Here is a 144,179-nt window from a genome sequence, read left to right as displayed (position 1 = left end):
CTGAATGTGGATGATCTGGTGTGGTTGTTTACAAAGAATATCAAACTGAAGGTTCCCTCCTGGAAGTTGGGGCATAAGTTTATTGGGCCTTACAAGATCTTGTCCGTCATCAATCCCGTTGCCTTCCGTCTTGATTTTGCTCAGACTTGGAAGATCCATAATGTTTTTCACAGGTCCCTATTAAAACCTTATGTCCAACCCACTGTACCCTCCTCTTTGACTCCTCCTCCGATTGTTGTTGATGGTAATCCTTGAATTTCAGGTCTCTAGGATTGTGGATTCTCTTTATCTGCGGTTCTCTCCAGTACCTCGTTCATTGGGAGGGTTATGGTCCTGAGAGGATGTGGGTCCCAGTGGCGGACATTAAGGCCACTCGTCTCATCAGGGCTTTCCATAGGTCCTATCCTGAGAAGGTGGGCTCTGAGTGTCGAGTCCACTCGTACAGGGAGGGGTACTGTCACCGCCAGCTCTCTGAGAAGGTCTGGTAGACGTTCTTCTGTACCTCTTGCATGATGTTCTTTGTTTTGGTTTCACTTTGTCATCTCTTTTTTTTCCTTCTCTCAGCTGTCACCTATTCACACTAATTGCCTCCCTTTATATTCCCTCCCATACTGCCTTACTTTGCGGTTTATACTACTTCCTGGATTGAAGTGATCACTGCTGGAGACTTCTGTTACTGCTTGATCAGATAAGTCCTTTCTTGTATTGTTTCTTTGCTGGCTTGATTTCTAGGTGACCCTGACTCCCTCCGTATTAAGTGCAGGGAGCCGGTGGTCGTGTCCCCTCACTATTATAGGGTTTTCAGGTGTCATACAGTCTAGGTACGAGGGCATGCAATCGTCTACCTCTGAAACCTTTTGTATGTGCTTAGCAGTCAGGGTGAGCTCTTAGGGTTCTACAGGGGTCACCTTTATGCTCCTTAGTTTGGGGTCAAGCCAGTCGGATGTTTATCCATAACTTCCAGCTATCTGCTATATCATCCGTGACAGTCGACCAGTAAGCACGGCCAGGGACGCTATATCTCCCTAACTGCACACTGGGTAAATGTAGTGGCGGCTGGGCCCCAGGCGGAGAGCTGTTTGGCGCACGTCCTTCTGCCGCCAAAGATCGCAGGTCATCATTCTTTGCCTCCTGTTGCCTCCTCTTCCTACTCTGCTCCCTCCTTCTCTTCTACCACCTCCTCATCCAGTCAGCAACAGACCTTCACCACCAACTTCAGCACAGCCAGGGGTAAACGTAAGCAGGCCGTTCTGAAACTGATGTGTTTGGGGGACAGGCCCCACACCGCGCAGGAGTTGTGGTGGGGTATAGAACAGACTGACGAGTGGTTGCTGCCAGTGAGCCTCAAGCCCGGCCTGGTGGTGTGCGATAATGGGCGAAATCTTGTTGCAGCTCTGGGACTAGCCGATTTGACGCACATCCCTTGCCTGGCGCATGTGCTGAATTTGGTGGTGCAGAAATTCATTCACAACTACCCTGACATGTCAGAGCTGCTGCATAAAGTGCGGGCCGTCGATGTGCGCTTCCGGCGTTCTCATCCTGCCGCCGCTCAGCTGTCTGCTCTACAGCATAATTTCGGCCTTCCCGTTCACCGCCTCATATGCGGCGTGCCCAGCAGGTGGAACTCCACCTTGCACATGCTGTCCAGACTGTGCGAGCAGCAGCAGGCCATAGTGGAGTTTCAGCTGCAGCATGCAGCTTGTCCTTACCTCTGGGCAGCCTGGCACACATGAGCGACTACATGCTGCAGTGCCTGCGCAACGACAGCAGAGTTGCGAACATTTTAACGTGTGCTGACTACTGGGTGGCCACCCTGCTGGATCCCGGTTACAAAGACAATGTGCTGTCCTTAATTCCCTCACTGGAGCGTGATCGGAAGATGCGCGACTACAGGCGCACGCTGGTAGACTCGCTCCTGAGAGCATTCCCAACTGACGCCAGAGGACAAGTGGAAGCACAAGGCGAAGGCAGGGGAGGAGGAAGAGGTCGCCAATGCAGCTGTGTCAGTGCCAGGCTGCCAGCACCTCAGAAGGCAGGGTTAGCATGGCCGACATGTGGAAAAGCTTTGTCACCTCGCCACAACAAACAGCCCCAACTGCTGATATAGAGCGTGTTAGCAGAAGGCAGTATTTGAACAACATGGTGGAACAGTACCTGTGCACACGACCTGCACGTAATGACTGATGGTTCTGCCCTATTTAACTTCTGGGTCTCCAAATTGTCCACATGGCCAGAGCTTGCCCTGTATGACTTGGAGGTGCTGGCCTGCCCTGCAGCCAGTGTACTCTCTGAACTTGTCATTACAGACAGACGCAGCCGCCTGTCCACAGCCAACGTGGACAAGCTCACGTTCATTAAAATGAACCAGGCTTGGATCCCACAAGACTTGTCTGTACCTTGTGCAGAATAGACATTTATATCACCATCAAACATACATTCTTGTACTCAAAACAAGTGCAATGATTATTTGTTTTCTTTTTTATTTGTCCCAATATTTTGGGGGCTACCTACCCCAATAAAAAATAAAAAAACATTGTTGGCTACCTCCTCCATTGCTGCCTCTGCATTCACCGCCTCCTCAACCTCCGACTCCATATCCACCTAATTCTCTGAGTTGCAGGTTAATAATTTGTAATTTTTAGTTATTTTAAGTTATTTCCCTATCCACATTTGTTTGCAGAGCAGTTGCCCTGCTCTTAAGCACATTTTACTGCCTTTTACATCCCTCTAGCCTTTTCAAGGACTATTTTAGAGCCATTTTAGTGCCCTAAATTGAAAAAAATCTTTCAATTGTCGGGTGACATTTTACAATTTTTGGCATATACAAACCCCTGCTGTGCCTGGGTAACAGGGGCCTAAATCTCTCAAAATACTGTTCTATTGCTGGGTGACATGAACCCCCTTTTGCCGTGAATGAACCCCTGCTGTGCCTAGGTGACAGGGGCCTAAATCTTTCAAAATCCTCTGTTCTATTGCTGGGTGACATGAAGCCCCTTTTGCCGTGAATGAACCCCTGCTCTGCATTGCTGACGGGGAACTAAATTTAGTGAAAACATCTGTTACTGATGGGAAGATGCGCGACTACAAGCGCACGCTGCTGATGGCATTCCCACCTGACAGCGGAGGCACAGTGGAAGCACAAGGCGGAGGAAGAGGTCGCCAATGCAGCTGGGGCACCGCCAGCACCTGAGAAGGCAGGGTTAGCATGGCCAAAATGTGGAAAAGCTTTGGTAGCCTTGGAGGTGCTGACCTGCCCTGCAGCCAGTGTATAGTGTGAACGTGTGTTTAGCACGGCAGAGAGCATTATCACAGGCCACAGCCAATGTGGACAAGCATACGTTTATTAAAATGAACCAGGCATGGATCCCACAGGACTTGTCCGTACCTTGTGCAGAATATACATTTATACCAGCCTCGACCACCAATTCTTGTACTCAAGTGCACTTATTCTTTTATTTTGTTATATGTCCCAATATTTTGGGGGGACACCCCAATTTAAAAATAAAAAATAACACAAATCAGTGTTGGCCACATCCACCCATCCACCGCCTCCTCAAGCTCCTACTCCTAGATCCAGATTTGTTATTTTGAATTTTTCTGTATTTTATATTTTGTCATTTCCGTATCCACATTTGTTTGCAGAACAGTTGCCATGCTCTTAGGCACATTTTGATGCCTTTTGCAGCCCTCTAGCCCTTTCCAGGACTATTTTAGAGCCATTTTAGTGCCCAAAAGTTCAAATCCCCATTGACTTCAATGGGGTTCGGGGTCAAGTTCGGGTCCCGAACCAAAACTTTTTTTCCAAGTTCGGCCGAACTCGTCGAACCTGAACATCCAGGTGTCGCTCAACTCTACCTGTGACATTCCCTGTAATTTCTTATTAGCCGCTGGTGACATCAGCGACATTATCTGCAGTATTTCTCCTGTGTAACGTTTCAACATCCCAAATACCTGAGACATTCCCTGTAATTTGTTATAAGCCACTGGTGACAGCATTGACTTTATCTGCGGTATATCTCCTGTGTGACGTTTCCACATCCCAAATACCTGTGACATTCCTGTAATTTGTTATAAGTCAAATTGTACCCCAGGTAATGTCGCTGATATATCTCCTGTTTAATGTTTCCATATCCAAAATACCAGTGACATTCCCTGTAATTTTAGATTAGCCTCTGCTGAAATCACCGACATTATCTGCGGTTTTTCTCCTGTGTAACATTTTTACATCCCAAATACCTATGACATTCCCTGTAATTTGTTATTAGCTGATGGTGACATTAGCGAAATTATCAGTGGTTTTTCTTCTATGTAACATTTCCACATGCCAAATACCTGTGACATTCCTGTAATTTTATATTAGCCTCTGCTGACATCAGCTACCTTATCTGCAGTATTTCTCCTGTGTAATGTTTTCACATCCCAAATACCTGACATTCCCTGTAATTTTCTATTAGCCGCTGCTGACATCAGCAACATTACCTGGGGTACATGTCCTGTGTAACGTTTCCACATCTGAAATACCTGTGACATTCACTGTAATTTTATATTAGCTGCTGGTGACATTAGCAACATTATCTGTGGTATTTCTTCTGTGTAACGTTTCCACATCCCAAATAGCTATGACATTTCATTTCTCTTGTGTAACATTTCCAAATTCCTATGACATTCCCTATAATTTAATTTTATTTTAGCCGCTGCTAACATCAGCAACATTACCTGGGGTACATGTCCTGTGTAACGTTTCCACATCCAAAATCTTTTTGACATTACCTGTAATTTTATATTAGCCGCTGCTGACATCAGCGACCTTATCTGCGGTATTTCTCCGGTGTAACGTTTCCACAACTCAAATACCTGACATTCCCTGTCATATATTTTATTTTTTTTAGCCGCTAGTGACATCAGTGACATTATTTGTGCTATTTTTCCTGTGTAACGTTTCTACATCCCAATTACCTGTGACATTCCCTGTAATTTTTTATTAGCCGCTGGTGGCAGCATTGACATTATCTGCGGTATATCCCCTTTGTGACATTTCCACATCCCAAATACCTGTGACATTCCCTGTAGTTTTTTATTAGCCGCTGGTTAAATCAGCGACTATCTGTTATTTCTTCTGTCACACATCCCAAATACCTGACATTCCCTGTAATTTGCTATTAGCCTCTGCTGACATCAGCGACATTATCTGTTGCATTTTTTCTGTGTAATGTTTCCACATCCCAAATACCTGTGACATTCCCTGTAATTTTTTTAGCCTCTGGTGACATCAGCGATATCTGTGGTATTTCTCCTGTTTAACGTTTCCACTTTCAAATACCTGTGACATTCCCTGTAATTTTATATTAGCTGCTGCTATCAGCGACATTATCTGTGGTATCTCTTCTGTGTAACGTTTCCACATCCCAAATACCTGTAATTTTTGCAGTGACCAGGAATGGGGTATGCTGACGCCACTTATGCAGTGGGTCAGGATATGGGTAAATAATAGTTTATAGTTTGTTCGTGATGCCAATTGCAGCGTGCGCAGTGTACTATCACAGGGCCATCCCAAGGTATTTTAACGCACGTCCCAGGTTAGGAATGCCAGAGTGGTAATATGGCCTATAATGTCTCTATAGGTGGTCATAATTGTGTCAACGGTGTCTCCTACCTGGGACGACTGGGCTCCTGGCTCACTTGCAATAAATTCAGTGTACTGATAGTAGGAGTAATAGAGGGATTTTGCAGCAGAAATTTATGTCCAGACCTTTAGGTGAAATTCAAATTTTGCTTTACTGAAGATAACTTTCATTCAAGCAGAATACAGCTTTTGTCTTTGGTTCCAGCAGGTTTTGGCAATGGTTGGTAGGAATAAATCTTCTGCACTATAAATCAAAAGCTTGCAGGAAAAGACGTCTGCTTGTTAGCTCTATAACTGTGGCAGGAATTTAGCTTCTGCACTTCTCTATCTTTTGCTTTGTGGGGACTGAGTAGAAATATGGCTTCTCCTAGGTCTCTGGACTTTACTCACAGAGAGGCTAACAGGGAATGCTTTTGTCTTTGAACTCTGGAGATTGTCTGCTTTCTTCATCCAGCCGAGGCTGGGGGTTCTCAGGCTGGGGAATTGATCAATGTCTCAGCCGAGACAAGATCCTGTCTTTCTTCCCTATGCAGGGGGACTCCTGAACTCTATCACACAGCCTTCCCCAACAGGGGTGGCTGGCACACTGACCTAACTTCCTTCTCCACCCAAGGTGTAGGATGTGGGAATAGTCCACACCTCCAGAGAGGGGGAGCTAAGCTGGAATGAACCATTCCAGCCTAGATATACTAAACTGTAACTAGTTCCTTACCAATCCATTGCTGCCACCTGCTGGTGAACATGGAAAAGTACAAGGCAATTTACATTTAACATAGTTTTTAAATGTATATAATTGAAAAGACCGGCACTCTCAACACACGGGACCATATGGTTAAATGCAGATCACAATGTTTAATTGATACATATATAAAAGAATAAAAATATATAAAAATATAAAATATACACTAATATTGGGTGATAATTAATGGTTTCACACAATGTTGTGCCAATCCTACAAAGGTAACATTAATTTAAAACGTCCAATATTCAATACTGGTTTATATCCTGTAAAAAAGACCGCTGTAGGTAAAAAAGACCATGAATATTCACATATAGATTCCTAGAAGGAAAGAGAATAGAAGTCCTTTTTGGTTCTGTCCCGAATATAGACAGACAGTGCAAGGTGGTATTTGCTAAAATAAAGTCAATGTTATATTGTATATAACTGTCTTTTTCTTCATATGGATATCGCTTTAGCGATTAATGGTCATATGCGCTTGATGATCACCCACTGTGTGGGCTTACCTTCCCTTTCTGCCGGTCTGTCAGTCGGATTCCTCGGGGCTCGCTGAGAGCCGGCGTCCCGGCTGAAGCGCTGTCAGCGTCCCACGTGGGTTTGGAGGAAAAGTTTGTCACTCCGGAAGTGACGTATCGGCATGCAGGAAGGTATTCAATACTTCGCTCAGACTCGGCTGTTCGTTGTAGCGGCTGAGGTAAAACTTACAGTGCACTGTAATTGGAATTATTTGCTTCTCACAGATGGGTCATATTCTGATCTCCAATTTGGATCTCTTAATACCAAACGCGTTTCGGGAAACACTCTTCCCTTCTTCAGTGGTGATGACCCTCCTTCATGCCTGATTGGTTTTTATACCTTCTGTCGGTAATTGCCAAAAACAGACATGGAATCTGTCCATTTTTTTCTTTGTTTTCTTTGTATGTTTTTAGTCATCTACAATATAGTTATTTGGTATCTGTTGTTCTTAACATCTCTTTTATACATAGTTCTTTTCATGTGTTCAGTATTTTTCCATTTTTTCATCTTTTTTTCTCTCTGCGGTTGTGCCGCGTTTTTGGTGCGTTTTATTTTTGACATATGCGTTTTTTTGTCAAAAGGTTGCAATTTACCCTGTAGTACAAAGTCCATAAAGGGTTTCATTGCATGGGCCATGGTTAACCTTATATATCATTTATTATAGTTGTTAAGTGTATATTGGCAGATAAACATATGGGCAAGTAAACATATGAACATATATTTGCATCTGATGAATATATTAAAAAAAATTTTGCCAATGTTAAAATTAGGTACATAAAAATTATAAAATTGTGACTGATTCATATGATACATTTTGTATCTCCATATTTTATTGGTTGTAACAATATATAACATTATGTATATTTCTATCTATATGTTTATCCTGGAGTGTGAAGAGCATATCTTAGTGTTAGGTGGCTTGTGATATGTTAAAAATACAGCCGCAAATTAGTGCGGATGTACCTATAGATTATGCTTTGCATCTTCTTTTACAAAATTTCTTCTGGGACGTTTCTTTCCCAAGGGTCATTTTGTTTGGATGTAGGAGGGGTACGTGCGCCTTTACCCAAGGGAGGGTCGCAGTGCCGGTAAACGGCCAAACATGCGACTCTCCATTGGAAAAAAGGCGAACGACCCATAAATTCAAAGGAAGCCAAAAATTTCTAGGTCAGCATTTAATCCCTTAGGTATGAGACTTCCAAAGTCATAAATTCTTTTAGACTCTGCCCTTGACATTTTTTCGATATGGTTACCTCCTCTCCAGTCGTGGTCTATCTGTTCCAGCGCTGAGAAGGATAAGCCCTCACAGTTTTTGTTGTGGACCTCTTTAAAGTGTCTTGATAGGGCATTGTTCTCGCAGCCCTTAGCTATGTTATTAAAGTGTTCTGATATTCGTACTTTAAGTTGCCTTTTTGTCCTTCCAATATATTGTTTATTGCATGGGCACTGGATCAGATAGATCACGCTGGAGGAATTACATGTCAAGAGGCCCTTAATTGTCATTGAGAACGAATTCTGGGTTGAGGAGATTTTCATAGTTTTTTTGGGAAATTTAGTTTTTCTACAACCAATGCAGGACCCGCATCTAAAGAAACCGTCAGGTTTCAACCAACTTTGATTTATTGTTTTTTTACACTTTTTCTTAACAGTTGGTGCTATTTGGATCCCTAGATTTGGTGCCTTAGTATATGTTATGAGGGGGTTTATTGGTATTAGTGGACCTATTGTCTTATCTTGGAGAAAATAGTGCCAATGGCGTTTGATAATTCCACTTACTTGTTTTGAGCGAACGCTATAGGGTAAAATCATTCTAAATTCGGAATTTTGGTTTTGTTTTTGTGTCTTTACTTCGTCAAAAAAGGTTTTTCGGTCTAGTTTTCTTACTTTGTCAAGTGCCTCTCCCAGTATTTTTTCAGGATAGAGTTTTTCTCTAAATTGTGTCTTCATTATGGAAGCTTCCTTTTCAAACTGGCTATCTTCTGTACAGTTTCTCCTGATGCGGCGAAACTGTCCGAAAGGAATGTTGGTAAGCCAGTTTGGCAGGTGACAACTTGAAAAAAGTATAAATCCATTTTTGGTTGTGGGTTTGTGATAAGTATTGCAGACATATTTGTTTCCGTTTCTGGTGATCTGGATGTCTAAAAAGTCTACTGTTTCTGTCCTTGGTCCAGATGTGAAACGTAAATTATATAAATTGTTATTTAGATCATCCAAAAATTTAGAAAGGCTAATTTCATCTTTACGCCAAATAAAAATAATGTCGTCAATATAAAAATGGAAAAATACTGAACACATGAAAAGAACTATGTATAAAAGAGATGTTAAGAACAACAGATACCAAATAACTATATTGTAGATGACTAAAAACATACAAAGAAAACAAAGAAAAAAATGGACAGATTCCATGTCTGTTTTTGGCAATTACCGACAGAAGGTATAAAAACCAATCAGGCATGAAGGAGGGTCATCACCACTGAAGAAGGGAAGAGTGTTTCCCGAAACGCGTTTGGTATTAAGAGATCCAAATTGGAGATCAGAATATGACCCATCTGTGAGAAGCAAATATTTCCAATTACAGTGCACTGTAAGTTTTACCTCAGCCGCTACAACGAACAGCCGAGTCTGAGCGAAGTATTGAATACCTTCCTGCATGCCGATACGTCACTTCCGGAGTGACAAACTTTTCCTCCAAACCCACGTGGGACGCTGACAGCGCTTCAGCCGGGACGCCGGCTCTCAGCGAGCCCCGAGGAATCCGACCGACAGACCGGCAGAAAGGGAAGGTAAGCCCACACAGTGGGTGATCATCAAGCGCATATGACCATTAATCGCTAAAGCGATATCCATATGAAGAAAAAGACAGTTATATACAATATAACATTGACTTTATTTTAGCAAATACCACCTTGCACTGTCTGTCTATATTCGGGACAGAACCAAAAAGGACTTCTATTCTCTTTCCTTCTAGGAATCTATATGTGAATATTCATGGTCTTTTTTACCTACAGCGGTCTTTTTTACAGGATATAAACCAGTATTGAATATTGGACGTTTTAAATTAATGTTACCTTTGTAGGATTGGCACAACATTGTGTGAAACCATTAATTATCACCCAATATTAGTGTATATTTTATATTTTTATATATTTTTATTCTTTTATATATGTATCAATTAAACATTGTGATCTGCATTTAACCATATGGTCCCGTGTGTTGAGAGTGCCGGTCTTTTCAATTATATACGTTTTCTTGCATTTTGAAGGGTGAATCATTTTAGACCAGAGCACCTCTTTGTGACTGTGAGAGGGTGAGCTATTTCCCTTTTTTCTATCATAGTTTTTAAATGCACAGTTGTGAGGACATGAGCAAAATCATATCAGATGACAATATAAAAGCTTTTAGAAGACAGTAGCGGGGTAGAGACATGTAGTAACACAACTCTGGGGTGTTATAACATCAGCAAAATTATCTGCAGTATTTCTCCTGTGTAACGTTTCCACATCCCAAAAACCTTTTTTTTTTTGCGCATACACTTACAAATCCTACGCTACTGTACATGTGACATACTTTTAAGCATATATAAATATGTAATATGAAGAATGCGAGCAGTAAGGGACAGGGAAGTGGCAGTCCCCAGCCGCCACTATTTTTCATGGTGTGCTGTGCCCGCCTTAGGGTACTTTCACACTAGCTTTTTTTCTTTTCCGCCATAGAGTTCTGTCCTAGGGGCTCTATATCGGAAAATAACTGATCAGTTTTATCCCCATGCATTCTGAATGGAGAGCAATTCGTTCAGAATGCATCAAGATGTCTTCAGTTCAGTCTTTTTGATTGTTCACGACAGAGATAATACCTCAGCATGCTGCGGTTTTATCTCTGGCCAAAAAAACAGAACACTTGCCTGAATGCCGGATCCGCAGCACTAAATACCCTGCAGGCCCTCACCTACAATCTTTTAGAGGGTCAGCTCACCTGCAGGCCCTCACATATGTTTTTGAGGTTCAGCAGGCCCTCGCATATAATATTTTTGATGCTCAGATGAGCAGCAGGCACTCGCCCCTAATGTTTTAGATGGTCAGCTCAGCAGCAGGCCCTCACCTGTAATGTTTTTGAGGGTCACCATCGGGCCATCAATCATAATTTTTCAATGGTGTATGATGCCCTCCGTTATGTGTAATAAAGGGTGTATTGGAGTGCCGATTCCTTGTAATTTTTGGAAGTCCTTTCACTTAGTGTATAGGCTTTATGAACAATTGTACCACAATGTGAATGAGGCCCTCCATTATGTGATATACAGGTTGTATCGGAGTGCCTCTTCCTTGTAATTTTTGGCAGCACTTGCACTTTATATACAAGTAAATATATAGCAAAGAATGTTTCCTAACAATTTTTTCTCTAAAATTTATTATATCTTCGGTTTTGTGCGTATTATTGTCAGTCTGTAATTGTGGCGTACTACTCGGACAACATAGTTTCCAGCAGTGACCTGGGAGTCCAAGATGCATCCAAACATCCTCCTATGCTGCTCCCGAACCATTTCGGTGGTGTTTCCACCAATTTCTGACCTTTTCCTATGAACCAGACACCCTCCCCTCTTCGACCCGAACACCCGAGCACTTTGGTGCTTGATCAACACTAGTCCATATATTTGGACACAAATTTTGTTTTTATTACCTGTTTACAAAAACATATTCAAGTTATAGTTATATAATGGACATGACCATAAAGTCCAAACTTTTAGCTTTCATTTGAGGGTATCCACATTAAAATGGAATGAAGGGTTTAGGAGTTTCAGCATCTTTACATGTGGCACCCTGTTTTTAAAGGGACCAAGAGTAATTGGACAATTGACTCACAGGCTGTTTCATGGGCAGGTGAGGGCAATTCCTTCATTATTTCATTCTCAATTAAGCACATAAAAGGCCTGAAGTTGATTTGAGGTGTGGTGCTTGCATTTTGAAGATTTTGCTGAGAAATAAACATGTGGTCAAAGGAGCTCTCCATGCAGGTGAAATAAGCCATCCTTCATCTGCGAAAACAGAAAAAACCCATCCGGGAAATTGCTACACTATTAGCAGTGGCAAAATCTACAGTTTGTTACATCCTGAGAGAAAAAGCACTGGTGACCTCAACCATGTAAAAAGACCTGGACACCCACGGAAGACAACATTTGTGGATGATCGCAGAATAATTACCATGCTGACAACAGCTGACCAAGTAAACAATACTCTCCAGGATATAAGTGTATCAATAGCCAAATCTAACATAAAGAGAAGACTGCATAAAAGTAAATACAGAGGGTTCACTGCACGGTGCAAGCCATTCATAAGCCTCAAGAATAAGAAGGCTAGATTAGACTTTGCTAAAAAAAAAATCTTAAAAAACCAGCACACTTCTGGAAGAACATTCTTTTGACAGATGAAACCAAGATCAACCTCTACCAGAATGATGGAAATAAAGTATGGCCAAGGCATGGTACAGCTCATGATCCAAAGCATACCACATCATCTGTAAAACACGGCTGAGGCAGTGTGATGGCTTGGGCATACATGGCTGCCAGTGGCACTGGGTCCCTAGTGTTTATTGATGATGTGACACAGGACAGAAGCAGCCGGATGAATTCTGGAGTTTTCAGAGACATAATGTGTGCTCAAATCCAGCCAAATGCAGCCAAACTGATTTGTCGGTGTTTCATAATACAGATGGACAATGACCCAAAACATAAAGCAAAAGCAACTCAGGAGTTTATTAAAGCAAAGAAGTGGAATATTTTTGAATGGCCAAGTCAGTCACCTGATCTGAACCCAATAGACTAGAGCATGCATTTCACTTGTTAAAGAATAAACTTCAGACACAAATGTCCCACAAACAAACAAACTGAAAACCACTGCAGTAAAGGCCTGGCAGAGCATTAAAAAGGAGGAAACACCGCGTCTGGTGATGTCCACGACTTCAAGACTTCAGGCAGTCATTGCCAACAAAGGGTTTTCAACCAAATATTAAAAATTAACATTTTATTTACAATTATTTAATTTGTCTGATTACTTTTGAGCCCCTGAAATGAAGGGATTGAGTTTAAAAAAGGCTTTAGTTCCGCACATTTTTTGTAATCATTTTGTTTAACCCACTGAACTAAAGCTGAAAGTCTGAACTTCAACTGCATCTGAATTGTTTTGTTCAAAATCCATTGTGGTAATGTACAGAACAAAGATTAGAACTGTTAATTGTCAGAAGAAAGGATGGCTTGTTCTGAACGAGCAACAGTACAGGGTACATCTGGAAAGTGTAAGGTAATAGTGGCATGTGGCCATAATAGTAGTGGCAGTAGCCACATAGCATGGAATAGACAAGGCAGTAAATGTGTGCGTGGTTGTTTAGGGGGAGTAGTAGTAGTGGCGACCGTGTAGCGGTAATGGAAGTGGCATTAGGAGGATTAGCAGCAAGGAGTAGAAGCTGCAGCAGTGGTGGCAGCAACAGCCGTGTGGTACAGAATATGATGGTAGGCAGGCAAACAGTGGCAGTGGCATGAAAGCAGAAGCAGCTGCCATGTGATATAGAACATGATGGTAGGCAGGCAGATGGTGCCAGTGACATGATTGCAGCAGCAGCCATAGGGTAAGAAATATGATGGTAGGTAAGCAAACAGTGGCATGATGGGGTACCGTCAGCAATAGCAGATCTATTCATCACCCTCAGATGGTGACATGGTCAGCACCTTCTGCAAGCCTGTGTACTTTTAAAAAAGCATTGCATGATTAGATTTATCATATGAGCCATGCAGGGAGCTTGTGTTAGTTCCCCTAAATGCAGCTATTGTTACTGACCTTCTTGCCTAGTTGGAGTTAGCTGGGTGTCTCCCTCTTAAGTGTTTGCTGATTGATGCATTTTAGCAAGTGATCAGCTGTGTGGCTACTCTCACCCAGGCCGAACAGCTCCATCATGGCATGGCAATGCTTCACTTTACAGATATGATAGGAGGGAGGGAGAGTGGGAGTATGAGCAACGCTCCACCCTGTTTCTGATGGATGGTTGGATGTCCATGGAGGATGATGTGAAGGAGGCAGATGTTGTGGGAACAAGGCTGGCACAAACATGGAGGTGTCAATAGGACCTGACCTTGTTGCTGCAGCCCTGCCTCACCACTGCCATAAAAAAACATTGACACAGTGGACTCTGAAAGACATGTACTATCCCTATCCCAGTCCCAGATTTCAGTGGCAGTCCCGCTGTCCCAGAACGGCGAGGTATCTCCCGCACTCAGTTGATTGTAATGGTGAAGCAGGGAGCTGTCCACCCCCTGCTTCACCATTCCTCTCAGCTGCTGGCGCTCCCCTGCAGCAGCACAATGCGGTCACACATTGCGCTACTTGCTTTGTTGGAGGAACAGTGGAATCAGCCTTGGCTCCTACTACACAGCAAGCGTGATGTGTGGCAGCATTGTGCTACTGCTAGGGAGTGCCGGCATCTGAGCTGTGATCATTGGAGGAACCAGGGGAGTATTTACTTTTTTTTTTTTTTTAATTCCTGTGAAGAGGCTGTCTCACAACATGAACACCTTTTGGTACAGATGATCATGGTTAGTGATAATTAATCCCTCCTTTAGCCTTTATATGCCCAAACTTGTCTTAGTGTGTTTGTACCTCCTGACGAAGCCTACGTGGCGAAACACGTGTTGAGGTTGAAGCAGTGGGGGAACCGTGTCACCATTTTTCAGCAGCAACATGGGTAGGTAACATGGTATCTGTATTAGGGTGGGACTAGTGATTTACAATTATTGTTATATGCCATCTTTATGAGTAGTATTGCACTGTCCAATTATACCCTACAGCATCCATTGCTTGGACGCTGTGAATAAGAGCTAGGTAGTTGTTCAACATTAGGGGACAGCAATTGCACCCGCAACTACTCCAATATTCACAGCTTCTGTTAATTGTCTGTTACCTGCTGTATATGGTCACATTATCCCCCATTGTGATTCTCCACATTGCAGAGCCCTTTGTGGCCCAGTCTCCATGTTCTGTCCCTTTTGAGTCTCCCCTGTAATGTTCATGTGATTTATATTGAATAAAATTAGATTTTTTTATCTTGTCAAATCCTTGCTCTTTTTTTTGTACAAGGGGGCACATCTTGGCATATCTACTGTGAAGGGGGCACATATCTTGGCATAACTATTGTGAAGGGGCACATATCTGGGTATAACTACTGTGAGGGGCACATAACTGGCCATAACTCCTGTTAAGGGGGCACTTATGAGTATTACTACTGTGAAGGGGCACATTTGGGCATTACTATATGCTGGTAACAAAAGGGAAATACAGGTCCTTCTCCAAAAATTAGCATATTGTGATAAAGTTCATTATTTTCTGTAATGTACTGATAAACATTAGACTTTCATATATTTTAGATTCATTACACACAACTGAAGTAGTTCAAGCCTTTTCTTGTTTTAATATTGATGATTTTGGAATACAGCTCATGAAAACCCAAAATTCCTATCTCAAAAAATTAGCATATCATGAAAAGGTTCTCTAAACGAGCTATTAACCTAATCATCTGAATCAACTAATTAACTCTAAACACCTGCAAAAGATTCCTGAGGCTTTTAAAAACTCCCAGCCTGGTTCATTATACAAAACCGCAATCATGGGTAAGACTGCCGACCTGACTGCTGTCCAGAAGGCCATCATTGACACCCTCAAACAAGAGAGTAAGACACAAAGAAATTTCTGAACGAATAGGCTGTTCCCAGAGTGCTGTATCAAGGCACCTTAGTGGGAAGTCTGTGGGAAGGAAAAAGTGTGGCAGAAAACGCTGCACAATGAGAAGAGGTGACCGGACTCTGAGGAAGATTGTGGAGAAGGACCGATTCCAGACCTTGGGGGACCTGCGGAAGCAGTGGACTGAGTCTGGAGTAGAAACATCCAGAGCCACCGTGTACAGGCATGTGCAGGAAATGGGCTACAGGTGCCGCATTCCCCAGGTCAAGCCACTTTTGAACCAGAAACAGCGGCAGAAGCGCCTGACCTGGGCTACAGAGAAGCAGCACTGGACTGTTGCTCAGTGGTCCAAAGTACTTTTTTCGGATGAAAGCAAATTTTGCATGTCATTCGGAAATCAAGGTGCCAGAGTCTGGAGGAAGACTGGGGAGAGGGAAATGCCAAAATGCCTGAAGTCCAGTGTCAAGTACCCACAGTCAGTAATGGTCTGGGGTGCCATGTCAGCTGCTGGTGTTGGTCCACTGTGTTTTATCAAGGGCAGGGTCAATGCAGCTAGCTATCAGGAGATTTTGGAGCACTTCATGCTGAAAAGCTTTATGGAGATGAAGATTTCATTTTTCAGCACAACCTGGCACCTGCTCACAGTGCCAAAACCACTGGTAAATGGTTTACTGACCATGGTATTACTGTGCTCAATTGGCCTGCCAACTCTCCTGACCTGAACCCCATAGAGAATCTGTGGGATATTGGGAAGAGAAAGTTGAGAGACGCAAGACCCAACACTCTGGATGAGCTTAAGGCCGCTATCGAAGCATCCTGGGCCTCCATAACACCTCAGCAGTGCCACACGTTGATTGCCTCCATGCCACGCCGCATTGAAGCAGTCATTTCTGCAAAAGGATTCCCGACCAAGTATTGAGTGCATAACTGAACTTAATTATTTGAAGGTTGACTTTTTTTGTATTAAAAACACTTTTCTTTTATTGATCAGATGGAATTTGGGGTTTTCATGAGCTGTATGCCAAAATCATCAATATTAAAACAAGAAAAGGCTTGAACTACTTCAGTTGTGTGTAATGAATCTAAAATATATGAAAGTCTAATGTTTATCAGTACATTACAGAAAATAATGAACTTTATCACAATATGCAAATTTTTTGAGAAGGACCTGTAATTACTGTGTGGGAACATTAAGGGAACTTGGTGTGTATAGTTATGCTTTGGACCGAGTTAGAGGCATGGCCTGGTATGAAAGAAAAGCTGCAGTGCACTATACGCGCCGCACATGTTTTCCCACTTTACAATTTTCAACGTTGGGAGGTTTGTATAAAGCATTATCAAAACTGCTCACTCTCCCTCTTCCTCTCTCTCTGGGCATTGAAAAAGGCATCAATTCCGCCCTTTTTTTTTTCATTTTGAATTTTGTGCTATTCACCATGCAGCATAAATATTGTTACCTTTATTCTATTGGTTTGTACGATTATGGCAATCTAAAATATTTATATTTTAATGTTTACAGCTTTTCCACCAGAACAGTTAAAAAATTAAAGGGGCTGTCCAGGCTTTTAATATTGATCACCTATTGTCAGGATAGGTCATCAATATCAGATCGGCGAGGGTCAGACATCCGGGATCCCTGCTGCTCAGCTGTATAAAGAGAAGGCATGCACCATGTGCGCGTGCCGTCTGGTGTCTCTCTTCCTGTTTGCTACAGCTATGTCTGTGGCAAGTAGGAAGAGAGACAGTGGGCAGCATGCACACTTGGCGCGTGCCTTCTCATACAGCTGCTCGACAAGGATCCTATGTGTCGGACCCCTAAGGATAGGTAATCAATATTAAAAGGCTGGAAAACCCTTTAACCCCTTAAGGACTCAGCCCTATTTCACCTTAAGGACTGGCCATTTTTTGCAAATCTGACCAGTGTCACTTTAAGTGCTGATAACTTTAAAACGCTTTGCCTTATCCAGGCTATTCTGAAATTGTTTTTTCGTCACATGTTGTACTTCATGACACTGGTAAAATGAAGTCAAATATTTTTTTTTTTTTTTTTGTAAAAAAAATACTAAATTTACCAAAAATTTGTAAAATAATTGCAAATTTCCAAGTTTCAATTTCTCTACTTCTATAATACATAGTAATACCTCCAAAAATAGTTATTACTTTACATTCCCCATATGTCTACTTCATCTTTGAATCATTTTGGGAATGATATTTTATTTTTTGGTGATGTTACAAGGCTTAGAAGTTTAGAAGCAAATCTTGAAATTTTTCAGAAATTTTCAAAACAATTTTTAGGGACCAGTTCAGGTCTGAAGTCACTTTTCGAGGCTTACATAATAGAAACCACCCAAAAAAGACCCCATCTAAAACTACACCCCTCAAGGTATTCAAAACTGATTTTACAAACGTTGTTAACCCTTTAGGTTTTCCACAAGAATTAATGGAAAATAGAGATACAATTTCAAAATTTCACTTTTTTGGCAGATTTTCCATTTATTTTATTTTTTCCAGTAACAAAGCAAGGGTTAACAGCCAAACAAAGCTCAATATTTACGGCCCTGATTCTGTAGTTTACAGAAACACCCCATATGTGGTCGTAAACTGCTGTACGGGCACACGGCAAGGCGCAGAAGGAAAGGAATGCCATATGGTTTTTGGAAGGCAGATTTTGCTGGACTGTTTTTTTTTTTTTTTTTTTTTTTTTTTTGACACCATGCCCCCCTGATGCACCCCTAGAGTAGAAACTCCAAAAAAGTGACCCCATTTTAGAAACTACTGGATAGGGTGGCAGTTTTGTTGGTACTAGTTTAGGGTACATATGATTTTTTGGTTGCTCTATATTACACTTTTTGTGAGGCAAGGTAACAAGAAATAGCTGTTTTGGCACCGTTTTTATTTTTTGCTATTTACAACATTCATCTGACAGGTAAGATCATGTGATATTTTTATAGACCAGGTTGTCACGGATGCGGCGATACCTAATATGTATACTTTTTATTTTATTTATGTAAGTTTTACACAATGATTTCTTTTTTTTAAACAAAAAAAATCATGTTTTAGTGTTTCCATAATGTGGAAATTAGTGTAGCTATAATTTTTTCAGTTTTTGGGCGATTACCTTGGGTTTTACCTTGACTGTTTTGTTGGCACTATTTTGGGGTGCGTGTGACTTTTTGATCGCTTGCTATTACACTTTTTGTGATGTAATTTGACAAAAAATGGTTTATTTAGCAGTTTTTATTTTTACGGTGTTCATCTGAGGGGTTAGGTCATGTGATATTTTTATAGAGTCTGTCGATACGGACGCGGCGATACCTAATATGTATACTTTTTTTTATTAATGTAAGTTTCACACTAATTTTGAAACATGATTTTTTTTGTTTTAGTGTCTCCATATTCTGAGAGCCATAGTTTTTTCAGTTTTTGGGCGATTATCCTAGGTAGGGTCTCTTTTTTTGCGGGATGAGATGATGGTTTGATTGGCACTATTTTGGGGTGCATATGACTTTTTGATCACTTGCTGTTGTACTTTTTATGATGTAAGGTGACAAAAAAATGGTTTATTTAGCACAGTTTTTATTTTTTATGGTGTTCATCTGAGGGGTTAGGTCATGTGATTTGTTTATAGAGCCAGTCGATTTGGACGCGGTGATATCTAATATGTCAACTTTTTTCCCCCCCCCCTATATTTTACCAATTTTTTTAACTTTATTTGGGGAAAATGACGTTGTTTATTTTTGGGGGGTAAAAACTTTTTTTTTTTTTTTTTTTTTTTTTCCACTTTGGGACTTCAACTTTTGGGGGTTTAATCCCTTTTACAATGCATTCAATACTTCTGTGTTGGAATGCATTGGCTGTATGAGTAATACTGTGTGTATTATTTATACAGCTTCCGGCCTGTGAGATCCAGGGAGCTGCCTTCCATGCCATCGGGTCCCCCCTACAGCCGATGGCACCTCCGGCCGCCGCCGCATAAGTTAAAAGTTGCAAACCGCAGGTCTAAGGCATATTGTACACCATAGACTTTTTTTCCAGCGTGCGGGTGCCCACAGAGGGCTCTGAGTGCCGCCTCTGGCACCCGTGCCATAGGTTCGCCATCACTGACTTAGGCGGTCATTTATATAACCCTAATATCTGGCGGTGGATCCACCTACGTTATCAATCATTGATGATATTATTCTGATTCCATTCCTATTGCTTGATGATGTTGTTCTGCCTTTTGGGATATGTATGGTGGTACTATTTGATCATTGTATAGATGTATTTAAGCATTGTATGGTGGTATTAGAGCATGTAAATGTTTTTAGTGGGCCATCTATGTGGCATACGGTATTGTGGCATGGTATTATTTGGACACTGCATGGAGGCATCACTTTTGCTTTTTCCCATGCATTTTAGCTGCCTAAGGAAGAACTTGTAATTCCATTAACCCACCATTACATAGTAACATAGTACATAAGGCTGAAAAAAGACATTTGTCCATCCAGTTCGGCCTGTTATCCTGCAAGTTGATCCAGAGGAAGGCAAAAAAACCCTGTGAGGTAGAAGCCAATTTCCCCCACTTTAGGGGAATAAAAAAATTCCTTCCCGACTCCAATCAGAATATCTCCCTGGATCAACGACCCCTCTCTAGTAGCTATAGCCTGTAATATTATTACACTCCAGAAATACATCCAGGCCCCTCTTGAATTCCTTTATTGTACTCACCATCACCACCTCCTCAGGCAGAGTTCCATAGTCTCACTGCTCTTACCGTAAAGAATCCTCTTCTATGTTTGTGTACAAACCTTCTTTCCTCCAGACGCAGAGGATGTCCCCTCGTCACAGTCCTGGGGATAAATAGATGATGGGAGAGATCTCTGTACTGACCCCTGATATATTTATACATAGTAATTAGATCTCCCCTCAGTCGTCTTTTTTCTAAAGTGAATAACCCTAACTTTGATAATCTTTCTGGGTACTGTAGTTGCCCCATTCCAGTTATTACTTTTGCTGCCCTCCTCTGGACCCTCTCCAGCTCTATGTCTGCCTTGTTCACAGGAGCCCAGAACTGTACACAGTACTCCATGTGTGGTCTGACTAGTGATTTGTAAAGTGGTAGGACTATGTTCTTATCACGGGCTTCTATGCCCCCTTTGATGCAACCCATTATCTTATTGGCCTTGGCAGCAGCTGCCTGACACTGGTTTTTGCAGCTTAGTTTTCTGTTTATTAAAATTCCTAGATCCTTTTCCATGTCCCTTTTTAAAAAGGGAATTTTATTTTTGGGAATTATAATGCTAACAGTAATGCTAAAGACACATTGCCTCCAAATGAATTTAACCAAGGTACCACTGGCCTAATACAGGTGCATCTCAATAAATTTGAATATCATTGAAAAGTTAATTTATTTCAGTAATTCAATTCAAAAAGTTTAACTTATATATTAGGGCTCTTTCACACTTGCATTCTTTTCTTCCGGCATATAGTTCAGTCGTCGGGGCTCTATGCCGGAAGAATCCTGATCAGGATTATCCTAATGCATTCTGAATGGAGAGAAATCCGTTCAGGATGCATCAGGATGTCTTCAGTTCCGGACCGGAACGTTTTTTGGCCGGAGAAAATACCGCAGCATGCTGCGCTTTTTGCTCCGGCCAAAAATCCTGAACGCTTGCCGCAAGGCCGGATCCGGAATTAATGCCCATTGAAAGGCATTAATCCAGATCCGGCCTTAAGCTAAACGTCGTTTCGGCGCATTGCCGGATCCGACATTTAGCTTTTTCTGAATGGTTACCATGGCTACCAGGACGCTAAGTCCTGGCAGCCATGGTAAAGTGTAGTGGGGAGCGGGGGAGCAGTATACTTACAGTCCGTGCGGCTCCCGGGGCGCTCCAGAGTGACGTCAGGGCGCCCCACGCTCATGGATGACGTGTCGCATGGATCACGTCATCCATTCACATGGGGCGCTCTGACGTCATTCTGGAGCACCCCGGGAGCCGCACGGACTGTAAGTATACTGCTCCCCCGCTCCCCACTACTACTATGGCAACCAGGACTTTAATAGCGTCCTGGCTGCCATAGTAACACTGAACGCATTTTGAAGACTGATCCGTCTTCAAATGCTTTCAGTTCACTTGCATTTTTCCAGATCCGGCGTGTAATTCCGGCAAATGGAGTGCACAACGGATCCGGACAACGCAAGTGTGAAAGGGCCCTTATATAGATTCTATACACACAGTGATCTATTTCAAGCGTTTATTTGTTTTAATGTTGATGGTTATGGCTTACAGCTAGTGAAAACCCAAAAGCTATTATATTGGAAAATTAGAATATTGTGAAAAAGTTCAATATTGTAGACTCATTATGTCACACTCTAATCTACCTGTAAAAGTGTCCGTCCACGCCATTGCCATACTGCTCCTATAACAGGAAAAATCACAGTAAAACCTCCTCTGTATTTCATTACTGTAGTAGTAGGAAGGTACATATGAGGGATATTCACTACTCAGTGTTTCATGTCACTTATTCGTGCAGACCAATAAAGGTGAGCTGCTCATACCAATCACAGGCACTCCTGAGGTTCTCAAACTATGTGAGATAAAGTACTGATTATTATGGGGGTAGATATTTTATTCACTCCCCCTCAGTAATACCAGTGGAGATCACTACATCCAACTTTTCTGTGAAGTGAAATGGCTGATAACAGGGAGCATCAGACCACATTTAAGTGCATGGATGGTCCAAGCATGCAAGCTTCTTCAACAGGACGAGTGGCTATTCCTATTAATGACCGTGCTAATGCTGTTCCGTACGTTAGTTTTGCTGCTACCGCTGTTGATACAGTTTAAAGTCTGTTAATGATTTGAGTGTTTTCAGGTACTGATATTTTCCTTTCTGTTGTGAGAAACTCTAGTGTTGGTGAAGTTTGTCTTAAAGAGGACCTTTCACTAGAATAGAAAATCTAAACTAAGTATACAGACATGGAGAGCGGCGCCCAGGGATCTCCCTGTGTGTGTGTGTGTGTATATATATAAAGGATGAGGCAGCAATCCAAATGGAATGAAAGAAATGGTGAATCTTTATTCCCCTTGCAACGTTTCAACCGCTCAATGCGGTCTTTAGCATGCTTGAGAAAGACCGCATTGAGCGGTTGAAACGTTGCAAGGGGAATAAAGATCCACCATTTCTTTCATTTCATTTGGAGTGCTGCCTCATCCTTTGATGCTATACTTACGATAGCCGTGTGAGCCTGCGGCTGTGAGGATTACCTGCACCCACCTGCACTGGTATTGTGCTGCTGTGGCCCTTTTTTTATATATATATATATATATATATATATATATATAATATATATATTATAACGATGAAAAAGGGCAGCACTCCAATAGATAAAAATAACTTTATTTACCCATAAGGCTGTAGCGACGTTTCGGCTCTTACACAGGAGCCTTCCTCAAGCAGTGTGTATAGATCAAACTCTAGATATATATAGTGTTACAACCAATCATAACCAATTACATATCAAGTGGACATAATTAATAAAAAATCGAAATACATAATACATTGTAAATATACAGACAAATAAAACCAACCATGTAGCATTATCAAGTCGTGATACACATAATTGTAAAATAGTTCCGTGAATATAAAGTGTAATACATTTTTTATACAGATCAAGAATTAATATTAGTGCCAGCTGTGGACAATTAAATAAAGTGCTAAGTGCTTACTGATACAGGTGATACGCGTAACAGATGCAGGAGGGAGGACGGCTGTCATCCATGTTGACATGTGCGATCCGGCGTACCTGAATCGCCACTGCGCATGCCCCTATGACGCATAATGTGTGCTTCCGTCTTACACTAGCCTCGTCACATGATGCATGCGCTCTTGAGCTGCAACACTAAAACGGCCATTTTGAGTAGGGGCAAAGAGCCCACTGGATTACGCTACTGCTCACTAACTACTATTGCCGGTACACTGCAGGCTCAGGGTGACAATGACATATAAAGATGCCCAAGTGTCACAGTGGCCAAGTGGACTCGGGAGAAGGCTGCACCTACATATTGAAGTGGAGCCATCTGCCGTGATCATAGAGCGGCTGCGCATCTGCATGTAAATACAGAGTCGCACCGCTACAACGGTCAAAATCCACCTATCACCACCTCACTCTGAGGGTTCTCCTCATAACACCCCGCCATGCTTGTAGCGGACAATAAAGAAAAAAACAAAAGCAATTATTTAAGGAACTACAGAAGTATAAAAGCCGTATTATGCATGAACAATGGTGTCCAGATGTCGTGATCGCACAGCCCACATGGATGCCACACCGCTTCTCCTCATCCCAGACCCGGTAAAAAAACATCTAAACAGTAGAAAAAAGAGAAAAAGAAAAAGAAAAGAGTATATTAAATATAGAAATCAAAAATAAATATTTTTTGACAAAGAACTTTCGGAATAAACAGGAATTTGTTTTATACACACAAGTCACATAATTTACAGTAAGACAGTCGACATTTAAAATGCAAGGAGAGAGGGCAAACCACGCAGCTAGCCAACCCCAACCTTGTAATCCACATTAAGACCGTGTGGTTGTAGGGAATTAAGCGTGTAAATCCATTTTAGCTCCCTCTTTTTTTTAGGAGGCCAATCTGTTGCCACCTCTCCTGGGCATTGGTATATGGTCAATGATGTAACACTTCAGGTCTTTCTCAGTGTGTTTATGATTGGCAAAGTGTTTAGATACTGGTAGATCCAGTCGTTTCTTCCTGACACTAAGTCGATGGTTATTAAACCGTGTCTTAAAATCAGTTGTTGTTTCTCCAACGTATAACAAATTACATGGACAAACAATCACGTACACGACATGGTTGGAGTCACAAGTCAGATAGTGCCTTATCCGATATGAAACCCCAGTTTGTGGATGTATGAAGGACCTGCCTTTAATGATGTATTTACAATTTACGCAGGACAAACAGGGAAAACAGCCGACACTGGCACCTGTCAATGTCCGCTGCCTTACCGTTTTCAAGGTTCCTACGTCTGCCCTTACCAATTGGTCCTTGAGACTCTTAGATCTACGGTAGGACATAATGGGAGGAGTGGAATTCCTTCACAGTGTTGAGGCAACCACCCAGTATGCTCCAGTGACGTCGAATAATGTTATTAATATCGACGCTCTGTTCACAGTGAGTGGAGATGAAGGGGATCCTAGTGGTTTGCACTTGTTGTACTTTTCTTTTAAGGATGTCATCCCTATTGAGTTGACCAACCATTTGCTTTTTCTCATATAGCAATTTGGTTGGGTAACCCCGTTGCTCAAATTTGTGCAGTAATGTATCTAGCGTGTTATTAGATGTCACGGGATCTGAAACTATGCGCTTAACTCTCAGAAACTGAGTATGGAAGAGATTTTACCATGGATTGTCTCACCTCAAACATTGGTGGCATATCGCTAGGATATGACACCAATGTCCCATGCCACCTCTGGGACCCGCACTAATCTCTAGAATGGAGAACAAGAGTGCACCACACATGCAGTTTCCCCTTGGGCACTCCCTCAGAAGTCAATGGAGGACAGCCATGCATGCACGGTTTGCTCTCCTTTACTTTGGGCGCTTTGTTCTAGAGATAGGTGCGGGTCCCAGAGGCAGGGCCCATACCTATCTAACATTGGGATATGCCACCAATGTTTGAGGTGAGACCGCCTTTAAACAAGATACAACAAGGGACATTTATTAAGCTGTTTACGCCACTATTGTGGCATAAAAAAGTTGCAGATTATGGCGCTCGCTATGTGTGCACCATAATTTGCAACTTTTAGAGCTTCTCTGCACTTTTCTGAATCTGAAGTGCCGATTAAAAAAGGGGCATGGCTTAGCGGGACGGAGCGTGGTTTTGCACCGCCTACTGCACTTACTATAACTTTCGCCAGAAAGTGGCGGAACTTGTAGCTGGCGTAGACCAGTTTTTGCCTCACAGCTTCTACCTCTTAATAAATTAGGCGCATCTCACACCAGGGCAGGGAGATCAAGACTGGCGTATAGATGCACCAGTCTTAAAATATATCTCCTCCAGTATGTACAATGAATTGTCGCTGTTTGGTTTTCATCTTTCTCCTGATGGGGACAAAATAGATATTTTTTAGAGATTTTTTAAAAGTGATAAAAACTGATGAGAGGGATGATGATTGGTGAAGGCTGTTCCCAGGGCATTTATTAATTGGTTACAGGCTTATTGTATTTTTGCGCAAAGTCTTGTGAGAAATTGCGCTGAAAAATAAGTGAAGGTGCTTCTTTTTTGTTTTGCATTTTATGTGTCCCTTTTTTCAAATACTCCCTGGAAAACCACTTAACACATGTTATGTCCTCCTTATGTGTGAGTGGCGAATATGTTGACAGGCAGCTAAATGCCCTCCTAGCGACTCATTAACTAACATCTAATTCAACTTTTATCGCAAGGATAGGGTGAAACTGTGGAACAAAAAGAGAATGTGCTTACTATTGTAGATCAGCATGTGACAACAGGCCATAACACATTACACTTCAAATGTATGCAAACAAACATGTGCATAGAATAGAGGATGCATTCAGTGGAGCATATCAATATACATACATATACATCCTGCAATGCTAACTAATAACCTCAACATACCAGTAATGCCACATTAAAGGGGTTGTCTAACTTCAGCAAATGACATTTATCATGGTGAGAAAGTTAATACAAGCCACTTACTAATGTATTGTTATTATACATATTGCTTCCTTTGCTCTCTAGATTCATTTTTCCATCCCACTATACACTGCTCATTTCAATGGTTACAACCACCCTGCAATTCATCAGCTGTGGTCATGCTCGCACACTAAAGGAAAAAGAGCTGGCCTCTCTGATGGCCGGGAACCGTGGGAGCGCACATAGGCTGGTGCTTTTTCTTATAGTGTGCAAGCACGGCCACTGCACCTGAATTGCAAGGTGGTCTGTAACCATGGAAACAAGTAGTGTATAATGTGATGGAAAAATTAATAAAGCCATCAAAGGAAGCAATATGGACAATCACAATACTTTAGGTGTGTTCTATTAACTTTCTCTACATGATAAATGCCACTTACTGAATTAAGACAACCCCTTTAAGTCTGGGTGTCCTTGAGTTGACCTTGGAAGAAAGATGGCTGCTATGAGCTGACTTGATGATGTTACCATGGCCATAGGTGATAAATACCTATAGGAGATACCAAGGATTAAATACTGGCTAGCTAGAAACTGTTTGCACAAATGGCCACTAGATGTAGCTATAGCAGCATGACTACAAGTGAAATAAATTGACACAACAGATAGCTGTGGAAGGTATGACAACACAATTTAAGAAGTGAATATAATGCAGAGTGAGAATTGTGTCTGTATAAAGGCAACCTGTCCCGGAATAGAAATCATCTGAGCGAGTGCTGCATCCATAGAGACTGAACCAGCAAGGACTGCTGGGAGATTTGGGCTCTGTGTGAACGGAAATTGTGAAAGAAGCTCTTTACTATAACACAGGCGGTAACTGAGGATAAGTAGAAGAACAAGCAGACAATGTGTTTAAACAGTTACTCAACTCTTTATGTAGATTAATTCTACATGCAAACAGGGAAAGGTGCCAGAGGTAGACGTTCACTTATTGTGAATACTGCGAGCATGTAAGTCAAAGGCTGAGTGATTAACTTCCAGAACTTCTTACTCTGTAAGGCTACTTTCACACTAGTGTTTGTAGTTCAGCAAGGGGTTCAGCAAAAAACGCTTCTATCACTGATAATACAACCATCTGCATCCGTTATGGATCCGGTTGTATTATCTGTAACATTGCCAAGACGGATCCGTCATGAACTCCACTGAAAGTCAATGGAGGACGGATCCGTTTTCTATTGTGTCAGAGAAAACTGATCAGTCCCCATTGGCTTGCATTGTGTGTCATGCCGGATCTGTCTTTCTCAGCATCCCAGGATGGAAGGAAAACTACAACATGTTGCGGTTTCCTCTCCGGTCTGGGAACACAACTAAAGGAACGGAATGCATTTTGGAGCATTTTGTTCTGTTCAGTTCAGTTTTGTCGCCATTGACCATAAATGGGGACAAAACTGAAGCGTTTTTGTTTTTTAAATGCTAGTGTGAAATTACTGTTCTCAGAGATGGGTGTAAATCTGTGTCATGCGTGCATTGAGTCACCAGCACATGCACATTAGGAGTCGCTCTCTTTACACACATGTAGTTCAAACAGTGGCTGTCAGAATGTGCTGTGCTGTCCATTCCTGGGTGCACGGGGTGCGAGGGCTCGCCCAGCTCTCCCTCTACACATCCAAACCAGCGCTGGTTTCATCTGTGGATCCCTCCTATCCACCACCCTCTGCTTATCTGTCTATCTCCTCTACCTTTCTGTGTGAAGAGTCAGGACCTCCAGTGTCCTGCCCGCTACAAGTTCTATAGACAGCAGATCACAAGGAGAGAAGAGAGGATACAGACAAAGGGGAGGAAACAGGGGGAGAGACAAGGGAACAGAATGAGAGAAGCAGAAAAGGAAGGAGAAGCGCTCAATCCATACACATTCTTCTATGGCACACGCAAATCCTGGTAATTGGGACTATTTTCTCTTGGACAAGGAATGTTGTGTTTGCTTTGTGAGAGTTTACATGGGATGGGGGGCTGGACCCTTTGGAATAACTATGTCCCTGTCTAACCAGCCTTTCTCACTTTGTCCTTGTCCCTCTCTTACCTTCTCTATTGAGCAGACTGTGCACGTGAATGAATCTGCATAGAAAAGACGCCGACGCACGACTGCCTTGCAAGGTGTAGGATTGGCTTCTAAGAACAGGATCTGAGATACCCATCCAGTAAAATGGACTGTGTGATTGGAAGCTCTCTCGTGTGGTTTTCCGTCCTCTTACACTGTATCCTGACTCCGGTAAGCGTAAAAAATGATTTAATATACTGTATTCCGACTCCAAGCAGTGCTACAGATGTAGCAGTGCTGAGTTTGTCATTTGGGACAACTATATCAGAATGTGTTTTAAGTGGTATTCGACAGAATTTAAGATACATGCATTATCTTAAAGGGGTTGTCTCCCTTCAGCAAATGGCATTTATCACGTAGGGAAAGTTAACACAAGGCACTTACTAATGTATTGTGATTGTCCATATTGCCTCCTGTGCTGACTTGATTCATTTTTCCATTGTATTATACACTGGTTGTTTCCAGGGGTAGTGCGGATACAAGGTGGCCGGGATGGGCGCTTCTGCGCATGTGTGCCTATGCATGCTCCCATGGTCCCGGACACCAGAGAGGTTGGCACTTTTTCCTATACTGTATAAGCACGACCACAGCTGATGGATTGCAGGGTGGTCGTAACCACTGGATATGAGCAGTGTATAATGTGATGGAAAAATGAATCAAGCCAGCACAGGAGGCAATATGGACACTCACAGTACATTAGTAAGTGGCTTGTATTAACTAAGTGAGACAGCCCTTTTAACTCTGAGAGCTATCACTGTGCACAGTATTAAAGAAACCTATGACACAATCAGCTGTTCTAGGTACAACCTGATACACTGCACTGTATCCTGAATGCAGGGACTCGGGTGATTGTCTTGTCTGATGACAGAGCCCTACACAACCAGGAGAATGTACGTGCAACTGTCAACTAGCTTGAAGAACTGTTCAGAGAATGGGAACCTTTCCTCTGACCACCCGCTTTTTTAAGGGACAGTCCAACTTTTTGGTCCACCTGACCCCCTTTCAGTAGAATGGGTTTATCTGCTTAACTTGTTTTACCTTGCTTTGAAGAGAGAGATATGCAGTCTGATAACCTCTAATCCTACAAATGGATAATTGCAATAGCAATCCGCCTGAAGGTTATTACGCTGCGATGTGCGCCTTCCTTATTAGAGATGATGGAAAATTCTATTCTCCGAGATCCGAATCAGACTAGTTTGCTGCAAATCTCAAACTGGACAAATCAGCTCTGCCAGGTCTGTCTGAGATACTTAGCTGAGTACAGCTACTCCTAAATGCCTGTACAGTGATGCAGCGGGAGTCATTTCCATATAAAAGGGGGTCATTATAAAGGGGTAATTATAAACTATATAAAGGGGGTCATTTATCATTGAGATTGTTTTTGTTACTTTGAAGTTTGCTTTTGCATTGTGTGGTTGAACCAAATTTATGCACAGTTTTCAAGTATTTGGTGCAACTGCATTGTGTTGTATGACTCAGTCCTAAGAAATATACCAGGAGGCTGCCTGGCGTAGAATGTGACTTTTTTTTTACACTTCTGCACCATTTCTAGTGTCGCAGACAGTAAATGTGCTGTAATCCAGGTCTAATCTCACTTTGCTTTAAACATAGACCACATTGAAAAGTGGCTTGCAGATATGTCGCAAAAAAGTAGCAATTGGCATGTTGTTCAACATTTATAAACCAAAAAACTGACATATCTGGTTTGATAAATGACCCCATATATAGATAGATACAGTCCTGATCAAAAGTTTAAGACCACTTGAAAAATGGCAAAAAATCATATTTAGCATGGCTGGATCTTAACAAGGTTCCAAGTAGAGCTTCACCATGCAACAAGAAGAAATGGGAGTGAGACAAAACATTTTTTGAACATTCAATTTAATGAAAACAACAAATAAACTGAAGCAGACTGTTTTTCAGCTGATCAAAAGTTTAGGACCACATGCCTTTAAAAGGCCAAATCTGTGCAAAGATGTGGATTCATTGTCATTTTCTGTCAGGTAGTCACACGTTGTGATGGCAAAGGCAAAAAAACTCCCTTTTTGAACGTGGTCGGGTTGTTGAACTGCATAAGCAGGGTCTCTCACAGCGCGCCATCGCTGCTGAGGTGGGACGCAGTTAAGACAGTCATTTGGAATTTCTTAACCCCTTAAGGATGCAGGGCGTACCGGTACATCCTAACTTTAAATGAAGATTGCGTGGGTTAATGGGAACGGGATGCCGGCTGAAATCATTCAGCCGGCATCCTGTCACAACGCCAGGGGGGGTCATGTGACCCCCCCCCCCTATCGGCGATCGCTGCAAACCGCAGGTCAATTCAGACCTGCAGTTTGCTGCTCTTTCTGCAGTTTCTGATCCCCGCGGTCCCTGACCGCGGGGATCAGAAACTTTAGTGTCCCTCAAATATAGATTTTCCACCCCCCCTGCACCCCTGCGTGATTTTTTTGCCGGCGGGTGGTGCAGGGGGGGGGGGGGGGGAAGTTGTGGGCGGTGCGGGAGGCGGGATTGCGATCCCCGCCCGCCTCCTCTTGAAAATTCGTTGGTGGCCAGTGGGTATACCAGGGTGTCAGCACATTGCTGACACCCTGGTATAAACTGCTGACATCTGCAGATTTCAGCCGTTTAACCCTTTCCATACAGCGGTCCGTACGGACCACTGTATGGAAAAAGTTAACAGTAAGAGGGAGCTCTCTCCCATCGGGGGGCTGCAGTGCCTTTGCAGCCCCCCGATGGAGAGAGCTCCCTGACAGCCCCCCGACAGCCCCGTCCTTACCCTTCCCCGTCTGCGAAGTTCTGACCACTACTGAGCAGACGGAAGATTCCCATGGCAACAGGACGCAGTCTCAGGCATCCTGCTGTCCATGGTGCTGAACAGATCTGTGCTAAAGGCAGAGATCTGTTCAGACAAAGTGTAAGTAAAATACAGTACAAAACACTATATAGTGTACTGTATTATACAGACATCAGACCCACTGGATCTTCAAGAACCAAGTGGGTCTGGGTCAAAAAAAGTAAAAAAAAGTGAAAAAAAAGTAAAAATCAAAAAACTGAAAAAAATAAAATTCCCTACACATGTTTGGTATCGCTGCGTCTGTAACGACCTGATCTATAAAACGGTCATGTTACTTTCCCCGCACGGTGAACACCATAAAAATAAAAACTACTAGGAAATTGAAATTTGAACCACCTTACTTCCCAAAAAAGGTAATAAAAGTGATCAAAAAAGTCGCATGTACGCCAAAATAGTACCAATCAAACCGTCATCTCATCCCGCAAAATCATACCCTACCCAAGATAATCGCCCAAAAACTGAAAAAACTATGGCTCTTAGACTATGGAAACACTGAAACATGATTTTATTTTTTATTTTTTTTGTTTCAAAAATGAAATCCTTGTGTAAAACTTAAATAAATAAAAAAAAGTATACATATTAGGTATCGCCGCGTCTGTATCGACCGACTCTAAAAATATCACATGACCTAACACCTCAGATGACCGCCGTAAAAAAATAAAAACGGTGTAAAAAAAAAACATTTTTTGTCATCTTACGTCACAAAGTGTAATGGCAAGCGATCATATGCACCCCAGAATAGTGCCAATCAAACCGTCATCCCACAAAAAAATTAGACCCTACTTAAGATAATCGCCCAAAAACTTAAAAAACTATGGCTCTTAGACTATGGAGACACAAACATTTTTTTTTTGTTTTAAAAATGAAATCATTGTGTAAAACTTAAATAAAAAAATAAAAAATTGTATACATATTAGGTATCGCCGCGTCCGTGACAACCTGCTCTATAAAATTACCACATGATCTAACCTGTCAGATGAATGTTGTAAATAACAAAAAAAGTGGCAAAAAATCTATTTCTTGTTACCTTGCCGGACAAAAAAGTGTAATATAGAGCAACCAAAAATCATATGTACCTTAAACTAGTACCAACAAAACTGCCACCCTATCCCGTAGTTTCTAAAATGGGGTCACTTTTTTTTGGAGTTTCAACTCTGGGGGTGCATCAGGGGGGCTTCTAATGGAACATGGTGTAACAAAAAACAGTCCAGCAAAATCTGCCTTCCAAAAACCGTATGGCATTCCTTTCCTTCTGCACCCTGCCGCGTGCCCATACAGCGGTTTACGACCACATATGGGGTGTTTCTGTAAACTACAGAATCAGGGCCATAAATATTGAGTTTTGTTTGGCTGTTAACCCTTGCTTTGTAACAGGAAAAAAAATATTAAAATGGAAAATCTGCCAAAGTGAAATTTTGAAATTGTATCTCTTTTTTCCATTAAATCTTGTGCAACACCTAAAGGGTTAACAAAGTTTGTAAAAAAAACGTTTTGAATACCTTGAGGGGTGTAGTTTCTTAGATGGGGGTCACTTTTATGGAGTTTCTACTCTAGCGGTGCATCAGGGGGCCTTCAAATGGGACATGGTGTCAAAAAACCAGTCCAGCAAAATCTGGCTTCCAAAAAACCATACTGCGCACCTTTCCCTCTACGCCCTACTGTGTGCCCATACAGTAGTTTACAGCCACATATGGGGTGTTTCTGTAAACGGCAGAGTCAGGGCAATAAAGATAGTCTTGTTTGGCTGTTAACCCTTGCTTTGTTAGTGGAAAAAATGGGTTAAAATGGAAAATTAGGCAAAAAAATGATTCTCAAATTTCATCCCCATTTTCCAATAACGCTTGTGCAACACCTAAAGGGTTAACTAAGTTTGTAAAATCAGTTTTGAATACCTTGAGAGGTGTAGTTTTTTAGAATAGTTCATTTTTAGGCGGTTTCTATTATGTAAGCCTCGCAAAGTGACTTCAGACCTGTGGTGGTCCCTAAAAATTGGGTTTTTGTAAATTTCTGAAAAATTTCAAGATTTGCTTCTAAACTTCTAAGCCTTGTAACATCCCCAAAAAATAAAATATAATTCCCAAAATTCTACAGACATGAAGTAGACATATGGGGAATGTAAATTCATCACAATTTTTGGGGGTATTACTATGTATTACAGAAGTAGAGAAACTGAAACTTTGAAATTTGCAAATTTTTCGAAATTTTTGGTAAATCTGGTATTTTTTTATGCAAAAAATCAACTTTTTTGACCCAATTTTAGCAGTGTCATGAAGTACAATGTGACGAAAAAAAAAAAATCTCAGAACGGCCTGGGTAAGTCAAAGCGTTTTAAAGTTATCGGCACTTAAAGTGACACTGGTCAGATTTGCAAAAAATGGCCAAGTCCTTAAGGTGAAATAGGGCTGAGTCCTTAAGGGGTTAAAGGGCTTCTGTCACCCCACTAAACTTTTTTTTTTTTTTCATACATACTGTAATCATTTCGATTCAGTAGATTGTTAAAAACGTATTTTTAAAATATGCAAATTACCTTGCTACCAGCAAGTAGGGCGGCTACTTGCTGGTAGCAGCCGCATCCTCCTATCCTAAAGACGCCCCCTCCGCATGTTGATTGACAGGGCCAACGGACGGGATCGTCCTCTGGCTGGTCCTGTCTGCTATCAAGATCTCGTGCCTGTGCCGTAACTGTATTCAGTTGGCGCAGGCGCACTGAGAGGAGGACTCTCAATGCGCCTGCGCCGATGACGTCATAAAGTACACCCGGAAGAGAAGATGCCGGGATCGTTGGGAGGCCGCCCTACTTGCTGGTAGCAAGGTAATTTGCATATTTTAAAAATACGTTTTTAACATAATCTACTAAACCAAAATGATTAATTACAGTATGTATGAAAAAATCGCAGTATAGGGATTATAAATAACCAAAAAAAAATAAATGTTTAGTGGGGTGACAGAAGCCCTTTAAATTCTTAAATGATCCTGAGGGTTATGGAACAAAAAAGTCAAGTGGAAGACCCCAAAAAATTTCATCAGCACTGAGCCGGAGGATCCAATTGGCTGTCCGTCAAGACACTGGACGATCCTCGACCCAAATTAAGGCCCTTACTGGTGCTGACTGCAGCGCCATAACCATCAGACGACATCTGAGACTGAAGGGCTTCAAAAACAAAAAACGTCTTCAAAGACCTTGTCTCCTTGAACGCCACAGAACTGCTCCTTTGGACTTTGCAAGAGAGCACCAAATATGGGACATTCAAAGGTGGAAGAAAGTTATATTCTCTGAGAAAAAATGTAACCTTGATGGTCCTGATAGTTTTCAACGTTACTGGCATGACAAGCAGATCCCACCTGAGATGTTTTCTACGCGCCACAGTGGAGGGGGCGCCATAATGGTCTGGGGTGCTTTTTCCTTCAGTGGAACAATGGAGCTTCAGGAAGTGCAGGGGCGTCAAACGGCCGCTGGCTATGTCCAGATGTTGCAGAGAGCATTCCTCATGACTCAGGGCCCTCGTCTGTGTGGTAACGACTCTGTTTTTCAACAGGATAACGCTACAGTACACAATGCCCGCAGGACAAGGGACTTCTTCCAGGAGAATAACATCACTCTTTTGGCCCATCCTGCGTGTTCCCCTGATCTAAATCCAATTGAGAACCTTTGGGGATGGATGACAAGGGAAGTTTACAAAAATGGACAACAGTTCCAGACAGTAGATGGCCTTCGTGCGGCAGTCTTCACCACTTGGAGAAATATTCCCACTCACCTCATGGAAACGCTTGCATCAAGCATGCCGAAACAAATTTTTGAAATGATAAACAATAATGGCGGAGCTACTCATTACTGAGTTCATGTTTGGAAGTTGGATTTCTGTTTTGGGGGGGGTTTAGTTTTTTTTTTGGAGGTATGGTCCTAAACTTTTGATCAGCTAAAAAACAGCCTGTTTCCGTTTATTCGTTGTTTTCATTAAATTGAATGCTCAAAAAATGTTTTGTCTCACTCCCATTTCTTCTTGTTGCATGTTGAACCTCTACTTGGAACCTTGTTAAGATCCAGCCATGCTAAATATAATTTTTTGCCATTTTTCAAGTGGTCTTAAACTTTTGATCAGGACTGTATAATATATGCTATTACGAAGTATGTAAATACATACGTAGATTATTTTATAAGCACTTGTATCCATACACTACACTGAAGTGTAGATGAGTCTGGTGCCCCTGACTGGCCAGTCGAGGTGTGGTCAACATACAAGGAGTTTTATTGAGCATTTATAGTATGAAAACCGGGGACTCAAAAATATCCAGGCTACAAAGTCTTTAAGGCTTGGTTCACATCTGCAGCAGAGGTTCCAGCAGGAGCCTCCCTTGCAGATTCCAGCAAAAAAAGGACTGAATACCACTGTATGCAGTGGTTATATGTCTGTCAGAATACCGGTACCAATGCCAGAAGCCTGATTAGTCAATGGGATCCATTAGGCACAGAAAGTGTATGACATATGCTGGATCTGGCTGTTCTGGGTTTCTGTTCCTATGTCAAAATTTCAGTGCAACTCAACCTAGAGGTTTCTGTGATACAGACCTATTCTTGACTGTCGTGTACATTTCCTGTTTGACACCAGCCAGGAATTAAGCCATTGAGTGGTTACCCCTTTAACCACAAAAATTCTAAAATTTCCAGTCTGATACCCATCATCACCCTTGGCTAAGCTGATTTCAGACAAATTTCTTGAATTCCCTTCTTTTAAATGCAGTTGTCCTACGACTGAACCATTGAAAAACTCACTTTACTTTTTGCAAATAATATACTGAATAAGAAACAAGCCTCAATTCTAAATAAGAAGACATAGAAATAAGAAACCACCCTTAGCACAGTGGTGGCTGAGACATGGGGAGGGGGGGTGGGGTCTGTACCAAGAACTAGTACTGCGTCAACCCTATTAATTATACAAATATTACAGAGATAGCAGAGGTGAGTATGAACTGAGTTAATGGGAATCTGTCACCATGAAAATCCAGTGCAATCTGCAGGCAGCATGATGGACAGCTGGAGGAGTTGAGCGGGTTGATATACACTGCGTGCAGAATTATTAGGCAAATGAGTATTTTGACCACATCATCCTCTTTATGCATGTTGTCTTACTCCAAGCTGTATAGGCTCGAAAGCCTACTACCAATTAAGCATATTAGGTGATGTGCATCTCTGTAATGAGAAGGGGTGTGGTCTAATGACATCAACACCCTATATTAGGTATGCATAATTATTAGGCAACTTCCTTTCCTTTGGCAAAATGGGTCAAAAGAAGGACTTGACAGGCTCAGAAAAGTCAAAAATAGTGAGATATCTTGCAGAGGAATGCAGCACTCTTAAAATTGCAAAGCTTCTGAAGCGTGATCATCGAACAATCAAGCGTTTCATTCAAAATAGTCAACAGGGTCGCAAGAAGCGTGTGGAAAAACCAAGGCGCAAAATAACTGCCCATGAACTGAGAAGTCAAGCGTGCAGCTGCCAAGATGCCACTTGCCACCAATTTGGCCATATTTCAGAGCTGCAACATCACTGGAGTGCCCAAAAGCACAAGGTGTGCAATACTCAGAGACATGGCCAAGGTAAGAAAGGCTGAAAGACGACCACCACTGAACAAGACACACAAGCTGAAACGTCAAGACTGGGCCAAGAAATATCTCAAGACTGATTTTTCTAAGGTTTTATGGACTGATGAAATGAGAGTGAGTCTTGATGGGCCAGATGGATGCGCCCGTGGCTGGATTGGTAAAGGGCAGAGAGCTCCAGTCCGACTCAGACGCCAGCAAGGTGGAGGTGGAGTACTGGTTTGGGCTGGTATCATCAAAGATGAGCTTGTGGGGCCTTTTCGGGTTGAGGATGGAGTCAAGCTCAACTCCCAGTCCTACTGCCAGTTTCTGGAAGACACCTTCTTCAAGCAGTGGTACAGGAAGAAGTCTGCATCCTTCAAGAAAAACATGATTTTCATGCAGGACAATGCTCCATCACACGCGTCCAAGTACTCCACAGCGTGGCTGGCAAGAAAGGGTATAAAAGAAGAAAATCTAATGACATGGCCTCCTTGTTCACCTGATCTGAACCCCATTGAGAACCTGTGGTCCATCATCAAATGTGATATTTACAAGGAGGGAAAACAGTACACCTCTCTGAACAGTGTCTGGGAGGCTGTGGTTGCTGCTGCACGCAATGTTGATGGTGAACAGATCAAAACACTGACAGAATCCATGGATGGCAGGCTTTTGAGTGTCCTTGCAAAGAAAGGTGGCTATATTGGTAACTGATTTGTTGTTTTTGAATGTCAGAAATGTATATTTGTGAATGTTGAGATGTTATATTGGTTTCACTGGTAAAAATAAATAATTGAAATGGGTATATATTTGTTTTTTGTTAAGCTGCCTAATAATTATGCACAGTAATAGTCACCTGCACACACAGATATCCCCCTAAAATAGCTAAAACTAAAAACTACTTCCAAAAATATTCAGCTTTGATATTAATGAGTTTTTTGGGTTCATTGAGAACATGGTTGTTCAATAATAAAATTAATCCTCAAAAATACAACTTGCCTAATAATTCTGCACTCCCTGTATAGTTTTAAGGTAAATGATTCAGTAAAACGTGTAATTTATTAATTTAAAATGGTGCTCTTTCTAGGCTTAAGAGCCATGTGACAGGTAACCCTGCCTCACTATGTATACGGAGGTAGCCGTCAATCACTGATAGGACTGCCCATATGACCCTTAAGCCTAGAAAGAGCAGAGGTTTAAATGAATAAATTACAAGTTATACAGAATTTTTTCCTATAAAAATACATATTAATCTTCTCAGCTCCTTCTGCTCTATAACATGTTGCCTACAGACGGGTACACCACCAATGAGACCAGGTGAGGCGATCACCTCAGGCAGCACCAGGAAGGAGCAAGAGTGGGGCAGCAGAAGGGTCATGGGCATTGAGCGCTTTCATTATGGCAAAGGGGTTAGGTTAATAAATTGGCATGGGGGGGGGGGCGGCGCAGTTTCAGTTTTCGCCGCAGGAAGCAGAAAGGTTAGGTGCACCACTGCCTACAGATTGCACTGCATATTCATGGTGACAGGTTCCCTTTAAGGGTACTTTCCCACTAGTGTTTTTCTTTTCCGGCATAGAGTTCCATTCTAGGGGCTCTATACCGGAAAAGAACTGATCAGGTATATCCCCATGCATTCTGAATGGAGAGTAATCCGTTCAGGATGTCTTCAGTTTGATCGGGCAAAAGATAAAACCAGAGCATGCTACGGTTTTATCTCCGGCGAAAAAAAACTGAAGATTTGCCTGAATGCCTATAGGAATGTATTAGTGTTCAAAAGACCGGAATGCCTGTGAGAAAAAGAAATGCTGGATCCGTTTTGCCGGATGACAACGGAAAGACTGAGCTGGCATTTCAATGCATTTTTCTGACCAGGCATTTTTAAGACTGATCAGGATGCTGATCAGTCTTACTAATGCCATCGGATGGCATACGTTTTGCAGGACCCGGCAGGCAGTTCCGGTGACTGAACTGCTTGCCGGATAAGGCAACGTTTGCTTGCAGTCAATTATAGTAAAAGCACTAAATATTATTATTTATTTTTAAAGCGCCATTCATTCGATGGCGCTGTACATATAAGGGGTATAGATACATGATACACTAAGCATGAACAAGATAAGTTACATACTGGTACAGAAGAAGAGATGGCCCTGCCCACGAAGGCTTACAATTATGTGATATACTTCAGCTACATTTATGAAACCTAGCTAGTCTTAGTAATATATAGTAGCGATGGCCTTGCGGTTCGCCCGGCGGTCGGTTTGCGGCGAACTTTGCGCATTCACGATCCGCTGAACATGCAAACATATGGCGATGTACGCGTGTGCCATATTCTATTGCATTACGCTGAACTTTGACCCATGACACATTCATCAGGTGGGACAGAACAGCCAATTGAGACATTTCAGCACATGGACACACCACCGACCCTATAACAGAACCCGATCTGGCAGCCATTTTACATTATGTGTTTTGCCAGTGTAGAGAGGTTGCGTTTTGGAGCAGGGACAGGCTGTTAGGAACTTAGGGACACCAAACGCTAGCTAATAGGGCCACAAATATCCTTTTAAGGACTGATAACGTTGTGCTATCGATAGGTGTGATACACAAAAGGGTGTGATATACATATAATATACTTTCTAACATAGAAAGTATATTATAGTGCATTTGTATTCTTCCAGAAAATACTGATTGAGGGCTGCGATCTATCAGCTTCCACAAAGTAGTGATAGAGGTTTTCCATATACCTGCGTCCACAAAATTACTGCTCGAGGCTTATATACCAGCTTCAACTAACTGATTGAGACCGTCGATGGACGTCACTTGGGTGCCTACAAGAGGAAAAGGAGGGGAGTTCAGAGGGAGAGATGGAGCAGCAGATATGGAGGAAAAGGAGGAGAATAGGGCAGAACTCGCAGTACACAGGAGGCAAATGGCAGACTGCAAATGTATCTGGAGCGAGACATCCGTCCATGTCACATCTTGCGCTCCCAGGACGCCGGCACGTGGCTCCACAGTGTGGGCTTTTTTTTTTTATGTGTCAGCTTCTGACAATAGTGTTGCCATCTGCAACCTGTGCTGTCAATGTATAATTTGCGGTAAGCCCAACCATCACCTAGGGACAACCGCCTCAAGAAGGCACCTGGCCTCCCATCACCGAGCCAAGTGGGAGCAACGCCATCGGGACCCACAAAGCCACACTCCCGGCGCTCCATGTCCTGCCTCTTCTTCTTCTCCCCTCTCCTCCCATTTGTTCTCCACTCCACCTTCCACCGTGCCGCCGTAGCGTTCATCTGGCACAAGGCAGGCTTCCGTGGCCAAAATGTTTGAGCGTTAAAAAAAAATAGACACCGGATAATCCTCGTGCCGAATGGCTGACCGCTGGCTTGTCGTAACTGCTAGCCCGCCAACTAATGCCATACAAATTGGTGGACTCTGAGGGCTTTAGATAATTTGTGGTCATTGGCACACCGCAATGGAAGGTCCGCGGAAGGAAATATTTCACCCTGTAGCTGGCCAGCTAAGACCTGTCCTAGGTTGCTAGTATAGCTTATATGTGTATACAGCTAGATCTGCTAATAGCCTTAATGCAGTTCCTATATTTATGTGTTAAAGACAAAAGCAGAGTTATTTACTGTGACATCATGTTTTGGATGTCATATATCTGTTATTTTTTGTGTTCACAGAAGCAGAAAAAGCTAATATGCTTTTAAGATTCATTTTGTAAGGTAAGCTCAGTGACCCAGCAGAAACAACAAAGCATAGTGTTAATCTGTTGTTGCTGGTCAGAAGCCTAGACCAATCACAGCCAGCGTCTCACACAGCAAGAGTTTTCACCAATCACAGCCAGCCTCACACACAGCCTGTCTGGGAATTTCCCTAGCAGTAGCTGCTAGAATAATTATTCACCAGAGACAGGAGCTGAAGAGACATTCACTCCACTGAGAGCTGTGTTTTTATGGAAGCAGAGAGGCCAAAATAGGTATTTAAATCAGTTATATAATGTTCCTACTGTTAGTATAGTGATTTCAACTGTATACTGAACGAGTTATGTGTTTACTTACAGTTCCACCAAACACAAATTGCAAGGTACAAATTGCAAGCTACAATTGCAATCTACAAAGTTCACGATTCAAATTCCATATTGCAATCCAAATTGCATACAACCATAACAGATCATACTCAACCAATCTGCAAATAGTTACAGTACTGCAAACTGCAAACCCAGTTTAGCCAGAGAGATCATAAAGTGTTTAAATAACTTAAAGTGAGAGTACAGATACTCAAGAGAGAAATATATCCACCATTTTATGTTGAATGACAAGATTGAACAGTTGAACCACCATCTTAATCATACCGCCATTTTGTGATATCCTTTCAACACGTGTTATGTACATGGACTATCTGCTGCGGAGGCGGCAGTGTTATATGAAGAAAAGTTGAAGTTAATAAAGAAGTTATTTCAAGCATTTGGTGTGCTATTTAAACCTACTGTTTCCATAGAATGGCGCTAGAGCAACTACAGAGTAACAGACAGTCTGGTTAGACTAAAAACCAGAGATATCAAAATTTTTCTAATGCCACAGGGCAAAAGACACTTCATAGTTCTGCACCTGCCACAGTGGAACTATTGCCCTCATAGTGTGAAGTGATAGCGCTCCTCAACTTGCAAAGTAAGCAGCGCAGCATCAGCATATACTGCCGCTCAGCAACTGTTCCCTGAATGAGCAAGCAAAGACACCTCAGCGGAGCTACCATAAAGGCCATAGAACGTGCGCATTAGTCAAACTGCAGCCGACTCTTAAAGTGTCAGAACGGCAAAGTCAAGATAGTCAGAGAGAGCACCAACCCTCCTGCAATCCTTATAGAGAGAAAGACTCATGGTGGGAGGTGAAAGTCCAGAGCTAAAGTGCCTGCACCGCTATCCATGGAGAGACCACGTACTGCAGTCAGCTAGTTTCCCGCCACTAGGCCCATAGCCTGCAGCAGCGTATCGAAGCCAGCGCATCACAAGTCATCACAGATCATTGCACGTCATCACAGGGCATCGCAACTCAGCCCAAACAGATGAACTAAGACGTTCATCACGTGCCAGAAAACCGACCCAGAAGATACTGGAAAATTTGGAGCAAGAAGCAGCATTAAAAGGAAAAAAGTTTACCAGAATGTATGAGAAGTGGAAATGATACATTAAAGGCATTCATGGAAAGTTAAAACAAAAAAGTATAAAAGGGAACTGTAATGACCGACGTCACGCACAGGGAGTTAAACAGGGAAAGCCCTGCCCAAGGGAGAGGGAAAGGTGGTGACCCCTAACTCACCTTGCGGCTGGCACCTGACTGCCCTGACGTCCCTAGACGGGTTCCTCACCCGTGCGGCGATCGCGTGCCTAAACCCTGGCTTTCCCTAATATGAGCCCTGGATAGTGAACAGGCCGGTGGGATCGCTAGTCCACACCACTATCACTAAGAGGGAAACGCCAAGGAGAGGACAGACAAAACATACAAACGCATACACCCAGGTGGGCGACCACAATAAACCAAAAAGGTCCAACAGGGATCTGGAGGGTAGCGTACTGGACCAACTACCAGCGAACGCAGCAACACAGCTCCAGAAGGTCAGAATAGATGTCCAGGCAGGAAGCTCTATCTCTGGCAACCAGAGAAGTGTGAGAGAGAAATATAAGGAGGTCTGGGAGTGCTGGACAAGGAACAGCTGAGGAGAAGGAGCTACGGATCCCTGAGTGAGCCAAAAGGGTTTGCTAAGCAAACCCAGAAAGCTACCATAAGGAAAACAGCCCTATCTTAAATAGAGCGTGCAGCCAACCGCTGCGACTTCCTGACCCCGGGTATAACGGAGTCAGGCGTGGTCCTCGACACCCTCGTGACAGTAACTTGAGTGATATGATAGAGACGGTAGAATAATCTGAATCAGAGCTTATGGCAGCAAATGTCAACTTGTGGTCGCTTAAGACCCCTTCCCAGGACATTGTAAGGAACATGGACACATGTATTGCAGTCACTAAAGATTTAGTAAAGCTTATGAGAGATCTTTAATCTGCAGCTAATTATGATGAAGTTAAAGCAAGAAGTAGAATGAACAAGCTTTTTATGAGACTATGCTAGGTCCTTAGAAGGAACCACAATCTCAAGTGTGACTTCCTTTGCTAGCAGAAGTGTCACCCACATATCAGAGTCCGCAAATACTTCAGCCAAAAGAAAGGAATTAGCTGAACAACTTGCTGTCAAGAAAGCAGAAATTGAAATGGAAGCTGCCATCGAGGCGCATCGCCAACTGATCGCTGAAAAGGATGCACAATGCCATCAGATGGAAGCTGAAATGGATGCACAGCACCAACAGATGAAAAGTCTGGAAAGGCAAAAAGAAGTTAAGATCATAGAAGCTAGACTCAGAGTACACGAAGAGGATATGAATCAGAGTAGTCATAGGTTCAAATCTGTTCTAAGTGAAGCAGCAGACTCCTACTTTCCTACTTACGCCCATGAGAAAGGAAGGGAATCTCCAGTATTAATTGAAAGAATAAGTTATTATCCTTCCATCCCTGCTCAGAAAAACACCTTCAAGAATTTACCTTCTATCGCTACCAGAAAAGATAAAGAAAAGGATTCGCCTAATTCAGAACTAATTGAGAAAATAGAACCGGATGATTCTATTCCTAGATGTCACGGCAATGTTCAGGAGAGTGTTATAACTATTGTCCCAACAGGACAACCGAGAACAGTCCTCTCTAGACTTCTCATGCCGGAACCCACTGTATTTTCAGGAGACGTACTGAAATTAATCGAGTGGAAGGCAAGTTTTGAAATGATCATTGAGTTATTCTTCCTTCAGAGATATGTTGGTGGGGAAGCAAAGAAAGTTCTTCAAGGTAACTTCTATAGAAAAGACAAAGAAGCCTACAAGCAAGCTTGGGAAAAATTATATGAAAGATATGGTCATCCTTTCTTAGTACAAAGAGCTTTTAGAGAAATTGAATAATTGGCCTAAAATAAGTCCTAAAGAACACTTCAGACTCCAAGAGTACGGTGACTTCCTGCAAGCATGCAGCAATGCCATCCCACACGTTCAAGGACTGGAAGTACTGAACGACTATCTAGAAAATCACAGGATGCTAACTAAGCTACCTGAAGTGGCTTCTGGATGGAATCGCTATGTGACTGAACAGTTAGATCTAGGCAAGAACTTCCCAAGTTTTAAAGAGTTCTCTGACTTCGTCAATAGGAAATCACGGATAGCATGTAATCCAGTAACCTCATCTTAAGTCTTAAAATCCTTAGAAGAAAGGCCTGCAAGAGCGATTAAACGTGCAAGAGCAACTAGCTTTGCAACCAACACAGCAGATAAAGGTCCAGATACCTACGAGAGCAAGTTCAGTCACTACTGGGATCAGTAGAGAGACAGAACCGACAAATCTTCAGACTACAAGTGTATGTTATGTGGAGAGAACCACTCCATACAGAAGTGCAAACAATTGAAGGTGAAGTCCCCAGAAGAAAATAAAATATTTGTGCTGGATAACCAACTGTTTCGGATGTATAAGAAAAGGCCATGTTACTAAGGAGTGTAAGAAAAAGGCCACATGCAGCGTTTGCAAAGGATGCCATCTTACACCACTACATGAAGAACATCCAAAGAAGGATAAATCCTCAATACCTAAAGAAACTAAGGAAGAAAATAAAGTATCGGTATTCTTTTGCAGAGTGAGGGAAGGGGAAAGCAATGGCACATCAATGGTTGTACCAGTGTGCATTTCAAATACTAAAAGGAGTAACAAGAAGGTATACACCTATGCGCTACTGGATGCCCAGAGTGACGTCACCTTCATTGATCAAGAAATTACAAATGGCTACAGAACCAGTGAAGCTCAAACTCGCCACAATGACGGGGAGAGACACATTAAACAGTCAAAGGGTCAAAGGACTGAGAGTTAGAGAACTTCATTCAAACTGCACATTAGATCTACCTCCAGCTTATACAAAAGACTATATACTTCTAGATCGAGATCGCATACCTACCTGTGAAACAGCCAATGAATGGGAACACCTATTTGTCATATCTCATGAAATGTCCCCACTGAAGGAGTTTGGTGTTGGACTGTTGATAGGCTATGATTGTCCCGAAGCCTTGGTACCACGAAAGGTAATCACAGGAGGAAAGGGTGAACCCTACGCTGTTCAAACTGATCTAGGGTGGGGTGTTTTTGGAGGAAAACAGCAGATCGCAAACTCAAGACAGGTGACAGGGTTGTGTCATCGATTAACTGTCCAAGAGTTACCAACTGTAAGTCCAGCAAAAGTAATCCGACTTTGCAGACACAAGTTCTAAAGAAAAGAGTGTATCTCAAGAAGACATAAAGTTCATACACACTCTAGAAGAAAGTATTCAGCAGAATCAACAAGATTATCTTGAAATGCCCTTACCTTTTAGAGAACGACCTCGTCTGCCAAATAACAAATCTTGCCCTAGCAAGATTGACATTTTTTGAAGAAAAAGATGGGAAGAGATCCCAAATTCAAGCAGGATTATTTGAAATTCATGGAAGGCATCCTCGAAGAAGGACATGCAGAGAAAGTTAATAACCAGCCTAAAGAAGTGTGGTACATCCCACATCAAGGTGTTTACCACTCAAAGAAACCAGATAAGATTTAGAGTAGTACTTTATTGCTCAGCAAAGTACAATGGTGTTGCATTGAATGATCATCTACTAAAAGGACCAGATCTTACAAACACTGCCTGGAGTACTCTGTAGATTCAGAAAGTATCCCGTAGCAGTCATATGTGACGTTGAAAAAATGTTCCACCAGTTTCATGTGAAGAATGAAGATAGAGACTTCCTGAGGTTTCTATGGTGGGAGGATGGATATACAGTCGCGGCCAAAAATTTTGAGTGACAAAAATATTAGTTTTCACAAAGTTTGCTGCTAAACTGCTTTTAGATCTTTGTTTCAGTTGTTTCTGTGATGTAGTGAAATATAATTACACGCACTTTATACGTTTCAAAGGCTTTTATCGACAATTACATGACATTTATGCAAAGAGTCAGTATTTTCAGTGTTGGCCCTTTTTCAGGACAATTCGACTGGGCATGCTCTCAATCAACTTCTGGGCCAATTCCTGACTGATAGCAACCCATTCTTTCATAATCACTTCTTGGAGTTTGTCAGAATTAGTGGGTTTTTGTTTGTCCACCCGCCTCTTGAGGATTGACCACAGGTTCTCAATGGGATTAAGATCTGGGGAGTTTCCAGGCCATGGACCCAAAATGTCAATGTTTTGGTCCCCGAGCCACTTAGTTATCACTGTTTCCTTATGGCACGGTGCTGGAAAATGCATTGTTCTTCACCAAACTGTTGGATTGTTGGAAGAAGTTACTGTTGGAGGGTGTTTTGGTACCATTCTTTATTCATGGCTGTGTTTTTGGGCACAATTGTGAGTGAGCCCACTCCCTTGGATGAGAAGCAACCCCACACATGAATGGTCTTCAGGATGCTTTACTGTTGGCATGACACAGGACTGATGGTAGCGCTCACCTTTTCTTCTCCAGACAAGCCTTTTTCCAGATGGCCCAAACAATTGGAAAGAGGCTTCATCGGAGAATATGACTTTGCCCCAGTCCTCAGCAGTCCATTCACCATACTTTCTGCAGAAGATCAATCTGTCCCTGATGTTTTTTTGGAGAGAAGTGGCTTCTTTGCTGCCCTTCTTGACACCAGGCCATCTTCCAAAGTCTTTGCCTCACTGTGCGTGCAGAAGCGCTCACACCTGCCTGCTGCCATTCCTGAGCAAGCTCTGCACTGGTGGCACTCCGATCCCGCAGCTGAATCCTCTTTAGGAGACGATCCTGGCACTTGCTGGACTTTCTTGGACACCCTGAAGCCTTCTTAACAAGAATTTAACCTCTTTCCTTGAAGTTCTTGATCCTATAAATTCTTGATTGAGGTGCAATCTTAGTAGCCACAATATCCTTGCCTGTGAAGCCATTTTTATGCAACTCAATGATGGCTGCACGGGTTTCTTTGCAGGTCACCATGGTTAACAATGGAAGAACAATGATTTCAAGCATCACCCTCCTTTTAACATGTCAAGTCTGCCATTTTAACCCAATCAGCCTGACATAATGATCTCCAGCCTTGTGCTCGTCAACATTCTCACCTGAGTTAACAAGACGATTACTGAAATGATCTCAGCAGGTCCTTTACTGACAGCAATGAAATGCAGTGGAAAGTTTTTTTTGGGATTTAAGTTAATTTTCATGGCAAAGAAGGACTATGCAATTCATGTGATCACTCTTCATAACATTCTGGAGTATATGCAAATTGCTATTATAAAAACTTAAGCAGCAACTTTTCCAATTTCCAATAGTTATGTAATTCTCAAAACTTTTGGCCATGACTGTACAGATACAGAGCCAGCAGAATACAGAATGAAAGTACACTTGTTTGGAGCAGCATCATCTCCAGGTTGCGCCAATTATGGTATGAAGTACCTGGCTAATCAGAATGAAAAGGATTGCCCATCAGCAGCAAATTTTCTGAAGAAAAACTTTTATGTAGATGATGCTCTCAAGTCTAGAGTCTACAGAATCTGCAGTCAAAATAGTGAAGGAAAACCAAGAGTTATGCGCAAGAGGAAACCTGCGCCTTCACAAATTCATCTCAAACAGAGAGGTACTGGAATCCATCAGTGACTCTGAACGTGCAGCAACAATGAAGAATGTAGATCTCAATTATGATCATCTTCCAATTCAGAACGTACTTAGATTGGGATGGAATGTAGAGAACGACGACAAGTTCTTCTTTGAAGTATCTATTGAAGAGAAAGTTGCAACTAGATGAACCATTCTTTCCCCAGTGGCTCAGAGCAAAATAAATACTACAAGAATTATGCAGACAGAAGTTGGGATGGGACGAGCCCATACCTGAAAATTTGAGGCGAAGGTGGGAGAGTTGGATAGGAGACTTGCAAAACGTTCAGATACCCAGATGTTTTGTACCTCATGATTTCGGAAAGTACAAGAAAATAGAACTTCATCACTTTTCAGATGCCAGTAGTTATGGTTATGGTCAGTGCTCCTACATCAGAGTAATAGGAGAAGAAAAGATACACACTGTGCCCTGGTTATGGGGAAGGCCAGAGTTGCACCTACCGGTATTCAGACAATACCAAGACTTGAACTGACAGCAGCTGTTTCAGCATCGGTAAGCAAATTTCTGAGAAGAATTGGAATTGAAAATAGATGAATATTTTTGAACAGGATACATAAGCAACGAAGCTCGAAGATTCCATATCTTTGTTGCCAACAGAGTCGAGAAAATTTGGGAAATAACAAATCTGGAACATTGGCATCACATTGACACAAAGCATAACCCAGCAGATCATGCTTCAAGAGGCCTGAATGTAACAGAATTGAAAAATTCTAATTGGTTCACAGGCCCAGAGTTCCTATGGTAAAAGGAAATCACGCCCAGTAAAGGTTACCCAGAATTGTCTGAGTGATCCAGAAGTAAAAGTTTGTACAAACATTGAGCACTGGTGCCAAGTGTCAAGATGACATACTTGAAAGACTAGCCAGATGTTCAAAATGGAATACAGTCATAAACGTAGTAGCTCGAATTTAACGTTTGGCAAAGGGAATCAGAAAGAAGGAATTGTTGAATGTAGAAGAAAGAATGAAAGCTGAAGAAACAGTCATAAGACTCATTCAACAAAGATTCTACAGTGAAGAGTTAAAGAGACTTAGTCAAGAACCTAAAAGGCTTCCAAACAACCGCCCATTGTACAAGCTTAATCTTGTTCTGCCGGATGGTATACTGAAGGTGGGAGGGAGACTGGAAAATGCATTATCTAGCAGAGTGAAGCATGCAGCAATTCTACCCCAAAACTCTACCTTCACAAGATTGATTATTTATCACTACCACAACATATCCTTGCATCAAGGAAGAAGCTTCACGCAAAGCTGTTTGAGAGAAGGTGGTTACTGGATTGTGAAAGGAAGTAAAGTTATAGCAAAGTATATACGTAAATGTGTAGTCTGCAGAAAGGGACGTAGACCTACAAAAGAACAAAGAATGGTAGATTTACCGGCAGATCGTGTAAACCCATCACCACCATTTCTTTATAGCGGAATGGATTGCTTTGACCCATTCATCACCAAGCAAAACCGCAAGGAGTGTAAGAGATATGGACTAATATTTACATGTCTGAGCTCCAGACCAATTCACCTGGAAATGTTAGAGGATATGTCAACTGACGTATTCATCAACGCCTTAAGATGTTTCATAGCCATTAGAGGTACTGTCAGAGTTTAGATCTGACCAAGGATGAATTGAAGAAAGCGCTAAAAGAGATTGATAAAGAAAAAGTAACTGAGTATTTGTTAGAGTGTTATTTTTCAGTGTGATTTTCATATGTGATTTTCACAAGAAATGCTCCACATGCAAGCCATACAGGAGGAGTTTGGGAAAGACAAATCAGAACTGTGAGAAATGTGTTAAGTTCAGTGTTGAAAAAGAACGCCGGAAGAATAGATGATGCTTCACTTAGGACCCTATTCTATGAAGTAATGTCTATTGTTAACAGTCGTCCACTTACAGTTGATAACATCAACGATCCAACAAGTTTGGAGCCTTTAACTCCCAACCATCTACTTCACCCTAAGTCGGATTACATAGTCACCGCCTGGCAAGTTCACCAAAAAGGATTTATATGCCAGAAGGAGATGGTGAAGAGTTCAATATCTATCAGAACAGTTTTGGAATAGATGGAGAAAAGAGTACTTAGCCAATCTTATGCTAAGAAGTAAACGGCAAACACCCAGAAGAAATGTCCAAGTTAGTGACATAGTGTTAGTGAAAGAAGATGATTTCCCGAGAAGTCAATGGAAATTGGCCAAAGTTCTAGAAGTTCAAAATGATTAAGACAAACTAGTAAGAGTGTTGCTACAAATAGGAGACTCAAAACGTGACAAAGGAAAACGTCTCACTACTTCACTCAAGTTGGAACGTCCGATACAGAAGTTAGTTTTTCTACTTGAGTGATAAAAGACACTTGGAAGTTGAGACCCTATTGGAAAGTTTCTCAAATTCATGTTCAAGTCCTACCACTAAGAACATAGAATTATAGGTAATTTTGGTGGGAGTGTAGCTGTCCAGCTAAGATCTGTCCTAGGTTGCTAGTATAGCTTATATGTGTATACAGCTAGAACTTCTAATAGCCTTAATACAGTTCCTATGTATGTTTTAAAGACAAAAGCTGAGTTATTTACTGTGACATCATGTTTTGGTTGTCATATAACTGTTATATTTTGTGTTCACAGAAGCAGAAAAAGATAATATGCTTTTAAGATTCCTTTTGTAAGGTAAGCTCAGTGACACAGCAGAAACAGAAAGCATAGTGTTAATCTGTTGCTGGGCTGAAGTCTAGACCAATCACAGCCAGCTTCTCACACAGCAAGAATTTTCACCAATCACAGACAGCCTCACACACAGCCTGTCTGGGAATTCCCAGAATCATTATTCACCAGAGGCAGAAGCTGAAGAGACATTCACTCCAGTGAGAGCTGTGTTTTTATAGAAGCAGAGAGGCCAAAATAGGTATTTAAATCAGTTATATAATGTTCCTACTGTTAGTATAGTGATTAGAACTGTATACTGAACCAGTTTACTTAAAGTTCCACCAAACACAAATTGCAAGCTACAATTGCAAACTATAAAGTTCACAATCAAAATTCAAATTCCATATTGCAGTGAGGGGGAAACTCCACACTGAACACAGGAGGGAAGGGGAACAGTAACTTGGCCTGGAAACTAGGGAAGAAACAGGTCACCTCCTAGAAAACCCTAATCCGGGCCCTGACAACCTATCAATATGAATAGACCTTGAAGGTAAGAATATTCATAAGCAGGATACCTAGGCACTGATTTCCCTATAAGGCCCTGGAATAAGTATAGGACCAGAGACAACCCATTCCTCCCAAGATGGACGAATGGAAGTATCTGTCTCAGGTCCAGATACAACAACAGGAAATATAACCAATACAAACGCAACACTAAACTTTTTTGTAGAGATGAAAGAACAGGAACATCAGAGGATCTCACACCAGCTCAGCCAAACCCAAATTAAGCTATCAACCGCATAGTCAGAAGGGTGGGGTGAGACTATAAAGGGTAGAAGTGATGACCACTGAGCAACAGCTGAGAAAAGGGATGTGGTCATTAACCTTATCAACACTGAATCAAGAGAGATCAAGGAGGCTGTTAGATTCCTCCACGCTCAGCCAATCTCCTTGATTTCCTGACATCAGTCACCTGAGGGACCGTGACACACGCCTGCAAAAAGAGGGCGGTTTGAAGATGCATTGGTCACTTCGGATATGAGATCATTCTTGCAAACAACCCATCGACAGCTGCCTTCCGGATCCAGCCTCAGTGAACGCCTAGACCGACAGGTGTCCAACTACATCGGGTTAATGGCCAATGTGGATGCTCTGAGAAGCGAGGAACCCCTTGACAACTGGATGTGCAGGCTTGACCTGTGGCCAGAGCTGTCACAATTTGCCATGGAACTGTTGTCTTTCCCCTCGCCGAGTGTCCTGTTCGAAAGGACGTTCAGCACAGCAGGGGGGATCGTGACAAATAAGCGCATTCGCCTAGCTCACGACAGTGTGGACTACCTCACATTTTTAAAAATGAACGAGGCATGGATCTCGGAGGAATTCAACACCCACATATTTATCCTGTGACCGCCTAAGGTACCTCCAGCCACAGAATCCAAACTTCTTTGCTGTCAGGTGAATGCCTATTGCCTAATTTTTGGGGCCTGTACTGGCCGACCAATACATATTTATCCTGTGACTGCCTAATGCACCTCCAGCCACAGAATCCAAAGTTCTGTCCTGTCAGGTGAATGCCTATTGCCTAATTTTTGGGGCCTGTACTGGCCAACAGTTACATATTTATCCTGTGACCACCTAATGTACCTCCAGCCACAGAATCCAAAGTTCTTTGCTGTCAGGTGAATGCCTATTGCCTAATTTTTGGGACCTGTACTGGCCGACAGTTACATTTTTTTATCTCTAGCCAGATAACCACACCCTTGTCTCACTCCTCTGCCTCTCATTATGGTGGTGTATGAACCGCATTCACCATAAGGACCTTCTAATGTCACAGGGTCATGTGACTGTGCCCCCTTATACACTGCATTGTGCCCTCTCACCACACCCTGTGCAGTGCCTCTAGTCATTCCCTGTACTGTGCCCTCTTATACCCTTATATCCGGTCACGGTATGGCGGTGTTATCCGGTCTCTGTACAGAGGTGTTATCCCGTCAATGTATGGCGGTGGTATCCAATAACTGGATGGCCATAACTATATCCCTTTCTCTGCCCATGCCATCCTTTTTTAGATCTGGCATGAGGGAAAAATATGCAGAGTGCGGTGCTAAGGGCCTTTAGGCCACAATCTGTGTTAGAACTACGCCTAACAGACTTATTTCTATATCATAAATGACCACCTAATTGTATTATAATTCACGGGTGGAGTGCTGCACATTTGTATACATCAAACCGATAGGAAATAATAATTTACTAGGCTCCAGCAGTGCACGTTTTTGAGAGTTTCCCTTTAAGACTCATAAAAATGGACCCTGATTAAAATACATGTGTTTTGTAGGAATTTTTGGCAATGATCCCCCTATATAACTGGTATATCACTGTCTATGTTGTGGTTCTATTTGTGTACTTCTAGTAAGTGTTTGCTGGCTGCAAATATGACCTGAAGGTTTTTCAGGTTCGCCTGACATTAAAGTGAATGTGGCCCGCCGCGAACACGCGGTTCGCGAACATTTGATCGCAAACGCGAGTTCACGAATTGTCCCGGCCGATGTTTGTCCATCACTAATATATAGTATAAGGTAGAATGTTTTTTCTAGAAAATCTGAAAACTCTTCCCAGCGGACTGAATGGTAAAGCAGCCTAAGCTTGTGAGGAATGTATTTGTGCATATCTTGATAGATTTGCCAATTGGTTGGCTGGAGAAGCTAAGTGTCCGTTCCTGTATTAGCTTCCATAGGTTGGTTTTTAGTTAGATGAACATGTTCTATTACGGATCACCCACAGGATCCCAATGGATTGCAACGGAACCCGCTAAATGAAAGGGGTTGTCCGGGTTCAGAGCTGAACCCAGACATACCCATATTTTCACCCAGGCAGACCCCCCGATGTTGGCATTGGAGCATCTCATGCTCCGATGCGCTCCCTTGGCTTGCGCTAGATCACGCAGGGCAAGGGCTCTTTGTTTACAATAACACACTGCCGGGGGGAGGCTTCCACCTGGCAGTGTGTTCGGTGACTAAAGCCCGCCCATCAGTGCCAGTGACGTCACCGGGCTTCCTGGCAGCCCTATGGAGAGCCCGGTTTGTCACCAGAACTCCTGAAAATGCCTTTGTCCTGCGCGATTTAGCGCAGGGCAAAGGAGAGCATCGGAGCATGAACTGCTCCAATGCTCAAGTCAGGGGGGCTGCCTGGGTGAAAATGGAGGAATGTCCGGGTTTAGCTCTGAACCCAGACAACCCCTTTAAGGGCCGCTGGTATCTGTTGTCAGCTCCAGACATTTTCATGGGAAGAACTGTGATGCATGCTGTGCTGTTCTTACCACCAAATATTACAGAAGTGCCAGCAGTGTGAACATACATAGTTGAAAAAAGACCATCAAGTTCAAGTTGTTATGTACCGTTGACCAGAGGAAGACATTAAACACCATGGGGTATATTACATTTGCCTTTTATTAAGGGAGAAGATTTACAACTTTTCCTCTTGAAAACTTTCAACAACTTTATCCATTACAACTTCCTATGACAGAGTTCCCTAGTGTGACTGCTCTTACAGCGGAGATGGAAGTCTTCTTTTCTTTCCTAGAGATACTGTAAATAGACCCCTGTCCATATAAGGCTACTTTCACACCTGCGTTCAGGTGTCCGCTCGTGAGCTCCGTTTGAAGGGGCTCACGAGCGGCCCCGAACGCATCCGTCTGGCCCCAATGCATTCTCAGTGGAGGCGGATCCGCTGAGAATGCATCCGCCTGCCATCGTTCAGCCTCCGCTCCGCTCAGTGAGCGGACACCTGAACGCTGCTTGCACGTTCGGGTGTCCGCCTGGCCGTGCGGAGGCGAGCGGATCCGTCCAGACTTATAATGGAAGTCAATGGGGACGGATCCGCTTGAAGATGACACCATATGGCTCAATCTTCAAGCGGATCCGTCCCCCATTGACTTTCAATGTAAAGTCTGAACGGATCCGCTCAGGCTACTTTCTGACTTAGAAAATTTTCTAAGTAATAATGCAGACGGATCCGTTCTGAACGGATGCAAACGTCTGCATTATAGGAGCGGATCCGTCTGATGAAACATCAGACGGATCCGCTCCGAACGCTAGTGTGAAAGTAGCCTTAGGCTTAGGCTAACATAGTAACATACTAACACAGTTTATAAGGCTGAAAAAAGACATTTGTCCATCCAGTTCGGCCTGTTATCCTGCAAGTTGATCCAGAGGAAGGCAAAAAAAAACTGAGGTAGAAGCCAATTTACCTCACTTTGGGGAAAGGACTATCCTGAGGCTCAAAAGGTGCAGGAGTAATGTGGAAATGTATTTCTTTGTGTATGGAATAGGGCATGGACTGTTTATCCCGAATGTGAGAATGTTGGTGGGTATGATATGTCCCATAGAATAAAGCTGTAATTATGTAATGATTGCTCCAGGACTCTGATGATTATAGTCATTCCTCTGTCACCCAGCATAGGCAGCAGCATGCAAGATATCATCATCTGGACCCGCATGAAGTGACTTGTTGCGCTGTAGACCTTATTGGTATCTCTTTATGGCTTAGATTTTTTATGTCACAGTGATGTCACTGATGATCACAAAAATTCTAAAACTGCAGCTATGGCCTGTCGATGGCGTGTGTTGTATGCTGATATGTTTTGTACAAAAGTACGTTTCTGCAGACAGTCTGGCTACTGTGATCAGATTATATCTGTAATAGGGGAAAATACTTAGCTGTTTATAGAGGAAAGGGTAGCAGAAGCGGCAGAGAGCCTGTGGGGGAAGGTGAGAGTGGAGGGAGGCATGGAGGCTCAAAGAGACAGTGATAGAGTCAAGTGAAAAACTATAGAACGTATTGGAAAAGTGAGGACTGGGGCTCCCACCCTCCAGAGACATACTGATCGGGAACTCAGATTGTGAGCTCCACTGGGGACAGCGAGTGATGGTAATGACTGTAAATCACTTACCGGTATATGTCAGCTCTATATAAGTGAGAAAAATAATAAATTGTGTATAATGTTTGAGTGCATCTTATAAGTGTGGTGATTGCACTATATACTGTATATTGTGTGATGAGTGAACTATACAAGTGAAACTCGAAAAATTAGAATATCGTGCAAAAGTCCATTTATTTCAGTAATGCAACTTAAAAGAAATTGCATTAATGCAGCGTAAAATTAGAATTTTGTGAAAAGATTCAATATTCTAGGCTCAAAGTGTCACACTCTAGTCAGCTAATTAACCCATACCCCCTGAGCAAAGTGTACCTGAGATTGTGACTTTGGGGTTTCATAAACTGTAATCCATAATCATCCAAATTTTTCGAGTTTCACCTGTATATAATGTGTGATGAGTTCATATTATATGTGTGATTAGTGCATCATGTATAATGTGTGAGTGCATTGTGTATAGTATGTGTTGAGTGCATTCTATATAATGTGTGATAAGTACATTGTGTATAATGTGTGATGAGTGCATTCTGTATAATGTGTGATGAGTGCATTGTGGGTAATATGCTGCACCTAGGGTTTATAGACCTTTATTAAAATCATATTTTCTTCTGTTTTCAGCTTTCAGTATCTCCGACTCCACAGACCCAGAAATTAGAAGGTATTATGTGCATGGTTATGTATTCTGTACTTCTGCTACTACTCATCCTAAACCTAGTCGTATATGTAAGGCTCCTTTCAAATGTCCCTATCTGTGCATTCATATCACCGCACCCCATTCAATTAGAGATCATGCAGATGATAGATGTCCACAACAGGGAGTTAAAATGCTTTTAGTTGGAGGGTATGTCCACATGATTCACTTGAATGAGTTCACAATCCAGAAGGTCCGATGCGGAATGCAGCGACGGAACCCCACAAAAGCACTACGGAGTGCTTCCGTGGGGTTTCTGTCCGTGCCTCCGCACCGCAAAAATGAATGCATGCACTACTTTTTTACGAGGCAGACTGTCAGATGCGGATCGCAGACCCCATTCATGTGAATGGATCCGCATGCGGCAGCCCTACAGTCAGTGGACGTGCGTTGTATGGAGTATAAAATGTACTAACGGTAAAGTCACTAAATAAATGAATACAGCCCTTGCAGGGCTGCTTTAACGTACAGCAGTATATGGCTGGATCCTACTTTCTCTGGAGGCCTAGTGGCACAAGGAGAGAGAAGTCATTTTAGAGTAGGTTCCCTTGTAAAAGAAGTCACCTTGACATGGTGGATGGGGAAAAATGATAAAATATATTTGCTTATACCTAATGTGCATGGTGACATCTGTAAACTGTATTATCCATGTGACTGCTTTTACGTTGACATACTAGATTTTCTATACACAATCCAGTGATGATTATACAGTATATAGTTAACCACACGACGACCCCCACCTCAGCTCTGCCGAGCATGATTGCCCAACATCTGCTGTCAGGGAAGGATCAGGACACCATTTTACACATCAGATGTTCAGCTGGTGACCCAAATTCAGGCAGATGCGGCCAACGTTCATCTAATTTATATCACCATGTGGATGTCCGATTTGTCTAAAATGTGAATACCCCTGAAATGTTTAGAGGAAGAAATGCAGAATCTCTTGGGCTTCTTGCACATGGCAAAGCCATCATGTGAAAAAGGAAGGGCAGCTTGTGCTTCTTTACAGCAGGAGCCGGAGCAGAGGATGGGAGTGGTAGTGGCTCTGGCTGTTAGTCAATCACAGTGGTTTTCCTCACATTGCTCCGTAGGACCATGCAGTGAATGGAGGGCGCACCCTTTCTTGCATTGGGGCACACCCTGATTCTGGGGCTCCGGCCTGACGGTAGTTGTTGTCCGTAATGTTAAGTGTTTGGATGGATGCAAGGCAGGGCGTGTAGAGTGCAATGGCCGGCATATGGCGTAGGAGTCACAAATCCAGGCCAGTGGCAGAACAATAAAGTCTCTCTTTACTTTAGCGCTAAATAGGAGTTGCAGTCATCAAGTTAACTATTCACAGGAATCTAATAGTTTCCCCCTATTCTGTGGGTAGGGGATAACTTGATGCAGTCGGCATACCCCTTTAAGTCAATGGACAGCCCAGAATATGATATTTCAGGATATAAAACATTGTAACTTACCAGATGTATTCGGGGGCAGGGAAACCATTGTTCACCCTGCTTACACTTATCTGCCATTGTAGAATACACACATTTGTCACAGTAACACACACTGCTGTCACTTTAACACTTTCATTTATCTGGCTTGGGAAATTCATAGCCATCTGTCAGCTTAATGATGATGAAACGCCCCTGTCACACACTGTTATCATCTGCAGATGTTAGGTTGTAAAAAAAATAAAACTTTTGGGTACTTTTCAGAGGTTTTTCCCAGTTAAGTCAAAATGATGACCCAAGCATTTCCTGTCATTCCCTGAATTAATAGCGTTCATAGAAATGCGTAGATTCTTGGCAGTGTCCCATTGGAGAGCAGTTCCCACCTATGTCAGTACATAGATTTCAATGCATGTTCTTTTATATGAACTAAGCCAGATGTTGAGCAACAGTCACATTGCACAATGGACTGTAGTCCATATTCCAGGTAAATTAGGGTATGCTGAAATCGAAGTAATGATATTTAATTACACCATGGTACCTTTTTAATGCATAGCTCCTCCAGAAATTAAACTGTCATGCACATTAGATACAGGGGACCATCGAAAGTGCGGGGGCCACTTAACTCTTCCCCGACATCTTTACTGCCCAATCCTTTTGTTCTCGGGCAGATAAGCCCGTGCCTTCTTCCCTCTCACTATTCAAGATACATGCACTCCCAGATAAACCCAATATGCATGTATCTACAGGGGTAAGAAGGGATACCTCTCAGTTGTTCGTCCGACAGCTATCTAATGTGTATGGCCCACTTTAAGGCCCTTATACACATTAGATTATAAGCCAGCCAGATCTCTAGCTAGTGTGTATGGGGGCCTCCTGATCCTCCCCAACAGAATTTCAATGCCCCCTTCCTTTTGTTCTGACAACTAGAGCTGTCTGACAGAAGATTTTTCCTTTGTTGCCATTGAAAACACATGCATGCTTGGCCCAACCAAGCCTGTATGGGGGAGTCAGGAGAGACAGCTGTCAGTCTTAGCCCTTTTCTTGCTTACATTAATCAATTGCAATGCAACACATTTTCAGATACTTTTAGGTTAAAGTAAATGTCCTAAATCGGTTCAACATTATGCTCTTAGTACATTCCTAATTCTGTATGTCTTTATATTGGCTGGATATTTACATAGGCAATAAATACCATTTATTCTGCCTGCAGCCACCACTAGAGGGAGCTTCCATCCTACTGTTACACATTGAACTACGTAACAAAGCACTATGCAGCAGACCCCCTTTTGGCAGTCCAGATAATGCCCTGCTTTTAATCTATTCTATATTTTTTTAAAGCAAAATTATAAATATAAATAAATAAATTATTATGAAATTAATAATCCCAGAAATAACAGTGTTAAACGGTGGACATTCACTATAGGCATACTAAACACATTTCTATGTATTACTCTCTTTGTAGAGCCAAGTATGCAAGTTACTGGCTAATGGGGGATCAGTGGTGAACTTCATACAATACCTCATGTGTACGGCCAGCTTTAGTTTAGACCATTTTATCTGTGTGTAAACACTCTTTCTTCTATAGTCCTCTGCACATACCCTGAAAAGCCTCATAACTAGAGCTGGATTATCTCTGGTATATAATAAGACAATGTGATGTGTGTTTTGCAGGCCAGGCCTGGATGGATATATTTAACAGGAGTAAGTGCCAGCCTCGATGGGTCCTTCTTAATCTGCTCAATGAGTTTCCACAGTTTTCAGACTTTCTCTTCAAGCCGCCATGTGTGTCAGTCCAGCGCTGTGCGGGGTGCTGCCTGGACGAAGCTCAAAGCTGCTTCCCCATACAGGCACATATCATCAAAATGCAGGTGATTGATATACTAATTCCTCTTCTGTACGAGAATGAATAAGTAGAAAGACTTCATATTGGAATGAATCAAAATCCCAAGGAATTAATACAGATTTCATGCTGGTTTAATCAAAATAGTATCTGTGATCGAAAGATATTATCATGTAAGTGTTCTTAGGCTACTTTCACATTTGCGTTTTACTTTTCCGGTGTTGAGATCCAACAGAGGATCTCAATACCGGAGAAAAACACTTCCATTTTGTCCCCATTTATTGTCAATGGGGACAAAACTGAACTAAACATAAAGGACTGCACCAGAATGCGTTCCTTTCCGTTTGGTTGCGTTCCCATGCTGGACAGAAAACTGTTATATGTCCGGCATGGGATGCGGAGCAAAACAGATCTGGCATAACACACAATGTATGTCAATGGTCCCGGATCCGTTTTCTCGGACACAATAGAAAACTGATCCGTCCTCCATTGACTTTCAGTGGTGTTCATGTCTATGTTAAAGATAATACAACCGGATCCGGTCATAACGGATGCACCTGGGTGTATTATCACGATGGAAGCATTTCTGCTGATCAGGCAAAAACGCTGATGTGAAAGTAGCCTTAGGCAGCAACATAATAGACACATATTATGATGACTTGGCTGGTGTACTTTACGCAAATATTTTGAGCCTAAATAATAGCGTACGCCAACATAAAATAGATTTAGTGCCAGGCATGTACACTAGTTTATTTATCCTATTTGAGCTACAATTGTCACCCGCTTTGCTTAGAGTAGGTTCAAATATGTGGCACAAACTCCGGTAGTCTGTTTCAGCAGAGGAACCAACTGCGGGAGTTTATCAGCAGTATCCGGTTACGCCTGATACGGTAAACTCCAGTAGTCTGTTCCTTTGCTGGAACAGACTACCGGAGTTTGTGCCGCATATGTGAACCTACCCTTAGCCTGTCTCTTCCATTGAGTTGTACGCAATCTTGTGGAAGCAGCCATCACGCAATAGTTAAAATCATTAACTGGTGCTTCGAATAGTCCAACCACTGCCATGATTACTGCTGATTTTACCAAGGAATACTTGATTTGGGTTTGGAAATGTTCTAAATGCTTTCACCTTTCACAAGTGCCATGCAGCAAATCCGACCTCATTTTACTGTAAAGTTCCATTGTTTTGCAATGCAGTTTAGACCACGTGGTTTCTACCAGTAAAAAAGTGCTCAAATTGGTATTTTTAGAATTTTTTTCATTATAGGGGAAGAGATTAAACAATTTTCTGATCTACATGTATTTAACTGAATGCCATGGGTCATATGACAATTGTGAGGGGTCACATGACTGGTGCCATGTTTGCACAAGACCAAATGGTCCGTTTCACTGTGCCGATAGGGGTTAACTGCAGTGATAAGGATAGGTAGGTGAGCAGAATTTCCAATACACATATATTAGAAAATTGTAGGATTTCCTATTATATTAAGAAAAAAATAAGAACTGGAATACCTCTTTAAAAGCAGTAAAAAACATGTTGTTTTGTAGCATGAGAATTGGCCATATGGCACAAAGATGGTTTGAGTTGAAGCGCCCATACATAGGTAATTTTTGTGAGGTCTTATGCGCTCAGCAGAGCGGTATGCTGGAGGCTGTACAACAATACACAGTCACTGTCTCTAAAAATGCAGTTTGGTGGGCACTGCATATGCCGTAGTATAGTTAGCCCTGTTGCCATGCAGCGTTGGGGTCCTGGGTTCAAATCTGATCAAGGACAACATCTGCATGGAGTTTGTATGTTCCTTGTGCTTCAGTTTCCTCTCCAAAGACATACTGATAAGGGACCTTAGATTGTGAGCCCATTGGGGACAGCTTGATGCTAATTTGCTGTGGAATATAGTAGCGCTATATAAGTGCATAAAATAAATAAATAAATGGTGCTACATATGGTACAATATTACCTAGAGCAGTGGTGGCGAACCTATGGCACGGGTGCCAGAGGCGGCACTCAGAGCCCTATCTGTGGGCTCCCGCACCCTGGAAAAAGTCTATGGTGTACCAATATGCCTTAGACTTTTCCTGCCATTCATCAGCGTAGGGCGCACTATGAACAGCACAGGCAGCGCATTGAATGTAGGCAGGTTATTATAGCTAAATGATAAAGTATGTGGAAGATATACTATACTGGACTGTAGTATTCAGGTTAAACTGCCGTATTGGCACTCTGTGATAAATAAGTGGGTTTTGGGTTACAGTTTGGGCACTCTGTCTATAAAAGGTTTGACCTAGAGGATGTAATGCATCTAGATGACAGTAGCCATGTAATATGCAGACATTAGAGCATACCACAATTTTGTTTTTGTCTTTAAGAATCACTGTCTAATTAAAGAAAACAGTTGATTCACAATTATTGGCAATGCTTCTACTGTTTATATCATATATAACTATTTCAAAAGAAAATAGGCGGGAATTTACTAACCTATTTGCGCAAACATTTTTGACCATTTTGCCTTTCTGTGCTTCTTTTATCACAGAAAAGTAGGAACGGCTTAGTGGGAGTTGCATGGCCTCCAGCAGACCAACACCTTTACCATAACAGGCCAGGAATTGGTGTATACTATAGCGCTAACCTGTGCCTACTCATGGCAATCATAGATACCTTTTGGCACCTGGACAACCAAAATTGAATTTGGCATATTTTACTCTAACGCAGTTTGGATTAAGTCAAGAGTGTGAAAAGCTGGTCTCCTCCCAAAGTCTTACATTTTTTGAAATGTTTTTTTGTTAAATGAGAAGCTTCTCAGATATGCTTAGGACATTGCATTTGCAAATCAGTCATATTGCACTTAAAATGAAAAAAGGGGTATTTTAACTCAATATTGAAAGAATTAATTTTTTTGGCAGTACTTTACTATTAAAAATTAAATTCAAGATGTCCTTCTGTAGCAATCATCACAGAGATAAAACTCCTATATCGATAGGTAATCCAATGTCAATTTACTGCTACTGTGAGAGAATCTGTTATCTGTTAGTAAAGCAGTAGATTCTAAAATTAGGATAACAGCATGACAGCTCTATTGTTCTCCTGATAGTCCTAGATAAAGATGCCCACAGAAGAGCACTGCCCTGATCAGTGCAATGTGTGATTATATAATATGACTCACTCACCCCCTACCCTGGTCATAGTGATGGTCTGAAAGGGAAAGTCAAGCGAGGCTGTATGCTGTGCAAAAACCCAAACAGGTGAAATTAAAGCCAAGACTTTTAGCATGAACAGAGTCACTTCAAAAATGTATATCCAGAAAACCATCCACATAATTTTTACAAAAAACATAGTCCAAGAAATCCCTTTAAATTCTGCGTTGGACAGCATAGAAAAGTACCACTGTAATAGCTAAGACATAAACTTGAATATTTTACATTTTTTTTCAGGTTCAGGTTCATAAAACCAAATCTGATCCGGAGTACACAGAAATCTCTGTTATTCAACACACGGAGTGTGAGTGCAGGTAAATATATGATGTGCATAAATCTGGTCTGTCCTTTACAAGCTCTAAGTGCCAGACCTAAGAAAGTTACTAAGTAAATGGTGATACATCTGCCAGCCCGTACCTGTGTATGTACATGTATGAAGTGCATGTAGTGTGCAGGAAACTGAAGGGATCAGGTTCTGAGGATTAAAGGGAATGGTGGTAGACTGAGATGAGAGGAGATGTTGGGTGGTGCGGCACTGTGGAAAGCTTTGTGGGTGAGTAATATGTATTCTAAATGGTAGAGGGTGAAGGCATCATTGCAGCTGTTGGACAGAAGGTTGAACCTGGCTGCTGTATTTAATCAGGATAGATTGGAAAGGGGAGAGTTTAATAAGGGAAATATTGATTTGTAATGAGTTACAGTAATTAAAATGAGACTGAATCAGAGCAACAAAAATGCGAATTTTTGCCTTTTCCACAGTAAGAAAGGCGCAGGTTCTGGAGATGTTTTTGAGCAAGTGATTAAATATAGCGAATAAGATCTTGGTCAGATATAACCCCAAGGCAGTGGGCCTGCTGCCTGGGACCTATGGTAGTGCCACGGACTGAGATGGAAATATCAGATTTAGGTAGGTAAATAGATGGTGTAAAGACACTAGTTCAGTTTTGAGTCAGTTTCAGATGGAGAAAGACATGATGGGTACAAGAGACAATCAGTGGTGTTTTATAGTAGTGCACGTGTGATGTCACTGGAAGATAAAAATGATAGTCCATTTCATTTCTAATTTACAGCACTTAGGCTACTTTCACACTAGCGTTTTTCTTTTCCGGCATAGAGTTCCGTCACGGGGGCTCTATACCGGAAAAGAACTGATCAGGTATGTCCCCATGCATTCTGAATGGAGAGCAATCCGTTCAGGATGCATCAGGATGTCTTTAGTTCAGTCGTTTTGACTGATCAGGCAAGAGAAAACCGCGGCATGCTACGGTTTTATCTCCGGTGAAAAAAACTGAAGACTTGCCTGAATGCCAGATCCGGCATTTTTCCCCATAGGAATGTATTAGTAATACCGGAATGCCGGATCCGACCTTCCGGCATGCGCATGCGCAGGCGCAGACCGGTAAAAATGTGAAAAAAAAATACAAGACGGATCCGTCTGTCCGCATGACAAGACTGATCCGTTTTTGCAATGCATTTGTGAGACGGTTCCGCATCCGCCTCACAAATGCTTTCAGTCACATTCAAATCGGCGGATCCGGTGGGCAGTTCCGACGACGGAACTTCCCGCCGGATCACACTGCCGCAAGTGTGAAAGTACCCTTAGTAGGTTTATTATTGTTTCTCACCATATTTAACGTTGTCAGTATTATATTTTGTATTGTGCAGTAATACAGAAACCATAAAAAAAAACTATCATATTGCTAATGTATACAAGGGGGCTTGAGGGTCACTAATGGAATGTCTGCATTTTTAGCCCTCCTGTGGCCCTAGTGCAGATCTTGCAGGTGCATCCTGAATAATAACTTGGAGTATGGAGGACTTAACAATGAAAAATGCTGTGGCACATGTTTCCATGGCTGAAGCTTCTGAACGTCAGCTAGACGTTGTTGCTCTGAAAACACAGGCAGCCGACCACCCTGGCCATTTTTATTTATTTTTCACTTGACAGAGAAGTTTTACATGTGGAATCAATTCATAAAGAATATGTTAAACTGAATACTTGGCTAAATGTTATTCTGCTGAATTCATGATGCAGAAAGTCCAAGCACTGATGACACGGATGACGATGCAATCTACAGAGAGAACACCGGAAGAAGTACAGAGGCAGAAATGGTAGTTCCTCAGAACTTGAGTTGGGACATTTCTGTAACATGCCCACGCAGACCGCAGTAGAGCATTTCAATACTAATGTGATGAACGGCTTGTGCAATGCTTGGGTTTTGGACTTGTCCGTATCTGTAAATGAACAAACAAAGGCTGTTTGGGGCTCAGCTTGTTCTCTTGCAAAGTTCACGGTGTCATATTCAACAACTTAACATTAGTAAATATTATAAATAAAGACATACTACCAATTGTGGATAAAAATGGCCGCGGTCTTTATTAAATTTGGGGGGTAACCAATAAATATGACCAAAATTCATAAATCATTTAAAATTCCAAATATATTAATAAAAGTCCATTACTGAGCAATCCTCTGTCCACCCAGAAGGCTGGGTGACTAAACCCGATCCCCCCCATATTCAACATGACCACAACAAAAAACGGGAGGGTGGGTGGACGGAGGATGATCTTCTTGCTTGAAATGTTCACACGCTGACAGGCTCCGCACGGTGAATGACCTCTATAAATACCTCAAACTTCCCGCCACAGGTGGCCCATAACCAATCCACACTAAGGGATAAAAAGAGCACAATGCCCAGCAACTGGACAGCAACCAATTTGGCCAATTAAACTACTGTCCTTGCTTGCCCAGCAACCGGTTAGTGTCTCAATGAAACCATGAGGGGCAAATGCCACTTCTTGCCTTGCCCCTGTCATTATGTTTTCTTATAGGTTGGGACGTTCTAGGCTGTGAATAATAATTGCAATGACTACCTCTGACTTCTTCAGGGTTTACTGATGTCCCAAGTCAGGGCCAAGCTATGAACAGTGATCCCTGTTTAACTGTAGTGTCAAATAGAATTTAATGGGAATCTGTCACCAGGAAATTTACTGTTTAAACCAGATACAATTTCTTGTAGGGCTGACTCAGCTGAATATAATGATACTTTTCACTTAAAGGGGTTGTCTCACCAAGTGAGTTTGAGCCATCGTCGGTCCTTCCAGTGTGCCCTTTCCTACTGGATGTGGGTGTTTGAATAATATGTTTAATCATCTAATGAGGAGCAGGCACTGCTCGGCTATTTCTGTCAGCCCCATACAAGTGGCTGGTGGGTGGCTGTGCATGCGCCCTCCTTCACTGCTGTCTGGAGCTAGTTAGCATTGTAGCGATGCGTGCTGACTCCAGACAGATTCCTGCACGGCCACCGATGTTAGTGATACAGCGGTGGCCGGTTTCCCTTGGCAACGAGCAAAAATAAGGGGGCAGGAATCTTCATATATCAAGCAAGGGGTGCATTGCAGAATATTAAAGGTATTTGCAAAAATGGTCATAGCGCTGTTATTGTACGCTGCAGCATTTACAGTGGGAATTCTATAGCATTTGGTGCAGTTTCTTCTGCTACAGAATTGCGGCTGATACATAGTGTGGAATATCTGCTGCAGACCCGTCCCAGGTGGACATACCTTGATGCTGTATTTGCATAGGTGGTAATATTTATCTGTGTAACTTCTACCATGTAAGTAAGATTCATTAGTAAAATGGGATTTTCAGAAATTAGTAATTAGGTACTTTCCTGAATGTAGTAAATTACGTCCTGAATTTACCTACCAATAACATTCTAATTGTATTATTTGTATGCATTGCAGACCCCATGTCAATACCACCCTGAAGGCTAGCAGGTATGGTTTCTAGTTTTAATTATCAGTTTTGTTTTTCATGTTTGTTCCTTCTCGTCACATCTATTATATACTGAATAGCAGGGGCCGGACTGACCATTCGGCATGGACCGAGGGCCTGCGGCCACTAGGGGGCCCCGGAGAGGCTCCTGGTACCTTTTATTGGTTGCCAGCTTTGCCTCTCTGATCGGTGATGCTGCCACTCCCCGAGCTCTGTGATGCCACAGTAGCATCACCAAGATGGCCGCCGCCTGTTAGCAGCGGCGGCCATCTTTAACCCTGGAAGTGCCAATAACAGGCCAGGCTCTTTTTACAGGCTGCTGTCTCTCCGATAATCACCGCTCTGTGTTCATCTGCACGGGCTGCCTCACATGAATGTCACTAAGATGGCCGTCGCGCGAAGGCAGCAGCCGCCAACTTTAAACCTGGAAGTTCCCACAGTCCGGCCCGGGAATTTTTTTTTTTACAAGTTTGCTGACTGGCCTTTCTGCTGTGCTGCAATGACTGGCAGCCATCTTTAATGTAATCGCGCATGCGCATAGGATCATACTGTCCCTGCGATGCCAGACCTCTGGGTAGGGATGAGGAGCTAATAGAGCCTGCGCACTGAGGAGAGACAGAAAGGAGAGGAAAATCCGCGGAAGCGAGCAGAGGACGGCACAGCAGACGACTGAATAGCTTCTTTTGTAAGTAAATAGTTTTATTATAAATGTAGTTTAATGTCTGTTTTTGTCTTTTTTATTATATTCTGGCTTTTGCTTAAAGGGACAGTAAAAATGTTTGTTTTTTAGTTATGTATGATGCTTTTTGATGATAAAAAAAAAAGTAAATGTAGTGGTGCTATAATGTACATATATTATATTGTGTAAGTGGTGTTTGTATACTGCATATTATACTGTATGCATGGTGTCAGGATACTGTATATTATATTGTATACGTGGTGTTGGTATACCGCATATTATACTGTATACATGGTCGGTATACCATATATTATACTGTTTACGTGGTCTCAGGATACTGTATATTGTATACGTGGTGTCGGTATACCGCATATTCTGTATACATGGTGTCGGTATACCATATATTATACTGTATATGTGGTGTCAGGATACTGTATATTATATTGTGTAAGTGGTGTTTGTATACAGCATATTATACTGTATATATGGTGCTGGTATACCGTATATTATACTGTATACGTGATGCTATAAATGTATGATACTGTATACGTGGTGCTGGTATACCATGCATAAAGGTGCCCATACACTTTACAACCATCGTAAGACTTTTGTCTTGGGATGGTTGTAAAGTAATTAAAAAAAATGTATGATCTGCCCATCTTGGACAGGCAGATCTTACTCTTGATCATCACAAGCCCGCCCCGCTTCCGATGACTGAAATTATGAACCGGCGGTGTGCGGCAATGATCTCACGCTCATGTTAAAAAACAGCCAAAAATCGTACGATTCTCAGCTGGGTTTCCAACACGCTTGTTATACAAAAGCCGTGCGACCGTACAGTAGAAACGGTCGCACGGCTTCCATACACTGCACTATTATTATTATTATTCATTCCATAGCGCTGTACATATGATGAGCGGTGCACATACATAATACAGACAACTGCACTAAGTATAAACGAGACAAGTTACAAACTGGTACAGATACAGAAGGAGAGGGGGCCCTGCCTGTGAGGGCTTACAATCTACATGGTATGGGAGAAGGACACAGTAGGTGAGGGTGCCGTACGATAATCGAGCAGTGTATGCGCACCGTAAGGCTAGGTTCAGATCTCAGGGATACCCGAGACCGTGTGATCATGTGCTAGTGCACACAGTAGTTGCCGCGTGACCCCTTTGATATCAATGGGGTTACACCGTGTGGCAATCGCTGAAAAAAGGTACATGTACCTATTTTTGCAACACATGATGCTCTGCTTTTTTAGCAGTAAAACAAATGCTTTATTGTAGTTGCTTTTTGATAAATATAAATGTAGTGGTGCTATAATGTATATTATACTATATAGGAACAGAAGCAAGGGGTGGACCTAGCGTTGCTGCAGGGCCCATGGCTGGGGGAGGGTGTGGACTGGGGCGGGGGTGCAGGAGGCAGATTCTCCCCAGGGCTCTGATGGCCTGCAGGCTGGGATGGCGCTGTGGAAGCATACAGTTGGCCAGGCAGCAGAAAGTCTCTGGGGCTGTCATTGTGTGCTCTGGAACTTTTCCCTTCACAGCCACTGCTATCTCCCTGCCTCTCGTACAGTGCGGACTCTGCAGGAGGCAGACTGTTTCATAAGTGCACGGGATGAGCAGGCAGCCCCTACTGAGGAGACAATGGGCAAGCAGGTAGCAGGGCCAGGGGAAGGCTTGTATTCTATCTCTTGGCTCCCGCGTCCAGTGCGTTGCAGGCTCCCGCGTCCAGTGCGTTGCAGGCTCCCGCGTCCAGTGCGTTGCAGGCTCCCGCGTCCAGTGCGTTGCAGGCTCCCGCGTCCAGTGCGTTGCAGGCTCCCCGCGTCCAGTGCGTTGCAGGCTCCCGCGTCCAGTGCGTTGCAGGCTCCCGCGTCCAGTGCGTTGCAGGCTCCCGCGTCCAGTGCGTTGCAGGCTCCCGCGTCCAGTGCGTTGCAGGCTCCCGCGTCCAGTGCGTTGCAGGCTCCCGCGTCCAGTGCGTTGCAGGCTCCCGCGTCCAGTGCGTTGCAGGCTCCCGCGTCCAGTGCGTTGCAGGCTCCCGCGTCCAGTGCGTTGCAGGCTCCCGCGTCCAGTGCGTTGCAGGCTCCCGCGTCCAGTGCGTTGCAGGCTCCCGCGTCCAGTGCGTTGCAGGCTCCCGCGTCCAGTGCGTTGCAGGCTCCCGCGTCCAGTGCGTTGCAGGCTCCCGCGTCCAGTGCGTTGCAGGCTCCCGCGTCCAGTGCGTTGCAGGCTCCCGCGTCCAGTGCGTTGCAGGCTCCCGCGTCCAGTGCGTTGCAGGCTCCCGCGTCCAGTGCGTTGCAGGCTCCCGCGTCCAGTGCGTTGCAGGCTCCCGCGTCCAGTGCGTTGCAGGCTCCCGCGTCCAGTGCGTTGCAGGCTCCCGCGTCCAGTGCGTTGCAGGCTCCCGCGTCCAGTGCGTTGCAGGCTCCCGCGTCCAGTGCGTTGCAGGCTCCCGCGTCCAGTGCGTTGCAGGCTCCCGCGTCCAGTGCGTTGCAGGCTCCCGCGTCCAGTGCGTTGCAGGCTCCCGCGTCCAGTGCGTTGCAGGCTCCCGCGTCCAGTGCGTTGCAGGCTCCCGCGTCCAGTGCGTTGCAGGCTCCCGCGTCCAGTGCGTTGCAGGCTCCCGCGTCCAGTGCGTTGCAGGCTCCCGCGTCCAGTGCGTTGCAGGCTCCCGCGTCCAGTGCGTTGCAGGCTCCCGCGTCCAGTGCGTTGCAGGCTCCCGCGTCCAGTGCGTTGCAGGCTCCCGCGTCCAGTGCGTTGCAGGCTCCCGCGTCCAGTGCGTTGCAGGCTCCCGCGTCCAGTGCGTTGCAGGCTCCCGCGTCCAGTGCGTTGCAGGCTCCCGCGTCCAGTGCGTTGCAGGCTCCCGCGTCCAGTGCGTTGCAGGCTCCCGCGTCCAGTGCGTTGCAGGCTCCCGCGTCCAGTGCGTTGCAAAGACAGGCACATTTACTCACAGGTTACATAAGACACTAAAGCTGGCCATACACCTATAGATTATCTGCAGATTTTCTATGGTCAGACGTAAAAAGTGCAACAGATTCCAATTCCAATCAGATTGTTCAGATATTTTGAGAACCAGCAGGGCTGTCTAGCAAGATACTCAAGCTTGGCCCAGTGGGAGATTCCTTCATCCGCACAGTTTAGCGTAGATGGAGGAACCTGTTGCACTTTTTCCATCTGACCATAGAAAGTCTGCAGATAATCTATAGGTGTATGACAAGCTTTACTCTTTCACCTCGCCACTTACTCTTGTCTGCAAATCTAGCAGCTTTCTGTCCTTTTTGTGAATTGGCAATTGGTGGATTTTAAAAGGCTAGTCCAAAACAGCCGAATTAGGCCCCTTTCACACGGGCGAGTTTTCCGCGCGGGTGCAATGCGTGAGGTGAACGCATTGCACCTGCACTGAATCCGGACCCATTCATTTCTATGGGGCTGAGCAGTGATTTTCACGCATCACTTGTGCGTTGCGTGAAAATCGCAGCAAGCTCTATTTTGTGCGTTTTTCACGCAACGCAGGCCCCATAGAAGTGAATGGGGCTGCGTGGAAATCGCAAGCATCCGCAAGTGCAGATGAGGTGCGATTTTCACGCATGGTTGCAAGGAGACGATCGGGATGGGAACCCGATCATTATTATTTTCCCTTATAACATGGTTATAAGGGAAAATAATAGCATTCTGAATACAGAATGCATAGTACAATAGGCCTTGAGGGGTTAAAAAAATAAAAATAATTTAACTCGCCTTAATCCACTTGTTCGCGCAGCCAGCATCTCTTCTATCTTGTTCTGTGAGGAATAGGACCTTTGACATCACTACGTTTATCACATGGTCCGTCACATAATCTTTTAACATGGTGATGGATCATGTGAATGACCATGTGATGAGCGTAGCGACGTCATCAAAGGTCCTTTTCCTCACAGATGAAGACAGAAGAGATGCCGGCTGCACGAACAAGTGGATTAAGGTGAGTTAAATTATTATTTTTATTTTTTTTAACCCCACCAGCCCTATTGTACTAAGCATTCTGTATTCAGAATGCTATTATTTTCCCTTATAACCATGTTATAAGGGAAAATAATACAATCTACACAACACCTAACCCAAACCTGAACTTCTGTGAAGAAGTTCGGGTCTGGGTACCACATTCAGTTTTTTATCACGCGCGTGCAAAACGCATTGCACCCGCGCGATAAAAACGGAACGCAATCGCAGTCAAAACTGACTGCAATTGCGTACCTACTCGCGCGGGTTTGCCGCAACGCATCCGGACTTTATCCGGACACGCTCGTGTGAAAGAGGCCTTAGGCTACTTTCACACTAGCGTTTGGTGCGGATCCGTCTTGTATCTGCACAGACTGATCCGCACCGATAATGCAAATGCTTGTATCCGTTCAGAACGGATCAGTTTGCATTCATTCATTAAAAAAAAAGTCTAAGTCCAAACGGATCCGTCTTGACCTACATTGAAAGTCAATGGGGGACGGATCCATTTTCAATTGCACCATATTGTGTCAGTGAAAAACGGATTCGTCCCCATTGACTTGCATTGTAAGTCAGGACGGATCCGTTTGGCTCCGCATCGTCAGACGGTCACCAAAACGCTGCAAGCTGCGTTTTAGTGACCGTCTAAAAAACGCAACGGAGACCAAACGTAGCCAAATTGATGCATTCTGAGCGGATTCTTATCCATTCAGAATGCATTGGGGCTGAACTGATCCGTTTTGGGCCGCTTGTGAGAGCCCTGAAACGGATCTCACAAGCGGACCCAGAAACGGCAGTGTGAAAGTAGCCTTAGAAATATTTTCAAAATTGGCTACCATGGAATGGATTTTGCAATCCCCTTGCCAGTTCACTACAAGCCACTGTTCAGTGGAGAAACCCCTGATCTGCATCTGTCACCTAGCAGATAAAAGACATGCATGTTATCACAGAAAGAGCTCATATATTCAAGAGACGGTGAGGGAGGCTAGATGGAGGCGCAGAAGCCACTGAGCTTAATGATTAGTGAGGACCAGATAAGATAAAGGTGAAATAAAAGTTGAAGCTGTTAGTGGTAAACATAAAAATGTAGTATAGCTAAAAAATGGAGTCAGTGATTTTCTCTGCTCCTTATCAGCCCATATTAGGGTGTTTATTCACTCTGAGAACAATTCACCTAGACTACAGCCAAGCTAATGGTCTTCTATGTTAAACTATAGGGCTACATCAATTCAGCTGCAATTCAAGTGAATTTGAATAAACCCTATTAGTAGTTTTTAATCTCCTGACTGCAGTTCACACTAAGGCCTCCTGCACACGACCGTATGGCTTTTTCAGTGTTTTGCGGTCCGTTTTAAACGGATCCGTTGTTCCGTTTTTTGTTTCCGTTGTGTTTCCGTTTCCGTTCCGTTTTTCCGTATGGCAAATACAGTATACAGTAATTTCATAGAAAAAATTGGGCTGGGCATAACATTTTCAATAGATGGATCCGCAAAAAACGGAACGGATACGGAAGACATACGGATGCACTTCCGTATGCATTCCGTTTTTTTTGCGGACCCATAGACTTTAATGGAGCCACGGAACGTGATTTGCGGCCGAATATAGGACATGTTCTATGTTAAAACGGAACGGAAAAACGGAAATACGGAAACTGAATGCATACGGAACATTCCGTTTTTTTTGCGGAACCATTGAAATCAATGGTTCCGTATACGGACCACAAAAAACGGCCCGTAAACGGGGGGAAAAAAACGGTCGTGTGAAAGAGGCCTAAAGATGATATAAATCTATTCTGAGACTGGCAGCCAAATGTGGGTTTATAATTACTTATAAAGTTTATTCAGTAAAAGATTTATTCACCATGAGGTAAATTTTTCAGAAAATGAAAGTCTAGTCGAAGGCAGCCAATTTAGAAAAATTCTTCTGTGGGTTTTTCAGCCTCTGTTTCTTGTGCACTCCAGTATTTTTTATTTCCTGTTGCTGGCTTATTATGTTATCTACAGCAGTGCAAAACCACCTATTCAGAGTCCTAGGCAACCTGTTAGGCCTCTTTCACATGGGCGTCATGGATTTGGGCCGGATAAGATGCAGGTTCGTCGCGGGAAAATGCGCGATTTTTCCGCACGAGTGCAAAACATTTTAATGCATTTTACACGCGCGTGAGAAAAATCGGCATGTTTGGTACCCAAACCCGAACTTCTTCACAGAAGTTCGGGGTTGGGTTTGGTGTTGTGTAGATTGCTATTATTTTCCCTTATAACCATGTTATAAGGGAAAATAATAGCATTCTTAATACAGAATGCTTAGTAAAATAGTGCTGGAGGGGTTAAAAAAAATAAAAAAAAATTATTTAACTCACCTTAATCCCCTTGTTCGCGCATCCCGGCTTCTATTCTTTCTTCAGGACCTGGGTAAAGGACATTTGATGACATCACTGCGCTCATCACATGGTCCATCACATGATCCATCACCATGGTGAGGGACCATGTGACGGACCATGTGATGAGCACAGTGATCTCACCACAGGTCCTTTTCCTCCTGCACAGCAAAGAAGAAGAAAGTGGATTAAGGTGAGTAAAATTATTTTGTATTTTTTTTTAACCCCACCAGCCCTATTTCACTACGCATTCTGTATTAAGAATGCTATTATTTTCCCTTATAACCATGTTATAAGGGAAAATAATAATGATCGGGTCCCCATCCCGAACATCTTCTAGCAACCATGCGTGAAAATCGCACCACATCCGCACTTGCTTGCGGATGCTTGCGATTTTCATGCAGCCCCATTCACTTCTATGGGGCCTGCATTGCATGAAAAACGCACAAAATAGAGCATGCTGCGATTTTCACTCAACGCACAAGTGATGCGTGAAAATCACCGCTCATGTGCACAGCCCCATAGAAATGAATGGGTCCGGATTCAGTGTGGGTGCAATGCGTTCACCTCACGCATTGCACCCGCGCAGAAATCTCGCCCGTGTGAAAGAGGCCTTGGGCTCCTTTCACGTCACCGTTTCTCCTTTCCGTTCTCCGGCTCCGTTGAGGAGCAGGATAACAAAGGACGGATTCTGCAGATAATTGAGACCTAACTGAGCGTAATGGAGCCTAAAGAACCCATAGACTCTAATGGGGTCCTTTCCGTGTCCACTCAGAATATGATTTTTGAGCGAAGACAAAAAATGAGCCCCTACCTAAGACAATTGCCCAGAAAAAAAAAAAACTTTGACTCTCAGAATATGGAGACACTAAAACATGATTTTTTTTTTTGTTTCACAAATGCTGTTATTGTGTAAAACAATCTGCTCTTTAAAAATTTCACATAACCTAACCCCTCAGGTACACCGTAAAAAAAATAAAAATAAAACGGTGTCAAAAAAGACAACAACAGAAAAGTAGTCATATTTGGTATTGTCGCATCTGTAGCAACCTGCTCTATAAAAATAGCTCATGAATGATCTAACCTGTCAGATGAACGTTGTAAATAACAAAAAATAAAAACATTGCCAAAACAGTTTTTTGTTACCGTGCCTCACAAAAAGTGTAATATAGAGCAACCAAAAATCATTGGTACCCTAAAATAGTGCCAACAAAACTGCAACCTCATCCCGTAGTTTCCAAGATCGGGTAACTTTTTGGGAGTTTCTTCTCAAGGGTGCATCATGGGGTCTTTAAATGTGACATGGCAAGTTAAAATTATCCTAGTGAAATCTGACTTCCAAAAACTATATGGCGTTCAGTTTACGACCACATATGGGGTGTTTCTGTAAACTACAGAATCAGGGCAATAAATATTGAGTTTTGTTTGGCTGTTAAGCCTTGCTTTGTTAGTGGGAAAAAAAATTAAAATGGAAAATCTGCCAAAAAAGTGACTTTTTTTATTTCATATCCATTTTCAATGAATTCTTGTGGAACACCTAAAGGGTTAACAAAGTTTGTAAAATCAGTTTTAAATACCTTGAGGGGTGCAGTTTCTACTCTAGGGGTGCATCAGGGAGGCTTCAAATGGGACATGGTGTCAAAAAAACAGTCGATCAAAATCTGCCTTCCAAAAACCATATTGTGTTCCTTTCCTTCTGCGCCCTGCTGTGTGGCCATACAGCAATTTACGACCACATATGGGGTGTTTCTGTAAACTACAGAATCAGGGCAATAAATATTAAGCTTTGTTTAGCTGTTAATCCTTGCTTTGTTAGCGGAAAAAAATGAATTAAAGTGAAATTGTGAGACACTCTCCTATTCAGCGGTCCACTGGGGCCTCCAGGGGTCCTCGTGAGGTTCAGCATGTGGGGAGAGGTCGGGGGGTGCTTAGTGGGTCTGCTGGCACTCCATCCCAGCGGGCCTCTGGGTCCCCTGCCTCGACCTCGAGGGTCCCATTAGAGTAGCAGGACAGGTCACACATGCATCTGCGGAGCCTGCGGCTCAGATTCCTTTGCAGATGGATGCGGTGGTGCGTCCGCATGGGCGCCGGAGGGGAAGACCGCCGGGGTCCCGGAGGCAGATTGGCCGGGCTGGTGGCAACACGCTGTGGCTGGTCCTGTCTCTGGTATCGCCTGCAGGCTCCGTTCCAGCATCCGTGCCGGCGCGGTCCCGTGTCCGTGCTAGGCCAATCAAGCGTTCACGCGCACGCTTGAGAGGTGGTTCGCAAAGGGATACGCAGCCGAGCATGCGCGCATCCTATGTGCTACTCCGGCCACTGGCAGGAAAAGCACCTGTGCACAAATTCTAAGTAGATTAGGGGATAGGCCGCACAAGTATTAGGGATTAGGATCATCATGTGACCTATGAGGAATCGACACCTGGCACTCTATGATTGGCTAGCAGTTACTTAAAAGGTGATCTCCCTGGATGGTCAGTGCCCACTGTTGTTCTGACAATCCAGGTGTATGTTGGCGTTTCTCTCCAGCTTACCTGTGTATGACCTCTGCTTTCCTTGACCATTCTCTAGTGACCTTCCTCTGGGTACTTTATCTTGGCTGAACAATCTATCTCGTGTATGACCTCTGATCAGACCCTGGATATTTAATGATGTCTCATCCCTTGGTACCACGCTTCTCGGACTGATATAACATGTATGAACTTTGGCCTGGTCACGGACTGTTTCCCTGATCTCTCCCTGCAGAGGATCTTATTCGGCTTGATTACCTGTGTATGATCACTGGCTTTTGACTGAATTATCGTCAACTCAATAAATCCACTGTCGTTTAAAAAATCTGTCTGGTTGCTTGGGATTCTGCACCATTACAGAACAGTGGGCCCCAATATCCAGTTATCATGGATCGTATCCAGCAGCAACTAGTGGAGTTGACCGGAGCGGCCAATCTCCTGGTCCAGCAGGACGAACATTTCAGCTGTGAATTTCAACAAGATCCATGCACAACTGGCAACAGTCGGGGACACGCGTAAACTCCTCCTCCAGGGAGTTCAGGAGTTGCCTGACCCGACTCCAGCAGAACGCCCAGTGGAACCCAAGATACCTCTACCTGAGTTTTTTTCAGGAAATAGGCAGGAGTTTCTCAACTTCTGAGATTCCTGCCGCTTATATTTTGAGATGCGCCCTACATCTTCGGGTAATACCAAGCAGAAAATCGGCATAGTGATGTCTCTATTAAGGAAGGACCCGCAATGTTGGGCCTTTATGCTATTTTTTATGCTATAAGTATATTGTATGATGACCCGGATCGCACCCGTACGGCGGAGAACCAGCTAGAACACCTCCAACAAGGACGACGCCCAGCAGAAGAATTTGCTGCCGGATTCCGTCGCTGGGCCACTTTTACCAGCTGGGAGGATGCCGCTCTTCGGCACCGGTTCCGGTTGGGTCTGTCTGACCCTGTCAGAGATCTGCTATTGTCTCTACCATCCCCCCATTGCTAGATGTGGCAATCCAGCAGGCAATCAATGCTGATCGTCGGATGCGGGAACGTCGTCTGGAGTGGGCTTCTCGCCCAGTGTCGGCAAGCTCATCTCTAAGACCCAGTAAACCGGCCGAGGAACGTATGGAATTGGGGTTCTCTCGTCTTACTCCTACTGAGAAGGCTCGTCGGCTAACCGAGGGTCTTTGTCTGTATTGTGGAGGAGTTGGTCACCAGCTAAAGAAATGCCCACTACTCCTGCCGGGAAACGACAAAGCCTAGTGGAAATTGAGGAGAACCTACTAGGTACTCTGTTGCCTCCTCTTAAAAGAAGTCGTCTTCTCTTAACCATTTCCATGAAGTGGCAAGGGAAGGTCATTATACACTGCTCAAAAAAATAAAGGGAACACTTAAACAACACAATGTAACTCCAAGTCAATCACACTTCTGTGAAATCAAACTGTCTACTTAGGAAGCAACACTGAGTGACAATCAATTTCACATGCTGTTGTGCAAATGGGATAGACAACAGGTGGAAATTATAGGCAATTATCAAGACACCCCCAATAAAGGAGTGGTTCTGCAGGTGGTGACCTGACCACTTCTCAGTTCCTATGCTTCCTGGCTGATGTTTTGGTCACTTTTGAATGCTGCCAGTGCTTTCACTCTAGTGCTAGCATGAGACGGAGTCTACAACCCACACAAGTGGCTCAGGTAGTGCAGCTTATCCAGGATGGCACATCAATGCGAGCTGTGGCAAGAAGGTTTGCTGTGTCTGTCAGCATAGTGTCCAGAGCATGGAGGCGCTACCAGGAGACAGGCCAGTACATCAGGAGACGCGGAGGAGGCCGTAGGAGGGCAACAACCCAGCAGCAGGACAGCTACCTCCGCCTTTGTGCAAGGAGGAACAGGAGGAGCACTGCCAGAGCCCTGCAAAATGACCTCCAGCAGGCCACAAATGTGCATGTGTCTGCTCAAACGGTCAGAAACAGACTCCATGAGGGTGATATGAGGGCCCGACGTCCACAGGTGGGGGTTGTGCTTACAGCCCAACACCGTGCAGGATGTTTGGCATTTGCCAGAAAACACCAAGATTGGCAAATTCGCCACTGGCGCCCTGTGCTCTTCACAGATGAAAGCAGGTTCACACTGAGCACATGTGACAGATGTGACAGAGTCTTGAGACGCCGTCGAGAACGTTCTGCTGCCTGCAACATCCTCCAGCATGACCGGTTTGGCATTAGGTCAGTAATGGTGTGGGGTGGAATTTCTTTGGAGGGCCGCACAGCCCTCCATGTGCTCGCCAGAGGTAGCCTGACTGCCATTAGCTACCGAGATGAGATCCTCAGACCCCTTGTGAGACCATATGCTGGTGCAGTTGGCCCTGGGTTCCTCCTAATGCAAGACAATGCTAGACCTCATGTGGCTGGAGTGTGTCAGCAGTTCCTGCAAGACGAAGGCATTGATGCTATGGACTGGCCCGCCCGTTCCCCAGACCTGAATCCAATTGAGCACATCTGGGACATCATGTCTCGCTCTATCCACCAACGTCACGTTGCACCACAGACTGTCCAGGAGTTGGCAGATGCTTTAGTCCAGGTCTGGGAGGAGATCCCTCAGGAGACCGTCCGCCACCTCATCAGGAGCATGCACAGGTGTTGTAGGGAGATCATACAGGCACGTGGAGGCCACACACACTACTGAGCCTCATTTTGACTTGTTTTAAGGACATTACATCAAAGTTGGATCAGCCTGTAGTGTGTTTTTCCACTTTAATTTTGAGGGTGACTCCAAATCCAGACCTCCATGGGTTAAAAAATTTGATTTCCATTTTTTTTTTTGGTGTGATTTTGTTGTCAGCACATTCAACTATGTAAAGAACAAAGTATTTCAGAAGAATATTTAATTAATTCAGATCTAGGATGTGTTATTTTTGTGTTCCCTTTATTTTTTTGAGCAGTGTATTTTCGCCCTACTTGATTCGGGAGCTGCTGGAAATTTTATCGACTCTTCTCTGGTTCGACAGCTACAGATTCCGTTCTTCGAGCCGGAAGCAGCCATTTCTGTTACCGATGTGGACGGTTCTCCCCTTCATGAAGGCCGGTTGCTGTGGATGACACCTGGGTTGCAGGTAACAGTGGGGACTTGTCACCTGGAGGTCTTAAGCCTGTTAACCCTGGACATGTCATCCACTCCTGTGATTTTGGGTCTTCCCTGGCTGAGACTTCATAATCCGGTAGTGGACTGGCGCACTGGACAAATTTGCAGGTAGAGTTCTGATTGCTTCACTAGGTGCATTTGTCCGGTGTTGCCACTTGCCTCCACGGAAGTGCTAAGTGCACTACCTAAGCACTATCACCACTTCCAGGACGTGTTCAGACCACAGGGGGATGATGTGTTACCTCTTCATAGGCCATATGATTCCCGATTGATTTGTTGCCAGGTACCATGCCACCCAGAGGACATCTGTATAATCTCACTGGGCCTGAGATCCAGGTCCAGCGAGATTATATAAAAGAGAACCTCGATATGGTCCACCAGTAGAAAAAAATAGAAAAATCAGCAGCACTCACCAGCTGCAGGGTGTCTTCATTTCTTTCTTTATTGCGGTAGCCGGAAAAGGCACATTTGTGCGAAACGGCCGTTGCTGCCCCTCGCCGCTCAGGCGGCTGTTTGTTGTGAAGACTCGTCCGCCTCAGCCCTGCTATGTCTGCATGTTTTTTGCTACCGCAATAAAGAAAGAAATGAAGACACCCTGCAGCTGGTGAGTGCCGCTGATTTTTCTATTTTTATTCTTCTGGTGGATTGTATTCTATCGAAAATATACTTAAGTAGGCACCACCGCAAGCTGGCATATTATCCCGGTGTACACAGAGGACTATTTATGTGCTTATCAGCGATTTATTGGGTGTAGTGCTGCCTGAATTTTTCTTCTGTTTTGGAGAACCTCGATTTGGGTTTCATCCGACCGTCCACTTCTCCCTCAGGAGCGGGATTCTTATTCGTGGGGAAGAAAGACGGCGGATTGAGACCCTGTATTGATTTTCGCGCCCTCAATCTAATTACGGTGAATAATCGGTACCCCCCTTCCACTTATTGAGGACTTGTTCTCCCAGGTGGCGGGGGTCTTCACCAAACTCTATTTAAGGGGGGGCATATAATTTGGTACGCATCCAAAAGGGTGGTGAATGGAAGACCGCATTTAATACAAAGGACGGGCATTACGAGCATCTCTTGATGCCTTTCGCTCTCTGTAATGCCCCCGCGGTCTTCCAGGAATTCATTAATGATGTCGTCTGGGATTTCTTGGGTAGATTTGTGGTAGTCTACTCATCGGACCTGCAGACTCGTCGGGATCATGTGTCAGGTTTTCCAGAAGCTGAGGGAGAATCGCTTATACGCCAAACTCAAGAAATGTCTGTTTGAAGTGAGAGAATTGCCCCTCATAGGGTATATTGTCTCCGAGGATTGGCAATGGATCCCACCAAACTTTCCCTGAAGGGATTACAGCGTTTCTTAGATTTTGCCAATTTCTACCGCAAATTTATTAAGAACTTTTCTGCGGTAGTAGTGCCTCTCACGAACCTCACTAAGAAGGGAATGAACCCTTCTAAGTGGACGAGAGAGGCCAGTGAAGCCTTTGAGATGCTGAAGCAAGCATTTTGCTCCAATTCTCATTCATACAGACACTTCTCAAACTTTTGTCCTCGAGGTTGACGCCTCTGAGGTTGGTGTGGGGCGGTTCTATCCCAGTTTTCTGGGGATCTTGAGAGGCTTCATCCTTGTGCCTTTTGCTCTCGGAAGCTCTCCCCAGCCGAGAGCAATTATGACATCATCGGCAATAGAGAGCTTCTGGGAGTTAAGTTGGCTTTTAAAGAATGGATACATTGGCTGGAGGGTGCAGAACATCCCATTACGGTTTACACCGACCACAAAAACCTTGAGTATATCAAAGGTGCCAAGAGATTAAATTCTCGCCAAGCTCGTTGGGCATTGATTTTCACTCGCTTTAATTTCCGCTTAACATACAAACCAGGGCCCAAAAATATTAAAGCAGATGCTCTCTCCCATTGTTTACCAGAAGCTCTTTCAGTACGTGACTCTGAGCCAGAACGTATTATTCCTGCGAGGTGTTTCGTAGCCTCCTTGGACACATCAGGTATAATGGAGGATCTGTCTTCTCTTCTCCAACCTTTACAGGTGGAGAGCTCTCCTAACAAACCTGTGGGTCGGCTGTTTGTGCCTTCAAATTTCACGCTCAGTCATACAACAATTGCATGATTCCAAGTCGGCTGGGCACCTGGGGATAAAGAAAACCATGTCCCTTTGTTAACGCTATGTCTGGTGGCCTAAGATGTTTTTTTATATCAAGGCCTACGTCCAGGCATGTGGTGTTTATGCCCGGTGTAAGCCATCTCGGTCCGCCCCTCTGGTACTTTGCTTCCGCTGCCAATTCCTTTGGCCCCATGGACCCACGTGTCTATGGACTTCATAACAGATCTGCCTAGATCTTCCGGCTGTATGGTAATTTGGGTAGTGGTGGACCATTTTAGTAAAATGGCTCATTTTATTCAACTTCCTAGATTGCTGTTGGCTAGAGAGCTGGCAGATCTGTTCGTGAAACATGTCTTCCGATTACACGGGGTGCCGGAGGATATTGTTTCTGACAGGGGAGTCCAATTTATCTCTCGATTCTGGCGTTCTTTCTGCTCCCGTTTGGGAATTGGGCTGTCATTTTCATCTGGTTTTCACCCAGAGACCAATGGGTAGACGGAAAGAACAAACCAGACCCTGGAACAGTATCTCCAGTGTTTCATGTCAGACTGCCAAGAGGAATGGGCAGCTCACTTCCCCTTTGCGGAGGTGGCTTATAACAACTCCGAACATTCCTCTACCAAGATGTCTCTGTTCAAGTGCGTGGGGGGCAGGGATCCAAGATCCTCTCTGGCAGGGACCTCCACTGACTCACCAGTGGCGGACCAATGGTTCCAGGATAGGCAACCAATTTGGTTGTTGGCGCAGCAGAACATCTTCAGTGCAGTGGTGCAACAGAAAAGATTTGCTCATCATCATCACACTACGGAGCAAGAGTTCGAGGTAGGAGATCCAGTGTGGGTCTCCACCCGGAACATCCCGTTGTGCCAACTGTATGCCAAACTGGGGCCTAGATTCATTGGTCCATACCCAGTGATACAGAAGATTAACTGGGTGACTTACAAGGTTGCTCTTCCTCTGTCGATTCGAGGGGTGAACACCTTTCATGTTTCACGAATCGACGGCCGAGTCAGCTCCTTTCATTCAAACTCCATCTCCGGTGGAGGTTCAAGGGGAGGCCGAATTCGAGGTCAATAAGATTTTGGACTCCCGTTTTGTCCAGAGGTCCCTGTGGCAACTTTCCACTATGAGAACCCGGGGAAAGCCTGTTTGGAGTCTTCTGAGCCGCCTCCTCGAGGTGGGGTAATGTGAGACACTCTCCTGTTCCGCGGTCCACTGGGGCCTCCAGGGGTCCTCGTGGGGTTCAGCCTGTGGGGAGAGGTTGTGGGGTGCTTAGTGGGTCTGCTGGCACTCTCCTCGGGGGGTAGGTCATTGAAGTAGGTCACACATGCGTCAAGATTTGCTTCTAAACTTCTAAGCCTTCTAATGTCCCCAAAGAGTAAAATGGCATTTACAAAATGATCCAAACATGAAGTAGATATATGGTTAATGTAAAGTAATAAATTATTATATGAGGTATCACTATCTGTTTTAAAAGCAGAGAAATTGAAACTTGGAAAGTTGCGAATTTTAATTTTTTTTTGTGATTTGGGTATTTTTTTAAAAATAAAAATGAAATATTTTGATTCAAATTTAGCACTGTCATAAAGTACAATATGAGACGAGAAAACATTCTCAGAATGACTTGGATAAGTAAAAGCGTTTTAAAGTTATCTCCACATAAAGTGACACATGTCAGATTTTCTAAAATCTGTCTGGTCCTTAAGGTGAAAAATGGCCCGGTCCTTAAGGGGTTAAGCACAAATTGTTAGGTACAGTAGTCAGATGTCTCTAAGAAATCAGCAGGTACTCCAACATCGTGCTGTTGTAAGCCACATACTTGATATTGTTTTTCTCATTGGTGTTCAAGCATTGCCATTCAGAAGCAGTCAAAGTCTGTGGCACGTGTGTTCGATGAAGGACCATCTTGATAATCGAGGCAATTTTCTGGAGATTGAAAATATATAACCAGAAAGCTCAGCGGCTCAACCTCTCACCGTATGGATAAAAGTGCTCACCTACAAGTCCCACCCTAAGGACCAAAGTGAATACGTAGATACCAAAAGCAAAGAAGGGGCACACTTGAAAGAACAATGATGCACAATTTATTCAACCTAAAAACATATCCCCTAAGGAAGAGGTACAGCACCTCGAGGAAGTGGTACAGCACCTCGAAACATGTCTGGCGTGAGGAGTGAGCGTTGCACTGAATATCTGCAATAAGAAAATAAAGGAGAATCCTCTTTGTCCGGATTCTGAATAAGCGGTCGCCTATCAGTGACATCATCTCAGCTTTACCCGGTCTCCTAAGTAAGCAGGTCACGTGGGACGCCACGCTGAGGTCTAGCACACCACGTGGGATGCCGCTGGTGTGTGGCCGCCTGGAATCAGCGCTGCAAAAGAGGCAGTGAAGACGGGTAAAACCCAGCTCCTGGGGAGCATCCATTATGGCATTTGGAATGTACCAGGTGACTTTTGGCTGTGCCACCAACTAATAGTGTCGCATATACCAATTGGACTCTAACTGTGAATGATCAGAAGTCATTGGCACTAAGTCCTACACAGTTTTGACCATTACATCTGCACTAATCTGGCTGCGGTATACTGATATATGTGCCATATTCCCAGTGCTATACAATCGGCATATATGGACCATCTTGTCTATTGATTAACACAGCATATTGGCGTCATACATGCTATAGGAATTACCCTGGGACGGGTGCATTGATACACGGGACTCATTCCTATCTGTATAGAGGTCATCCATTTATTTATAGCCTGCATTTTATGTACATTTGATTTTAGGGGATATGTTTTTAGGTTGAATAAATTGTGCATCATTGTTCTTTCAAGTGTGCCCTTTTGAGTGTGCCCCTTCTTTGCTTTTGGTAATTTTATGGAGATTGTCAAACCTCTTGCTGACTACAGTCCAGTCTTAAAGAAGCACTTAACAAATGTTATGGAGAAAGCAAAAAGCCACAATCCAGAGAAAAGGGGAAGAGGGAAGTTTTTCACTTTCCTAAGTAAATCAACTATAACAAAGTCATTTGTGATTATTGGTGACATGATAAAGGAGGAAATAGTAAAAAGTGGAGAATTCTGGAATGTTTACAATTCAAATGGACTCCACACAAGATGATCATGAATGATCAGTGTGCCATTGTTGTTTGGTATGTTGCTGGTGATAAAGTTAAAGAAAGATTACTACATCTTGTTACAGTTGAAGATTCCAGCAGTAAAAACCTACATACCATACTTACTGAATCACAACAGTATCTGCTTTAGGACTTAATCTTGAAAAGTGCATAGGTGATTCTTTTGACGGAGAAGCCAGTATGAGTGGGACTTACTCAGGCTTGCAAGCATTAATGAAGGAGGTTCATCCTACACACATTCACACATGGTGTTACGCACATGTGCTTAACTTAGTTATTGGCAATGCAAGTACTGCGTGTGTTCCCGCAGTCAGTCTCTTTGGGCTCCTTAGCAACCTATCAACATTTTTCACTGAATCATACAAAAGGATGAAACTCTGGGAAGACCAGATGAAAAAAAAGACTGGCAGTTCTAAGCTTAAAAAGCTGGAACATATTGGCAGAACAAGGTGGTCAAGCAGAGCTAGAGCACTTCGAAAGTTATTTGGAAGCTTTGACGATCATTCCAAAGAGTTATGCACCAATCTCTTAATTATCTTGAAACAAGTAAGCGATTCCCCTGATTTTCGAACCTCTGTTCGCCACAAAGCTCTGAAATTAGGTGAAAACCTCAGCAAATTTGAAACCATCCTGGTAGCTTTTACCTTTGTTCGTATTTTTGACATTACTACCCCTGTATCAGATTATTTGCAATCAACAGGCCTTGATTTCATCCAGGCATGGAGAATGGTGGATGATGCTGTAAAGCGTTTGAATAATATATGTAGAGATTTGCTGGAGTTTTGCAGTTGGCAACTCATTTTACTGATTTTATAAATGAGAAGTTGGCAAATGAAAATATTTGTTTGAATAGGAGCTTTTCAGACCTAAGATCCACAAGAAAAGCAGAAGGTACTGATAATAAGAAACATTTTGAGATTTCTTGCTACAATGTTATCGTTGACACTGTTACAGAGAGTGTGAAGTCAAGATTTTCGACTCATGGAGAACTTTACAAGCAAATTTCTTGCTTTGATCCCAATCGGTTTGAGGAAATACTGGCCTCTTCAGACTAAATGCAGTTGAATGTTATTTCAGAAGCAGTACCAGTAATAGACCCAGTTTCTCTATGTGAAAAACTAATCTCATTTGCCTCCAGCTACAAAAATTTCTGTAAAGGCTTGTTGATTGGCAGTGATGATGAGGAGAGTGAAGAATTGGTTTCAGATTTGGAAGACCAATACGCCAGCTCTACATCTGAGCTATCTACTTCTACGGCTGCTGTAAAGGACTCCTGCAAGAACTGCATGTTTTGTGCTTTCAAACTACTGTATGAGAACCGGCTGTGTTCAGCGGCCTTTGAGAATCTCTTCTTGGCATACCAATATTTAATTACACTGAGCACTACACAGTGTACATGTGAAAGATGCTTTTTAGAGTTGAGCGAACACCTGGATGTTCGGGTTCGACGAGTTCGGCCGAACTTTCGAAAAATGTTCGGGTTCGGGATCCGAACTCGACCCGAACTTCATCCCGAACCCGAACCCCATAGAAGTCAATGGGGACCCGAACTTTTGGGCACTAAAAAGGCTGTAAAACACACCCGGAAAGGGCTAGAGGGCTGCAAAAGGCAGCAAAATGTAGTTAAATCCCCTGCAAACAAATGTAGATAGGGAAATGATGAGTTAACATAAAATAAATAAAAATTAAACAATATTAATTGGAGTGAGGTCCCATAGCACAGAATCAGGCTTCAAGTCACCCACCAATGGAGAAGGTCACTTACTATTATTTTGACCACAGCACCCAGACAAAGGAGAGAGGTCCCACAGCAGAGAACCAGGCATCATATCACCCACCACAGGAGTAGGCCACCATTTAGTTACTTTGACCCCTACACCCAGACGGAGGAGAGAGGTTACACAGCAGAGAATCAGGCATTTAGATCACCCACCACAGGAGTAGGCCACCATTGAATCAGACCCCGGCAACCATGTCAGATGGCACAAGCATAAGCTTTATATCAATCAGCACAGGAGAAGGCGACTTTGAAAGACTTTGACCCCTACACCCAGACGGAGGAGAGAGGTTTCACAGCAGAGAATCAGGCATTTAGATCACCCACCACAGGAGTAGGCCCCCATTGAATCAGACCCTGGCAACCATGTCAGATGGCACAACCATCAGCTTTATATCAATCAGCACAGGAGAAGCCACCATTGAGTTACTTTGACCCCTGCACCCAGGAAGAGGAGAGAGGCCCCACAGCACATATTCTGGCATCATATCAGCCACCACAGGAGAAGCCACCATTGAGTTACTTTGACCCCCGCACCCAGGAAGAGGAGAGAGGCACCACAGCACATATTCTGGCATCATATCAGCCACCACAGGAGAAGCCACCATTGAGTTACTTTGACCCCTGCACCCAGGAAGAGGAGAGAGGCCCCACAGCACATATTCTGGCATCATACTAACCACCACAGGAGAAGCCACCATTGAGTTACTTTGACCCCTGCACCCAGGAAGAGGAGAGAGGCCCCACAGCACATATTCTGGCATCATATCAGCCACCACAGGAGAAGCCACCATTGAGTTACTTTGACCCCCGCACCCAGGAAGAGGAGAGAGGCACCACAGCACATATTCTGGCATCATATCAGCCACCACAGGAGAAGCCACCATTGAGTTACTTTGACCCCTGCACCCAGGAAGAGGAGAGAGGCCCCACAGCACATATTCTGGCATCATACTAACCACCACAGGAGAAGCCACCATTGAGTTACTTTGACCCCTGCACCCAGGAAGAGGAGAGAGGCCCCACAGCACATATTCTGGCATCATATCAGCCACCACAGGAGAAGCCACCATTGAGTTACTTTGACCCCCGCACCCAGGAAGAGGAGAGAGGCACCACAGCACATATTCTGGCATCATATCAGCCACCACAGGAGAAGCCACCATTGAGTTACTTTGACCCCCGCACCCAGGAAGAGGAGAGAGGCACCACAGCACATATTCAGGCATCATATCACACACCACAGGAGAAGGCCTCTTTCAGTGATTTAGGCCTTTGGACCCAGACAGAGGAGAGAGGCACCACAGCACATATTCTGGCATCATATCAGCCACCACAGGAGAAGCCACCATTTAGTTACTTTGACCCCTGCACCCAGGAAGAGGAGAGAGGCACCACAGCACATATTCTGGCATCATATCAGCCACCACAGGAGAAGCCACCATTTAGTTACTTTGACCCCTTCACCCAAACAGAGGAGAGAGGTTCCACATCAGAGAATCAGGCATCATATCAACCACCACAGGAGTAGGCCACAATTTAGTTTATTTGACCCCTGCACCCAGGAAGAGGAGAGAGGCCCCACAGCACATATTCTGGCATCATATCACACACCACAGGAGAAGGCCTCTTTCAGTGATTTAGGCCTTTGGACCCAGACAGAGGAGAGAGGTCAGAGATTAGCTTCATATCCCCCAGCACAGCAGAAGACCGCTTTATTTGACTTAGGCCTCAGCACCCAGACAGAAGACAGAGGTAGCATGGCAGAGGTTATGGCTTCATGTCACCCGTTAGTTTAACCGGCCACTTTCATCTGGTTAGGCCCCGGCGCCCAGACAGAGAAGAGTTTCATTCAACTGTGGGTTTCATAAAATTTGTATCAAATAAAGAAGTGGCCCGTAGCACAACAAGACATGTTTTAGGCAGTTAATAAGGACTACTCTGCACAAGGGAGGGACAGGTCCTGTGGGATCCATGCCTGGTTCATCTTTATGAAGGTCAGCTTGTCCACGTTGGCTGTGGACAGGCGGCTGCGCTTGTCAGTAATGACGCCCCCTGCCGTGCTGAATACGCGTTCAGATAAAACGCTGGCCGCCGGGCAGGAAAGCACCTCCAAGGCATAACATGCTAACTCTGGCCACGTGGACAATTTCGAAACCCAGTAGTTGAATGGGGCCGAACCATCCGTCAGGATGTGGAGGGGTGTGCAGACATACTGTTCAACCATGTTAGTGAAATGCTGCCTCCTGCTAACACGTTCCGTATCAGGTGTCGGTGCAGATAGCTGTGGCGTGGAGACAAAACTTTTCCACATTTCTGCCATGCTAACCCTGCCCTCAGATGAGCTGGCCGTGACACAGCTGCGTTGGCGACCTCTTGCCACTCTTATGCCTTCACCTTCCACCTGTTCCCCTGTGACATGTGGGAATGCTCTCAAGAGCGCCTCTATTAGCGTGCGCTTGTACTCGCGCATCTTACGGTCGCGCTCCAGTTCAGGAATTAAAGTGGGCACATTTTCTTTATACCGGGGATCCAGCAGGGTGGCCACCCAGTAGTCTGCACACGTTAAAACGTGGGCAACTCTGCTGTCGTTGCGCAGGCATTGGAGCATATATTCGCTCATGTGGGCCAGGCTACCCATGGGTAAGGACAAGCTGTCCTCTGTGGGAGGCGTATCGTCATCGTCCACCGTATCCCCCCAGCCACGCACCAGTGATGGGCCTGGGCTGCCACCCCGCTGTGAACTTGCGTCATCCTCGTCCCCCTCCACCTCCTCGTCCTCTAGTACAGTGCCTTGGCTGGCGACTTGTGAACCTGTCCTCTGCTGCTTAAACAAACCTCCCTCTGAGCCACTTCGAACAGACTGGCCCGAAAGTGTTAGAAACGAGCCCTCATCCTCCTCCTCCTCCTCCACCTGGGCCACCTCCTCTAACATCATTGCCCTAAGTGTTTTCTCAAGGAGACATAGAAGTGGTATTGTAACGCTGATAACAGTGTCATCGCCACTGGCCATGTTGGTGGAGTACTCGAAACAGCGCAGCAGGGCACACAGGTCTCGCATGGAGGCCCAATCATTGGTGGTGAAGTGGTGCTGTTCGGCAGTACGACTGACGCGAGCGTGCTGCAGCTGAAACTCCACTATGGCCTGCTGCTGCTCGCACAGTCTCTCCAGCATGTGCAAGGTGGAGTTCCACCGGGTGGGCACGTCTCATATGAGGCGGTGAGCGGGAAGGCCGAAGTTCCGCTGTAGCGCAGACAGGCGAGCAGCGGCAGGATGTGAACGGCGGAAGCGCGCACAGACGGCCCGCACTTTATGCAGCAGCTCTGACATGTTGGGGTAGTGGTGAATGAACCTCTGCACCACCAAGTTCAGCACATGCGCCAGGCAAGGGATGTGCGTCAAACCGGCTAGTCCCAGAGCTGCCACGAGATTTCGCCCATTATCGCATACCACCAGGCCTGGCTTGAGGCCCACCGGCAGAAACCACTCGTCGGTCTGTTGTTCAATACCCCGCCACAACTCCTTTGCGCTGTGGGGCCTGTCCCCCAAACATATGAGTTTCAGAATGGCCTGCTGACGTTTACCCCGGGCTGTGCTGAAGTTGGTGGTGAAGGTGTGTGATGAGCTGGTGGAAGCGGTGGAGGAGGAAGCCGAGTAGGAGGAGGAGGCTACAGGAGGCAGAGAATGATGCCCTGCGATCCTAGGGGGCGGAAGGACGTGCGCCAAGGAACTGTCCGCCGGGGGCCCAGCCGCCACTACATTCATCCAGTGTGCAGTTAGTGAGATATAGCGTCCCTGGCCGTGCTTACTGGTCCACGTATCTGTGGTTAGGTGGACCTTGCCACAAATGGCGTTGCGCAGTGCACACTTGATTTTATCGGACACTTGCATGTGCAGGGAAGGCACGGCTGTCTTGGAGAAGTAGTGGCGGCTGGGAACCACATACTGCGGGACAGCCATGGCCATCAGCTGTTTGAAGCTGTCTGTGTCCACCAGCCGGAATGACAGCATTTCAAAGGCCAGCAGTTTAGAAATGCTGGCGTTCAGGCCAAGGGCTCGAGGGTGACTCGGGGGGAATTTGCGCTTCCTCTCTAAGGTTTGAGATATTGAGAGCTGAACGCTGCTGTGTGATATAGTGGAGACGCTAGTTGACGGTGGCGGTGGTGGTGGTGTCGGTGGCACATCCTCTGTTTGCTGCTCGGCAGGTGGCAACATTCCTCTCGAGGCGGAAGCCGAGGCAGCAGCGGTAGAGGGAGCAGGGGGAGCCTCAGCGAGTGCCTGGTTTTTAAGGTGTGTACCCCACTGCAGTTCATGCTTTGCATGTAGATGCCTGGTCATGCAGGTTGTGCTGAGGTTCAGAACGTTAATGCCTCGCCTCAGGCTCTGATGGCAGAGCGTGCAAGTCACTCGGGTCTTGTCGGTAGGACATTGTTTAAAGAAGTGCCATGCCAGGGAACTCTTTGAAGCTGCCTTTGTGGGGCTGGGTCCCTGTTGGCGATGTCCAGTAGCAGGCGAACTCTGGGGGCGGCGGCTCGTCTGCTTTGGCCCCCTGCTCCCTCTTTGGCTTCACTGTTGTCTCGGTCTCACCACTACCTCTTCCTCTGAACTGTGAAAGTCATCGCCACGACCTTCAGTCCATGTGGGGTCTAAGACCTCATCGTCCTCTGCATCGTCTTCCACCCAGTCTTCCTCCCTGACCTCCTCCTGTTCAGTCTGCACACTGCAAAAAGACGCGGCAGTGGGCACCTGTTTTTCGTCATCATCAGAGAGTCTGTGACTCTGCTGTGGTGGTATTCCCATGTCCTCTTCATCTGGAGACATAAGTGGTTGTGCGTCAGTGCATGGTATGTCTTCCTCCACTGGGGAAGGGCTAGGTGGACGCCCCTGGGAAACCCTGGAAGCAGAGTCTTCAAACAGAAGAAGAGACTGCTGCATAACTTGTGGCTCAGACCGTTTCCCTGATATGCTTGGGGGTGATGTGACAGACTGATGGGCTTGGTTTTCAGGTGCCACCTGTGCGCTTTCCGCAGAAGACTGGGTGGAAGACCATGTGGTGAACGTGCTGGAAGCACTGTCGGCCACCCAATCGATTAATGCCTGTACCTGCTCAGGCCTTACCATCCTAAGAGCGGCATTGGGCCCCACGAGATATTGCGGTACATTCTGCCGGCTAGTTGAGGGAGTTCGTTCCCTACTGTGTGCGCCTGGGGCCGAACGGCCACGTCCTCTACCAGCAACAGAGGCTCCACGGACACCACCACGACCGCGTCCTCGTCCCTTAATAGTATTTTTCTTCATTGTTGCGATTCAACTCGCACCACAATGAAATATTATTTTTTATAAGCAAAATCCCCTCACTGGAATACTTTCAGTCTTTTGACTGTATGGATTACAGATGGAATGACTGTTATATGTGAGTACCGCTTTCTTTGACAGATTCTAGTATGGGTACATATATGTTTTCCCAACCCCAGCACATTAGTTTGCTAATTCCAGATGTATGAAACGCAGGCCTAACTGTATCTAGTATATTGAACGCCAGATAAACTAACTTGGCCTTTTTTAAATAAAAAAAATTCCCTCACTGGAATACTTTCAGTCTTTTGACTGTATGGATTACAGATGGAATGACTGTTATATGTGAGTACCGCTTTCTTTGACAGATTCTAGTATGGGTACATATATGTTTTCCCAACCCCAGCACTTTAGTTTGCTAATTCCAGATGTATGAAACGCAGGCCTAACTGTATCTAGTATATTGAACGCCAGATAAACTAACTTGGCCTTTTTTAAATAAAAAAAAAATTCCCTCACTGGAATACTTTATGGCTTTTCACTGTATGGATTACAGGTGGACTGGTATTAGTAGGGGTGACACAAGCACACCCAAGTCCCTGATGTAGGATTTCTATGGCACAGACCACTATTACAAGTGATTAATGGACGTTGGGAGAGATTGTGCTGCAGCACTAGTCCCAAGATGGCCGCCGCCTATCAGCCCAGTAACATGTGCCACAAAATGGTCTGCACAACCTTTAAAAAAAATAGCCTTGGACTGTGCTGCTAAATCGCTATTGGTCTGAATCCCAGGTGTAGATGTCTGACTTGTTTGGAGCTTTGGAATGCACACTGTGGCAGCTTCTGCTGCAGCACTACAAGTCGCAAAATGGCGGCCGGCGGTCAGCCCAGGTACATGTGGATGGAAAAATCACTCTGGCCACTCTAAAAATAGCCAATCCCTATCAAAAAAGCAGCTCAGCTGCAGTTGTTCAGATGAATCACAGGTGGAGGAGAGAAATTTGCTTCCAGTTATTCAATTATCCCTGCCTATTCTCGCCCTAGCATCAGCTGCGTCTATCCCTGTTCTATTCACATCGGGAGTGAGCACGTCCCGATGTGCGCACAAGCTTATAAAGAGGCTGAGTCACATGCTGCACTTGGCCAATCACAGCCTTGCCAATAGTAGGCATGGCTGCGATGGCATCTTAGGGCAAGTAGTATGATGCATGTTGATTGGCTGCTTTGCAGCCTTTCAAAATGCGCCAAAATACATGCCGAACGACGAACCCGAACTTTTACGAAAAAGTTCGGGTTCGGGTCCGTGTCACGAACACTCCAAAATTCGGTACGGACCCGAACTATGCTCGAACTGTTCGCTCAACACTAATGCTTTTCCAAGTTAAAAATATTAAAGTCAAGACTAAGATCATCTCTTTCACAGCAAAACCTGGAGCCATTGATGCTCATTGCAGTAGAAAAGCAAGTTGCACTAAACATAAAGAGTGACAAAGATAAAATCATTGACCAGATTTGCCAAGAAGTCACCTGAACTTAGCTCTTTACTTTTTTTGTAACATGCAGGTCAGAGCTTCTTAGGCTACTTTCACACTCGCTTTTTGTGCGGATCCCTCATGGATGGATCCGTTCATATAATACAACCGCATGCGTCCGTTCTGAACGAATCAGTTTGTATTATCTTTAACATAGCAAAGACGGATCCGTCTTGAACACCATTGAAAGTCAATGGAGGACGGATCCATTTTCTATTTTTCCAGATTGTCAGTGAAAACGGATCCGTCCCCATTGACTTACATTGTGTGCCAGGATCCGTTTGGCTCAGCTTCATCAGACTGACACCAAAATGCTGCAAGCAGCATTTTGATGTCCGTCTCCAAAGCGGAATGGAGACTGAAACGGAGGCAAACTGATGCATTCTGAGCGTATCCTTTTCCATTCAGAATGCATAAGGGTCCATTCACACATCCGCAGTGCATTGCTGATCCGCAAATAGAGAATCCGCAAAACAACCTGGCCGGCACCCCCATAGAAATGCCTATTCTTGTCCGCAATTGCTGACAAGAATAGAACATGTTCTATTTTTTTTTTTTCAGGAGCTGCAGACCGGAAGATCGGTGGCGCGCTCCGGAAATGTGGATGCGGAGAGCACATAGTGTGCTCTCCGCATCCATTCCGTCCCCATAGAAAATGAATGGGACCCATTATTACAGATGTGTGAAAGGAGCCTTAGAATGCAAACTGATCCGTTTTGGACCGCTTGTGAGAGCCCTGAACGGATCTCACAAATGGAAAGCCAAAATGCCAGTGTGAAAGTAGATGTCACGGCGGACGTGCACAGTTAAACAGATAACACACCAACCAGGCTCTGGACGAGAGACGGGGGAAGGGTCACCTCCTAATTTATCCCTGACCTCTTTCCCTACAATGCTCAGCCCACAGACCAAATCTTGATGGTAGATTTGCTGTGTCCACCAGCCTATGCTAACAGAACCCTGAACTCCCTGAGATGGTGAAGTTGGGAGAAAGGAGCTGCCAGCTCGCACAGAACCTGGATGGGATAGATGACATAAACAACCAAACTAGAAAATACACTTATCTGCAGAGAGCAGGAACAAACAGCCAACCTTCCTTCCTTCCTAGCTTCCAAGACCACAATGAAGAGTATAATCCGCTCAGAGCACCTTAGCTGGAGACAATTTAAACTAATGACTCCACCCAGTGCACCTGATGCGAGGCGGATCCAGCACAGCATCAAAACAAATACTAGACTCGTGCTGCAATCCTGGCTGACCTCCGCACATCGTCAGAGTGGGGCATGACAGTACCCCCCCTTCTACGGGTGACCTCCGGACACCCTGGACCAACCTTATCCGGATGGGACCTATGAAAGGCCCTCACCAGACGGCTGGCGTTGACATCTGACGCCGGAACCCACATCCTCTCCTCAGGACCGTATCCCCTCCAGTGAACCAGGTACTGGAGGGAACCCCGTAGAACTCTTGAGTCGAGAATCCTGGAAATCTCAAACTCCAAGTTTCCCTCGACCAGAACAGGAGGAGGAGGCAATGGCGATGGTACCACCGGTTTAACATATTTTTTTAGTAAAGACTTGTGGAAGACATCGTGGATCCTCCAAGTCTGCGGCAGATCAAGTCGAAATGCCACAGGATTGATCACAGCAGAAATCTTATATGGACCAACAAATCTTGGACCCAGTTTCCAAGATGGCATTCTCAACTTGATATTCCTAGTGGACAACCACACCATTCATACCACCAAGTGTGAGGGAGGTTTTTTTTTTCTTTTTTCTTTATCACTCTCCCCTGTGGTTCAACATACGGACAAGAGAAAACAAAATGACCCCTCTTTCCACAAAAGAAACATAAATTGTGCGCTTTACGAAAGTCTCTACTATCCGAATGGAAAGATATCTGACCTAACTGCAGGGGTTCCTCTCCTAGGCCAGAATAACAAGCAATATCTCCCTGGGCAGCTGGTGGAACAAAACTACACGCGGGAGGAATCCCCTGCACAGAGGGACCCTTACCCCTCTCTCTGATACGTCTATCCAAACGTATCGCCAAAGACATTGCATTTTCCAAAGTATCAGGGTATTCATGAAAAGCCAGAGCATCCTTCAACCTTTCAGATAACCCCTGACAAAACTGGCTACGTAACGCGGGGTCGTTCCACCCCGACTCAGTAGCCCACCTCCTAAACTCTGTGCAGTAAACCTCAGCAGTATGTTTACCCTGTAGTAAGTTACGTAATTTTGACTCTGCTATTGAAACTCGATCTGGGTCATCGTAAATCAATCCCAGGGCTTTAAAAAATTCCTCCACCGACCGGAGAGCCAGAGAATCGGGCGGCAGGGAAAAAGCCCAGGATTGCGCGTCCCCTTTCAGCAAAGACATGACGATACCCACCCTCTGATCCTCATTACCTGATGAAAATGGGCACAAACGAAAGTACAACTTACATGATTCCTTGAAACGGAAAAAATCATCAGTACCCCCTGCAAATTTCTCCGGAAGAGCGACTTTAGGCTCCCCAACAATTTGACCTGTACCTGAAGCCAACACCCTCTGACACTGTGTGACCGTACTACGTAGATCCGCAACCTCCAGGGACAAACCCTGCATGCGGTCAACCAGTGCTTCAATTGACGCCATCCCATAAACACTGAGAAATGGCGGTCACAGTATGGCGGATTATAATGTCACGGCGGACGTGCACAGTTAAACAGATAACACACCAACCAGGCTCTGGACGAGAGACGGGGGAAGGGTCACCTAATTTATCCCTGACCTCTTTCCCTACAATGCTCAGCCCACAGACCAAATCTTGATGGTAGATTTGCTGTGTCCACCAACCTATGCTAACAGAACCCTGAACTCCCTGAGATGGTGAAGTTGGGAGAAAGGAGCTGCCAGCTCGCACAGAACCTGGATGGGATAGATGACATAAACAACCAAACTAGAAAATACACTTATCTGCAGAGAGCAGGAACAAACAGCCAACCTTCCTTCCTTCCTAGCTTCCAAGACCACAATGAAGAATATAATCCGCTCAGAGCACCTTAGCTGGAGACAATTTAAACTAATGACTCCACCCAGTGCACCTGATGCGAGGCGGATCCAGCACAGCATCAAAACAAATACTAGACTCGTGCTGCAATCCTGGCCGACCTCCGCACATCGTCAGAGTGGGGCATGACAGTAGACTTATTTGTTAAAATATGTTTACTTTTACTGAGTGAGTTTTAATATTTTTTTTTTTATTTATTTAGCTTGTATGTGTGTGTATTTTACAGACATTTGTTTCCAAATATTCTGTGCAGGCAAAATATTTTGCAACAAACATTCAAATGTTTACAATTTTTTACAGTGTTTTTTTTTATGATGCACTTTTTTCTTTTTTTAAGATGCACTGTAATGTGTTAAAATTGATGCTCACATTTAGGTAATAGGATAAGCTTAGCGGTATTTTCTGTGATGTAAGTTTTCATATTCTATATTTTGTTATCTTATTCAAATGTTCAGCTAAGAAGACATTTGTTATACCTGTTATATTTTGTTAATTTATTGAAACCTTCATTTTGGTAACGTACAATGGTTGCACTTTATTTGATGTAAGTATTTCTAATTTTTTTTAAATTAGTAAACTTTTTTTTTTTACATAGTGAAGAGAAATTCTGTAGCAAGTGTAAGTGATGTGGGCAGCATGATATGTGGGTGGGGCTGTGTGTGGGTGTGGCTTAATGGTGGGCGGGGACACAGGGGCCCCATAATCTCCTATTGCCCGGGGGCCCCATGAGTTGTCAGTCCGCCCCTGCTGAATAGATTATATATTATATAATGAAAGTTATTTTTATTGGATATGTAACAATAAGAAGTGTATTACATATAGTAAAACACTATCTCTAAATGGGCCCTGGTGAATATAGTAAAAGCAACACGAGTGGCCAGATACCAATACTATAGAGAGAAAACAAGGTTGTACAAGGGAGCAAATTACCAGTAATGCCTCATTCACATGTCAGTGTTCGGTCAGTGATTTCCATCAGTGATTTTGAGCCAAAACCAAGTGCGGATCTTTCCCTTATACCTTATGTCTGTGGAGGCTCCACTCCTGGTTTTGGCTCACAATCTCTGATGGAAATCACTGAACAAACATTGATGTGTGAATGAAGGTTAGGTTGTCCATGCTTGCAGGTATGTAAAGTGTAATATGCATAGGCACTAACCATTGGCCACCATATAATGAAAGATACATAGGTTCTCATCAGACGTAAGCTGTCTTACCTTGGGAAGAAATTATGTTAGACAAAAGCAAAGACAAGAAAAGAGAATGAAGTTAGAAAATGGTGAAAGAAAGGCGGAAAGTAGGAAGTTGGTGTTCTGAATATAGAATAGTCAATGGTTTAACTTTAGGGGGACCCTTTGTGAATATCAAAGTCATCTAAAAAATGAACAGTTTCTTTATAATGTATCAAACTGGTGTAAAGTAGAACTGGCTTAGTTGCCATAGCAACCAATCAGAGTCCTCCTTTCATTTTTGACAGCTCCTTTGGAAAATGAAACGTGGAATCTGATTGGTTGCTATGGGCAACTAAGACAGTTCTACGTTATACTAGTTTAATAAATGACCCCACAAATTCATACATACTTGGGGTTATTCAGAACAGAGATCACAAAGCCTGATCCTCGAGATCATGACTATCCCAACTACTACCCACCTGTATACTCCTTATTAGGGCAGATGCACACGACCATATGTATTTTGCAGTCCGCAAAACAGAACAGAACAGCTGGTCCCTAATAGATCAGTCCTACCCTTGTCTGTAATGCGGACAATAATAGGACATGCTCTATTTTTTGTCGGAACGGACATACAGATATACGTAAATGGTAGGTACACGGAGTAACTTCAGTTTTTTGTTTTTTTTGGGCGGACCCATTGAAATGAATGGTTCCGCATACGGACCGCACAAAAAAACGCAACGGACACGGAAAGAAAATACGTTCGTGTGCATGAGCCCTTACAGAGAGGGTAGTTCTTTATAAAGATAATGCGATGGTTTATATTACTTATGCAGGCAACACTACCGGTGTCATGAACTATGGAGAATAAGCATTTGGAGACTGAGGACAGGCCTCCCCTGGAAAAGGTTAAACAGTTCATCTTAGACCACACGCTGTTAGGAATCCCACACAGTGGCATAGCGTGGGTTGCCAGCACCCAGGGCAAGCCATGTATTGCGCCCCCCCCAACCTGTGGACACGCCCCTTTTTACAGATAATGTAGTAGTCCTATGTAACACCACAGATAATACAGTGATGAACTCTGAGTACAGATAATGTAGTAGATGGATGGGAGGCCCCAGATTTCAAAACACGCAAAGTGTTACCTGAAGTCTGGGGCCAGGCTGCGGCAGTATGGGCCAAATTCTATATCAACTCTACCATGAAACAGATATGTGTTTGGACATTACATACATCACTACAAAATGTACAAGAGAATACAGCACCACATACCTCTTGCATACAGTGACTTCTCCTGTGATGTAGACTCCTTACTCAATGTCTTCATTCGGAGATAAGTCCACCATGAAACCTTCTTTCACTGCAGAGTTTCACAGAAAAAATGTTTAGAGTCCTCACTTTACTATCATCCTCCTCATCCTGGTGCCTCAATACTGTCATCCTGTTGCTATCCCCAATATAGTGAGGCCGGACGAAGCGGCACGCTTCAGGGGAGGCCGGCATGAGGGGTTTTGTGAGCAAGGGTCAGGGAAGGTAAGGGTTAAGTGGATGAGTGCAGGAAAAGGGGGGAGGAGCTAGAAAGGGGCGGGGAGCGGCAGGCTGAAGTAGTGGTGAGGCAGGTCAGCGCCCGCCATTTTAGGAGCAGAGAGCCAGCATCTGGCAGAGAGCCAACATCTTCTGAACTGCAGCATCGGATTCAGCAATGGCAGAAGCAGTGGAGGTGATGCTGCGGCGCTTGAGGGAAGCGGCGGACACCAGGGGCAGCGACTGGCTGGAGCAGCAGGTGACCGCATTGCTAGGGGGGGCGGAGGTGGGTACGTCTAGCCCTACTCCAGCAGCTACACGGCCGCGGCGGGTACGGCCGCCGGCGCGCCTGAGCCCTGATTTACCCCCCCGGGTCCGGCGCCGTGTCAGGAGCCCCACAAGGGACCCTCCACGCCGGGAGCATTCTAAGGCTACTGCGACCTCCCGGCGTGGGAGGAATCCATATGTCCGGCGGGACCCTCCAGAGGCTGTGGGGCCTTCCCCTCAGCCCATCGCGGCAGCAACAGGGGAGTCAGGACCTGGTTCTGCAGGATCCCCTCCTGTCCCCAGGAGTCGGAGGCCTGCTCAGCGTGGGAGAGGTAGTGGCAGCAGAGGCAGCAGCGGGGCTGCGCGGTCGGCCAGGGCGGCCCGGCGCAGGCCCTTACAGGATGAGCCCCTTTCAGTGGCACACGAGGCTGCGCCTGTAGGTGCCAGGGACGGGCGCAGGCCTTGCCATGATGCGCTTCTTACAGAGGAGGAGGACGAGGCTGTTCTGGACGGCTCCCCGCCCCAGAGCAGGCCTCTTGGGCATGAAGACAGGCGTGCAGATGCTTATATGGAGGACAGGGAGTTGCGCAGGCCATTTCCTGAGGGCGGACAGTTTGCTACTGGTCCTGACACCGTGGAAGACAGAGTGCGTCCCAGAGCCATTCCTAACGCACCCAGCAGTGATCCGCCTGGGGTGCTGCCGTCGAACAGCGCAAGTACCCATCAAAGGAACGTCGTGGATCCAGGAGTCGTCCGTCAGGAATCAGGACCTGCGGCTGCCGGGTTCACAGCACCCGGGCAGTTAGGTGAGACATCACTGGGAACACTGTTATCTATATTTAATGTGGCGCCTGGGGCGGGGGGGAGCAATAGTGCTATTATCGGTGGTTTGGGGCGCTTGCTGTGTGGTTTAGCTGGGGTTAGTCAGGATAGGGGGGCAATGGGGGCTACCCCCTTAGCAGCGTGGGGGTTGGGGGCAGAAAATAGCAATGTACCGGCGACCGCTAACAATAGTAATGTAGCAGTGGCCAATAGCACAGGTGTAGCCGAATCAGTGTCAGTGCAGACGCAGGCGGGAGGTGAGGAGGATAGGCCCAGATTAGATGACGCCGCAAAAGGGGAGGTGTATGTTTGCTTTGAGGGTCCCCTGGGAGCGCATTTGAAAACGGAGGTGCGTGAGAAAATTTGGAAGGGAGAGTATATAGAAATTTTTTCGCTGCTTCCGTTGGAGCGGTTCAACCTTGATGTGGTAAAAAAGGACGGAGTAAGAAAGGAGGATGATGATAAGCGTCGCTATCGCCTTATCCCTAGGTCATTTAGTAATTGGCTACAGGCCTTTGCTATTTTGGCAAGTGTGATTGGGGAGAAGAGTCCGGAATGCTGTTCCCCTTTATTTTGCTATCTGGATGCTATTGGGGAAGCCTATAGAGTGTATGGGGGTTCCGGGTGGTTACGGTATGACGAGCAGTTTCGTCAGAGGAAAGCAGTCCGTCCTAATATGAGATGGGACCATAAGGACATTGCGTTATGGATGAGGGTGACAGCGCCAGGTAGGAGTGGTCAGTCCTTTCGGAGTGAGTCAGGGGTTGGGGTACAGCAAGGTACAGGGACGCCCCCAGTTGGAAGAGGATACTGCTTCCTTTTCAATGAGGGAAGTTGCAAATTCGGCCAAAAATGCAAATTTAGGCATGAATGTTCCGTGTGTGGCGGGGGCCATGGGGCTAGCAGATGTTTTAGAGGGGGTAGACAAAGGGGGGGGGGATAGTTTTGCAAAAGGGGCAGACCCCAGTGCGAGTGGAAAGGATGGTGGGGCATCTAAATAGATATCCGAACCAGGAGTTAGCTGAATTTTTGTATTCAGGGTTTAAGTTCGGTTTTCATATACCTTCACACCCGTTACCAGTCTTAGAGAAGCGGAAGAATTTGCGCTCGGCATTGCAGTTCCCGGACATAGTGACAGGAAAGTTAGCTAAAGAGGTTTCCCTAGGGAGGATGGATGGTCCGTTTGTTACATCACCCATCAGTAACTTGCGAGTTTCCCCTTTGGGTTTGATCCCTAAGAAGGAGCCTAATAAATTTAGGCTCATCCACCATTTATCATTCCCTAAGGGTGCGTCGGTCAATGAGGGCATTGACCCGGAACTTTGTTCTGTGGTTTATGCTTCCTTTGATGCGGCTGTGGAATGGGTAAGGAAGCTGGGTCCGGGTACCCTGTTGGCAAAATGTGACATTGAAGCGGCATTTCGGTTGTTGCCGGTTCACCCGGATAGTTTGTATTTACTGGGTTGTTTTTGGAATGGCGCATATTTTGTGGATAGGTGTTTGCCAATGGGCTGTTCAATATCGTGTGCATATTTTGAGCGTTTTAGTTCTTTTCTGGAGTGGGTGGTGGTTCAGGAATCAGGTTGTCACTCTGTCATTCATTATTTGGATGATTTCCTGTGTTTGGGGCCGGGGGGATCTAGGGTTTGTTCGTTGTTGTTATCCACATTACAGTCTGTTTTTGAGTGTTTTGGAGTCCCGTTAGCGGTGGACAAAACGGTGGGGCCGGCTACTGAGCTAAGCTTTTTGGGTATTGTCATAGATACACAGCGGATGGAGTGTAGGCTACCAGTAGACAAAGTGTCAGATTTAAGAACAGAGGTGGCGGCGGCATTGACAGCAAAAAAGATTCGTCTGCGGGACCTGCAGTCTTTGTTGGGCAAATTAAATTTTGCATGCAGAATCCTACCTATGGGCCGCATTTTTAGTAGGAGGTTGGCTTCGGCGACAGGAGGGGTGGTGTCTCCCCACCATTTTATTAGACTAGGCAGTGAGTTGAAAGGGGATTTGAAAGTTTGGGATTCCTTTTTAAAACAGTTTAATGGCAGAGCATTAGTTATGGGGGGGGTGGTTGATGCGTTTGATTTCGAATTGTTTACGGATGCTGCGGGTGGAGCGGGTTTTGGGGCGTACTGTGAAGGGCAGTGGTGTGCGGGTCGGTGGCCTGAGTCCTGGGTACGAAAAGGGTGGGTAAAAAACGTGGCATTGTTGGAACTCTTCCCCATTGTGTTGGCAGTCACGCTCTGGGGGGAGAAGTTTCGGCACAAGAAGGTTCGTTTCCATTGTGACAACTTGGGAGTTGTGCAAGCCATCAACAGTGTAACGGCTTCTTCCCCCCCAGTTATTTGCCTATTGCAGCAGTTGGTTCTCCGGTGCTTGTCCCTTAATGCTTGGGTGTTTGCGGTGCATGTGCCTGGTTCCTCTAACTGTATAGCTGACGCACTTTCTCGTTTTCAGTGGGAGCGGTTTCGCCAGCTGGCCCCGGAGGCGAGTCAGGTCGGATTGGTGTGTCCAGAGTCGTTGTGGGAGATCCTGGAGGTACCGTAGCTTGTCTGTTGCAGGCATCATTGAGTGAAGGCACGTGGAGGATGTACGATAGGGCTTGGAGTAGGTGGCAGCAGTGGTGTAATGACCTAGGGGTCGAGGTACTGGACGGGGAAATTCCGTTGTTACTGTTCATTGGCCACGTGAAGGATCAAGGTTGGTCGGTTGCCAAGATCAATGGTTGCATGGCGGGCTTGGCTTTCGGATTCAAGTTGCGGAATTCCCCGGACATTACTAAGTCCTTTTTGGTCCGACAAATTTTGAAGGGTTATAGAAGGTTTCAGCGTGTCAAAGATTCCCGCCTACCGGTGTCCTTTTCGTTATTGTTACAGTTAGGGGAGCAGGTAGCTGGAGTGTGTCGCTCGGCTTGGGAGGTGAGCTTATTTAGACTAGCCTTTGCTCTGGCTTTTTTCGGAGCCTTTCGTTTAGGGGAGTTAGTGTGTGCAAGTGTGCAGCGGGAAGGGGGTCTGAGGAGTGAGGATGTAACGTTATATGACGACAGGGTGCTGATTTATCTGAGATTTTCAAAGACGGATCAGGAGGGGAGGGGTCATTTAGTCTCATTGTTTGAGGTGCCGGGATGTCTAGTGTGTCCAGTACGGTGTTTGCGTGATTTTCAAGGAAGGGCAGGGGTCGCGGCAGGCCCGATTCTCAGACATGAGGATGGCTCCTTTTTATCGCGATTTCAATTTATAGCGGTATTCAAGAAATGTTTGCGTAATCTAGGAATGGACTCTGGCAAGTTTACGGGTCATTCCTTCAGGATAGGTGCTGCCACGGAGGCTGCTCGCTTGGGGGTGCGAGATGAAGTGATTAAGCGTATTGGGAGGTGGGAGTCGGAGCGTTTTCGGCTGTATGTGCGTTTAGGGGCAGTTTAAGGCTGTGTCTAACCATGTTTGTCTCGTTCTTTTTTCAGGTGATGCCCCGTTATTAGTTTGGATCCTGGGCCATTCGTTCGTGTTCTGGGGGGCATTACGAGCGGATGTTCGGCAGAATGGGCGGCAGCTGGGGTTTGATCGGGGGACAGCCATAGTAAGATGGATCGGACGCAGAGGTATGGTGTGGGGTAGTGTTTTGCAGGAGGTTCATCGGCAAGCCAGGTTAGATAGAGTCCCAGATATCTTGGTGTTGCATGTTGGGGGAAATGACCTAGGGGTCCGACCTTGCAGAGAGTTGATCAGGGATATACGTTTTGATTTTTTGCGTTTGTGGTCCCTCTTCCCGTCAGTTGTCACTGTGTGGTCGGATATTGTCCCCAGGAAGGTCTGGAGGGAGGCGAGATCGGTTGAAAGGCTGAATAAGGCTAGGATTAAGCTGAACAGGGTGATTGGGCGGTTCTGTGCCAAACATGGGGCGGTGGTGGTGAGGCACCCCGAGTTGGAAGCAGGAACAGGAGGCTTTTGGAGACAGGATGGAGTCCACCTCAATGCGGTGGGCATTGATTTGTGGTCACTGGACTTGCAGGGAGGTATTGAAACAGCCCTCCGGGTGTGGCGGAACGCGCGAGCTTAAGGGCTGTCAAGCTGCGCGTTGTTGGCGGGGGGAGGTCATAGAAGCTGGGGCTACTGGATGGTAACGGTGAATGAGAGGGCCTCAATGGTGGGGCTGGACTCTCAGAGTTGGGGCACCTGGTTGGCTTGGTATGGCGTCCGTCAGTTGGTGTCCCCGAGCTTGTGGTACGCGGCTGGGGGCAAGATGGAATTGCCGTGGTGGTTTGTGGTCGTTTAAGGTGCAGTTAGGCGGCTTCTAGGACCTCCCTCGTCAGTTAGACATGTATATATTTATATATATATGTCATTGTTATATCAAGTGTTATGTTTATTCATGTTATTTATATTATTTAATAAAAGACGGCTGCTGTGGCCGATTTAATCCAAACAGTGGCTGTGTGTGGTTATTGGGAGAGGAAATGGGGAAGGTTAGTTAGCTAAATGATGGGGTAGTGGACCCGAGCGTAGCCAATAACCCTACTCAAGTGAGGCCGGACGAAGCGGCACGCTTCAGGGGAGGCCGGCATGAGGGGTTTTGTGAGCAAGGGTCAGGGAAGGTAAGGGTTAAGTGGATGAGTGCAGGAAAAGGGGGGAGGAGCTAGAAAGGGGCGGGGAGCGGCAGGCTGAAGTAGTGGTGAGGCAGGTCAGCGCCCGCCATTTTAGGAGCAGAGAGCCAGCATCTCCCTCCCTCCCTCCCGTAGTGTGTACTTGGATGTTTCAGGGCGGCAACGGTATATTATAGAGGGGATGCATATATAAAAAAAAAAAAAAAAAAATGTGTATTTTATAAATAAATAAATGTATAAAAAAAAAAAAAAAAAAATGGACAAGGGGTGGTGGACGGAGTGTGTCGTTAAGTGTTGCGTTTGTCGCAGCAGTCGTGGCGGGGGGAGGTCATAGAAGCTGGGGCTACTGGATGGTAACGGTGAATGAGAGGGCCTCAATGGTGGGGCTGGACTCTCAGAGTTGGGGCACCTGGTTGGCTTGGTATGGCGTCCGTCAGTTGGTGTCCCCGAGCTTGTGGTACGCGGCTGGGGGCAAGATGGAATTGCCGTGGTGGTTTGTGGTCGTTTAAGGTGCAGTTAGGCGGCTTCTAGGACCTCCCTCGTCAGTTAGACATGTATATATTTATATATATATGTCATTGTTATATCAAGTGTTATGTTTATTCATGTTATTTATATTATTTAATAAAAGACGGCTGCTGTGGCCGATTTAATCCAAACAGTGGCTGTGTGTGGTTATTGGGAGAGGAAATGGGGAAGGTTAGTTAGCTAAATGATGGGGTAGTGGACCCGAGCGTAGCCAATAACCCTACTCATGTGGTAGAGCCAGACAGATAGTCCCCCATAATAACATGCTCCCAAACTGTCCTCCATGTGGTAATAATGTTCCCTACAGCAGGGTTCCTCAACTCCATTCTTTAGGGCCCACCTGACGGTCATGTTTTCAGTGTAAAGAAGAGGACCGGCACTCGCAAATGGAATTTTCACTGCTGTGGTTTATTCAGTCACTTTTAAAGACATAGACACAGTGAAAATTCCATTTGCGAGTGCCGGTCCTCTTCTTTACATTGTTTGCTGGGATGCCGACCTTTTGACACGTGCACCGCAGCCATCACAAGGCAGTGCCGACCCTTATCTTCAATGGTCATGTTTTCAGGTCTTCCTTACTACTGAATAGGTGATATAATTAGTGTCAGTGCATCAGGACTAACCACAGGTATTCATTCTAGGGATATTCTGAAATCATGACTGGTTGGTGGGCCCGGAGGACTGGAGTTGACACACTACCCTACAGTATCTCTAATAGCAACACCATTAATATGTGCTCAATAATAATGCCCCCATAGTGTCACGGACGTACCGAGACATACGGACGTCCCCGAGACAGTGGGTGACAGAAGATCTGTGAGACTGGCAACACGTGCTCTGATCTTATAGGTTTCCTTGTGGATCAATAGACGTCTGTGTTGTTTCTGATACTGGCCACACCTCTAACCTCCAGGTGTTGCTTTTATGGTCATTTAAAGAGGAGCTTTCATGGGTCCAGACATTATAAACTAAGTATCAGGATACGTATGGCATAGTGCAGGAATCTGCACTTGCTATTTTTTCTGGGCGCAGCTCCGTTTGCCCGCTGTGGCACCCGCTATATTCTCCTGCCTGGTATGCAAATTTTATCATCGGTACAGGGAGGAGGAGACTGCCCTGTTTCTCAATGGGCATCTCCTTCCCCCTGGCTGTAGCGCTGTCCAATCGCAGCAGAGAGCGTCACAGCCAGGGAGTAGGTGAGTTTTTTTCTTCTCCTGGCTGTGATGCTCTCCACTGCGATTGGACAGCACTACAGCCAAGGAGAAGGAGACGCCCATTGAGTAACAGGGCAGTCTCCTCCTCCCTATACCGATGCTAAAATTAGCATACCAGGTGGGAGAATAAAACGGTGGCCACAGCGGGCGAATGGAGCGGCACCCAGAAAATATTGTACAAGCAGTTAGATCCCTGCACTATGCCCTACATATCCTGATACTTCGTTTATAATGTCTGGACCCATGAAAGGTCCTCTTTAAATGACCACAATAGCAACACCTGGAGGTTAGAGGTGTGGCCAGTATCAGAAACAACACAGACGTCTATTGATCCACAAGGAAACCTATCAGATCAAAGCACGTGTTGCCAGTCTCACAGATCTTCTGTCACCCATGAAAGATCCACTAAACGTTCCTTATGTATAGTTGCTTCTACCACAATGCTGTGCGGTTTATAGCTGCAGTGGTATCTGTGGTCTGCTGGTGTTTGGTTCTCGGCTGAGTTTCTGTTGCTGCCATAGCTACTGGACAGTTAAGTGTTTCCTTTCCCTTTTGCATTTTTTTTTGTTCGTCTGTGTGTTGTTTTTCCCCTGACCTTTGTTGTAGGCCTGAGGGAGACTCCTGGTCATCCTTCCTTTCTGAAGGAACAGGTAGTCTCAGTCCTATCACTATCGCCAGGGTCCTATAGGGTCAGTTAGGACTCTAGGTACTCCTGCGTATGAACTCACCTACCTTTGGGGTCTGTTCATACTGATAGCCAGTCAGGACTGTGACTAGGGATTTGACTAGGAGGTGTCCTTCTTTCTTCCCCTGCTTTCAGGCCTTGTTCCCTGTTCCCTCTCCTTCGTCAAACAAACGGGCATGACACATAGGGCCTCTAATAGAAATAAGGCCTCCAATAGTGCCCCAACAGCAGCAACAGAAGGGGCATATATATATATATATATATATATATATATATATATATATATATATATATATATATATTACAGAGGGGGCATTATACAGATGAAACTCGAAAAATTTGAATATTGTGCAAAAGTTCATTTACGGATGGAGTAGAGTTAACTCTCCTGTTTTCTAAGATTTCTGAGTTGCGTTATCTAATCTAAGCAAACACCTTCAATTGCTTTTTAATGGCTTTTGTCTCAAGATAACGAAATGAGTTAAGAAATTTTAGTTAAGAGCTGGAGTGCTAACCCTGCTACATCTGTATTTCAGTAATGCAAATTAAAAGGAATTGAATTAATGCAGCCTAAAATTAGAATTTTGTGAAAAGGTTCAATATTCTAGGCTCAAAGTGTCACTCTAGTCAGCTAATTAGTCCATACCCCCTGAGCAAAGGGTACCTCAAAATTGTGACTTTGGGGTTTCATAAGCTATAACAAATAAAGGCTTGAAATATCTCGCTTTGCATATAATGAGTTGATCTCATATGTTAGTTTCACAATTTAAGTTGCATTACTGAAATAAAAGAACTTTGCACGATATTAAAATTTTTCGAGCTTCATCTGTATATACCAATAATACAGAGGGGCCATTATATATACTAATAATACAGAGGGGTCCATTATATATCCTAATATTACAGAGAAGCCATTATATATATAATAATTATACAGGTGGGCCATTATATATTATACAGGTGGGCCATTATATATTATACAGGTGGGCCATTATATATTATACAGAGGGGCCATTATATATATATATATATATATATATATATATATATATATATACTGCTCAAAAAAATAAAGGGAACACTTAAACAACACAATGTAACTCCAAGTCAATCACACTTCTGTGAAATCAAACTGTCCACTTAGGAAGCAACACTGAGTGACAATCAATTTCACATGCTGTTGTGCAAATGGGATAGACAACAGGTAGAAATTATAGGCAATTAGCAAGACACCCCCAATAAAGAAGTGGTTCTGCAGGTGGTTATCACAGACCACTTCTCAGTTCCTATGCTTCCTGGCTGATGTTTTGGTCACTTTTGAATGCTGGCGGTGCTTTGAATGCTGGCCTGAAGCTTATGAGGCAGAATGGAGGGGATGGGAGCCATAGGCTTCCAATGCCCTCATTTTACTGCCTGCTGCCTGGCGCCCCCTGAAATTTGGTGCCCGGGGCAACAGCCCCCCTGCCCCCCGCTAAGCCACTGATCCTACACACTTGCAAATATTCTAGAAATATTTTTATTTTTTACAATTTGTTCCATATTGTATCCATTTTTGTTCTGGATTTCTCTGACTCTTTTTCATCTGTATTTGCACCATTTTGTTGTTTTTGTAACATTGCTGAAATAAAAGAACAAATATGGCCATGTGTACTATGCAAATACAAAACACCTGTTTTTCTGTTCAACCCATTGCCTTCTATGGGATAAAATAATACCAATACAGATCTGTTGGAACATGGTAGATATTGAAAAAACACTATTTGCATGAAGATTGAATATAAAAAACTGAAATGTGACTACAGATCTGTAATGCAGATGTGTGGATGAGTCCTTATAGTGGGTATACATGTAACACAGTTACACACTGCAGATTTATGTGCAGAAAACCCAAATGTAATCCTCACCAAAACCGCACTCCCCCCCCCCCCCCCCCCCCCCCCCCCCCATAAATCTGCACTATTTATCAAATTTGTTGTGTGGTTTTTGGTGCAGATTTGATGTGGATTTTCCACAGATCTCCCTCTATTAAAAAGGCTGAAATATGCACCAAAAAAAACACACAACGCAAAAACAATTGACATGCTGCAAATTTCAGAATCCGCAGGTCGATTTCCGCACCTAAGGCTACATGCACACGACCGTTGGGCCCGCAAACGGCGGGTCGGCAATCCGCGGCTGCTGGCCGTGTGCACTCGCACCACGGATGCGGACCCATTTACTTGGATTCCGGAGATGCGGAAGGGAGTCACGGAACCGAACACCAGAAGCACTACGGAGTGTTGCGCACCACAAAAAAATATGACGTCATTTTTTTTGAGTTGCGGACTGACCACGGATCCATTCAATTTGAATGAGTCCGGCCCGCTGCACGGATGTTGCCCTAGCATTGGGGACCGCAATTTCGGTCCCCAATGCACGGAACGGCTGCACAATGGCCCTGTGCATGAGGCCTAAGATAAAACAGGAACACGGATCCGCTATTTGCGGACCGCAAAAAACATGTGCATGTAGCCTTAAACAGCACAGATATTGTCAGCAAGCTGAAAAAAAAGCATCTAGCCCCATTATCAGACAGAATCAGCAATGAACATCCAATCAATGGGAAGCAGAAACATTGAAATCTCCTCCAAAATCGTGCAATAAACAGCATGTAATACAGAAAAATCTGATTTCAAATTTAGCTGGGGAAACAAGTTGATTTTTGAGGCAGATTCAGCATCTGATTTTTTTTTTTGCTCCTTAAATAAGGGGATAGACATGGAACATTCCATAGGATAGACAGACACAGAACGTTCTATAGACTGGATGAAGCAGAATACATTGGGACCAATTTAGCTCCTTTCAGTTCATTTCATGTTCCCTCACCTCAGTTAAACCCTCATGAGCTGAATTTTTCCTTCCCTCGGCTGAGTTTTATTTGCTGATGTCAGAAATGCTTGATAGATGAACTACGTATCTTTATGCTAAATTCAGCTCTGACTGCAGCTGAACAACAGCTGTGGAGTCACCAGCCGACTGCCATCCGCGCCATCGATACAGCCAGCATGTGGCATTAATTCAGTGTACCCTCTCTTCTTCCATTGGTTTAGTACGGCTTTTCTTCTTTCATATCCCAGCACAACATATGACCTTTTACTAGACCTTTTCTTAAAATATAGAACATATTGTCCCCATTACATTAGCTACTCTCACTCTGCATGGTTTTCTTTTACAGGCTCTCTTCCACTTCAGGTGACAAAAAAGCTAAGAAAAGGAGGCGGAAAGGGAAAAAGGGGAAAGGAGCCTCTAAAAATGCCAGGTTTGTAGCAGGAAGAAGGATGAGTGACATTTTAGCGTGTGGTAGCAATCACTGGGTCATGGGAAGGCCTGCTGAGATGTCAAAGGGTAGAGATCAAAGGGAAAGATTCTACAAAAAGGGATCATGTTAGTTTGCTTTTGTAACACTGGAAATGAAATGACACTGAAATCCTACACACGTCACATAGCAATATGCCTAGTCATCAGTCGTCTAGAATGACGAGTCTGTTCCAGTTTAACTTTTTTATCTTTACCCTATGTTTTAGTAGCATTTCTGTTTGAGATTCATGTTAATGGATTGGTTAGATGGTCACATATACACACATACAGCATATAGCATATAACAAACCATGGCAACACAACAAAATGAGAAATTCACTTTTACAGATATAATCAACCTCTGTTTTGTATTTATATGTTGTGCCCCTACATGCGCCCATATACACCATACTTGCCCACACCCTCCTCCGTGTATAGGACCAATAGTCTGCTTTTTATGTAGCATCTACTTACTATACTCCACTTCTGTTTATATTAGTAACGGACATTTTTGCCCAATAACCACACTGTCAGATTGTACTGCTTGAAGGGGCTTCATTAAAACTTACCTTGTACAGTTTACTACAGGAACATCATAACCTGTCAAACCCTAAAAGTGTATTTCTGCAAACTGGATGAAACATGATGGGACAGTACACACAGTTTAGGAGATAGGACAACCAAAAGATAAAAAACAAGGAGACTATACAACTGCTGTAGCAGCACCCGGAACTGTGCATGCTGCAGCACAGATACCCCCAACCTGGGCTGACAACAACCGATATGACCTTGTAGCCCTTCCCTAAACACTATGGGTGTTACCTATGTCTTCTCCACCCAGAACAGACGCTCTTCTTTCAACTAGTCAAAGGGTCATTCCATGTCAAGTGGACGAGCCTAAAAATCTGACCCTCTCCAAATTCAATACAATTTTTTTAATCTGGGCCTCTGTTAGTTCCAGAGTTTCAAGCAGCTGATGATGGACCCAGGGCCGGCCTTTGGGGTGTGCGGGCTGTGCGGCCGCACAGGGCGCCATAGCAACAGGGGCGCCGGGCGGCCGACAGCTCGCAATGTAATATGCGGCAGGCGAGGCGGCACTTGTGTTCTCCCTCGGGGCGGGGCAGGCACTGAGATGAGCCAGGGCTGGAGATGATAGTTCTCTGCCCCGCCGCCGATGTTCTATTCAGCAGCGCAGTGGAGAAGGAGTCTCTCCCTCCCCCTGTGCTGCTGCTGCCCCCGCCGCTGCCAATAAGAGAGACGGGAGGAGGAGGGGAGGGGCTGTGGCCACTGCGCCACCAATGAAGATAACTGACCTGTAATACAAATACAGGAGGCGGGTGCCGGAATCAAATAGCCGGCACCCAACCTCTGTGACAGGGAGCTGCGATCAGCTGCAGTTGAGTTAACCCTTCAGGTGCGGTACCTGAAAGGTTAACTGCCGCTGATCGCAGCTCCCTGTCACAAAGGTCGGGTGCCGGCTATTTGATTCCGGCACCCGCCTCCTGTATTTGTATAAGAAACGTTGGTGGCACAGTGCGCCCCCCCCCCCCCCCCAACACCCCAGTATAAGAAACATTGGTGGCTCAGTGGGAAGTGCCAATGAGGGTTAAAAAATAATTTAAAAAATTAACTCACCTCCTCCAGATGATCGCGTAGCTGCCGGTCTCCTGTTCTTTCTTCAGGACCTGTGGTGACGTCACTGAGCTTATCACATGGTCCATTACCATGGTGATGGATCATGTGATGAGCACAGTGATGTCACCCCAGGTCCTGAAGAAAGAATAGGAGACTATCATTTGGAGGAGGCGAGTTAATTATTTTTTTATTTTTTAACCCTCATTGGCACTGCCCACTGCGCCACCAATGTTTATTATATTGAGGGGGGGCGCACTGCACCACCAATGTTTATTATATTGAGGGGGGGCGCACTGCACCACCAATATTTATTATATTGCGCCACCAATGTTTATTATATTGGGGGGGCGCACTGCGCCACCAATGTTTATTATACTGGGGAGTTGGGGGGGGCGCACTGCACCACCAATGTTTATTATACTGGGGGGGGCGCACTGTGCCAATGTTATATTGGGGGGGCGCACTGTGCCAATGTTTATTATATTGGGGGGGGCGCACTGCCCCACCAATGTTTATTATACTGGGGTGTTGGGGGGGCGCACTGCGCCACCAATGTTTATTATACTGGGGGGAATTATGGGCCAGTGCACAGGTGCGGTGATCGGATGGATGTTCTCAGCTGGACACCGGGCGACACTGCGCATGCGCTGGGAGCCTCACCAGTGGTTAGGGTAGGGAAAAAGCACTGGCCTGTACGTAATTTTTCCCTTCCCTAACCGCTGGTGAGGCTCCCGATGCATGCGCAGTGTCGGCCGGTGTCCAGCTGAGAACATCCATCCGATCGCAGGCACTGGCCCATAGTTTTTCCCTACCCTAAACGCCGGCGAGGCTCCTGGCGCATGCGCACTCTGCTGTGAAATTTCCCTAACCTGTCGTTGTGCGCCTGCGCAGCGCTGCACACCTCCTCACGTCATGTCCGGTGCGACCGGAAGTGACGAGGGTAGGGAAGTACAACATTACACGGGCCTTTGGGGTGTGCGGGCTGGTAACTACTTGGTTGGATAGTCAGCCAGCCTATGCCATGATGCCAGCAACAAGCAGTGTTTTTTTTTTTTGGGGGGGGGGGGGGGGGGCGCCACAAGGTTAGCTCGCACAGGGCGCCTGAACACCTAAGGCCGGCCCTGGATGGACCAGCTGTAATGCGCTGCTTGCTGCGTGACCCAAAGTGGCAACTTTGTCAAGGCACAGTATCTTAAGTAGTTAAGCTAGGAGGCTGACATTTTGCAGGTTAGTAACTACTTAGTCTAAGTCCCCTTGCAAAGTTTGGTGCCTGACTCAATTTTTCGATGCCATCAAAATAGGCAAAAAAAATGACAAATGACTGTAAAGGGCCTACTTTGACTGCCCACTGCTCCTGACATGCATGTGCGATCAGGCTGTAATTTTTGCCAGGAGTTATGGCCCATGCGATATATGTTAAGGTCACATACACATGCTAACCAACTTGGAGACAAGATATGATTAGACAAAGAAATTACATTTCATATTTTTGCCAATTTTTACTCTTGGGGTGGAAATATCTCAAATGTGTAATTTTTTTTTTTATTAATCTCATCTAAAAGTGTTTTTTTTGCCACAAAAGTCACCCTGTTTTATCTTTGACCCGGCCTTATGTTGGCCAGAACTAAGCTCACAAGGATGTACCTATTTTAAATGTGTGCATGAACTTCACTACAAGGAGACATTTTTGGTGGCCTCCTGTCTGACAGGCTGGTGAGCCAGAAACATAAGATTATGTAGTGCTGCCTCCTAGCTTAACTACTTAAGATACTGTGCTTTGACAAAGTTGCCACTTTGGGTTACGCAGCAAGCAGCGCATTACAGCTGGTTCATCATCAGCTGCCTGAAACTCTGGAACCAACAGAAGCACAGATGAAAAAGATTGTAAGATTTAATATAGGACCCTAGGGAACATCTGTGCAAAATTTTATTCAATTTGGAGAGGGTCGGATTTTTAGGTTGGTCCACTTGACATGGAATGACCCCAAAGGTAATCTGCATGTGCCTCAATGTCTAGCAGCGTCTCCATAAATCATAATCACAAATGATAGCTGATTAAAGTGTCCATCTAAGGGACATTCCACCCAACCATTAACAATATGGAAATACTTAGCTTTTGATAACAGCTCTTGAAGAGGACCTTTTAATGTTATTTTTTTAGTTTAGATAAAAACCTTTACCGCTGATGCTGCCACCCTGCCTGTTTTCTTCAAATGTTGCTCCTACACCCCGCTGGGCCCCCCCTGCAGTTTTCCAGCTCAGTATTTTAATACTGATCATCGGTACAGGGAGGAGGAGACGCCAGGGTTTCTCAATGGGCGTTTCCTTCTCACTGGCTGTGCCGCGATCCAATCACAATGGAGAGCGTCTCAGCCAGGGAGAAGGTGAGCTTTTTTTCTACCTGGCTGTGACGCTCTCTGCTGTGATTGGATCGCGGCACAGACAGGGATAAGGAGACACCCATTGAGAAACCCTGGAGTCTCCTCCTCCCTGTACAGATGCTCAGTATTAAGATACTGAGCTGGAAAACTGCAGGGGGGCACAGTGGGGTGTAGGAACGATATTTGGCAAAAAAAGGCAGGTACCCCGCAAGTAAAGTTTTTTTTTTTTTTTTTATCTAAACTAAAAAATAAACATTAAAGGTCCTTTTTAAGATACATACATGCTCATGGAAAAATTAGATCACTAAAGCATATTTAAAGAGTTACTTATACCACACAATTCTTCCTGGAAGTCTGAAGTCGAACCCTCAGATACTGGAAATACTAATCAAATGTCCAAGAATTAGGAACATTACATTTAGGGCTACCAAACATACAGGATTATATAGCATTACATATTGGTTATATCCAGTAATGTCTCCTGAAATAGATGTTCTCTTTCCTCATTTTCTCCATTCAGCCCAGATCACCATGTCGACTTCTTTAAGCCACTTCTTGTCTCTGCAGAGTTTGCAATAAAGACATCTCAGATTCCTCACTTTTCCATCATTCTACCCCCTCTTACTGAAGAAATAACAGTACCATACAGATAGTCCCCCCACAGTAATAAGTACTATCAATTGTAATCCTCTCCAAGACTACCATGATTACTAATGGTGCCCCCTACAGTGGTAAAGCTCCCTGAGAGTGCCCCTGTTTAGTAGAAATGCCCTTAATACTGTGCTCAGCAATAATAATACCCCCATTACTACAGTAGTAATATTTCCCTATAGTGCTCTCAGTAGCCCCCCTAGAATTTATAATACCCACTTGTAGAGCCCCAAGTTGTTATAATGCCTCCTATAGTGCCCCCTCTGTAGTTATAATGTCCCCTCTAGTACAGTACCCACAGTAGTTATAATGTCCCTTTAGTATAATTGCCCTTGAGTTGCCCCAAGTATTATAGTGGCCCTGTAGTGCCTCTGGTACTCATAATGTTCCTATAGTGCCCCAGTATTTATAATAGTGCCTCCAGTACTTGTAATGTCCCCCCTAAATAATTCCTAGTATTTGTAATACCTCCCATATAGTGCCCACAGTACTTGTAATGTCCCCCACATAGTGCCTCCAGGACTTGTAATGGGGAGTTTGCCCCCACACACACATCTTAGATTCCTCACTTTTTCCCAGTAGTGCCCCAGTACTTATAATAATAATAGTGCCTCCAGTATTTGTAATGCCCCCCCAAATTATATATATATATATATATATATATATATATATATATATATATATATATATATATATATAATTCCCCCAGTATTTGTAATACCACCCACACAATGCACCCAGTATTTTTAATGCCCCCCACATATTGCCACAGTACTTGTAATGCCCCCCACATATTGCCACAGTACTTGTAATGCCCCCCACATAGTGCATCCAGTGCTTGCAATGTCTCCCTCAGTGTTCTTGTACTCGTAATGCCTCCGACATAGTGCTCCCAGTGCTTTAAATGCTCTCCCCACACACATAGTGCCCCCAGTACTTGTACTTGTAATGCCCCCACATAGTGCCCCCAGTACTAACTTCTCACAAAGTGAATTAGAAAAAAAAACACCTGACTCTCTGCAGCCATTAATGATGCAGGCCATAGGCCTCTTCTAGCCTCCAGCCTGTGTTGCTGGCTTCTCGGCTTAGGTGGTCACATTAAAGTCAGTCCACATGCTGTCTGCATCTTGGTGCAGGCACGCAATGATGTTATCGCGCCACCTGAGACCTGGCACAGGTGGCCGAGATGTCATTGATGGAACACAAATATACATAGATCCTCCACAACTGTATGAACTATAGGATGGATGGGAAGGGTGAACCATTGGTTGAACCACTTTCATATGTTGATATGAGCAGGTAAAAAGTATAAACTCCAATACATATCTTGATTCTCTTGTTAAATCATCAGTGTTAGACCTCATGCACACGACCGTTCCGTTTTTAGAGGTCCGCAAACCTCGGATCCGCAAAAAACTATTTGCGTAACAGAACAGACGGCCCATTGAAGAAATGCCTATTCTTGTCCGCAAAATGGCCAAGAATAGGACATGTTATATTTTTTTTACGGGGCCACGGAACGGAGCAAAGGATGCGGACAGCACACGGAGTGCTGTCCTCATCTTTTGCGGCCCCATTGAAGTGAATTGGTCCTCACCTGAGCCACCAAAACTGCAGCTCGGATGCAGACCCGAACTATGGTCGTGTGCATGAGGCCTTAGGTTAAGATACATCAAAACTGTATCTGATGTATGTCAAGACATAATTTACTAAAGATATGTACTGTTGCTCTCAGGTCTACATGTCCACCATGCGGCCGACGAAGAACTTTAAATCCTAAAAACTGCAAATGTGTCTGTGACTTTAATGAAAAACGGTGTATCCAACGAGGACTTACACTTAATAAAGAGCGTTGCAGGTAAACATGACCAAGTTTTCTGTGTGCCCCTCCCTGCACAGATATCTAGAGAAACTACGATAAGTATGTGCTGAAGCATCATCGCCCAGGATGGAGTATCACTCAAATGAATTTTTTTCTGACAAAATGTCTGTATACACTTATCTTGAATATTAAACCTGAAAGAGGTTGTCCTATTGTGACAATACCTTGATCACCAATTGTACCTCTGCTGTGACACCAGCAATCAGCTGTAATCTCTGGGTGGCCCTGGCATCAAGTCCTCTCCAGCACCACAAGAGAGGAAATGATGGCATGCTATCCAGTTGGACTTGCTGTGTTCTTCAGAACAAGACTCTCTTTGTAGTTATTAATATAGACCACAAATTAGGGGGTTGATTTTATTAGCTTACACTGTACATATGGGGCACATTTGCACACAGGATATTTGAACTGAAAATAATTTCCATTCATCTAAGTGGAGATGTTTTGGCGACAAGCATGTGGATTTTTGCAAGCCTTATTCACAATATTTGAACAGTCGCAAAAAGTTCTGCAACAATCTGCTGTGTGTAAATTCATCTATTGGTTGGTTAAAAATGGGTTTCCTAAACCAGACAGATCCATAAAACAAGATGTGGCATAAGAAATTAAAATGGGGTAGTCCCATCTCACACATTTATGGCATATCTACAGGATATGCCATAAATGATCGTAAATGTGGATCCTACCTCTTGGACCCACACCCCTTTCTCAAGACTGGGGGCCATCTCGTGGCTGCTGTGGAAGAGTGGCTACACATGCTTGGATCTTTCCATTTACTGATATCTTTTCTGGTTGCTTTCTGAGCTCCCACAGAAGTGAATGGAGAGAGTTTGCTACCTTCCATTCACAACAGCCACGAGACAGGGGCCGGAAAATATGCTATTAATGTGTGAGATGGGAATAACCCTTTAATAAAAGTCAAAAGGATATAACGTTATAAGATCAGTTGAAGTTATACAGGTGTTGCTTAATGTTCTTTCTTTACTTTTCTTCTGGCAGGTGTGAAAAGCCAAGAAGCTGACAGTCACCGGGGCAAACACAACAGTTACAGGTTCAATGGTTTACTGTGCAAAGCCAGATCCTGTGTCAGTGCTTGACACCTTGCTAGTAAAGATAGCGGCTGGAGAATATCACCCACTGAATATCATGGCTACAGTTCTGGCAGCCTCCTTCATGATACATGTACAGTTCGACTGGTGTACTACTTGGTTGATGTATAAAAGGTGGACTTGCTGAATAGTGACCTCAGGATTTGCACACAAAAGCAAAGGCAATGCATTACATTCAGATGACAGCCTGTCAAATAAATCTACCATGATGTATTTTACAATAATGTTGATAAGACAACCATTCAATGGGTTGTCCGGGTTCAGAGCTGAACCTGGACATATCCCCATTTTCACCCAGGCAGCCCCCCTGACTTGAGCATCGGAGCAGTTCATGTTCCGATGCTCTCCTTTGCCCTGTGCTGAATCGTGCAGGGCAAAGGCATTTTGTGGAGTTCCGGTGATGTACCGGGCTCTCCTTAGGGCTGCAAGGCGGAGGCTTCCGCCCAACAGTGAGCCCGGAGACGTCACCGGCATTGACGGGCGGGCTTTAGCGCTGCCCTAGCCTGTAAAACGGCTAGCGCAGCGCTAAAGTCCAGCCATCAGAGCAGGTGACGTCACCGAACACACAATTGGGTGAAGCCATTGCCCAGCAGTGTGTTGTAGTAAATAAAAGAGCCCTTGCCCTGTGCGATCCTGCACAGGGGAAGGGAGAGCATCGGAGCATGAACTGCTCCGATGCTCAAGTCAGGGGGACTGCTTTGGTGAAATTATGTGTATGTCTGGGTTCCGCTCTGAACCCAGACAACCCCTTTAACAATTGTGAGAACATGACTGTGCCTAATTGCTGTACTGCGTAACATTACCCAAACACAACGTACCTAAAAGTGTCTGTCTAGGAGCAAATGGGAATGGCTGCCAGCTTGTGCCATGAAGCTGTGACCTCAGGGGCGTGACTATAATTTATACAACCCCATAGCAAAATAAGATGTGGCCTCACCATGTAGTGTAAGAAAATTAAGCAGTATAAATAGCAATAATTAAAGATACAGTATGTATAATAGCACCATATAGAAGAAAATCCACATTATTGCAAAAAGCCAGCATATTGTTATTCTCCACAAAAAGATAAACTATTCATGTTTTAACAAACTGTAATATTTAAGTGGCTAGATCTGTAAACTGATTTGCATTTCCATCACAGTGTTCTGATTTTACAAAGCTGCAATTTGTTAGAAAGTGTCAGTGTAGCTAGCCCTTAAAGAGGATCTGTTGCCACAAAATGCAGTACAATCTGCAAGCAGCATCATATAGAGCAGGAGGTGGTGGGCAGATTGAGGTATAGTCTCAGTAAAACATTTAAAGAGGACCTTTCACTAGAATAAAACATCTAAACTAAGTATACAGACATGGAGAGCGGCGCCCAGGGATCTCCCTGCACTTACTGTTATCCCTGGGCGCCGCTCCGTTCTCCCGTTATAGCCTCCGGTATCTTCATAGTTAGGCTCCACCCAGGGGAACCTGCCGGCGTCTCATTCTTCCATGCTGTAGCGCTGGCCAATCGCAGCGCTCAGCTCATAGCCTGAGAGAAAAAAAAGCCTCTCAGGCTATGAGCTGAGCGCTGCGATTGGCCAGTGCTACAGCATGGGAGAATGAGACGCCGGCAGGTTCCCCTGGGTGGAGCCTAACATATGAAGATACCGGAGGCGATAACGGGAGAACGGAGCGGCGCCCAGGGATAACAGTAAGTGCAGGGAGATCCCTGGGCGCCGCTCTCCATGTCTGTATAGTTTAGATGTTTTATTCTAGTGAAAGGTCCTCTTTAACACTCTGCTCTTTCTGACTTCAGTTGTATATGGGGAGGTGTTATCAGTAATTGATAACATTCTCTATGTAAGTGTATATACAGAAATAGCAGTCAGTCACTCACATCTGCTTAGCACCTCTTGTTCTACATCTTCAGTGGCTGGGTTTGGGGTGACCCTAAGACAACACTGGGTCACTCGGACACCATTGAGATGTCACCACATGTTGCTACTCTCTGGAAGAGATGGTAAGGCATGGTGAACCCCAATGGGAAATAAGTCCAGAGTCAGGTGCTTCTTCACTGGGAGAACTTAAGTGCAAACAATATAGGCAAGGCACTGAGCTTGCTTCTCCAGTTTCCTCCAGAGCCGAAAAAAAGGTTCATGCTGAAGAAAGGCCTGAGCTAGCTGTCCCTCTCTCTCTGAAGGCTGGTACCTGGCCAAAGGCTGGAGGCCCAGGGTCTGTGGCTCAGTTGTCCTGCTGGTTCCCTGGTCATTGGGCTGGTAACCCAGGGTCTGTGGCTCAGCATCCCCATCGTAGCGTCTTCTTCTGATCACTCATACAGTCTAGCAGAATGTCTTCTACTAAGCACTGGTCCCTGTCTGCAGACAACTAAGCACTCTGACTGCTCTTTTTATTTGCAGTTTCTAGCTGAACTAGAATTTTCTAGGGGTGGAGTGGAGAAGCACAGCCTAAACAGAAACATTGTTACAATTGCTGTCTATTATAGAGATTCAATGCAAGTATATGGGAATAAGCAGCTTTTCCAGACATAAACAAGTTTTCAGACAGAAACAACAGAGCTAAACCAGACAGTCAGAAGGTCAGTCTGTCTGTTTTGTTCCCTCTAAAACTATGCATATTTAGAAAATTATAAAGTCTCTCAGTATTAGCTGGCTGTACAGTGCAAATATACTGTAGTTTAATAACAGTGTAAATTAATAAGATATATTACAAGAAACATATAAATGCAGTTCGACAATATGAAACAGTATAAGTGACCACAACAGCATAAATAACAATGCAATACAGTAGGGAGTTGAGGGCTTGATGGTTGATGCATAGTAGCAAAAATGGCTCCAGGGCTCTACATAACATGTTGCCAGCAGATTGCACTGCATTTCATGGTAACAGGTTCTCTAAAATGAGTATAACACAGTAGCAGGCAGATAGCTCTGTGCTCTGATACATTGTAACACATTGCAGTTCTGTAAATTAAGTATTGGGTCAGAATGTGTTTACTGCCTCTGAATCTACAAGAATGTTTCTATTCAGTAACAGGAAGTACAAAAAGTAATGCAGCCCTTCATTATACAAATATATCAGCATATGATATATTTGACAGTTTACATGTAGAATTAATACACATGCATAATCTTCTGATAGATACTGATCCTGAGTACAGTTTGTATTATTATAATGATTATGCTGGTGGCTATTAGAAACAGTCAACAAGCTCTGTTGTCAGACACACCAAGGACAACTTAGCTCCTACAATGCATCTAGACAGGTTGTTTGTCTTTCATCAGATTACTGCATAGTGTCTGGTGAGAAATTCTAAAGGCAAATCTGCAGATCTGACGGCAAATCTGGGAAGACATCAAGCCAAGGAATGGATCTAAAGAATTCTAAATGTGACTTACTGTGAATGTAGATTAATTCTATAGGTTAACTGTTAAATGGTGTTAATAAGTGGACTTACCCTTCATTCTTTTTTACATGGGACAGCTTCTTTACAGTAAAGTAGAATATGTTTTATATGGATGTTTTGCCTAGATCTAATGGTCTGTTAAGGTTGTCTATTAGATCTATGGGAGTCCAATTGCTCTGGGACCCCCACTGTTTACGAGAATAGGGGCCCAATACCCCTATTTGAATATAGCAGCTGGTTGAGCATGTCCACTGCTTCTCCATTGATGTCTACAGGACTGCTGAAAATAGACCAGCGGCTATCTCCGACAGTCCCATAGAATGAATGGAGTGCCAGTGCGCATGCTCAACCAGCCTTTCATTTTGGGGGTATGGGCCCCCTTTCTTGTGAGAGGTGGTTGTCCCAATGATGAGACCCACAGTGATCATACATGTATCACCTTTCTTGTGGAAACATAATTAATGTTTTTCATAGGGCAGCTGCTCCGTCATCAATTTTTCCTGCACATTGATGCTCCCTGCAGAACTACAACATTGCCTCATTCACTTGGTCATACTGTTATGGCATAGTGATCTTCGTGTTATACCATAATATTATTAGATGGAAATACCCCTATGACAACTATCCAGGAAATTCAACCCAACTGTCCATTAAACCCCTTTAGGCCGAAAATATCAGCAGGGATCATTCATAAGAGCTTTTCAGAGCTCCATATTCAATTTCAAATTTGGAACTTGATTACAGACTGAACTGTAATCTAAGATGCCTTGTGTATACTCACACATAGAAAAAGTCCATTCAGATGAAACTCATTTTCTGCAACACTCTGGCACATGTGAATATAACTACAGAATAAAACATTAAGAAGGGTTTTTGTATTTCTTTTAGTTGAGATCCAGTCGAATTTTGGGTAAAAAAAATAATAGAATAGATATAAAACATGGGTCTCACAAACACTAATGAGAAAGCCCAAAGGTGGAATATTGCTTAAACATTAAACAGCCCCTGCCAGCAGGATCATCCCTATTAAACTAGGAGTACTGCCTGGTGGAGTAGATCCTGCTGATTAAAATGATAGCTGTCTTGCGTAAATCCTGAGAAATAAGACTTTGCATAAAGGATAAAAAAAAAATGTTTTGGGAATGACTCAACCAATTTTCAAAAGACATGTATCAATTCAGTTAACAGGATCAACCCTACCAGGCAATATTCCTGGTTTAATAGGGTTGATCCAGCAGACCGGAGCTCTCTAAGGTGCACATAAATATTTAGATTGCTGTCAGCCAAACTGGATTTCCCTATTCTTCCTGCCATACACATGCACTCTTGGCTCGTCGCTTGTATGTGTTTTCAATGCGTAGAGGGGTATAAGTTGCTACTGGACTCATTGGGCAGCGGCTTATCTCCTGTGAATGGAATAGTCATGTTGAAATAAGTCATGCTCAATCATTATTTCTAGCAGTGGAGAATTGGGACACCTCCATACACATTGGACAGCTGGTCAGGAGTCAGCCGACTGTCCTCCTTATGTTGAGTCTTTCTGAGGCATTTACTAATCCAGGCTAAAACGTGCACAATAAATGTTCCTGTGTGCAGCGGCTGTGGGCTGGGTTCATTCAAAGAAATTATCACATCCTACCAAAAAATGCCTTGTGTGTAAATGAATTTCATTATCCTAACCTTACTTTTATGTCTCTAGTAAAATACACAACACTGTACAACTATTTTTTTATTTTATTATTATTGACCTTGTGCAGTTTTTAAACACGATTTGAGCCAATTAACTTAATGTCGAAGTTTGGACTTTTGCTAACGAGCGTTCTCATGAACCATCGTTAGCGATCACTCTGCAGTGTAAGGCCTCATGCACACGACCGTGCTGTTTTTTGCGGTCCGCAAAAAACGGAAGGCGCCCGTGTTGCCTTCCGCAATTTGCGGAATGGAATGGGCGCCGGCAATATAAATACCTATTCTTGTCCGCAAAGCGCGGACAAGAATAGGACATGTTATATTTTTTTAGCGGGGCCGCGGAACGGAGCCACGGATGCGTACAGCACACGGAGTGCTGTCCGCATCTTTTTTGTGGCCCCATTGAAATGAATGGGTCCGCATCCGAGCCGCCAAAACGGCGGCTCAGATGCGGACCCAAACAACGGTCGTGTGCATGAGGCCTAATACTGCTGCCGACTGCCCGATGAACGAGCAAACACTCATTCATCGGACAGTTCTGATTTTTTAAGCATGCATAAAAATCAGTGCTTGTTGGCAGCAGATCCTTTTGTCTAATAGCGATCTGTGGCCAGCAAACCACTAGACAGAATGGGGATGAGCAATCGCTCCTCTCCATGCTGTGGGGGAGATTGCTGCATGTAATAGCTGTGGTCTCCTCCGCTAGCTAGCAAGCTATTGCTGGAAGAAACTCTTCCCTCCCGACTATCGCTTGCTGATCTGCCTGCCTAATACAGGCTTTGGGGTATGACCACACGGTCTGGTCGTGGTTGTGATGTGACTGCACTGCGGTCAAGTACTGCAGTGGGCTATAACTAAGCTAATGAAGACCGCACTCAGTCTGCATTGTTAATAGCAGTGTGGTATTGAAGTTGCAGCATGGCCATTAACAATTCAGACTAAACAGTGCGATCTTCATTAGTCTAAAGGGAGTCTGTCACCAACTTCAGTCAAGTCAAACTGTTAATACCACATTGCAGGTCACACACAGATAACACATGGTACCTTTTTTGCCACTTCTGTTCCAAAAACAAAATTGAAACTATATGCAAATGGGGTTTGCCAAATTCCCAGGCCCCAAGCAGTTACTCGGTGAAACCTCTCCTCTATCGCAGATACCCATTGTGGGCAGTGGCACCGTTCAACCTAATGTGCATGCGCCGCTTACTGGAAATGTGCTGGCTGCTTGTACAAAAGAGAGGCCAGTAAGCGGCGCACACACATTAGGTTGAACAATGCCGCTGCCCACAGTGGGTATCGTGTGGAGCATGCATGGGCTGGTGCTGGTGTTCACAGGCACACACTGAAGATAGGTACTGGGCAGGATAACTGAGACAGAGGGGAGGAGTTTTTTCCGAGTAACACCGGGGGCCAGGGCAACTGGAGCAGAAAACACCACCCCTGGGCAGAAAAAAGTTCCAGAACACAGAAGGGGTGGCACTGCTTTCTTTCCCTTTCTTCAAAAAAACTGGATCTCTAAGACTGGGTTCTCTCTACCACTCGTGCAGTGCTTCTGCCTCTAAGTCTTTCAAATGTGCAACAAAGAAGAAACAACTAGGCGGCACTCACCAAAAAGTGGTGAGTTAGTTAGTGACCTGAGGGAGCGCTAAGGCGTGAAACGGCCGTCGCCACAAGCTACTTTCCTGCGCTGTTTGTTTGTTCGCCCCATGCCTGTATCAATGAATGTTTATGGCATCTGGAATAAAGAACATCCTAGTTGTTTGTTCTTTGTTGCACCACCTCTGGGCACCTGCAAAATTTGCATATGGTTTAAACTTTGTTTTTGGAATATAGCAGCCACAGAAGTGGCGAAAAGAGGTACCATGTGTTATCTGTGTAACATAGTAACATAGTACATAAGGCCGAAAAAAGACATTTGTCCATCCAGTTCGGCCTGTTATCCTGCAAGTTGATCCAGAGGAAGGCAAAAAACCCTGTGAGGTAGAAGCCAATTTTCTCCACTTTAGGGGAATAAAAAATTTCTTCCCGACTCCAATCAGAATAACTCCCTGGATCAACGACCCCTCTCTAGTAGCTATAGCCTGTAATATTATTAAGCTCTAGAAACACATCCAGGCCCCTCTTGAATTCCTTTATTGCACTCACCATCACCACCTCCTCAGGCAGAGAGTTCCATAGTCTCACTGCTCTTACCGTAAAGAATCCTCTTCTATGTTTGTGTACAAACCTTCTTTCCTCCAGACGCAGAGGATGTCCCCTCGTCACAGTCACAGTCCTGGGGATAAATAGCTGATGGGATAGATCTCTGTACTGACCCCTGATATATTTATACATATTAATTAGATCTCCCCTCAGTCGTCTTTTTTCTAAAGTGAATAACCCTAATTTTGATAATCTTTCAGGGTACTGTAGTTGCCCCATTCCAGTTATTACTTTAGTTGCCCTCCTCTGAACCCTCTCTAGCTCTGCTATGTCTGCCTTGTTTACAGGAGCCCAGAACTGTACACAGTACTCCATGTGTGGTCTGACTAGCGATTTGTAAAGTGGTAGGACTATGTTCATATCACGGGAATCTATGCCCCTTTTGATGCAACCCATTATCTTGTTGGCCTTGGCAGCAGCTGCCTGACACTGGTTTTTGCTGTTTAGTTTGCTGTTTATTAAAATTCCTAGATCCTTTTCCATGTCAGTGTTACCCAGTGTTTTATCATTTAGTATGTACGGGTGACTTGCATTTTTCCTTCCCATGTGCATAACCTTACATTTATCAGTGTTAAACCTCATCTGCCACTTATCTGCCCAAGCCTCCAATCTATCCAGATCCCTCTGTAGTAGTATACTGTCCTCTTCAGTGTAAATTACTTTACACAGTTTAGTGTCATCTGCGAAAATTGATACTTTACTATGCAAGCCTTCTACAAGATCATTAATAAATATATTGAAGAGAATAGGGCCCAATACTGACCCCTGAGGTACCCCACTAGTGACAGTGACCCAATCTGAATGTGTACCGTTAATAACCACCCTCTGTTTTCTATCACTCAGCCAGTTACTTACCCACATACAGATGTTTTCTCCCAGTCCGAGCATTCTCATTTTATATACTAACCTTTTATGCGGTAAAGTGTCAAATGCTTTGGAGAAGTCCAGATATACGACATCCATTGATTCGCCGCTGTCAAGTCTAGAACTTACCTCCTCATAGAAACTGATTAAATTAGTTTGGCATGACCAACTATGTGGTATTAACAGTTTGAAATGACTGAAGCTGGTGACAGACTCCATTTAATTAGGCTACGATTACACAACAGTGAAAAAAACATCCGTATTTGACAGGTTTTTTTCACTGATGCCTTTCTGAGAAGTGGCCATTAAAAACAGTCCCCTCCAATTGTATGGGGGCTGTTGGTCCATGTAAATGTACAAAATAGAACGTTCAATTTTTTTGACGTCCATTATTCACTGGCCGTCAAAAAAAATGGCTGCGTGAATAACCCCATGGACTACCATTGTTCTTAGAATGAATGTGTGATGGCCGTTAAAAAAAGTGGCCACCATGCATCTGTTTTTTACTGTTGTGTGAACGTAACCTTAGAGCCTGCTGTGGCCCGTACATGAAGTACTCGACTGCAGCATACAGTACAGACCAAAAGTTTGGACACACCTTCTCATTCAAAGAGTTTTCTTTATTTTCATGACTATGAAGGCATCAAAACTATGAATTAACACATGTGAAATTATATACATAACAAACAAGTGTGAAACAACTGAAAATATGTCATATTCTAGGTTCTTCAAAGTAGCCACCTTTTGCTTTGATTACTGCTTTGCACACTCTTGGCATTCTCTTGATGAGCTTGGCCCTTTTGCCTTCACTCTGCGGTCCAGCTCACCCCAAACCATCTCGATTGGGTTCAGGTCCGGTGACTGTGGAGGCCAGGTCATCTGGCGCAGCACCCCATCACTCTCCTTCATGGTCAAATAGCCCTTACTTTCAAAGTTTTCCCAATTTTTCGGCTGACTGACTGACCTTCATTTATTAAAGTAATGATGGCCACTTGTTTTTCTTTACTTAGCTGCTTTTTTCTTGCCATAATACAAATTCTAACAGTCTATTCAGTAGAACTATCAGCTGTGTATCCACCTGACTTCTCCTCAACGCCACTGATGGTCCCAACCCCATTTATAAGGCAAGAAATCCCACTTATCAAACCTGACAGGGCACACCTGTGAAGTGAAAACCATTTCAGGGGACTACCTCTTGAAGCTCATCAAGAGAATGCCAAGAGTGTGCAAAGCAGTAATCAAAGCAAAAGGTGGCTACTTTGAAGAACCTAGAATATTACATATTTTCAGTTGTTTCACACTTGTTTGTTATGTATATAATTCCACATGTGTTAATTCATAGTTTTTGATGCCTTCAGTGTGAATCTACAATTTTCATAGTCATGAAAATAAAGAAAACTCTTTGAATGAGAAGGTGTGTCCAAACTTTTGGTCTGTACTGCAGCTGCACCGCAACCGCCACACGACCGCACAATGGGGTCGTTCCCTTATGTTAGAAAGTCAGCCCTCTAAATAATTGCTTGTTATTCTGTGTGTAGTATGTATGCCCTCTAAGGAGATGCTAACAAACACTAATAAAGACTATATTTATTGATCATTCCTCATGTATTAATGTATTTATCTTGTACTTTGTGGTACTGCACAGTTAACAAATTCGCATGTATTTATATAATCATTTATCAATATACAATGTTTTCAAATGATGACGTATTTTGTGTTTACTTTCATTAGTAATTAAGGCTTGTTAGGGCACATTAGATAAATGTTGGGTGAACCTACTGACCGATCAGGCTACATTCACAGGATTTTGAAAAATGGCCAAATTGAAGTCTATGGGGCTATTCACTGGGCCTGGGAAAAACGGCCGTCAACAAATAGTGCCTATTTCGGCTATTTTCATAAACTGCCGACCTCCATTCAATTTAAGGAAGCCATTTTCAACAGTCTTTTAGAAATCGCCCATTAAAAAATTAGTTGTTAAAAATGGACACAGTCATGTGAATGTAGCCTAATTTGCATGAGGGCTTTCTGAGTCTACTACATAATGCCACTCTATTACAAGATGTCGTGCTATTACATGTTGCCACTCTGTTACATGTTGCCACTCTGTTACATGTTGCCACTCTGTTACATGATGTCACACTGTTACATGATGTCACACTGTTACATGATGCCACTATTACATGATGCCACTATTACATGATGCCATTACATGTAGAGAACGTCGAACGCGAATTTCTTCAAATGTTCGCGAACCGGGTTAACCGCCATAGACTTCAATAGGCAGGCGAATTTTAAAACCCACAGGGACTCTTTCTAGCCACAGTAGTGATGGAAAAGTTGTTTCAAGGGGACTAACACCTGGACTGTGGCATGCCGGAGGGGGATCCATGGCAAAACTCCCATGGAAAATGACGTAGTTGACGCAGAGTCGGGTTTTAATCCATAAAGGGCATAAATCACCTAACAATCCTAAATTGTTTGGAATAACGTGCTTTAAAACATCAGGTATGATGTTGTATCGATCAGGTAGTGTAAGGGTTACGCCCCGCTTCACAGACATTGACAGACCAAACTCTCCTTTTAATGCACCGCAAACAACCGCAAACAGTCCATTTGCCCATTTGCCCAACCGCAAACTCCCCATTTGCACAAGGTTGGATACCAAGCTAGCCATGTCCCGTTGATGTCATTGAAGGTTTCTTCCTCCACCCAGCCATGCACAACACCAAGGGTCCCCGAAAGGTGAATTGAATTGATTTTTCGAACGGGGAGGTGGTTAAAAAAATGCTGGCTCCCTCCCCTTTGTTTGAATCCACGGTCACTGCGTCTGAGCCTTGCAATTTACTCTCACACCCGATATGAGTGGTATTTTCTGTAGTTCTCTTCTCATCAGTTTAATCCCTGTTATGTCCCCAATCTGGGGTCCATTTATTGAATAGATTTTTTGAACGGGGAGATGGTTAAAAAAAACGCTGGCTCCCTCCCCTTTGTTTGAATCCACGGTCACTGCGTCTGCGCCGTGCAATTTACTGTGACACCCGATATGAGTGGTATTTTCTGTAGTTCTCTTCTCATCAGTTTAATCCCTGTTACGTCCCCAATCTGGGGTCCATTTATTGAATTGATTTTTTGAACGGGGAGATGGTTAAAAAAACTCTGGCTCCCGGGGGGAGTGGCCTGTTGCCGACTGAGATGGCGGCTTGGTGAGGGAGCTCCGCTTCACCATCCCTGATAAGCGACCCAAAGCACCTTGGCAAAAGAGGGACTGAGCTACCGAATCGGCTCTTACCTACACAGTGACATGATGACCAGGAAGAAAGCTTCTCGTCCGGGTCTCTGACACCTCACTGACTTTTTTTTTCTGCTCAGAAGCCTGATGGCGGCTTCCCGCCACTACACACCGTCTCTTCACCAGCGCTGCAGGAGGCCAAGAACAACTCTTCACCCACAGCCAGGAGAATCTCTCCTCCTTCGTCAGCCAGCTGCAGCGACACAGAAGGACGAGACAAGCAATCGCAAACGCTACATCGATCCAATGCAAGGGGAAATGAACACCATGATGCCTCTAGGCCTGAACAAGGGGACGCCATGATTTCCATAACGCCGGTGAATGACTTCATAGCTGGCACCGTGGCAAGCAGTATTACCCCCTCAGATAGGCCCCGATCCCCTGCTGTAGCTAAGACCACAACTAAAATGGACGCGGTGTTGGATCCTCTGCAGAATTTTGTATGTTCTGATCAAACAGTGTCAGAAAACTCACTAAAAGCGATGATGACGGCTGTACATCATATCACAGCTGCAACAAGTGGCCTCCTCTATTACTTCCTCCTTGGATTATATGGGATCCAGGGTGAATCACATTGAAAATAAAATGGGGGAATAAACCAGCTCCCACAACGACCTTATTGATGCGCATTATTCTCTAGAAGATGAAGTGGCAGGGTTGAGAGCTAAAATGGCTGACCTGGAGGACAGAAATAGGCGCAACAATTTAAAATTCAGGGGCATCTCAGAAACAATACCCCCGGCTAACCTGCAACAATATTTGGGAGAAATGCTCCAGTTGGTATTCCCAGATAAAGATCCTCAATTGCTCTTGATTGATAGGGCTCATCATCTGCCCAAACCTAAACATCTACCAGCTGCAACGCCCAAAGATGTTATTGCGCGTTTCCACTTTTACTGCATAAAAGAAGAGCTAGTTTCCTACGTCAGGAAAAATCGCAATTTACCAGCTCCATTTCAGGACATTCTAATTTTCGCTGATCTTTAGCAAGCAACATTGCAAGCCAGAAAACAGCTCTCCCCAATAACCAAAGTATTGAGGGATCTCCAAATTCCATACAAGTAGGGATTCCCGCTGAAGCTTCTGATACACAGAGACGGGAAAACGTTCGTTATCAGGAACCCTGAAGAAGGTGATTCTCTGCTTAAATCTTGGAACACTGGAAGATCAACATCGCCGGTTCCAACAAGAAAGAAATCCAACACCCATGTGGCTCTGGACTGGACCTCAGTGGGAGATTGATCCTGAATGTACTACCTTCATGGTCCACTATATCCTCCTAGCCAATTTGTTATTAATAATCGGGATGGCGGAGTAAGGCCAAACTGTTCATCCCCGATTTCTCTGGTCCAGGGTTCTTGTAACCTCCTTCAGACCAGACCGATTTGGTTCTGTTTGCTAACCTCTGTTCTCTTCACAGGTTGACTCTTTGCTAATGTTCGATTTTTTTTTTTTTTTGTCCTTTTGTTTTTTTCTCTTTTTGATGGTCATATGCTTGTAACTCCTTCACCACTTCAGCTTAGATATGTAAGAAATCTATTATGTATTCAGCTCTTAGGTAATTTCCATTTCTATGGCAGTTAAGGTATTGTCTATTAATGCCAAAGGATTGAACTCCCCTTATAAAAGATCTTCACTCTGGAAAGACGTTTGCTCCTCGCAAACAGATATTTTATGTGTCCAGGAAACACATTTTGTACGCAATAAGCACCCAGATTGTTCCCGTAAAGGTTTCTCTACTATAATACTAGCCAACTCTAATAAGAAAAAATCAGGGGTGGCTATTGCAATTAAAGACTCCCTGGGCTTTCAAGTTGAGAAAGTGTTAATTGACGAGGGGGGACGACATATTGTTCTGGTAGGCTTAGTGGGTTCGGTTGCAATGACCCTGGTCAATGTTTACGCCACCAATAAATCCCCGATAAGGTTCTTAAACAAAATCCTGAGGAAGACACGTACTATACATAAGGGATATCTAATGATTTGTGGGGACTTTAACATAGTGCCGGATGGGAATCTGGACTCATCAAATTCTGGTAGGCTAAAAGCCCCAACCCTGGGGCGGTGGCTGAGAGACAATCCGCTTTATAACACATTTCGATGTTTAAACGCAAATTCGAAAGAATTTAGCTTTTATTCTGCGAGACATAGATCGTTCTCCCGAATCGATCTGTTTCTCTCTGATAGGCCACTATTATCCAGGATCTCTAAATCTTCTGTTGGGATCACATCATGGTCTGACCATGCACCAATTTCGTGTTCAATCTCCCAAATTCTGCCTGTTAATACTCAAAAATCTTGGAGGAATAATACCTTTCTCCTGCGGCACCCTAAATATAAACCACTTACAGAATCTGCCATAGCAGAGTATTTTTCTTTCAATAATACAGAAAACATTAACTCTTTTACCCTTTGGCAGGCTCACAAAGCAACCATTAGAGGGGAATTGCTAAAACAGAGCTCACACTTCAAGAAAGCCCGTGAGGCTAAGCTATCAGCTCTTCTAGATGAAAAAGCTAGGCTAGAAGAACAAGTCAGATCAGACCCTTCCTTAATTCTTCACAAGAATTTAATGTCCTTAAGACATGAAATTCACTCCACCCTACAAATGGATTACGATCGCCAATTAACCTCTATGCGGCTTTCATACTATCAATCCTACAATAAACCGAGTAGGTTAATGGCGAGGAAAATAAAACCATTAACACAAGATAAATATCCCCTACCTGATAGCCCCCGATAAAACTTCGAGAATTACACATCCAAATGAGATAGCAGAAGCCTTTAACCAATATTATTCTAAGTTATACAACCTGAATAAAGATCCATCTACATTCCAACCGTCCTTAGAGAAAATTAACTCTTTTTCTCCAAAAAGTCCATCTTTCCTCTTTAAATAGTGAACAAATTGCAGAGTTGAATTCCCCAATTTCGGCTTCTGAAATAGATGCTACGATCAGATCTCTTAAATTAAATAAGTCACCTGGCCCTGACGGGTATTCCAATGAATACTATCAATTGTTTTCCCCCTTGTTACAACCGCATCTCGTTCAGCTTTTTAATAAGGTGTTAGCTGGAGAACAATTCCCATCGGAAATGCTACAGGCTACGATTGTTACCATCCCGAAGCCAGGTAAAGCGACAGATTCCCCTGCAAACCTCCGCCCGATTTCTCTCCTCAACTGCGACGTAAAGCTATATGCAAAATTGCTTGCCCATAGGCTTTTGAAAATTTTGCCTTTGTTAATACATAGTGACCAAGTGGGCTTTACAAAGGGTAGAGAGGCGCCGGATGGTACCCGTCGGATATTAGGCCTGTTGCAAAAAGCTGGTGGGTTGACGACGCCTTCTCTGCTTCTAACCTTGGATGCAGAGAAGGCGTTCGACCGTATACACTGGGGATTTGCGTCAGCGGTACTGGCTAAGTTCGGCTTCCGGGGCCCTATTAAAAATGCGATCCAAGCTCTATACTCCACCCCCTCCGCTAGAGTATTGGTTAATGGCTCCCTCTCCTCCCCTTTTTAAATCACTAACGGCACCCGTCAAGGCTGCCCTCTCTCCCCTTTCCTTTTCTTAATGGTAATGGATCCCTTCGCAGAAATAAAATAAAATGATGGTGCTTCCAAAGATTTTATATCTATTTCGTACTCTGCACATCCCTATACCCACCTCAGTCATAGCAAAATTTAAGTCTCAAATGCTTTCATTTATTTGGAATAAAGGCCCTCACAGAATAGCGGCCTCTATACTTTATAGTCATAGATCCCACGGAGGCTTGGGAGTTCCAAATCTTCAGGGATACTACGACTCCTTTGTTTTTAAACAGTTGAGATTTTGGTGTAGTCAAGAACAGACCCCTAGCTGGCAACAGATAGAAGTGAACCTTAATAAAGGAAATCCACTTTATTCTCCTTTTACTACATGCTATAGATGATAGCTTTCCGCTTCCCACAGCGCTGACACTGAAATCATCTATCCAAACGTGGAGAATTGTACAGGTCCCCATAGAGATCCTGCAATACTATATAGCCGATTTCTCGGTGGGTGGTTGGCGGAAAGCGGGGATACAGGTGCTAAATGATTTCTATGATAATGATGTTTTGAGGTCGTTTTCAGGCCTACAGGTCTCTTTTGATTTACCAGACTCTTACCAGTATAAATATACTAGGATTCCTCACTTTTTAGCTAAGTGGCCCAACAGAGTTGTAATGCTTCGGTTGATCTTCTCAATTATATGCTTTGCGCGCAAGGAGTTTCACAGATTCCCACAAGTTCAATTTACAAAACCGTGATAGGAGATGTACACTTGTCCAAAAAGGCACATTTCCTGAACTGGGAGAGAGATCTACGGCTCTCATATTCTAATACTAAATGGCTAGAGGCGATTAAAATTACATATCATGCTACAAAGTGCTCTAACTTGTTAGAATGCTATCACAAACTACTCACTCGGTGGTATTTTACCCCCGCTAAACTTAGCAGATTCTATCCCAATGTTGAGAATGTGTGTTGGCGCTGTCAGGAGTCGCCAGGCAACCTAATACATATTTTCTGGGAATGTGTTAGACTCCAATCCTTTTGGATAGAAGTTGGGGAGTTGGTGAGAGAAGTGACAGGCTACAAAATTTCTCTATCCCTGGCTATGGCACTCCTCTCATTGGATCTCGACCTGATTCCAGGTCAACTGAGATCACTGATTTGTCATATATTATCGGCCAAACTCCTAATTGCTAAAAATTGGAAATCATCCACAATCCCTTCCCTGAATGACCTGAAAGGAAAAATTTCTACCCATTCTATATTCGAACATCTTTGGGCTCTGCGGACCAACAGGATGCGTGATTTTCAATCTTCTTGGTCTCCCTGGCTTGCAAAATTCCCTATTCCTAGGTGATTTAATCCCTCCGGTCGGATAATAGAAAGGTTCTTTACCCGGGTCCGGTTTTCTAATGAAGATAATTAGGTGACCATCAATCTCTTTATTTTCTTCTTCTTTTCTTTTCCTTCGTTTTTCGTTATTTGTCTTGATTTTCCTATCCCATATTTTGCCTTATCTTATTTGTCGCTGTTCTACGTTGGCAGCACCCAGACGGGTGCCTTAGGACTAGATAATTGTTAAATTCTTGTTAGTGTAATCTAATTAGGGGCTGCGACCACTCTTTACTGGTTTGATGATTATGTCTTTCATCCTAAGTGGCTGCGTCCACATTGCAATTGTTGTCTTATTTTATGCCATTTCGACAATAAAAATATTGTGAAAAAAAAACGCTGGCTCCCTCCCCTTTGTTTGAATCCACGGTCACTGCGTCCGCGCCGTGCAATTTACTGTCCCACCCGATATGAGTGGTATTTTCTGTAGTACTATTCTCATCAGTTTAATCCCTGTTACGTCCCCAATCTGGGGTCCATTTATTGAATAGATTTTTTGAACGGGGAGATGGTTAAAAAAACACTGGCTCCCTCCCCTTTGTTTTAATCCATGGTCACTGTGTCTGCGCCGTGCAATTTACTGTCACACCCGATATGAGTGCTATTTTCTGTAGTACTATTCTCATCAGTTTAATCCCTGTTACGTCCCATATCAGGGTGGGATTGCCTTTTGTGAAAAAATTTTTAGGCCTGGTACCTTCGACTGCCTTCACAGTGACAGACCAAACTCTGATACACCAAACTGAATTGATTTTAGGAACCGGGAGATGGAAAAAGCAGCTTGGTCGGTCCTCTTACTCCCAAGTTGGGGCACGGCGCGTGCACGGAGCAATGTGCTGTGACACCCTATATGAGTGGTGTCTTAACTAGTACTATTCCTATCAGTTTAATCCCTGTTGCATCCCCTATCCTGGGACGTGTGTCGAATTGATTATTAACCATTGTCGTATTAACGAACCATTACGACATCCTGAAATAATTTAGTTCTAAGCTCTGTACTTGCTTTGTATTGGGATTGATGGGGATTTTTTTAATTGTCTGCATTATTTCTAATAAACTATTAAGAGACTTTATTATGATTTTTTTATTTTATGTATTAAAAACCCATACAACTTTAAAAAAAAAGGAAAAAAAAAGAAAATTAATGTTTTTTCTATGAAAAATTATCCAGCCGATCGCTTTTGGTCTGATCATAATGAAGCAACTGCCTTATCATCTGGGGTGTGGCAACATTGCCAACACTCATAGAGGTGATGATCGCTTCATTGTGATACGCAAGCCCCTTCACCACGACTAGGTAACGATCACGAAGGGGAATTGACACATGTATGTGCCTTTTTTTTTGTTTTGTTTTTGCAGCCACAGTGCAGCACCAGAGGCCAGAAAAATTAGGCATGTACACATGCCTGAAAAACAATGGTATTGTTGCAGCCGCTGTTGTAGCAGCGGACGGAAAAATTTATGTTTTCCAGGCAGAAAGGTGACTAAAACATTGCGGCTTGAACCCTAGTTGGTGGCGGAGAATTCACGAAAATCATCAGTAGCGTGGGGACCATTTTGAGGCCAAGGCATGTCATCAGGCCTTTTGTTAGTCAAATGTATCCCCCACTGTCAGTCCCTTCGGGATCCATGCCTCATTCATCTTAATGAAGGTGAGGTAATCAACACTTTTTTGACCGAGGTGACTTCTCTTGTCAGTGACAATGCCTCCTGCTGCACTGAAGGTCCTTTCTGACAGGACAATTGAACCGGGGCAGGCCAGAAGTTCTATCGCAAACTGGGATAGCTCAGGCCACAGGTCAAGCCTGCACACCCAGTAGTCAAGGGGTTCATCGCTCCTCAGAGTGTCGATATCTGCAGTTAAGGCGAGGTAGTCTGCTACCTGTCGGTCGAGTCATTCTCTAAGGCTGGATCCCAAAGGGCTGTGGCGATGTGTAGGACTGAAAAAGCTCTGCATGTCCTCCATCAACAACACATCTGTAAAGCGTCCTGTCCTTGCCGCCATGGCCGTGGTAGGAGGAGGATTACTTTCACCTCTTCCCCAGTTAGATTCCCGTTGTGCTGTGACATTCCCCTTATAAGCTGTGTAAAGCATATTTTTTTGTTTTGTTTTGAACTGCTGCATCCTTTCCGACTTTAGGTAATTTGGTAACATTTCTGCCACTTTCTGCTTATACCGGGGGTCTAGTAGCGTGGCCACCCAGTACAGGTCGTTCTCCTTCATCCTTTTTATACGAGGGTCCCTCAACAGACATGACAGCATGAAAGACCCCATTTGCACAAGGTTGGATGCTGAGCTACTCATTTCCCGTTCCTCGTCCTTACTGATGTCATTGACGGTCTGTTCTCCCCCCCAGCCACGTACAACACCACGGGTCCCAGATAGGTGACAACAACGAGCACCCTGGGATGCCTGCTGTGGTTGGTCTTCCTCCTCTCCAAAGCCACATTCCTCCTCTGACTCCTCTTCCAGCGTTGCCGCAGGTCCGGCAAGCGATGATGACAAGGCTGTTTCTGGTAGTGATGGTGACCACAACTCTTCCTCTTCACACTCATCTACAGCCTGATTCAGCACTCTTCGCAGGGCACGCTCCAGGAAGAAAACAAATGTGATGAGGTGCGACTGACTAGGTTTGTCACCTCCTCAAAAGGACGCATGAGCCTACAGGCATTGCGCATGAGCGTCCAGTAAAGTGGCAAAAAAATTCCCAGCTCCGCAGAGGCTGTCCTAGCACCCCGGTCATACAAATACTTGTTGACGGCTTTTTCTTGTTGGAGCAGGCGGTCGAACATTAGGAGTGCTGAATTCCAACGTGTCGGGCTGTCGCAAATCAAGCGCCTCACTGGCATGTTGTTTCGCCGCTGGATATCTGAAAAGGGCGCCATAGCCGTGTAGGAACGCCTGAAATGGCCACACACCTTCCTGGCCTGCTTGAGGACGTCCTGTAAGCCTGGGTACTTAGACACAAAGCGTTGTACAATGAGATTCAACACATGTGCCAACTTGCCCAAATTCAATGCCGCCAACAAATTGCTTCCATTGTCACACACCACTTTGCCGATCTCTCCAGTTGGTGCGGGGTCAGCCACTGATCCACCTGTGCGTTCAGGGCGGACAGGAGTGCTGGTCCGGTGTGGCTCTCTGCTTTCAGGCAAGTCAACCCCAAGACAGCGTGACACTGTCGTATCCGGGATGTGGAATAGCCCCTGGGGAGCTGGTGTCACCAACTCCACTGCAGAGCCACGCATTCCATGCTTGTCAGCCGTCAGCAGGTTGACCCAATGCGTGACCGTGCTTTGCAGACTAGGTATCAGTGGTCAGATGGACCCTTGCCTCAACATTGTATGCCAGACATGCCATGACTTCCTTTTCAATAACAGAATAGAGGTTTGGGATTGCCTTTTTTGAAAAAAAAATTCGTCCAGGTACCTTCCACTGTGGTGTCCCAATAGCGACAAATTTTTTGAATGCCTCAGACTCCACCAGCTGGTATGGTAAAAGCTGGCGGGCTAAGAGTTCTGTCAAGCCAGCTGTCAGACGCCGGGCAAGGGGGTGACTTTGTGACATTGGCTTCTTACGCTCAAACATGTCCTTGACAGACACCTGACTGTGGGCAGATGAGCAGGAACTGCTCAAGGCGAGAGACGGAGTGGCGGATGGTTGAGCGGGGGCAAGGAGGACAGCAGTGGTTGACGTGGCTGAAGATGCTGGACCAGGAGGAGGATGGCGGCTTTGAGTTTGTGTGCTGCTTGTACTCATGTGTTGATCCCATAGGCGTTTGTGATGTGCGATCATGTGCCTTCGCAAAGCAGTTGTACCGAGGTGGGTGTTGGACTTCCCACGACTCAGTTTCTTTTGGCACAGGTTGCAAATGGCATTGCTGTTATCAGAGGCAGACACACAAAATAAATGCCACACTGATGAGCTTTGCAATGACGGAAATCTGGTGGTGGCAACAGCATGCGTTGATTGGCGTGCTGTCTGGCTGGCCCCGGGTGCCGATACATGCTGTCTGACTGTGCCACTAGCTCCTTGCGACGACCTCCCCCTGCTTCCAACTCGTCTCCTCCTTCTCTCTGTCTCCCCTTCTGAACTTTCCCCCTCTTCTTCTTCTCTTCGAGCAGGCACCCACGTGGCATCCACGGACAAATCGTCATCATCAACCACTTCACTTGTATCTGACACCTCAGCAAAGGAAGCAGCAGCAGGTACAACATCATCATCATCACACTGTACGTCCATGTGTGTAATGCTGCCTGACTGAGACATATCCCTGTTATCTACATCCTCTGGCAATAATGGTTGCGCATCACTAATTTCATCCAACTGATGTGTAAATAACTCCTCTGACGGATCAAGTGAAGCAGCTGTGGTGGTAGTGGTGGTGATGGCGGCGGGCGAGAGAGTGGTAACTTGAGAGCAGGTGACCGAAGCTGAGCTGGAGGAGGATGGTGCGTCAAGGTTCTTAGCGGAAGCTGTTGAAGATTGGGTGTCCTGTGTAAGCCAGTCAACTATTTTCTCTGAATTTTTCGGGTTCAGGGTACGTGGCCTCTGAACACTGGGCATTATTCCAGGGCCAGTGGAAATCACAGCACCACGACTACGACGGCCCCTGTGGGGTGGCTGGCCTCTGCCTGTTATTTTTTTTTTGATAAGTGGTACTATGCGTGCAAGGTACTGTGCCACTCTATATAAGTGGTGGGCAGTGGGCACAGTACAGTCTGTGTGGGCCTGACAGACACTGGCTTGCAACTGCGATTATATCACAGAGAAATTATAAATGGACTTTTTTTTATCTGCAAGGTATTGTGAGTGACACCCTGTAATGGTATGAGTGGTGGCCTAGCCAGTGGCCACAGTACAGTCTGTGGGCCAGACACTCACTGGCATGCAACTGGGATTATATCACAGAGAAATTATAAATGGACTTTTTTTTATCTGCAAGGTTTTGTGAGTGACACCCTGTAACGGTATGAGTGGTGGCCTAGCCAGTGGCCACAGTACAGTCTGTGGGCCAGACACTCACTGGCATGCAACTGGGATTATATCACAGAGAAATTATAAATGGACTTTTTTTTTTTATCTGCAAGGTTTTGTGAGTGACACCCTGTAACGGTATGAGTGGTGGCCTAGCCAGTGGCCACAGTACAGTCTGTGGGCCAGACACTCACTGGCATGCAACTGGGATTATATCACAGAGCAATAATAAATTGACTTTTTTTTATCTGCAAGGTACTGTCTGTGACACCCTGTATGAATGGTGTGCACACAGAACTGTCTGTGAGCCTGCAGACTGCAGCCTCTCACACACGGGCAGGAAACAGCAATATATATATATATATATATATATATAAAAAAGCAGACTGATGTACCAGCCCTAAAAAGGGCTTTTTGGGGTGCTGTCAGGACGCTGTCCTTACAGCAGATGAGTCTGTGGACACAGAACACTGCCCTAGCTAACGCTTTCCCTATTAAATCAGCAACAGCAGCAGCACTGTCCCTCCTCTCACTAAGAATGCAGCTTCCGAATGAATCTAAAATGGATGCTGTCCAGGAGGTGGGAGGGTCTGGGAGGGAGGGTCTGCTGCTGATTGGCTGGAATGTGTCTGCTGACTGTAAGGTACAGGGTCAAAGTTTGCTCAATGATGACGAATAGGGGGCGGACCGAACACCGCATATGTTCGCCCGCCGCGGCGAACGCGAACAAGCTATGTTCGCTGGTAACTATTCGCCGGCGAACTATTCGGGACATCTCTTATTACATGATGTCCCACTATTACATGATGCCACTCTATTACATGATGTCACACTATTACATGATGTCACACTATTACATGATACCACACTATTACATGATACCACACTTGTTACGCTGAGCGCTCCGGGTCCCCTGCTGGTCTCGGAGCGCTCACAGCGTATGTCCCCAGGCAGCACTCCAGTGCGTGTGTGTCCTCGCTCTCTAGGGCGCGCGCGCTCCGGGACTCTTAGATTCAAAGGACCAGTGCACCAGTGATTGGTGCCTGGTCCAAAGGGGTTATTAAGGGTTAAGGTTGTGAGAGGCAGTGCTGACTTAATTAGGCTGCACCTGTGCACTGCCCATTTATACCTTCTCCTCCCACAGCCTTCTGCCGGATCTTTGTGCCTTGTGCCTCAGAGAAAGCGTTCCCTATGATGTTAGTTTGCCTTACCTGTTGCCGTACCCGTTGCTACCGTCCACTCGCCTTTGAACCTTTGCCGCCTGCCCTGACCGCTGCTTCGTCCGACTACGCTCTTGCCTTCTCCCTGTGTACCACGCCTTATCAGTTGCCAGAGAGGTCGAGTTGTTACTAGGGGACACGACCTGGTAGTTACCGCCGCGGCAAATCCATCCCGCTTTGCGGCGGGCTCTGGTGAAGACCAGTAACTGCTTAGAACCGGTCCTCTAGTACAACCCGCGCCATCGCCTCTCTGGTGCAGAGGATTCACTACCTGTCCTGCCGGTTCGTGACAGTAAGATCCGGCCATGAATCCCACTGATGTTCCCCTGCCAAGCCTGGAGGACCTCACCACCATTGTGGCCCAGCAGGGTCAACAGCTGGCCCAGTTGACCGCTATGTTGCAGCAGCTCCTGCCTTCTCTGCAACAGCCAGCTCCTCCGTCTGCTCCTGCTGCATCACCTCCGCCTGCAGTTACCACCGGTTCCAGAATCCGTTTGTCCCTACCAGACAAATATGACGGAGATCCTAAGCAGTGCCGTGGGTTCTTGTCGCAGTGCTCTCTCCACCTCGAGCTTCTGTCCGACCAGTTTCCTTCTGAGCGAGCCAAGGTAGACTTTATTCTCAGTTTACTGTCCGGGAAGGCCCTGGCCTGGGCTACACCACTATGGGGCCGCGCAGATCCTGCCACCGCATCCGTCCAGAGCTTCTGCCTAGAGTTCCGGAATGTTTTTGAGGAGCCTGCCCGGGTTACCTCCGCAGAGACTGCCTTACTAAATTTGACCCAAGGAGGTTCTTCCGTGGGTGACTATGCCATTCAGTTCCGCACTCTGGCCTCTGAGCTGAACTGGAACAATGAAGCCCTTTGTGCCACCTTCAAGAAAGGACTTAACAGTGAAGTAAAGGACGTTCTGGCTGCACGTGAGCTTCCTTCCACTCTTTGTGGCCTCATCTTGCTGGCCACTAGGATAGACAAACGTTTCGCCGAAAGACAGGAGGAACTCCTCCTTGAAAAGGAAAAAGCTCGTCCTAGACGCTTTCCTCGTCTGGCTCCCGTTTTTCCGCATCCACCTCAACCCGCTACTGGGTTTTCCGCTGTGGAAGCCATGCAGGTGGATCGGTCACGCTTGACTCCGCAAGAACGAAGCCGCCGCAGAAACGAGAACCTGTGTCTGTACTGTGCCAGTACCGAGCACTTCCTTAGAGATTGTCCTCTCCATCCACCGCGTTCGGGAAACGCTCGCACCTAGTAAGCGTGGGAGAGGCGTTGCTAGGTGTGGATTCTTCCTCTCCACGTCTCATCATACCCGTGCAGTTGATCATCTCTTCCAAGTCCTCTTTCTCCGCAGCCGCCTTCTTGGATTCCGGTTCAGCTGGCAACTTCATTCACGCCACCTTGGTTGACAAGTACCGTATTCCAGTAATCCGTCTACCCAAGCCGTTTTTCATCTCTACTGTTAACGGTGAGAGACTCTCAGCCACCGTGCAGTTCCGTACCCAGCCTCTACAGATGGACATCGGAATATTTCATACCGAGACTTTAGAGTTTTTTGTCCTTCCCTTCTGTTCTTCCGAACTCCTCCTGGGTCTACCGTGGCTTCAACGTCATAGTCCTGTCCTGAATTGGTCCACCGGTGAGATCCTGCGTTGGGGCTCCTCCTGTTCGGACCGCTGTCTCAAGCCTGCTCTGGTCAAACAGAACCTGCAAGTTTCTCCGCCTTCTGGGCTGCCCAAGCCATACCATTCCTTCACGGATGTTTTCTGCAAGAAACAAGCTGAGGTTCTTCCTCCTCACCGATCCTATGATTGCCCGATCGACCTGATACACGGTTCTACTCCACCTCGGGGCAGAATTTATCCTCTCTCACCTCCTGAGACTCTTGCCATGTCCGACTATATACGTGAGAACCTACAGAGAGGATTCATAAGAAAATCTTCTTCTCCTGCTGGGGCCGGTTTTTTCTTCGTGACAAAAAAAGACGGCTCCCTCCGCCCCTGCATTGACTACAGAGGTCTTAATAAAATTACCATCAAGAACCGTTACCCTCTGCCTCTAATCTCTGAGCTATTTGATCGTCTCCGAGGGGCTAAGATCTTCACTAAATTGGACCTTCGAGGGGCCTATAATCTGATCCGTATCCGTGGGGGAGACGAATGGAAGACCGCCTTTAACACAAGGGACGGCCATTTTGAGTATTTGGTGATGCCCTTCGGCCTCTGCAACGCACCTGCTGTCTTCCAGGAATTCGTCAATGACATTTTCAGGGACTTACTTTAGACCTGCGTGGTCGTATACCTGGATGATATCCTCATCTTTTCCTCCAATTTGGATCAACACCGGGTCCATGTGCAACAAGTTCTTACTCGTCTCAGGAGAAATCGCCTATACGCTAAACTTGAAAAATGTCTATTTAAACAGACCTCCCTGCCTTTCCTGGGATACATTATCTCAGCCCAAGGACTTCAAATGGACCCAGCCAAACTCTCTTCTCGGCGGTTCTGGATTGGCCACGTCCCTCTGGTCTCCGAGCCATACAAAGATTTCTGGGCTTTGCGAATTACTACAGGCAATTCATCCCTCACTATTCCACTCTGGTAGCTCCTATCGTGGCCCTCACTAGAAAAGGAGCTAACCCCAAATCCTGGCCTTCCCAAGCCGAGGAAGCCTTCCAGTCCCTGAAATCCGCCTTTGCCTCTGCACCCGTTCTCTCTAGACCAGATTCCACCAAGCCCTTCTCTCTTGAAGTGGATGCCTCCTCGGTGGGAGCCGGAGCCGTCCTCACCCAGAAGTCTTCCCGGGGCAAGACTTTAACTTGTGGCTTCTTTTCAAAAACATTCTCTTCCGCAGAGAGAAATGACTCCATTGGGGACAGGGAACTGCTGGCTATTAAATTGGCACTAGAGGAATGGAGACATTTACTCGAGGGCGCCACACATCCTGTGTACATCTTCACGGACCACAAGAACCTGGCTTATCTCCAGTCTGCTCAGAGATTAAATCCCCGTCAGGCTCGTTGGTCTCTGTTCTTCGCCCGCTTTAACTTTGAGATCCATTTTCGTCCGGCTTGCAAGAACATTAGGGCAGATGCTCTGTCTCGCTCCTCTGATGTGGTGGGCGACGAGTTAACACCTCGATATATTATCCCTCCAGAACGCCTTATTACAGTCGCTCCCGTGGACCTGCGCCTTCTTCCTCCTGGCAAATCCTACGTACCTCCACGTCAGCGGCTGCGAATTCTCAAGTGGGGCCACGCCTCCCCTTTTGCCGGTCATCCAGGGGTGCTAAAGTCTCTCCAACTTATCTCCCAAAGGTACTGGTGGCCTTCTCTGGAGAAAGATGTCTCGGACTTCGTCCAGGCCTGTATGATTTGCGCCCGGGATAAATCGCCTCGCCAGAGACCAGCGGGTCTCATCTTGCCTCTACCTGTTACTGAAGTTCCCTGGTCTCACATCGCCATGGACTTTATTACTGATCTTCCCTCCTCCCATGGCAAGTCCGTTATTTGGGTCGTGGTGGATCGCTTCTCCAAGATAGCTCACTTTGTACCCCTGCCCGGTCTACCCTCTGCACCCATGTTGGCCAAACAATTTTTCCAACACATCTTCCGTCTCCATGGCCTTCCCAAACATATTGTCTCGGATCGTGGGGTACAATTCGTCTCCAAATTCTGGAGGGCTCTAAGTGCCCAGCTCGGGATCAAATTGGACTTTTCTTCTTCGTACCACCCTCAATCTAACGGCCAAGTAGAACGGGTGAACCAGATTTTGGGTGACTATCTGCGTCACTTTGTATCCTCTCGCCATGACGACTGGGCTGATCTACTTCCCTGGGCGGAGTTCTCCTACAACTACAAACAATCCTCTGCCTCTAACAAGTCTCCTTTCTTTGTAGTTTTTGGCCGTCATCCTCTTCCACCGCTGCCGCAGTCTCCCACTCCTTCTTCTGTACCTGCCGTTGACAGTCTTGTACAGGATTTTTCCTCCATCTGGCGAGAAACCCACGCTGCTCTCCCCAGGGCTTCCGCCCGTATGAAGGTTCAAGCTGACAAGAGACGCAGATCTCCACCGGAATTTCGCCCGGGTGACAAGGTGTGGCTCTCCTCTAGGTACATCCGATTTAGGGTCCCAAGTTACAAGTTGGGCCCTCGTTTCTTGGGACCCTATAAAATCAAGAGTCGTATCAATCAAGTTTCTTATCAGCTCCATCTTCCTCCCTCCCTCCGAATCCATAAC

At 44.7% G+C, this 144,179-nt stretch overlaps 2 protein-coding genes and 1 long non-coding RNA gene across 5 annotated transcripts; all 3 read left to right on the top strand.

Annotated features, from left to right (window-relative positions):
• Positions 1–27,822: 27,822 nt before the first annotated feature.
• On the top strand, positions 27,823–117,682 carry LOC120981013 (vascular endothelial growth factor A-like). Of its 3 annotated transcripts, XM_040410459.1 has the most exons (10): positions 27,823–28,177; positions 28,336–28,508; positions 55,671–55,710; positions 58,851–59,047; positions 62,452–62,528; positions 62,797–62,871; positions 65,962–65,994; positions 109,602–109,685; positions 116,126–116,248; positions 117,272–117,682. In XM_040410459.1, exons 2-10 carry the CDS (start codon positions 28,443–28,445, stop codon positions 117,291–117,293), a joined length of 717 nt encoding a protein of 238 aa, XP_040266393.1. In that variant the 5' UTR covers positions 27,823–28,177; positions 28,336–28,442; the 3' UTR covers positions 117,294–117,682. The 3 variants fall into 3 exon arrangements, with proteins under 3 accessions (XP_040266393.1, XP_040266396.1, XP_040266394.1); XM_040410460.1 differs by lacking the exon at positions 62,797–62,871 and having other exon boundaries at positions 27,824–28,177; XM_040410462.1 differs by lacking the exons at positions 62,797–62,871; positions 65,962–65,994.
• Positions 100,876–103,548, top strand: LOC120981012. Its single transcript, XM_040410458.1, has 2 exons — positions 100,876–101,898; positions 102,821–103,548. Exons 1-2 carry the CDS (start codon positions 101,134–101,136, stop codon positions 102,836–102,838), a joined length of 783 nt encoding a protein of 260 aa, XP_040266392.1. The 5' UTR covers positions 100,876–101,133; the 3' UTR covers positions 102,839–103,548.
• A 2,097-nt stretch (positions 117,683–119,779) lies between the features above and the next one.
• LOC120981014 lies at positions 119,780–123,954 on the top strand. Its single transcript, XR_005774603.1, has 2 exons — positions 119,780–122,627; positions 122,945–123,954. It is a non-coding gene; the product is annotated as an uncharacterized LOC120981014 (long non-coding RNA).
• Positions 123,955–144,179: the final 20,225 nt, after the last annotated feature.

Source organism: Bufo bufo, chromosome 10, assembly GCF_905171765.1.
Source record: "Bufo bufo chromosome 10, aBufBuf1.1, whole genome shotgun sequence".
Classification (NCBI taxonomy): Eukaryota; Metazoa; Chordata; class Amphibia; order Anura; family Bufonidae; genus Bufo; species Bufo bufo.
This window is presented reverse-complemented; position numbering and strand designations above follow the sequence as displayed.

Coding starts and splice junctions, on each gene's coding strand:
- LOC120981013 (XM_040410459.1), top strand. CDS start 28,443: ATGGACTGTGTGATTGGAAGCTCTCTCGTGTGGTTTTCCGTCCTCTTA. Junction 28,509..55,670: donor TACACTGTATCCTGACTCCG/GTAAGCGTAAAA, acceptor TTCTGTTTTCAG/CTTTCAGTATCTCCGACTCC. Junction 59,048..62,451: donor CACATATCATCAAAATGCAG/GTGATTGATATA, acceptor ATTTTTTTTCAG/GTTCAGGTTCATAAAACCAA.
- LOC120981012 (XM_040410458.1), top strand. CDS start 101,134: ATGGAGTGTAGGCTACCAGTAGACAAAGTGTCAGATTTAAGAACAGAG.